The sequence below is a fragment of the Magallana gigas genome, chromosome 6 (assembly GCF_963853765.1).
Source record: "Magallana gigas chromosome 6, xbMagGiga1.1, whole genome shotgun sequence".
Lineage (NCBI taxonomy): Eukaryota > Metazoa > Mollusca > Bivalvia > Ostreida > Ostreidae > Magallana > Magallana gigas.
This window is the reverse complement of record NC_088858.1, coordinates 54,436,106-54,580,284: the sequence shown is the minus strand read 5'-3', so window position 1 is coordinate 54,580,284 and position 144,179 is coordinate 54,436,106. Positions and strand designations below refer to the sequence as shown.

Here is a 144,179-nt window from a genome sequence, read left to right as displayed (position 1 = left end):
ATTTCATATTGGCTTTTTATATTTAGCATTTATTCAGAAACATTAATCTAAGTAAAAGTTTTATGGAGAACATAAACAATGTAAGTAAATGAATTTCCTCTCTTTAAAATCCGCGTTGGGGTTTGTTTTTGTTTTCTGCAATAAGATTAATTTTGTTGTCATCAAGTAATAACAAAAAAATTGAAACTGGAAGATGGGAGAAAAACATAATTGGCACCTGATGTCTGCAAGGCTAGGGACTAGGATCATTCATTATTACGAGTGTAAGATAGTGAAATTCCACCAAGGGGACAATATTCACGGTCTAGGACGAGGCTTTGCCGAGTCCTAGACCGTGAATCTTGGCCCCGAGGTGGAATTTCACTATCCCACACGAGTATATAATGAATGATTATTTTTCTCGCATTATATTACCTTAAAAAAATGATGTTTGACAACTTTCTGTTATGACGTTCAGAAGATTACTTTCGGTATATCCCTCCGCCTGCTTCAAATAGTGCAAGTCAAAATGAGAGCATACGACAGTTTTTTAATTAAAAATATGATAAATTGTAATTAATTAAGCAACACAATTACTTAATGGATAATCTCAATGCACCATTTTACATTTCCCTACAGCATACTACATTTGTTTACGTTTTAAAACGGCGTAGTAATACACAGTGTAAGACAGAAAAATCTCACACTGCTGTCTCACACCGGACAAACCGATCTCACACCGGTGATAATGCGAGAAATTAATATCCAATGATTATTCAGGGAAATAAAAAAAATAGTTGAATTCTGAAATTAATAAGTTTTCAAAAACATAGCATTTAATACACATATGCCGTTCATAAGATATTTTTTCATCATGTACATAAACATGCGATGCATGTTAAGATATTGCATATTTTCCATGATAGTTTCAATAAAATACAACGAACAGCAACTGTAAGTTAAGAAATAGATCTATTACAAATTACTTCTAACATTCTTTTAATGACTTTAACCCCCTTCCCCGCAGTAACGCACTTTAACGCATATACCGTTGCCCCACAATCACGCATTTTGACGCATATACCTTTTCCCCGCAATCACGCACTTTAACGCACTTTTCGTTGTTGACTGTTACGGCTCCGATAACACGTAATTTATTGTTTTATTTATCAAAATATTTTGATGGTATCATTGTAAAAGATAAATTCATGTCATTAAATATCAAAATCTTTGGTAAATAATTTTTTTTTTAATTCTTGAAATGTCAAAGTTGCCCGATTATTTCGCAAGCTTTGCGCGACAAAATATTTAATGGCGGTGTAATGAAGAATAATGACCCCCGTAGAATAATGACCGGGGGTCATTTTTCTACGTAGAATAATGACCCCCCTAGCTGAAGAATAATTGGATTTTTCTGAAGAAAAAAGACCCAGGGGTTATTTTTCTTCATAATAAATATGAAGAAAAATGACCCCCATAGAAAAATGACCCCCCCCCCCCCCCGGTAAACAAAAGTAAAAATTGGTTACCCCGTATCCAAGATATGACTTTGAAATTACTTAATTTTTCACTCTGTTCAACTGATTTTGAAGTTATAAGCACTGAACTTGTAAATAAATCGCTGTATATATCCATAGCAAGCACACGCAAAACACTCTGAAATTGCCACAAATTGATTGTTAACAGCTACGTTACTTCTCTCGTCGACATACGGCGGGAAATGACGCAAATAAAAAAAAATTCATACACAATGAGGATACTGTGAGATAATTAACGAACAATAATCATGACAGAATAATTGTTGTAATGATATAAGCAATATTCATTGGTGAATGAATTGTCAATCGAAGAATGATACATGTATATATCTTTATGGAAAAAAGACTAAGGGACAGGTAACGTAGGAATATGAATACTTCTTTTTTACATTTCTTGGGGAAAGTGATTTTTTTTTTTAAATCATTCTGCGTTAGTTTTGTTTTCTTCTACGTAATACATGAACATCAATATTCTAAACATTTGTTGTAATGTTGTTTTGTGATCATGAATAGACTATTCTTTTAGAGCAAATTTGTGAAGAGTACCTGAGTATAGTAAATCTTTATAGATAATAAACACTGATCGATTATAATAAGAAAAGATTTGTTTCTGAAAGCGTTGATTAGAGGTTAGGGCCCATGTTAGGGGTTTATATCCCGCTTGATTTTGATCAGACGATCTTTATTGTATAAAAAGTTACCAATGCTCATACAAACTATTGAAGCATTGATCCTCTTAATATTAACTAAACTTACTAAAGTATGCCGAGGATAAAGTAAAATATATTTTTTGTACGAGTACTCTCAGTACTTTGACGATTTTCCTTTTTGGCCGTTAACCTCTACTGGCGTAATGGCTGCTGTCAGTGCCTACTAACTTCAGCTTGGTTATAATGCCTAATAGTGGAGTAAACTTTTCATAATTTTGGTTTTTTATCATTAATTCTGGGAGATGAACTTGTATGTACCCAGCAGTTTGTATAGTGGAAATCCTTAATGCAAGTATAATTCATGAACAATATGAAGAATATAGAAGATGCGACGGCGAAGCGGGAATGTGAGAGGAGAGGAAAGTGCTAAGTTGCGAAAGCGAAGAAGTGATACTACTATCGCTTCTTCGCCTTTGCAACTTCGCACTCTCGCCCTCGAATCTTCGCGCTTTAGCGTTTTTAGTTCACCCAGACGAAGTCAATGGGAGCATATGCTATACCCCCGGCGTCAGCGTCCGGAGCTGGTTAAAGTTTTAGTTGCAGCTCCTGTATCTAAGCTATTACTTGTCCTCTCTACACCAAAATTACATGGATGATGCATCTGGACCTACTAAATCTGGTTCCTAACTTTCAGATGCTGGAGGAGGTTAAGGTTTTTGGAGCAGATTAAAGTTTTTGTTGCAGGTGCCCTTTAATAGCAATATCTAACTTACTGCTGGTCCGTACTTCACCAAACATGCATGGATGGTGTGTCTTATGATACTGATGCACCTGACAGGCCTAAATGCTGAATCTGAGCCACAGGTTTCGGATGATAGAGGAGGTTAAGATTTTAAGAGCTGGTTAAAGTTTTTGAAACAGGTTCCCTCTGATGATGATATCTTAGTTATTACTTGTCATAATTTCACCAGACTTCCATGGATGGTGCGTCTTATGATACTTACGCACTTGACAGGTTTGAATGCTAAGTCTGAGTCATAGGTTTCGGATGCTGGATAATGTTAAGTTTTTTGGAACATGTAACATGTTTAATAGATAATAGTACTATTTCAAACTTGCATAGCTGATTAAATTGTAATATGAATGAATCGCAGAGGTAAATTCAGATGCAGAGCTTGATCTTCATTATTAAGGATGCTCAAAATATATATCTTAGTTATTGCAGGTCCTAACTTCACCTAACCTGAATGGATGGTGTGTCTTATGATACAGATGCACCTGACAAGCATGGATGCTGAATCAGAGCCATAGGTTGGAGATGCTGGAGGAGATAAAAGGTTTAATTGATGGTGCCCTCTGATGATGATATCTTAGTTAACTGGCCCTAACTTCACCAATCTTGCATGGATGGTGCGTCTTATGATACTGATGCACCCGACAGGCTTGAATGCTGAATCAGAGCCATAGGTTTATGATTCTTGATAAGGTTTAGTTTTTTTTGGAATAGATCACATGTTTTATAGATGATAGCTTGCATGGTTGATGTAGCTCTATTATAAATGAAACGCAGAGGTTGCTTTAGATGGAGAGCCTGATCTCCATTATCAAGGATGCTAGAGAAATCTCCTACCTCACTCAAACCTGCTTGATAGATAGATGTGGTTGTTGTTAAATGATGTAACATGATTCCTATGATATAGTACTGTATGATTTGAAACACAATTGTTTAATAGGATACAATATAATACCATATGTTATATTGTAAAACGTTATATGATACGATAAAATATTGTATCAATTTTTATGCCCCCCTTCGAAGAAGGGAGGGCATATTGCTCTGCTGCTGTCGGTCTGTCCATTAACAGTTTCCGTTCATTTTCTTCGCAGAGGATGAACATATTGAAATGAAATTTAGTATACAGGTTTATCATGATAATATCTAGGTCAAGTTCGATATTGGGTACGATCGAGCAATTTTCGACAGAGCTATGGCCCTTGGACGTAGAAAAATTCCAGTAATTTGCAGTTCAATTCCTTTGTGGATGGTGGATGTTTCCAAGGGGGGGGGGGGGGGGGATAAGTGTTTTACAAACATCTCTTGTTTTTATATTTAATTATATGATATTGTATCATGATGTTGTTATGTATAGTATTGATTAATAAGATACAATATTGTATAATATTATATTGTATTATTTATTTATTATTTAATCACATGATAGTATTACATATGATATTGCAATATATAATATTGCATCCTATGATATTGTATTGTATATTCTATGATATTGTATCATACAGTATTGTGTTATATTTGTTTCTGTAATATAGAATTATATAACATGAAATTGTATATATGATATTGTAATATTATAAAATATCGTATCATACTATATTTTATAATATGATATTGGTTTATATGATATATAATCATATCACATGAAATTGTATTTTATGATATTTTAATGTGATACAATGTGTATGATATGATTGTATTATATTATATTTTACTTTATCCCATGATATTGTATCATTTGATATGATACAATGTTGTATAAAATTATAATGTATTATATAAAACAATATATTATGTATCAAATATGATACAGTATCATACAATACAATATGATACTATAAAATTTACACACATTCACTTTTTCCCCTCTATTAAATTGCATTGGTTGATTTCAGTGATATTTACGCACAACACAGAAGACAATATATTATATTGCATAATTAAGCATTGGTTTATTATTTTTTGAAAGATGAGGTCTTATAACTGCAACGATGAGTGCAAACAAATTTTCATAACGCGCTAGCGCGCGTTTTACAATTTGTATGCACACCGTTGCATTTATGAGACCTCATCTTTCAAAAAATAATAAACCAGCGCTTAATTATACAATATAATATCATATGTATCAATGTTATGATGTATTATTGCAATATAATATTGTTTCATAAAATACTATATTGTATTATGTTTTATGATAATCTATTATTTGATCAAATACAATTATAATGTATAACACAATACAATGTCATATCATGCGTTATAGTATCGTTATAATATCATATTTCACAATTTTTTACGGTATTTTATGGTAGTATATGGTTAATATTGTAAGCATAATAGGATGCAATTTTAATTATATATTATTGTATTGATTATCATATGAACATATGATTATCATACAATTTTTTGACAGATGATATACGATATTTTGTCAAAACAGAATCCATGAATATCCAAGATCATAAAAAAGGGTTTTCATATAATATGATAAAGGTGGTCTCATAAAGGTGATGCCTTATAAAGGTGATGCCTCGTCTCGGTTAGCTTTGTAGTCTGTGATTACCTATGTTTTAAAATTGCAGAGCTCTCCACCGTTTAATGGGTTCCGAGGCATATTTTTGAATTTTTTTTTTTATAAAATCAATAAAATTAAATGATCCAGGGGGATAAGGTCCGGACTCCCTCTCGCGATTTACTGCGTAAAATTATTAATACTGAATTTTCCGGGGGCGGACCCCCTCTCCCCCTCTAGATCCATGCATGAGCAAGGCGTGTCGCATAATGAAATTAGAATGTTACTGTGTTTAGTCCACGGTAAACAGACGGCTGGTAAGTGACAGAAGCTTAGAAGTGCATATGTACACATTATGGCGGACATTACATTTTAAGGAGAGTAGAAAATGATTAGGCATAGCCATTATTGGTAAACATATATGTTACATGTACACATTAAAATATTTATAAACATTCATAGTAAGCGCGATGGCCTCGCGCATTCGTACCAATAATAGCTTGGATTAATCGGAAAACCTTGGCGAGTACGGTGCCTGTATTAAATTTTATGAAATCGACAGAGACTTGCTGAATGCAATCAAAAAAGGCGAATGCGAAGATGCGAAGGCCAGAGTGCAAAGTTGGAAAGGAGTGATAGTAGTATCGCTCCTTCGCCTTCGCACCTTCGCACTTTAGGCATCACATCTTCGCGCTTCGTCGTCGCATCTTTGCACTTTTGCTCCTTCGCCTTCGCACTATCGCCTTTGCAACTTAGGTCGAAGTGGCCTTATCGGAATACCATAGATATATGTAAATGTAATTGTTAAGATGACAACCATACCCCGATGCACTACGTCAATATCTTGTTATAAGGGAAGGATTTTTATTTTCTAAGATATACCCCTTCTTTCACTTTAAGTTTATTTGAATATGAATTATAATTTCTGTTACTTTCTGTAATTAAACTGCAGCAGTAAAAATTACAATAGTGTAAAGACTATTTCACAAATAATAAAAAAAATATACTAAAAAACTTTAATCTACAAGGGGGTCATTATTCTACAGGAGTCACTTTTCTTCATGTGGAGTGTGCTCATTTTTATGAAAATGACACTTATTCTTCAGGCAAAGGGGTCATTTTTCTACGTAGAATAATGACCGGGGGTCATTTTTTTGCGTAGAATAATGACCGGGGGGTCATTATTCTACGTAGAAAAATGACCCCCGGTCATTATTCTACGGGGGTCATTATTCTTCATTACAGCGGCAAGTGAAGTTGATTATTTTGATTAAATTAAACCTCCTGGACCAATATACAAAGTATCAGTCATATTACCCAGCGATGGGGTAAACGATGTGCTGCCGATACGTTTTTAAAATAAATGGCGTGGATGCCGGTGTAATGAAGAATAATGACCCCCGTAGAATAATGACCGGGGGTCATTTTTCTACGTAGAATAATGACCCCCGGTCATTATTCTATGCAGAATGATGACCCCCCGGTCATTTTTTAGCTAGGGGGGTCATTATTCTACGTAGAAAAATGACCCCCGGTCATTATTCTACGGGGGTCATTATTCTTTATTACACCGGCCGGAAACCCACTTAATCGGACGGTGACTGAGGTCATCGTTCACATCAGTGGAAGTCATCAGAAGGAAATAAGTTGTATTAAAATTCAGCGATGTCTCCACCGATGTTCTATCGCTTCTCATCGGCAATACTTCATTAACACATCATTTAATAATCAGCCGAGGTGTGGCCAATTATTGTCCGGTGCCCTTTGAGTCTGAGGTTAGAGGTGTTTAACAAACATCGGCCGATTATCGACCTAACATTTGCCCATAGTCGGCCGATGTTTTGCCGATATACGAACGTTGTTCACCAATTTACGAAGGATGTTAAATACATCAGCCGATTACAGCTTGAATATCCGTATATGTTTAGCAATGCATCAATGGGACTTTATTGAGCTTGTACGAGTTGTTGCTGGAACATGGCTAATCTCAGTTGTCTCGGTGCCAAAGCAATTATAGTTTATTGACCATGATAGGTTTGGTAATTACTTTATAATTCTTCGGCCGACCATTATCCGGTTATCCTACAATGTGTGTAAGATGAATGGACAATAATCGTATGATGTTTGATTCACTGTCCGGCCACCAGTCGAGCATTGTATGATGATCGGTAAAGACTGTCCGATGTTTGTCCGATTTCCAGCCGGTAATCGGTGTTACGCCGATCAAAAAAATTCTTTTAGACTCGCGTAATATCATCGACGGGATTATGCACGGCCTCTGTGCGATGCCTGTTGCTGTGACAGATGTGTTCACGACTACTTGTCCGATGAGGACTGATGTTGGGGCATCGCTCACATCACCGATTACCACCGGTCTGCTATAGAGTAATGTGACTAAGGCATAAGGCAAATTGTTAGAGAATATATAAATAAAGACAATATAAACATAACGATGCAGAGAAAATGAATGGTTTTAGAATGTTTTACATTTTTATTTTCGATTCAAATAAGGAATTTGTAGTGCTTAAATTTGTTTAACGGCTTTAATTCTACACATTAATATTATAATTGTAGTGCAGTACTATAGGTTGATAATTTAAAAAAAAAAATTATTTAGATTGAATTTATTTTACAGCTTATAATCACCTTATTATTTATTAGTTGATTGAAAATTCATTAGTTGGGATACTCAAACTGTGTCCAAATTTTTTCACTCTTAGTAAAATGTCTGCATAAAATACAGTAAGGCCTCAAATGGCGGATCACACCAGGATCATCGTAAATATTTTTCAAAAATACTCAAATCATTGAATTTGAAACCTCTGTTTTGAACGCTTTAAAGGGAAAGAAATCCAGCAGTCGTTTTGTAGAACTGTCTTATGTCATAGTGTGCGTACAAAGTGAGAGGATCGTATATATTGGCCGTGGTTTGAGACAAAAATAAAAACATGTAAGATAATTCATACGGGAACAATATTTGCAGAGTTTCCATGCATGCATTGATTTGACGCAATTTTATTGAACGAGGACTTAAACATTATCCCCTGACTTAAAATAAATCACATTCACGATACACTGTTGAAGACTTTAAGTGAATAAACACAATGTTGGTATTACCGACACAGAACTTGAAACGACAAATTAATATAATGAAGTTCATCCAATTAATTATATGCACGCTGATTTCCATGTTTATTCCCAGTAAATTTTAAAATTAGTGCACGCGCGTGATTTATTGTAAGCAGTTATTTATTAACACTAGGTAACGAAGGCATTTGTTTGACAAGTTTAAGTTACAAAGCAGACTAAAAATACAAAAACGACGATTAATTTGCGTGGATAGTAGAGAATTCGCGCAAAAAGTTTCGGAGAAATATCTTTTACAGCGTAAAGGGAATAACAATTTATAGAATTTTACAGACATTTATCTGGGATGTAGTATAATTTGAGGAAAACATAATGTTGTTTTCCAAGGGAGGGGTTCTCTTTTGGAAGTTTTACCATGCTTGATCAGATACTTGCACATTGATCCGTTTCTAGTGTAAAATACATTTTTATTTTTACAAGTTACTTCCTGTTGACGACTTGATTTATATGTATTCAATTTTATTTATTATTTCTATAAGATGTTAAATGTACGTAGTAATATGGTGTTTATAAATACAACTACATGTAAAATTATGACTCTCATTTTTATTAGTTATAACCTGTCGTAAACGCTACAAGCAATAAAGAATGAAAGAATTTTTTTTTTAGTATCAAATGAACACTTTATTAACTCAAATTCAAGTTCTACATGATCTGAAAGACTGCGAGCTATAAAGATCACTTATATATCGATTGAAATGGTTATATATAACCACGACACACTTCACTTGAAAAATCACGTTTTTAGCTCACCTGAACCGAAGGTTCAAGTGAGCTTTTCTGATCACCCGTTGTCCGTCGTCCGTCCGTCCGTCCGTCCGTCCGTCTGTCCGTCCGTCTGTAAACTTTTCACATTTTCAACTTCTTCTCAAAAACCACTGGGCCAAATTTAACCAAATTTGGTACAAAGCATCCTTATGGAAAGGGGATTATAAATTGTGAAAATAAAGGGCACAGCCCTTTTCAAAAGGGAGATAATTGCAAAAGAGTAAGTATAGGGTGCATGTCTTTAAAAATCTTCTTCTCAAGAACCACTGCACCAGAAAAGCCAATATTTACACAAAAGCTTGTATATATAGTGAAGATTCTAAATTGTAAAAATTGTGACCCTCAGACCAAAACTGGGGCCCCAGGCGGGGTTCAAAGTTTAACATAGAAATACATAGGAAAATGTTTTAAAAATCTTCTTCTCAAGAACCACTGCACCAGAAATGCCAATATTTACACAAAAGCTTGTATATATAGTGAAGATTCTAAATTGTAAAAATCGTGACCCTCAGACCAAAACTGGGGCCTCAGGCGGGGTTCAAAGTTTAACATAGAAATACATAGGAAAATGTTTAAAAAATCTTCTTCTCAAGAACCACTGCACCAGAAATGCCAATATTTACACAAAAGCTCGTATATATAGTGAAGATTCTAAATTGTAAAAATCGTGACCCTCGGACCAAAACTGGGGCCCCAGGTGGGGTTCAAAGTTTAACATAGAAATACATAGGAAAATGTTTAAAAAATCTTCTTCTCAAGAACCACTGCACCAGAAATGCCAATATTTACACAAAAAACTTGCATATATAGTGAAGATTCTAAATTATAAAAATTGTGACCCTCAGACCAAAACTGGGGCCCCAGGTGGGGTTCATAGTTTAACATAGAAATACATAGGAAAATGTTTAAAAAATCTTCTTCTCAAGAACCACTGCTCCAGAAATGCCAATATTTACACAAAAGCTTGTATGTATAATGAAGATTCTAAATTGTAAAAATCGTGACCCTCAGACCAAAACTGGGGCTCCAGGCGGGGTTCAAAGTTTAACATAGAACTACATATGAAAAATGTTTAAAAATTTTCTTCTCAAGAACCACTTCACCAAAAATGCCAATACATACACAAAAGGTTGTATATATAGTGAAGATTGTAAAAATCGTGACCCCCGAACAAAAATTGGGGCCCCAGTAGGGGTTTAAATTTTAACATATATAGGAAAATGTTTTAAAATCTTCTTCTCAAGAACTATAGTGCAACTGTTTTGGATATTACTATGCATACATGTACATCCTTAAATAATGTAGATTCAAAAAATTGTAACTCCCGGACAACTGATGGGCACCAAGAGGGGTTCAAAATATAAACATTTTAAAAAACATAAAGGAAAAGTTTCAAAATTTTCTTCTCAAGAACTACAATGTTTTAGTTTGTGGAATTTCTATGCATGCATCCTTCGCTTATGTAGATTCCTAATTGGTAAAATCGTGACCCCAGACCAATACTGGGGCCCCAAGATGGGGTCAAAGTTTATTATAGAAATATAAAGGTAACATGTTAAAAAATCTTCTTCTCGAGAACTACAATGCTTCAATTTGTGAGATTACTATCATGCATACAACCTTGGATAATGAAAGTTCTACAGTTTTAAAATAGTGACCCTTGGACTAATACTAGGGACCCAAGATGGGTTTAAAGTTAAATGTAGAAGTACCGGTATATATGGAAAATGTTTAAAAATCTTCTTTTCGAGAACTACAATGCATCAATTTGTCAGATAACTACGTAAGCACCCTCAAATAGTGTAGATTCGAAATTAAAAAAGCCGTGACCTCAATCTAATACTGGGGCCCCAAGAGGTGTTCAAAGTTTAAATTAGCATAGAAATATAGAGGGAAAATGTTGAAAAATCTTTTTCTAGGGAACTATAATGCTTCAGCTTGTGAGATAACTATGCAAGCATCCTTAAATAATGTAGATTCCAAATAATTAAAACTTTAGCACTGGACTAATACTGTGGCCCCAAGAGGGGTTCAAAGTTTAACATAGAAAGATATATTGAAAATGTTTTTAAAAAGTTTTTCTCGAGAACTATAATGCTACAGTTTGTGAGATTACTTTGCAAGGATCCTCAATTGTGTAAACTCTAATGTAGTGGAACCAAGAGTTATCTTTCTTGATGTTCTGTATAGTCTGAGAGTTATTCCTCTTGAAGTGGAACTCTTCTCTTCTTTTTCAGGTTGTGTACGTGCGGTCCCACCGCAGTGCTACACATTTTAATTCCTATGTTACTATTTATGTTGTTCAAGCCAACCATAAACCTCGGACCATAACTGGGTCCCCAGAAAGGGGTTCAATGTTTAAAATAGAAAAAGCATATGCTACGAAATGTAATGTTACAAGGAACTGCTGTTCAGGTGAGCGATGTGGCCCATGGGCCTCTTGTTTCTACACGTTATCGCGAGCGCGCTGTGGGGAAAAGGGTAACGTCATATTAACAAAGGTTGACGTAAAGTTGCTGTAACGTCACAATGATCGAAAGGGGCAAAGATATCAACTAAGACCGACTTCACAAAAAAAACTTAAGGGTGTTGTTTACTCAGGGTTTGAGTTCTCAAATTCGGATTGTTATAAAGTTCAATGTAATGAGTAAAATTTGTTATCAACAAAAAAAGTATTAATAAAATGAATAATTATTGACAAAACAATTGATATTTTTACTTTATTACGTAATTAGGCTCAAACAAAAATAGACTTTTACCCAAACAGAGAAAATTCGGACTAAATTTTGCAGATTTTGTTTTCTGCTAAATCATTTTTGGCAGTACTCTAATATTGAAAGTTAAGATTTAATATTTTAGTTTATATAATTTTTCATATTTTCTGCTGGTTTTACCTCACTTATTCATTAAAATAATTGTATGGCACGAATTGCGAAAATATTAAAAAATGCTTAAAAACGATAAAAGACACCATATCTCAAAATTTTGATCATTGACCTCATATAAATTTTATGCCAACAGAATAAGGTCAATATAAGTAGTTCAATGCTATAAATGTTTTTGTATTATCATCATTCAATTTTTTGTAAACTTTGTAAAAATGGGTAGGAATTTGAAAACTGATAGAGGAAATTCGGACTGGAATATTTTTTCAAATTGTAGCTGAAATCTTAATGTTTTGTACCTATTTAGTGCCACTGTCATTCATAAAATGTATAACACTTTTTAAAGTGCTCTATTATTTGAAATATATTTACAATTAAGAAAATTTCAATTGTAGTGTAAAATTTTATGGGATTTTTCTTGATTTTTCAAAAAATATTCAATGGCCATTTACTCAAAAAGTAGGTCATTGACGTACTTTTTTGAAAAATAACACTACAATCAAAGGTCTATAACATACAATAGATGGGGTTTCATTATCATCAGTGGAATTTTTTTTCATTCTGAGTAAATGTCATCCTTAAGTCAAATCTCAGACTTAAGTCTGAGTTTTTTCTCAAATATTTTAGTTTTTTCTCAAATTTGAGAAATCTCAAATATCTGCGTTTCACAAAAAAATCTTAGTCGTGTTTTTTACCCAATTTGAGAAAAAACTTAAGTTACCTCCATAGCAGACTTAAGTCAAATCTCAAATATGAATATGTCATTAACATCATTAATTCAGTATTTCATTGTCTGTAATGTTCATTTCTGAGATCTATTCCACTCAATAATCAGCGAATATGCAATGTTTCATGCAGGTTTGATAAATATTTTTTTCATAAAAAAATGATAATTTTGGCGGAGTTATCTCCCTTGACAAAAATGTAAACAAAGGGAACTAATTCATTTGTTTGTGTTAAATGGAATAACTGTGCAGTGATTCTACTTTCTAATGATTTTAAGGTAACCATAATGTATTTAATGTGGTCTTTTGTTTGTTATATAATATATAAGATCATGTAGATATGTCATCTATACTTAGCATAACAAAGTGTACATTTCATGACTTATGAACATTTTATGACTCTTGTTAATTTAATCCGATTTTCCTCTGTTGAAAACATAAGCAGACGATTGTTTTTATTAACAATAAATAAATAAAAACAGGAGAAGTTATAAGGGGACACTTGAGACAATGAAAATTCTTGACTCAGCTTAGTAAAAAATTCATCTCAGCTGAGAAATGACTAAGTTGGATTTGTGAAATGCAATTTGAGAAAAATCTCAGCTGAGTAAATTCTCAGGATTTGAGATTAAACTTAGGTAAAAAAAAAGTCTACGATTTTGTGTATTACCGTAATATTTTATGAGTTTTGTTTATGTATCATTAACCCTATTACCTTTAGTCTGTCCTAAAAAGGGACATAGTTCAAATTACATTATGTAGAATATGAAATTAACATGTACAGGGATTTTACTATGTGATTATCGCAAAGCCGATAACTGGTACAGTAAATCGTAAAACATGGCAAATTCGGGGCGTGCGAAAAGCACAAAAACAAGATGTTATGAGTTCTTAATAATGATATACAATATAACAGATGGATAAACAAGGAAATCACCATTTAAAGTGTGTCAAGTTTTATCCAAATATATCGAGAACAAGGAAATGCGAAAAAAAAACCGTTAAAGTTTAGCAGAGAACCGGTACAGTGTCAGTACCCTGCATTAGCCTAGACCTTGACATTTTTAGTCTGTCCCAAGATATTAATGCAGTACATTTGGACGATTTTTAATTAAAATACACATAGAGATTTCATTGTCAAATCTAATATCCGCTGCTACAGCATGTCTCATTTTTCTAGACAAGGACTGCCTATCAGTACTTTCAGTACTTTGATTCTAGACAAGGACTGCATGCCCCCTCACAGCCTCGATATACTTCATTTTGTTTACATGTTCCTTTTATGACCTTTGTCTTCTCTATAACAGATGAGGCTTCCCTGTATCTAAATTAATAATACATGGCAATGATCGGCGTATCAGAAACATACCCAAACTAGGCTGCTAAATTCAGCATTGTGCAGTACATTTTGTGTGCAACATACAACTGTTTGTTAACACCCGCGTGTGCGTGCATATTGTGCAATACAAAAGCAGTGCACTGAAGGATGGTTGCTATATATTTCTGTAACAAGACAACTTGTCTTCGCGGTTTATAAAGGGTAAACTGCCCCAAGTTATGTTATATCGTATAACATAGGTAGAAATTAAATTCATTTCTTAATGTTGTAACAATACAACACACTGTTAACACTAATTTTATAAAGACTGCTAGCAATGTTATTATACAACAGACTCTATACGACAAACAGCGAATACTGTATCTGTATACAACAGGCTGCTAATAATTTTAACAACAGATTGGTAACACACTTACTATTATACAACAGACTGCTAACACAGAATCCATAGAACAAAGTGCTATCACTTTAACCGTACAACAGATTGCGAACACTGTATATTGCAACGGGCTGGTAAAACTGTAACTATATAACGAACATTTGATATTGTAACTCAACAACAGACGGCTTACATTGTAACTAAACAACAGATTGCTTACATTGTAAATTTACAACAGACTGCTAGCACTTTAACCAAATACAAAAATTGTTAACGCTGTAAACGCAAACCAGACTGCTAATATTGTAGCTTTACAATTGACTACTTCCACTGTTACTATACACAGACTGGTCATACAGTAGCTTAACAAAACAGAATGCTATGATTGTAACTAAAAACAGAGTGCTAACAGTGTAACTATACAACAGACTGATACCAACATAGTACTTACACTGTAATTTCACAACAGACTGATACCAACATAGTACTTACACTGTAATTTCACAACAGACTGATACCAACATAGTACTTACACTGTAATTTAACAACAGACTGATACCAACATAGTACTTACACTGTAATTTAACAACAGACTGTAAACATTGTTATTATACAACAGACTGCTAACACAGGATCTTTACAACAAAAAATATACTAACACTTGTAACACATTTCAACAGATTATTTAACACCACTGACACTATACAACAGACTGCTAACACTGTATCTTCACAACAGACTGCTAGCAGTTCAACTGTACAACAGACTGTTACTATTCAACAAATTGTTAACCCTGTAACAATACAACAGATTTCTAACACTGTCACTCTAAAACCGACTGTTAACACTTCAACTGTACAACAGACTGCTATCACTATTACTGTACAATACACCTTTTTGGCCTGTAAATTAATTTGTTAGCTGTGAATGAATTACGTGTAAATCTACTGTAAAAGGAGACATTTTTGCGCGTACGTATTTTAGCGTAATCGCAAGTGCTAATGATTTGACGCAAATAAATAATAAATTTTAAAAAAAAATTTAAAAAAAAACATGTTCTCGTGTGATTAACGCCCAAACATTTTGTGTTCACCAGGCACGTGAACACAAAGAATTTGATTCTAACTAACGTACACAGATAAACAATTAACTTACTTTTGTCCAAAAGGTCATGCAGTAGACTTCATTAGTAGGCGATTGGTAAACAAGTTTGAAATTCCGGACTTTTAATTTAACATAGCGACTGGGATAACACCAGAAAAGTTAGAAAAATAAAATAAACGCGAGGGATATCGAATGTTACTAGCAAATTTATGCACGAGTTTTGATCGCAATACATGTTGAATATTTAATTTTTATTTATAAATACATATAATAAATCGTTGAGGCACTTTTAGCGATTGAGAGATGTTGTGCCACATGCGCTAAAATTTGTATTGTGCCATATTTAGGCGTTTTACAGAATTGAATGAGAGAAATGAAAGAGAGGGAAAAATAGAGGGAGAGAGAAGGAAAGAGCAGGGCAAGAGTTGTCTGTAAAAAAGAGACTAGATGTATATCTTCCTTGATAATTGATGTAGTTTTCATATTTTGTTCATTTACATTGCCCTCTCTAATACACAAATGGAATATTTACTAATTCTTAGTGGAATAAACTTTTACAGATTATTGTTCTATTCCGAAAAAAAATGCTCCTTCTATATTTTAGTCTCTTATTCAGGCAACAAAATAATATTTTATACAGACTTTAACTGAAGTGCACTATGATTCTTTGTACTGTGTTACCTGTGTACAAAATTTGGAAGCACTACTTGTCCCCTCACTGATGAAACTTTCAAAGGATGAATGCTGGTGAAAATAATCGCCATTTTGCCGAAAGTATATCGAACCGCTATAATAATGGTGAACCCAACATGTCGTTTACAACGAAAGGCTACCTACGGACTAGTCATTCCTTACATGGGTAATACATTGAATTGGACGTGCATTATAACGGAAATCTATGCCTCAACATGAATTTTTATTCAATTTTTAAGTTTGTTTGAAAGGATATATCTTGTTTGATTATCATCCTTTATTCTTTGAAGTTATCTGATTGATAACTACTTACCAATAACGTAGCTTCATTTGTGGTGAAGAATTAACTACTTTTCTGTTGTTTTATCATTTACTTAAATTCTTTAACAAAATCTGCACTTATATAAAATCTATTCATGAAATAACATGAGCATAACAAAAACTTTATGTGTAAACAAGTATGTAATAATTCTTTTAAAAAAATGGTACATTTAAAAATAAACAAAAATGTCTCGGAAATTAAATTTTGAATTTTCGGAAATGTTCATTTAATTTTACCAACAGTTTGTATTTAAAATTCCAACAATGCAAAAGATGTTCCATGCACCAAGAATTTTTATTTGGTTTTTTCAATCCATGTACCAGAAGAAAACCAAGAGTAAAATAGCTCGGCGTTCTTCACGGTAGGATATCTTGATAGAAATAATTTAAACGTTTACCAATGATGTGGACAAGACTTATGGGTAATTTAGAGCCAAATGAATCTTTTGATGTTTTCGTTATAAGGTTTCATAAGATCACAAAACATTACAATGTGTCTGGCTTAGTCAATTTTATATCTTAATTCTTTCCTTGTTTTCAGGCACACAAGAGGCAGTTTATTGAAGATATCCCTTCAAATTTACCCACAACTTTAATGTAAATTTGCAAAGCATCCCACCCTTACCCTCCCCTATCCCTAATATATGATGGTTTTGAGGATTCCTGAGGAAAGCGATATTGTTTTTATTATTTTGCTTGTGAAGAGTTTTTGGTACGTTTACCCCCCTTCAGAATTGCAACGGTACTACGTGCCGTAAAGTAACTAGCGTACGCAGTAGACTACATAGCACTTGTCTTTTTCACCTTTTAGATGCTTGTTTCCTATTTCACAAATTTTCTTCCTTAAGTTTTCTTACTTGGATACAATGATGCTTTTGGACTAATTATGAAAAGTAAGGAAAGGGAAGAAAAAGTCATGTGTTCTAAACGAGGACACTTCTCTTGAGTAAATATGGCTTCATTTGTGTATTTTAAGGTTTGAATTATGTCGGATTAGTCGAGAAGGAATTAAGAAAGTTGTTTAATCTCAGCCGGAAGTCCTGAGACTTTCCTGGATTTCATGATGTTTAAAAATTTAGCAGACAATGTTGAAGGAGAGATCTTTGCTTTTTCAATCCATGTACCAAAAACGCTAAAGAGTCAGCTAATTAAAAATCTCTCATTATCGTAAACAAATCAAATAGAACAATGCAAGGGTCCCCCCCCCCCTCCACCACTCCAGCCCCCAGTCCTAATATATTATGGCTTTGAAGCTTTCTTAGAAAAGCGATATCGGTTTTTTGACATTTTGCTTCCCTGTCTTTTTTCACCCCTTTTGATGAATGTTTTCTATTACAAAAGTTTTCTCCCTTACATTTTTTTGTTTTAAATACCATGACCCTTTTGGACTTATTAGAGAAAATTACTTAAATTGTAGAAAAGGGAAGGGAATGCTATATAGCATTGAATCATCATTTTTTGAAGTATACACTCTCATAACTGCAGCGGTGTGTGCATACAAATTGAGTAACGTGCGTTAGCGCGTTATGAAAATTTGTGTGCACACACCGCTGCAGTTATGAGAGTGTATACTTCAAAAAATCATGATTTAATGTTTATATTTACATTTTTTAACTTCTTGTCTTGTCTGCAAATGTGATTCATACCTTAAAATTCCTATCTTATCCTAAGGGTAAGTTAATATTAATGGAAGAGCCACAGTAACAGCCACAGGCGTGAACTTTGATTTTCGCTTGTGACGTTGCAGTTTACAGCGTTCAACGTTTGTGACGTCATAATAAAACTCGTCAACTTGACCTTTGACTACTTGTTGCATTTGAAGATGACAGAATTTAATGGAAAAACACAGTAGAATGTAAATATTGTGTAGTAAGTTTTAAAAACATAAAATGTTTTTGGAATGTTATCGAAAATTTAGCAGACTAATATTGTAATGAAACACTGCATTATCTATATATTCATAAATATTTAATAATTTTTTATGATTTCTTATGTGTTTAAAAATATATTTTTTGGTATTCAATGTATAACGATCACGTTTTGTGGATGATTTATCAATAGTCTGATATTCCTTTTCATGATTTTTTTGGGGTGTTGGCAAATAATAATATAATTATTGTCTAGTTAATTGCCATTCGAGTTTTACATTGAAGTCTATTGACATGTTTTATTGTAAAACTTTTTATTGTAAAAAAAAACTTTAATAAGACAATACATTTAAAAGGCTAGTTGTCAAAACACCTGTCCATCTATCAAAGGTTTCCTAATTTTTGTCACTTTTTACTTTAAAATCCTGAAAAACAATTCTAATGACAGTACAAAAATCAAACGTTTTAATATTTTCTGGCAGAATTGTCTCTTATACCTTAATTGAAAGACTTTTTTAATTGGTTCTTTTTTCACATATATCCTGTACTTTTTAAAAGTAGATATGTGATATTAAAATCTTTCCTCCCCACATATTTTTACTTCCCTTGTCCTTCTTTTCTACTCTCTAATATTACAGAGAAACGATGACCTAAAGTGTTATTAATAGAAGCTATGCATAAAAGAAAATATTATGTTTTCTGTATATTAACATTATATAGGTATTACGGTGTGCATATAAGCTCTCTGTTGTTGTCTCATAAATTCCTGATTTGTCTTTTTGGGGTCAGACTGTATGTCTTGTTGCTTGCTACTTGTTTACTTGCTTATTGAATAATAAAAAAAAAATAAAAAAATAATAAAACGTAGTTTGAGCTTTTTACAAAAATATTTGTGAATATATGCATAAATCTCTCTCTTTATTTAAAAGTGAAATGTGGTTGTAACGAACAGTGTTCAAGTTGAATAGTCCAAAGGAAAAATACAAAAAGGGGTGAAGGAAACACGGACCTCTACAAAATTAGAGGCATGATCATGTATCATGGAGGAGTAATCATCCTCTGCTGACCGGTCACACTCGCCGAGAGCTCTTTGTCGTAATCGGGAAAACGGGAAAACCGTAGACAATTCGATGATAAATTATGGCCTAACAATAGATATGAAAACGTCAGTCAACATTCGATCTAGCGAAAGATTGTATTTTTTGACAAGGTCCTTGTATCGACCATAACTTACGAAATGAAGATGTCAATCGAGACTGTTGATAATCTTAATTTATCAACTTTTTTGTCACTAGCTTGTCTCATTTTAGAAATTATTCATATGTAGAAAATGCCCTTGCGTATGAGTCACTGAGATATAAAAACTCCACATCCAGTTGATGAAGTATGAAAGTATGAAAAAAAGATTTTTTACCGCAGATATTTTGACAAAGTTAAATATGATTCCCATTCAACGAGGAAAGACAAGTCTTCAAAAGACAAGTCTTCAAATAAGGTAAAGATGCAAAATTGAATGCTTTTCATTATGGAAAGCCAATGGTAGAGTGACAATATGCATATATCAAAACAATCTAACACAAATTAGTTTAGAAATATATACAATAAAAATTAAATAACAAGAATTTAAAAAGAGAAATGAAAATAAATAAATAAGTTTTGATTGTTTCTTCAAAATAGTCGATATTTTAAGGTTATCCAGGTAGAATAGAATAGTTTATATCTAGTAGAAGAAATGACATGAACTATTTTTTTCATCTGCACGTCTTTACCTATGAACTCACTGAAAGTATTTATGACTTCATATGTCTATAGAATAATAACAATGTTTAGTTTTCTTGAAGTTTAACAGATTAGACACAGCAAAGCTTTGAACAAGCATGAAATTTCAATCAATGATCAGCATTGAATGTATAAACATCTAATATGTAATATGATATGTTATTTAGAGCCTGCAATCAGTGATTTTAGAAATGCTAAAAATTATATAATTTTTGCAACATTAAAAGTAAAAACTATTTTTTTATGCATTTATTTCTTTATCATCAAATTACAAATCACGAATGACATTTGTATGCACATGTAAATTTGTACAAAATAAACATATACAAAGAAAATTAAAATTTTCAAATAAGTGTGCCGTTTTAAACATAATTTTATCGACATATTGTCCTACGTAATGGGTCTCAAATTGTTTGTAATGAAATAATGTAATGCATTGTAATAAGAGAACAAGAAGATGAATGCTGAACTATTTTTTTTTAAAATCCTGTTGAGCTATAAATAAAATAATTGCAACAGTATTCACTCAACAAATGTGTTCACGCTGAGAAATAGAATAATTTGAAAATTACAAGATAAAATAATGTGAAATTTCAACAATTCGTATCTGATATGTTTTTTCATCACCAGTACAGATTAAACAAGACAACAACGATTGAAATCAATTACCTGTGACGAAACGTTGTAACATTAAATTGGTATTTTCCTGTGCGTGCTTAATATTATTGACAATTTCGTTTTTATGATTGATATTGGTCTTCGGTGATAGTTTAAAAAGAAAACACTTAACATGGCCAAAATGATCATCGACAAAACAGCCAGAACCGTTGGTATATTAATATAAAGTGTTTGTAAAAAAACATTGTACTCGCTTTAAATTTGCTGTTCTATATTTTGTTCTCGACATTGCCTTGGACTCTGCCAAATCCGAAGGAAATATTATTTTGATATGATTTTTCTCTTCCATTTGTGTAACATCGTTTCCATTAACAACTTAACACAATCCATATGCTCTAAGCGAAATTCAACCCAACCGGAAGAGTTTTTAATATTTAGCAAAGGTCAATGTCTCGGATCGCAACCAGAGGTCAATGTAAATGCATCGTTCTTAACTACTAGTATTTTAAAGTTAAGTGGAAATCAGTCACCCCGACGGCAAGACGAAAATGATATTAAATTTCTATTATGCTTAAATTTATGCCATAAAAATAAACGTCAATGACCTTATTGTATTTCAGCTTTAAGACTGTACTTATTATTGTATTTTACAAATTTATTCAAAGTATAAAAAAAACTGCCGATAGTAATATTTCCACTAAAGGATGCCAAGCTGTCAGGCTTGGGGTGAATTACATTGCAAAGTAATGCATTACATTACCATTACTTCCTGAATTTTGGCATTAATTTACCATTATTATTACTTAAATTTCTTGAAGTTATGCATTACATTACCATTACATGAGTAAAGTAATGCATTTCCATTACCATTACTTTGTGAAAAGTCGACAATAAGTTTAAAAAAATTTAAGTAATTTAAAAGCTAAATAAAAAAGTTTTTGCAAATGCTTCATATATAAAACACGCTTACATGTATTAACAAACATATTTACAGGTTCAACTTCACTATCAGGTTCAAATTTAATGGCTTATACAAGACTGCTGTTGCACATTATGATCAGCAAAGTTTCAAGGGTTTCATCTTTTAATGGCATCCTCTCGGGTTTGAAAATCTAAGATATGAATATGAGCGTTCAGGCAATAATATAATAAAATACATGAATCTTGTATTTTCTTTCAGTACAAACTATTTAATATACAACACTACAACAGAGAGAGAGAGAGAGAGAGAGAGAGAGAGAGTAATTAAAAAAAGAAGATTATAATACTCATTACTGGAAATAATTTCAAAGCTTTCAGAGATTATGACTGGACAGTGCATTCGTTTTTGCTTTAAAGGGTGTATGTCTGTTCTCTATTCTAATAGAACACAGTAAAGAAAAGGGTGGAAAATGGGGTGTTTAGCACCTCTTAAAACAATGGATTGTTTTGATACTTAGATTATCCTGGGGGCATTGTGTGTTGTTAGCACATTCTTCACAGTAAAAATTTCATTAAATGCCCAACTAATTGGAGTAAGTTTTTCAAATAATATAAAATTCTTAATAACAACACCCTTTAAATGTTTTGAAATTGTGTTGTTATGGCTAGTTATATTGACAATTTAAGAATGGATTATTTTTAACTCATACAACTAAACTACCTTTATCTCAATAATTATTTTTCTTCTTCAAAACAATTTTTTATCTTTTACATTTAACAAATATCGCAATTCATCGCAATTTTAGAAATGAACTTGCATAGAAAAGCATAGTAATGCAAAGTAATGCCATGTAATGCCAGCGTTACACTAGATTTTGGAAAGTAATGAATTACATTACCATTACTTGTAATGCTAAATTTGTGGCATTACACATAACTAGCATTACTTTGAAAAAATGTAATGCATTGCAATGCATTACCATTACATTTAACATTACCCCAAGCCTGCAAGCTGTGTAAGCTTATGTTCAAACAAGGGGATGTCCTAAAACTTTTAAGTTCGAAAAAAATAACCTATTGTCAAGTTTTAAACATCTTTATATATTTTTCCCAATCTACTCATATCTCAAGTTTTCAAACCATATCTCAAGTTTTCAAACCAAAATGGCAAGAGTTGAGTATTTGATTATCTCTTCAGGCATAGGAATAAAGTACCAGGAAGGATAATATTGATTGTCCGTCTATTTTCTTAAGTAGGGACGAATCAATGACTTCTTCAAATAGACTCGGCGACTCTAAAACCATGATATTGAGACAAGTGGACACTATCAAATACTTGAGTCGGCAACATTAAATTAGTGTCAAGTTGCAAACATCCTTTTTGACATTTCTTATCTAATTATATCTCAAGTTTTCCGTCCAATATGGAACGAGACGGATATTCTATTTTCGCTTACGGTATCGGAAACAATAACCAGGAAGGATGAAATTGTTTGTTCGTCTATTAGTTAACTATAAGATCGAATATTCTGTTTGCTTTTACATTGAACAAATATCGCAATATTTAAAAAAACACACAGTTACACAGAGCAATAAACTATTCATTTTTTTCTAGTGCATAACATCGTGCATATTGAATGATTAGTACAAGAAATGGAATTCTAGGTCATAAAAATATCAGTTAGACGATCATATGGTACAATAGATCTAACTATTAACCAAGGAAAGCTAGCTATTAATTACTGATGGTATCAAGTTGAAAAATTTAAATGACGAATGTATGGAATCACTCTGCCGTGTCCGTGATTTCTTTTTTAACAAACATGCAATGCCGATAGACTTTTATTTAATTCAAAAAGATTTTAGTCTTTTTTGTAAACTATATATATATATATATATATATATATATATATATATATATATATATATATATATATATATATATATATATATATATATATATATATATATATATATAAACAACAGAATACTAACACAGCTACTATATTACAGACTGCATTCTGTCACTAAACAACAGACTGTGTAATTAAACAATAGACTGTTAACAATGTAACTACATTGTTAACAGTCTTTTGTTTAGTTACATTGTTAACAGTCTGTTGTTTGGTTACATTGTTAACAGTCTGTTGTTTGGTTACATTGTTAACAGTCTGTTGTTTAGTTACATTGTTAACAGTCTGTTGTTTGGTTACATTGTTAACACTCTGTTATTTAGTTACATTGTTAACAGTCTAAACAACAGACTGTTAACAATGTAACTAAACAACAGACTGTTATCACTGTAACAAAAACATCAGACTGTTAACAATGTAACTAAACAACAGACTGTTAACAATGTAACTAAACAACAGACTGTTAACAATGTAACTAAACAACAGACTGGTAACAATGTAACTTAAAAACAAACTGTTAACAATGTAACTAAACAACCGACTGTTAACTATGTAACCAAACATCAGACTGTTAACAATGTAATCAAACAACAGACTGTTAACAATGTAACTAAACAACAGACTGTTATCACTGTAACTAAACATCAGACTGTTAACAATGTAACTAAACAACAGACTGTTAACAATGTAACTAAACAACAGACTGTTAACAATGTAACTAAACAACAGACTGTTAACAATTTAACCAAACAACAGACTGTTAACAATGTAACTAAACAACAGACTGTTAACAATGTAACTAAACAACAGAGTGTTAACAATGTAACTAAACAACAGACTGTTAACAATCTAACCAAACATCAGACTGTTAACAATGTAATCAAACAACAGAGTGTTAACAATGTAACTAAACAACAGACTGTTAACAATGAAACTAAACAACAGACTGTTAACAATGTAATCAAACAATAGACTGTTAACAATGTAACTAAACAACAGACTGTTAACAATGTAACTAAACAACAGACTGTTATCACTGTAACCAAACAACAGACTGCTAACAATGTAATCAAACAACAGACTGTTAACAATGTAACCAAACAACAGACTGTTAACAATGTAATCAAACAACAGACTGTTTACAATGTAACTAAACAACAGACTGTTAACAATGGAACAATGCAGCGTACTGCTAACACTATAATTATACAAAATATTGTTATCACTGTAAAGGTATAAACACTAAAAAACTATGTATATTCAGGGATGAATGAAAGAAATAGAGAGAGAGAGAGAGAGAGAGAGAGAGAGAGAGAGAGGTATGGGGCCAGATGTATAGTTTCCTTGATTATTGGTGCAGATTTAAAATTTTGTTTATTTACATCCTTTACTTATATCCTTTTTGATAACGAATAGCAATTTTCTATAATTATTCAGCAGAATAAAATGCTAAGGATTACCTTTAAATGATTCTTTTATGAATCAATGCTCCTTTTTGAATTCAATTTTTTATTCAGGCAACTAGATAGTACATGTATGTTGTATAGACTTATAACCTAGAATGATTCTTTGCACTTTGTTACTTGTTTTGTTGTTCACAAATTTTTAAGCATTGCTTGTCCTCTCATTGATGAAACTTTCAAAGCATAAGTTCTAATGACAATAATCGTTATTTTACAAAAAGTACAATGTACATCAAACCGCATGGTAAAAATGGTGAACCCAACATGTTGTTTACAATACCTCAATATAAATTCTGAATTCAAATTATAATATTATGCTTTGAGGGATATATATTGTTTGATTTTCAACCTTAACTGACTGATTGTTGTTATCTATTTGATTACTCCCTACCAGTGACGTATCTTTACCTTTTAAAGAATTAACGGTTTAATCTTTTATTTCTTACATAAAATCTGCAATATTATACAATCTATTCATGGTAGTTAATGATCATGAAAGAAACTATACGTACACGTATATACATATATGTAGTAATCGAATTAAAAAGATGGTACATTTAGAAGTTAACCAAAATGTCCATCTGCCAAAAAATAAATCGGGAGTAAATATAGCTTGCCAAACCTAAGAGCAGGAAATCTTGATAATGATAAAACAAATTCAAATGTTTTCGTATCATGTAAACATGACTAATAGGTAAATAACTAATAAGATAACAAAACTAAATGAATGTATTAATGTTTTCGAAAATAGGTTTAAAAAAAATTACAAAAAGCTAATCGTTGTTAAAACATTACAATATGTCTCCTTCTAGTAAATTTAAAGTCTTGTTTTCTAAACTCAGACATGCAAGAAGCAGGTTATTGAACATATTTCTTCATTTCTTAACTCCAAATTAAATATAAAGATGCGAGGCCCCCCCCCCCCTACGCTTAACCCATCCTTAATATATTATGTCTTTGAGGATTCCTCTGTAAGGCGATATTGATTATTTTATATTTTGCTTCTAAAGATATTTTGCTACGTCTACTTCTGTCAAGAATTGAAAAGGTGCTACGTGCCTGAAAGTTACGAGCATATGCAGTACACTATATACTAATATCACCTTATTTCTATCCCTTTAATACTTGTCTCCTATAACACAAGTTTTCCTTTTTTAGGTTTTCTTATTTTGAATACAATGACCCTTTTGGACTTAATAGAAAAATACTTCAATCTCTAACGAAAGGGAAGAAAAAGCCATGTGTTCCAATTAAGGACACTTTTTTGGAGTAAATATGGCTACATATATGGATTTTGAAGTTTTAATGATTTCTGATTAGCCAAGAGGGAAAATAATCAAATACTTCGTCGAAAAAACTTTAAAAGGTTGTTTCAAAATGTTCATAAAACTAATAAACTCTGCATTTTCTATAAATTGGTACAAATCTTATACCTTTTGATGATTTATGATATTTTAAAAAGTGTATCTAAGGAAATGAATGCAAACTGATTGCATTTTGTGCATAATAAATGATTTGTTTGATATTCTTTACCATGATATTATTTTGAGGATCTTTGCAATTAAAATACTCCACGAAGGGAATTTTAAAAAATTATAAATTAACTATATAGATAAATCAAATTATTTTCCAAATGATTGTAACATAAATTTTAAATTGAAGTCTATGGGCACATTTTGTTAAGATGTATTAAACGTAGTTTGAACTTTACACAAAACTCTTAGTGAATATGAGCTTAAAAATATGGTCCTTAAAAATAGAAGCACACATCCCGGAACATTTTGTCCACTTTATAAGATATGCTCTACTTTTTATAAATACTTAAACTCACTTTATCATCATATTTTTGTTCTATAAAAAGGGTTTATATGTACAAATTTCTATTGTAAACGAATCGAAACTCTACAAATGAGTAAAACAATGTTCTTACATTCCGTCTTTGATAAAATGTATATTTATGACAAGAGATTAGACCAACTGATACTTATAATATGCTATTAAGGTGGTATGGGACATTTGTGTGCATTAAAGTGGTTAGAAGTACATTATAATTAAAAAAATGTTCCGACTTAGAATTTTCAAGTTTTACAAAAGTTCACAAAAACAAATAGGTTAGAAAAATTGTTGGATGGGAAAAATCTAAAAACCACCAGCGGGATTCGAAATCGTGGCTTACATATTCGTAATGAACCCACCAAACAACTGCACTACACTGTTAGTTGGCAACATTGGTAAAGAATCTATTAATATAATCACACTTGATTTAATTGTTTATTTCGATAAATAGTACGTCACATATAGAAATGCCCCATACCACATGTACCTTACGTATATCCCCCCTTAAATCTTCAGAAATATCAATCATATTGCAGTGGTATAAAAGCCACATAAAATTTAATTTAAATGTCAAATTGACACTGTTTATTTGAAACTGTTCGATGTGATAGTTGCAGACCTGCATTATACATTTGCACCAACGAATTGAGACTACAACAATATAAGTAAAAACACATAATTTAAAGAAAAATAAATAATGAAACAGTAAAATGTTCAATATAAATATACATGTTTGGATTTTTATTGTCCTCAAACACATAAACTGAAATGCCACCACTGCGCTCCTGAGTAAATAACGAAGAAAAAACATAAAAGGGGTATGTTCACAATGTCATTTACTTTAATGGCATATTCACTTATATCAGATTTTTACTGGTGATGTGGAGCTTCAAAGTGCAAATCACGAATCCTCTGTCGAGTGGCCGATTGTATTTCATGAATTGAAAGCTGTCTAAGTGACTGTTGGAATGAGTATACGGCAGCAGGAATGTCCCCTGACATTTCCTGAATGATCCCCAACATTTCCCAAGAAATATCTCTGATATCTTTGTCTACCAACCCCAAAATGCTCATTTTGGACTAGAACTTGAAGATTCTCTAAAGCCGCCTGTGCTCTTAATGAGTCATTCCGTCTACAACTCAAAAACTCTAGAAAATGTAACATAATAAAGGGCGAGATCAACAGCGAATCCCTATTCATGCCATCACTAGACATCTGTTCTGGTATTAATTCCGGAATGTAAAAGATGTAGTTGGCAAGTCTGATATTGTTTGGTAAAGCTAGTCTGATCTTTGTAGACCAAGGCAGCCCCCCTACAGCCTCAATATATCTCTGTGTGAGTTTACGTCTGTATACCAGATGTGGCTGTGCAAATTTGACCTTTGTCTTCTCTATAACGGTAACCGTTTCTCTGTATCTCAATGTTTTGTAATAAAACATGGCAATGTACAATGTGTCAGAAACATATCCAAACTTGGCTGATAACTTTAATATGTTTAATGAGATTTTGTCTCTTTTATATACCTCTTTATTATTTACTCCGTTAAAATATTTATTTTGTAGTTCAAAACCTAACCCCTGAAGGATGGTAGCAAAACACTTTTGTAACATTACAACTTGATAGTTTGTTAAGGGTAAATTGATCAACTTTTCTATTACCAGTAATCCCTTTAAAATGTACTGAAAGTGTTCTCCGGATAACGAATCATTAAAATCTATTTCAGTAAATAAACGTGCGTCAAAGTCAACCTCAGAAATCAGAGTGTGTTCATCAGTACACACCTCAAGTCTTGGATTGCAAAGGATATCAATGATAGAGGACCTGATGGAGGTACTGTGTAGCAGCATTGCTATACCCTTCTCATACAACCCATACAGTCTCCTGAATAAAGTTGATTTTGCTCTGCCATGAATATTGCTCAAAAACATGTTGTTCTGTGGAATAAAAAAATTAGGACAAGCTCCTTTATACACCCATTTGAGAAGATATTTAAAGCAAACCCAGAAACCGGCTAGGAGGTTTTGTGGACACCAGTTATGTAGTGGGGTTTGTTGAATGGCCCAGAACAATGTTGTCTTTAAATGATAGGAACACAACAGTTTTTCATCATCTCTTAACCCATTGTTCATTACCTCCTTCAAAAACAATTTTAACATACCATAAGTTAAAAATTGCGTGTGATTCATAGAGTACACAAGTTTATACTCCGCCAAAGAGAAGGATATTCTCCATTCGTTATCTACATGGTTTCCTAGTTTGTGTCCTATAGCTACAAAGTGACACCCATGTCTTACAATATCGTTGACAACCGGAGATGGTGGCCATGAGTGACATCTGTCTATCCATGAGGAGGCAGAAGGTGGCCAAAAATCACTAATAAAACTATGGGCGTAATCGACTTCTATCGTCCCTAGCATTCCATTGCTACACGGTCCATGCAATGAAGAATTCGGTCTTATAGCAGAACAATAGATATTTCGGTGTTTAGAACTTGAAATGTAAAGTATTCCATTCATCCGTACACAAGCTGACAACACTCTACTGTCAGCTCTTCCCAACGGTAAACAAAGGAGGGTGAACCCTGGAGGACTCTCAGAATCGTGGCAGAGAATCAGTGCATGTCTTTGTAAGTTGTAACACTGAGATTGGGAATTCCAGTCCCAGATCACCTTGTGGTTATCAAGCCAAAACATAGTATCTATGTCTGACCCTCTAAATCTAAATCCTTCTCTTCGACTTCCACTCAACATTTGTTGCTTGTTAGATTTTTTCATTATTTCATTTATAAGCAACTCTTTTAGATCGACCATATCTCTCCTGCATACCACCAGTTGTGGAGTCCCCATCGTCCGACACATTTCTACGTACACGGACTCAGACATACTCTGGAAAGCCATCTGACTGAAAATTCAATGTATGTTATATCATTCCTCGAAGGATGCGTCGTTTCAAAACAAAGATGCAGCTTACAAAAGTAGTTACAGGCTTCAAAACATGAGTCCAGGTGGTAGTCGAGTATTGGGCTTTTTTTCCAAATGTTTCTGTTTGCCTAAAGAAATGATTGTGTTTAAATAAAAGTTGTATGACGATTTTAAAAAAGAAATCCCGTTTAATAATGATATTGCTAAAAGTGTTACAAATAAATAGATTCTTATTGTTATCTTCATGTTACTTTTACTTTGTAAAAAAAATTAGGAAATGAACTGTAATAAGAGATCAATAAGATGAATGCTAAACAAATTTTAAAAATATAAATAAATCCTGTTGAGCTACGGATAAATGACTTACGACAGTGTACACTAAAAAAACTTCTGAGTGTTCAAGCAGGAAAAAAGAATAATTTGAAAATTACAAGATAATAAAAATGTGAAAGTTTTAACATTGTGTAACTGATATGTCTTTTTCATCGACAGCGCATAAAAAATAAAACAAAAAACGAAAAACAAAAATCATTTACCCGTGACGAAACGTCAAACATCAAATTGGTATTTTTCTGCGCGCGTTTAATATTATGGACAATTTTTTTGTGTGATTGAAATTAGTCTTTGGTGATAGTTTAAAAAGAGAACACTTAACATTACCAAAATGATCATTAAAAAAAACCCCAGAACCTCTGGAATATTGATAAATGCATTTCTTCTACAACACTTTATTTTATCCTCGACATTATTTTAAATACTAAGCAATCGGAAGGAAATGTTATTTTGATATGATTTTTCTCTTCCATAAGTGAAACATCATATCATTTCCATTGTCAACAACACAATCAAAATGCTCTGAGCAAAATTCAACCACACCGGAATGTTTGTGATATTTGGCAATGGTCAAGGTCTCGGGTCGCAACCAGAGGTCAAGGTTGTTCTTAACTATTTGAAAGTTAAATGGAAATCAGTCACCCCGACGACAAGACGAAGAATTCTGCTAAATTCAGATAGCAAATAATGCATTGGGTGAACACTTAAAAGTTTTGTTGTCTGCAGAATGTCCATTTCTTTAAACACATCAGAATTACAGTAATGCGTGATTAATCATTTAGAAGATAAACATGAATAATCCGAACGTGTTATTTCTTAAAAATCATTATGTAATATTATTTTAAAATATTATATTAAAGTTCTATTATTCTTAAATTTATTCCATTTAAAAAAGTCAATAACCTTATTCGAAATCAGCTTTAAGAATATAAGTCATCCCAATGTACTTATTATAATCTTATACATATTTTTTCAAATTATAAAATTTTTTTTTACCATGGTCCTCTAGCAAAACAGTGCCAATAGAAATACTTCCATTAAAAGATGCCAAGCTGTGTATGGTTGTGTTGAAACAAGTGGATGTCTTAAAACTCTTGAGTTCGTAAACATAAACCTTTTGTCAAGTTTCAAATATCTTTATATAGTTGTTTTTTTTTAATTTACGCATATCTCAAGTTTTCAAGCCACACTGTAAAGACTTTTCTCTTCCGAAATGGGAATAAAGTGCCAGGAAGGATACGATTGATTGTCCGTTTATTTTTGTAAGTTCTGTAGGGACGAATCAATGACTTCTTTCCATGGACTTGGCGACTCTATAAGCTGTCCATGATATTGAAACAAGTATTGAGTTCGACAACATAAAATTTGTGTGAAGTTGCAAACATCCTTTTTGACTTTTCTTATCTAATCATATCTCAAATTTTCTGACCAACATGGAAAGAGACATATATTCTATTTTCTCGTACGGTATCGGGATAAAAAAAAAACCAGAAAAGATAAACTGATTGTTCGTCTGTTAGCATGTCATAAAAACGAGTATTCTTTAGCGCACTGTTTAAAGAGACAGTACAGCTGAAACACATGTGTGTTTAACTTCAGATTTTACCTATTGTATCGTTAAGTATAAGAAGTAACGTTGAGTAATAGTTAAAATACATAAAAATCCCTTTCACATACCTAATTAACGTTCTTATGAGCTTCTGAAAATTTAAGGGTCCTTCAAACCAGAATAAACTTATATCTTTTATTTGTACTAGGTGGACTTTGATTGACAGTAAATTACACGTGCTAAAAACTACAAGATCTTCGTCCGACTACGGTCACCGTGGTATACGAGGTTAAAGGGACTCGATAATTCATTCATGGTTTATCAATTTCGTTTCATTTTAAAATAAACAGACATTATTATGTCAAATAACCCCTCAAGGGGCCTCATTTACAAAAATGAATTTACTTTGTAGCAACGTCATAAGATAAACACGCAAAATACATGCTTACAAAATAATATTTGTGGTTATTTTAAAAACTTTGAACAATTTTTACCTGGAAGAGGTAAATATGACATATTTTTATCAACAAACATGTCCAGAAGAATATTCGCGAGCTCTGCATGTGTTTTATTAGATAAGAACGTTTAGATCATAATAATTATTAATTAAAATAAAATAATTAGATTTATTTCATGGAGAACTTTGTAATTTTCTGAAAGTTTATATTTTCATGAGTACAAAAATACCGAACCCGATCATAAATGTTTTTCAAGTCGTTTTTTGATAAGATGCGCCGTACTGTCTCTTAAAAAGTCTTCACAGTTACATTTATACTACTATATGAAAATAAAAGACTTCAATTTTTGAGCTTTAATACCGAGGAATCGGAGGAGTACTGTCTTATTTTTTTTATACATTTTAAACATCATTGGTACTTGAAGATTACCAATTTGTTTCTATTTTTTCTCAAACAAGCTTCGCTAATTAATAATCAACGAAAATGTCTTTTAAAAATCCGGAAATCATCTGGATTTTTTGGATTTTACAATCTTGCGCATGCGCATTACATTCACGCTAAATCACAGGAAGCTCGTTAGTTTATGTTTCCACAATATCACATTTGCATGGATCAACTCAGAAACGATATTACAAATACGTGTAAATTTTCATTGAAAGTTTGTCATATATTCTGTTCATCAAAGGAAATACGGGAAATAACTCTCAGTTCATTAAATATGAAAAATCCGTCAACATGGTGTGTAAATTCGAAGCGAGTAAAAAACGTTGGTGAAAAGTGTTGAATTCTTTATTAATATGAATAAAAGTTTAAGATGAAATTAGGTATTTACAGCCTCAAAAATGGTTTGTTATAAATAATTTGACTGTTATTTTCAATGCAGCTTCATTAATTTTCTCCAAAATCGTTACTGAGCGGTTCTGCAATTTTTTGCTACATTAGGGGTATATGGGATCGAGCCATTTTAAATGTGGTGAAGGCCTGTCCCGAGACACAGTTAGATTATTCTAACTAAGCAGAGTTAAGTGAAATTAATAGCATTATTGTTGACATGTAAATGTCAACAATACGGTGTGTGGATGTATCTCAGTATTTCGTATATAAATGTCCGATATCATATGCAATGTCAACTATGACTCGTGCACGCAGGGGTCAAAGTCTAGTAGAACATTAAACTATTTGTTTTGTCATAGTGCAGAACATCGTGCATATTGAATAATAAGTACAAGAAATTGAATACTAGTTCATAAAAATAATTGACCAAGTGTAACAATATATCAAACCATCAATGTAAGAAAGCGAGCTATATATTACTGACGGTATCGACTTGAACAATTTAAATGACGAATGTATGGAATCAGTCTGCCGTGTCAGTGATTCCTTTTTTAAATACATGCAGTAGACCTTTCACTTGATTATTTTGTTTTCCAATAGAGTTAAATTTTGTCTACTTCTTTAAATATATATGTACCATAAGGTAAAGTGCATTGTCTTAGGTAGGGGCAAATCAATGACTTCTCTGCATGAACATAGCGACTCTAGGGACAGTGTTACTCCATCGACAAGCGACATTGTCCCTAAATCTTCGCCTGAGACCACCAAGTCCAGCAGCCGCGATAAGAATTCATCCAGGTATGTCAAATGCAGCCAATGCACCGAAAGTGTGAACGCTGTCTACTACTGTGATCAATGTGATAAATATTTCTGCAGAACTTGCCGATCTAAACACAGCAAAGACATACTGAGTGGCGCAAAACATAAAATGCGGGAGATTTCAACCGAACTTACGATTGATGTTAAAAACGATGCTAGTAGCCAAAATACAGATGCAACGCCGAAACCTCCTGTACGTCAACAAGCCACTAACACTTCATCTGAGGAAAACTTGAATATCAAAAAGCCCCTTCCGGACATCGGGAGGACGATAAAACCTAAAATCCAGACCAAAATTACTACAACAAAAGAGCAACCTCAGCTATTTTCAAAATTTGAGCGTGAGAGAAGCGAAGCCGCAACACCAAGGAGCCGGTTGCGTAGATGCTTTTCTCATCCAAGCAGGGATGTTCAACTCCACTGCTTGGAATGTAACCAAATTGTCTGTACCGAATGCATTGTTGAAGATCACCAGCGGCATCAGTTCATAAGCATCTCAGAAGCGGGAACTAAATTGCGAAATGAGCTTCAGTCGCATGTTTTACCGATAAAAACATGGTTAGAATCGGACATAGAGAAAGCACTGACAAATCTTAATCTCTCAGAGGAGACATACACAAAGATGTCCACGGAGAGCATCGATATCGTCAACAAGAGAGCTGAACAGCTTCACCAAGATATCGACCGAATCAGGAACGTGTTGATCGACGACATTACATCCAAAAATTCCTCCGATCTCGAGGAATATAAAAAATCTAGAGAAGTTTTACAGGATCAGCTAAAAACAACAGAAGATATAATAAAAAGCATTGAAATGGCAATTAATGAGGCCGAGGATAGTAGCATTATAAGATCAGAAAGGGATTTAAGATCTATGATATCTTCGGTTGACATGAAGATAAAATTTCGAGAAGCCATACCACTCATTTTCATCGCAGGAAAGTCAACAGATGAACAAATAAGAGAAATGTTTGGACACAAACATCAGGAAAAGCCAATATCAACTCTCTCATGGTCACTAGAGGCAGAACCATTGAACTCATCTCAAAATCTTGATTTGATTCGTGTTTCTTCTATTCCTTGTGCATACGGTCAACCGATACACACCATGGTTCTTCTTGGTGAATCTCAGGTATGGTTGACAACACTTTCTAACCCAAAACTAATTCAACTTGTCGGTGTAGACGGATCGATGGAGAAACCCGGGGAATTTGATTTTGTCATTCGAGACCTTGCTATATCTCGCAACGGGGATTTGTTCCTCTCCTGCTTTGAATCCCGTTGCATTAAACGTTTGCGTTTGAATGGAACTCTTGAAACTTACTTTAATGCCTCTCCACTGCATCCACAAGGAATACATATGAGTAGAAGTGGTGTTTTACTAGCTTGCCTCGTGGATTCTCCCAGCACTGATGGAAGACAAATCCGACCCTACAGCAAACGTCAGGTTGTCAAGATCACCAAGTCAGGAAAAGTGATGAAGCGCCTAGCCTTCGGTATAGACGTCCGCCTCTTCACATCACCAGTAAAGGTAGCGGAAACCGTCGAGGAAGAAATATGCGTCATCGACAAAACAGCAAAAGACAGAGGACGAGTTGTCGTATTCACACGTAACGAACAAATCAAGTTCATCTATACCGGACCACCTGGGCTGAAGATGGACTTTATGCTCAGTCCTACAGACATAACTTGTGATGTTTACGGTCACTTGATCGTGACTGATGCGAACAACAATGCAATTCACATGCTCGACAAGTATGGCGAGGTATTGAAAGTTCACCAGATGGGAAGGGACTGGATCGATGTGCCTCACTCAGTGGTGGCGGACCACAAAGGCTCAATGATTATTGGGGACTCGGCGGGTGTAGTGCATGTCATCAAATATCTCAAGTAGGCAAACCTGGTTTTATTTGACCGAGGAACAATGCATTAGAATAGTCAACGGCTTTAAATTCATTGTAATGTAGTGGAAGTTCTTTATTTCACTTTGAACACTTATGCCTGATTGTTAGATTAAAATGCACAATGAATAAATAAGCTGTCAACAAAAATGGTTTTATTTTACATTACACAAGATTATATAATTGACCAAATATGTTAAACCGTTTATGGTGGCATGTCTGAGAACATTTCGAGGACAAGTCACCGGTGGAACAAAACGTAGCATTACATGAAATGTAAACTGCATTTTGATTGGACGGGAAAACAAATGCATTAAACATAAAACGTGTTTCGTGAGTTCCTTGGGACACTATCTGAGTACTGGGATCAACAGAACATCTGGAAAGACAAAGTTTTTATTTTATATAATTCTCAGAGGTATCGGTATTTAAATTATACAGCAACGTGGGCAAGTAATTTTTTTTCCATTTGTTAGAAAAAAATGAATTGCAAATACACGTATACCATCTTTTTCAGTATTGGGCATAAATCAAGTGAACCACAATTACCCATTCTTTATAATAATGTATGTGTTCTGTGGAGCTGATACAGCTTCAGGCTTTGTCTCACATGTATCTAGCCTCATTTTGGTTCCAAAGTCGTCATTGTGCAGTGACACTTTGACATAGATATTTTCTCCAATATTTGCAGTAATAGGATTCCCCTAAAAGATAAATAAAAAATAATAACAATGTACTGTGATTTTTTCCTTTGTGTGATGGTGGCAAACAAAACGTTAATTCTTAACTTACGTTTATTTCGTGGAAATATTGAGGGTCTGTAAAGAACTGCAGCATTACGTCATAATGACCCGTCCCCCCGACTTGATGATGAATCGTGGTCTGTGTTAATGGGGCCTCCGTGGGTTTGTAGTGCTGAGTCACGTGTTCGAATCTATCAAGATCACAGTTAACGTCAACTCTCCATCGATAACCGTGAATGATTAGCGGAAATGGTTTAGTGGATTCTGGGTAGACCAACTGATTGCTATACGTCACAAACTGATCAGATACCTGTAACATTGTATAATATCGCAAAATAAAATCTTAAACATACGTAGTATCAACTGTCTAGCTTAAAATTTTCCATCTTCAAGCAATCAAGAAAGAGCGTTTTGCAGCATTATAAAGAAATTATACTTTTTACCGTTTTAGACGTAGAGCAGTTAGTATAAGAATGATCAAACACCACCGTGTCATCAATCACGTGACCATAACAAGACTGCTTGGACAAGTAAATCTGGGAAACTCCCGAGTCAGGATACATCATACGAAGCAGTGTCATGTTCACCACTATCCGCCAATTTGTTGGGTCGCAATTCACCCTAATTGCGTCTTCCAATGTAAGGGCTGTTTTGAATGCGGTAAGAAAATGATACATGAACATAATCGAGGTTTTTAAAGAAATGTGCTTTGGGAAATAAAAGAAAAATACTCTGGGTGTAATAACTATAGAATACACACGGGTCCATTGAAGACTAAATCCACGGTAACTTGGACTGCCTGTGTCAGACGTGAAGCGGACGGCGAATTCCTTTCCTGCTACAACATTACTTCCTGGAGCATGCCCAGTAAATAAAGCAAGCGGATGTCCACTTACTCCCTCTGTAATCTATGGAAAACGTAGTCAAAATAAACATTTGAAATGGAAGATTACTTTAAAGCAAAAATTATGCTTCGTTTAATTGCATGTAATAGAATCATAGAATTATTGTAAAATTGCTTTTCATAAAAGATACGTTGTATTTTATTTAAAGTGTTGTATTTTCTACAGTGCTACATTGTGTTTTGTTATTAGTGTTGTATTTTTACAGTGCTACACTGTGTTTTGTTATAAGTGTTGTATTTTTTACAGTGCTGCACTGTGTTTTGTTATAAGTGTTGTATTTTTTACAGTGCTACACTGTGTTTTGTTATAAGTGTTGTATTTTCTACAGTGCTACACTGTGTTTTGTTATGAGTGTTGTATTTTCTACAGTGCTACACTGTGTTTTATAAGTGTTGTATTTTCTACAGTGGTGTATTGTGTTTTGTTATGAGTGTTGTATTTTCTACAGTGCTAATAAGTTTACGACTATCCTGTGCTAATTTAGATATAGAACAGGAAATGAAATTTAAAAAAAAACCCCAAAGATATCTTTGTTAGTCATAATTTTACTTTCTTTTTAGGAATATCTGAACAAGATATTTTTTTTCTAAACTTCTTTTGGAAAAAATACGATGTAATGTCAAGAAGGTTTCAATCTTTTTATTGTTTAATGGATAAGGATGTTAAGTGTATCCTTTATCTAGCATCTTAAGCTATTCTATCTAGAAAGCAAACCTCGAACATAACGAACACAAATATAGCGAATTTACAGTGTTATGCATTCTTCTTCATGTCCCGGCAAAGCTCTTATATAAACCTATAGAAAATTGCCGTATATAATGACGCGGCTATAACGAATTTACGGCTATAACGAAGTAATTATAAGACCCCCGTTGGCAAAATTTTAATGTATTTTATCATTTTTTTTTAATTATTATTTATTTTATTATTTTTTCATTGCACATTCCATTGGAGATACATGCAATTTTCAGATGTTTATATAAAATGCATCTGAAAATTCAAATATTATACATATTTTTACATAGAATTTAAAAACTGAGTCAAAAAGGATTTGCTGATATTTTATTTTGTAAATGACGGTAATGTTGATTATTTTATAGCATTGTTTTATGGCAAATACGCTAAAATAATTAATACGAATTCGCTATAAACGTATAATGAATTCCTGCTATAACGAAGATTTTTTTTTCTGTTTTGCTGTATAAAGCTGACCTGGTTAATAAAGAAACTCTAATTCTTTTAATGAAAGTGATGAAATCACCTCGAGAGAGTCTCCAGTACTGTTGATATCGAGGTCGCTGATGACGAGCTTGTAGATCTGATCAGTGTTGTTAGGGGGAGCAATGACGTAGAGACAGTCATTTCTGGGATATCCCATAGGGTATCCTGTCGAGGTTAGATTCCCAGTAGATGTGTTGAAGAAACCACTGCAATCTAGCAACATCAAGCGTACCAAAATATATTGTCAAAATATGACTTGTTTGTCTCGTTTAACGTATTTTAAAAAGGTTTGAAAATTGTGCCCAACTAACCAAAGCACTGTACATGAGCCCCGACTCTAGAGCATCCACCAGAACTGATATATGTACACTGTTCGACATGCTCCTCCCAACCATCACACTGAAGATCTATCACCTTGACAACGCCATGGCTACCGGTGGGGTGAGCTGGTCCAGAGATCATGTGAGCAGTAGTTTGTCTAAATGAGGAAAAATATAAAGATTCTTCAAATTTATTTTCATAATATGTCAAAGACAAATTTCAAAGTTTACAGATTTTTATAAACTGCTTCTAATAAACTTTATGTACATGTAAGGAAATACCAAAGCATGTGATATTTCACTTGTTGTGGGTAATTAGTTTTGCATTAAGAGCAAATATACTATCACTTTAAGTAGATGTTAACTCAAGCAGCTGTGTTCTTTGTTATGTGAAAATTTGTTTCAATCAAAATAAACGAAAGCTTGTCTTACTTGAAACCCATCATAGAACACAACACCTTTGCCTCGTTATCAGAGAGATCGGCTGAACATTTTTCCTCCCAAGTGTCATCCTTGTAAACTTGTACTCTGCCCGAAAAATTATGAGCACTGTCGACAAAACGAGCCCGTATTCCATCTGTAAAGGTTATGCGTCATTCTGAGCACAATCATGAAGCGAGTCCTTCTCTATTTTCAAGATAACATATAAATAGACAAATATACACCGTGGTTGTAATAGTTTAAGCAATGTGAACATACCAGTGCAGTCAACTCCCACAGATTTAAGTTTACAGCTCGCTTTATTTAGATCTGCCGTGCAATATCCTATGTCCGATTCATTGCCGAAACAACCCAGGGAGTTTACAAGGACCGGGGTATTTCCTTGTTGTGATTGGAAGAATGAACCTCCAGAACTTTAGACAAAACAAAACAATTAAATATAATAGCTCTGAATGGTGGAGAGAAAAAAAAGACAGTATTCGACAGCTGTAAAAACACTAACTTGTAGTGTAACATTTTGCAGACAACATCGGTATTGTTCTGATTCCAGCCGTCCAGACAGAACGACCCCCACTGACCGTTATAGAATACTTCCAGTCGGCCCTTTCCTGGGGCGTCGCCGTCCGATAACCGAACTGTGTGGAAACCTAAAGAACAAAAGAAGCATCTATCAAAAGTCTTACAACATAGATATATACTGTTGTTCTACAACAGAAAATATGATTTACCTAAAGCCGTAGGGGTACAGCTGACACCAGCGTCATCACTATGGGAACACGACTGATTTCCCCATTCATTTTTCAACCGACAAAAGGCAAGGTTGAGTTCAGATCCTTTGCAGTCGGGTTCAATGTTCAGAGAGGTACCATTGGCTTGTCCGAACCAGGCGTCCACGTAGACAGTTGGAGAGGAACTCCTGAAAACGCTTTGTTTATTCAATCTTTGAAGCGATGGATGCCTTTATTAGCATGTATCGTCCAAAACAACAAATTTACTGAATTTCAACATTTAACATGATTCAACCTAAAACTTACCAGTATCCCATGGATCGACACAACACGCGAGCATCTTCCAAGGTCCACGAATGATCGCAGACGCTGTACCACTGGGTTCCCTGTACAATATTTACTGTCCCGGTTGTGGAGGAGGTTCCGACCAACACAGCATGGTTGTTCACTACAAAAGTACCATTTCAGGGCAATGTGCTGACACATATACTGTAATAGTGTAAGAGGTGCTAAGAACGTAAGTTTTACCTGAACAAGACACGCCAGCATCACGTGAGTGATCACAGTTCACTCCCCCTGTCATGTCTGCTGGGCAAGTCAGAAGGCTGACCTCTGACCCGTTACAATTGACTCGAGACATGGCGACTCTTCCTGTTCCCCTTCCGAAAAACGCCGACTTGTAAGCAATTCCGGTCACGTTTCTAAACAGCATGATTTTGTCAAAATCATAGAAATAGTGACATGCTTATAAGATTAAATTTGTAGAATACTTTAGTGTCACTTTATTTAAACAAATGAACAAAGTATGCACAACTCACTGATCTATGGGATATTCAGTCAACATTCGGCAAACTGTTGTAGCATCCAAGTCGTCCCAATGTTCGTCACAAATTGTTCTCCACTGTCCTTGAACTTTGACTTCTACTCGACCCTCTAATGGATGCGACCCACCCTGTAGTCGTATGTCTTTTGTATCTGATATCGACAACGACAAAGTTTGAATGGCATTATGTTATTCCGGGATATCACAAAAATACACATGTATTAATATCTTTAACAGTGTTATCATTTAAGTTATGTAATTCATTCTTCCACATGCAAATGATTACGAAAAATACGTACGGCACCTAAGGCTTAAGCCAACACCAGACGTACATCCTCTTGATAATTCACAGCCAGAGATGTCTGACAAACCGTCAGCACAGTTCAAAACATGGATCATATTGTCCCTCGAACCTCGCCCATAAAAGTGATCTTGTTTTATTTCAGCCATAACGTCACTGAAAGTGCACGTTTTACAAAATTAGACATTTTTATTATGTCTCCAACAAATGATTTACTAGTATTTCTTGTGTGTCTTACTGACTTATCTGGAAACCCGATCATTCTACAGAGGATTTCTGCTGTCTGCTGATTAAGGTTATCATGACAGACGCCCCTCCAGTGGCCGCCATTTTGAATTTCCACCCGGCCCTCCCATGGTCCAGCCCCTCCCACGAGGCGCATTGGAGTTGTGTCTGTAAGTCATGACTATATCAGTAGTAACCAGTAACTTCTAACAATATACATGTAGATGAAGACTCGGGTTTTGGGGCTGGTTTCGATGACAAAACTTATCATTTCAGTGCATTTACAATTAACCCTAATCACAGTTTTAAAGACTCACCACAGGTGACGCCCACTTCATTGCCCGGGGAGCACGGTCGCTCTGTGTAGGTTATGTTAGTACAGGCTGAAATATCGGGCTCTGTTCCATTACATTTTAGGTCAGATATCACTTCCGGTCTGTCCGCGTGACCAAAGACGTCACCACGATGCACTGTGACGTGGCTACAATTTAAGAAATTGGTATTTCATGTAAATCTTGTAAAAAGGATTATATGACATGAAAAGATGATACGAGTATATTAATACGTACCTGCTCTTGAATCCTAGACTTCTGCATATAACCATACCTTCAGTTAGAGAGAAGTTTTGAGAGCATATGCTGCCCCATATTCCATTATGTTTCACCTCTATACGACCTTCTGATGCCTTTCTTCCACCGATTAATCGAATATCATTGGTATCTTTAAAAAAGGAAGCATGCATTTATCCACCAAACGTTATACCTCATTGTAATAAATCTATATAACGCGTTATCTCATTGGCTCTAGCTAATCATGTGTCAGGGCAATGAAACTTCATATGTCCTTGTCATCTCATATTTTTATCTTATTCCACGTGAATTTTCAATTCATGCGTATAAAAAATCCCGAGGGTGAGCATATGTTATCAAATGATTAATTCTAAATTTTATCCGATTATATCAACATCTTTAATCTTTTTATATTAGAAACCTAAGGAACAAAAACCCGGAAATGGAATAAAAAAAACATTCACTACATTCTTGTTTAAATTTTACAAGAGTGAAAAAACGATTAGAATCGAATGTGTTATATACACATGTAATAATATACTTTCATGTTAAATACTGAAATCTGATTGGTTAAGACGCAGATAATAATCCGTTCTATTACCCTCAGCGTTAGCAAAGCACTTGGCAACGGTAACACAATGAATTGTTACATGCGCGTAAAGTATGCGCGTATGAATTATTAACTGTGTCTAAACTATTAAGATTTCAGTATTTAACATGAAAGTAAAATAAATTGCAAGCGTGGAAATGGAAGGGCACGACTAAACGTAACCCCCCCCCCCCGGAAAAAAAGTTCAAAGTTCAAATGTCTATTGTTTGTGTTCTTTTTTTAGTATAATAATAACTCATGGTAATTCTTACTAGACACACAGTGGATTCTAAGCTGTCTTCCCTGTGAGCAGTTTGTTACTGCAAATGGTGATAGGGTACATATCATGTTGTCATAGCAACCCCTATCGTTGTAGCGGTAGTAACGTCTCGTCACGTGATGTACTGAACTGACTAAACGGAATCCCCTGTTGAAAACAAGATCGTATTAATTTTTTTTAAAACCTTAGCTGTTTGCACCTAGCCGCCCTTACTTTCGCAAAATCGCCTTCCCATAGCAAGAAATCAAATCTCTGACATGGATGAGAGAGCTAAATGCAGATAAATTTTCAAGATTGGGATTTTCATTTCACTTTTCAATTTTCGATTTTACCGCAGTTTATTTTGTTGAACATGCTTCAGTGTTTTTGGTGTTTTTTTAAAAATTGCACTACCCAAATAAATATGTGGATGTTTATTTATTCTACCTTGCCTCAAATATAAAGAATGTCTTCAATCAAAGTAGATAAACATTTAAATTCTGATTGAAAATTTACCCTTTGCTGTATCCCATCATTTGACAGATGCTATGAATTTGGGAGTCCGATGTTGAATTGTCACACACGGGGTGTGCTGTGTCATTCCATTCCGTAACTTGAAGATATCCTTCCGAGCTCACATTCCCACCGTGAAGTTTAAAGTACGACAAAGGCTCTAAAGAGTTAAGCATACTAGTTGTATGGAGATTTATGAAAAGGGTACCGTTTTGACGAGTACGGGAAATTTAATACTATACTATGTCCCGAGTTTTTGCTTCCACCACTTTTCGCTTGGTATTTCGAGAATAATAAATACCTTTGTGCTCAAAATACGTTCATCAACTAATATGAAAAATGTCCAGATTATCTGTTTTGAAACGCCCCCTCGACCGCTTCCGGTTTCAATACACATCCCAAAATAGAAAGTCTATGGAGATTTTGCATTGCAAGCCCGGATGATAACGTTGAAAAATTGCGCAAGGTTCCCGAGTACTTCCGAATGGTGAAAAGATGTAAAAAGCGCACTTATAATGAAATATCGCATACAATATTGCGCATTTTTAAAAATGAATTTTTATTGAATTTTTTTCAAATGTGTCCATTATTTTACAGTTCGCGCATACAAATCACAAAGAAACTTGGTAAAAATTTTTATAGTAGTGTCGATCAAAATCCGATAAAATAATCAGTTTATGTATTGACCATATGGGAATATGTGATGTGGGCATTGGCAAATAACAAAAACAAACATTAAACCACCGTAAACCAGAAAAAATAAATTAAATATAATTTCAGCTGACATCAAACAATACTATAATGCAAAGTGATTTTTGGTTTAAGATGATCTTCATTTTAAAATTTAAGAATGAAATCAACAACCCTATTTTCGTGATTACTCTTTCATTGCAATACATGGAAAATTATAAGATCAGAAGTTTATCAATGATTTCGTGGCGTAGTGGTTTTATGCATCGGCTTATTGTCTTTTTGCTTTTGTGGTCATGTGTTCGATTCCCGATGACTGCATAAATATTTTTGTCTTAATTATGATGGTTTTGTTGAAATATTTTTTTCTATTTAAAAAATCCTTTTTTTAATAATTAAAAGCATTGAAGAAACTGTATATCGCTTTAGTATCACACATGTGATATTGTGTATAGAAAAAATAAACAAAGACGTCTAAAAACAATAGTACCGCACTCGATTCACTTTTGCATGGGTATCTAAAGAAAAAGGAAAGAAGACACCGAGAAAGAGTAAACAAAAAGCGTTTTTCCTATCCCAAGGCTTGAAATGAGACTAAAATGCACTGTATGCGGTAAGGCGTCAGATAAATCTATTTATAGAAGCAGGTACTTTCTATTTAAAAATGAGAAGGGGCGAAAAATGGGAAAGTACGCTATACCTCTTTCCCATTATAAATATCCGTAAGAAATTTGTTTTCCCCCTGTTAACTTTTATGAGTGAAAAGGAATATAATCTGTCAATGAAGATATCTTGGATATTTTCCATTTCATCAATTCCAATTGTACGTCTTTCCCAGGTATGTGTATTTTTATTAAAAATCATCAAAATGTGATGGAAGCAATAACTTGGGACAGACTATAGTTGGGGTAATGTTAATATTCCATGACGTAAATCGCTTTGAGGTGGATTCCAAACGGAATTATATATTTTCGATGAACTGAGTGAGTACCGCATGATACCCCTGCGTCCTCGCTGTGTTGACAATTGTTGACAGTCCATCCACCGAATGAACAACTAGAGATGTCGGACTCCGTCCCTCTACAGTTTACATCGTCCATAAGTATATCTCCAACCCCTTGACCAAAGTGTGCTCCACCGTAGGGCTTAGCAAATCTGTTTAAGCAGAGGGCATTTTTGATGAATTGTCAACATATCAATAAATAGATTTAATGTTGAACATGAAAACGCAACCTGGGATTTTGAATCTTTTAACAGATTTAGTCCCTTCAAATGACCATCTATACTAGTAGCTAATGAATGTATCTCGCAAATATCTCAAATCCGAATCTCTTTATTCCTAAAAATTGAAGGAATTGTTTGGAATAAAATATAGCGATATAAGGATCATGCTATATGGTCTTATTCCGTGCGATGCTACATGCTACATGCTTCGTGCAAACAATGAGCGCATGTAAATTAGGTGATGGATTTTAATGATCAGCAGGATGAGGTGGTTGTGTTTGCAATAGATATCTTAAATATTCATCTCCTACGAGTAAGAGATACCAGGTCACGTGATAGCTTGACGATGCGACCTTTAAATTTAGACTGACTCTCTGCTTGTCGGAGTTGTTCGGAGACAGCCAATGGTTGAACGAGACAATATTGAACTCTGGCGTAGGAATACATACGACTGCAAAAAACTTCTAAATTGTTTATTATTTAAAATCTGACTATTTCCATGGTATTTATAAATAAGTTTCCTTTAATAAAAATGCTTCAGCGTACATTACATCGAACTTATCGATTATTTTCAAGAACTAACTCTCGTCAGCGGTAATGATTTGTGCTCAGGTACAAACACTGTTTCAGTTTCGGTTTGCCAGAGTAACTGCATAGGAGAGTTGATAAAAATCAACTCCTAATATATTGCCGTTATGTACTTGATATTTAAAAAAATGGTATTAAACAGGATATTTCTAAACATAAGTAGGTTTTGGTTTGGTTAAAGATGTTTTGGCGCACGAGCAGAAGCGACAAAATATTCGTGCGACCGAAAAAACTGAATATGGTTCGTAAACTGTTGCCAAAACAATCGCATATGAAAAAGTACTCGTCCGAAACTCGCACGATTCAAAGCGACCGTTGTGCGATGTAAAAGCATTGAAACTTGCGATATATCTTGCGTCTATATGCGTTTGTTGTACAATGAACGCGAGTGTTGTAAGATATTGCGATAAGATCGCACAAAAGACCAAATGATTGGACGATTGAACGTACACCAATACGACAGGATGAGCGGCGCTCGTTCGATCATGCGATTCATCGTACTAATGATCATACGAGTAAGAGGCGGTATGCCGGTATAAAGTGCCCGATTCCGACGCTCTTCAATAGAAATATTTGAAACCAAGAATAGATAACGCCCAAGAAGATGACAAAAGCAACAGCCAAAATCAAGGTCAATTGTGGCCTGCAACAGATATGCTAATACAATTTATACTTAAGGAGTATTCAACCGATTTATTTTTGTTCATTTCGCTCTTTTTGTCAGTAAGCAGATTAATACTTGGCAAATTCCAATGTCTCATATAATCTCTATTTTACCACAATATTATTGGAGCGAATTCAATACGATGCAAGACCGTATATAGAAGCACAAATAACATGGGGCGAAAATAACCATGTATCCAGTATATTTTAGTGGCAAAGCAAGTAAACTGAAACCGAAATGATGGTAAAACGTTGCAAGATTACATGAGACACGTTGAGCAACAGTCTCATGGTCGCATAACACACGCAAAAACAGCTGCGATTTATCTTACAATATTTAATCAAAGTACTGAGAGTACTGAAAGATTGGGTCTTGAAAGTTTTGAATTTGTAATTGTCCTAGATTTCCTCGAATATCCTTCCAAAATTTATGAGTTTGAATTATTTGTTACAATCTGTGTAAATTCGGCTTTTTTGCAATTGTCTGATACTTTATCTAAATTTTACTCTATCCCGGCCTTCATAATTGTAGAAAATTGACACAACGGTATATTATGTAAAATAAGACCCCAAGGAAAAATTTTAAAAATTACTACTAACCGGGAAAATCAAACAACTATATCAAAGTAGATAATTTTAATCATTAGATTTATTCAATTTTGTGATCCAAGTGAAAATCCACAAGTCGGACGGTATCTGTAATAAAAGTTTTATTCCTTTAGAGACGAACAGCAGTCATACCGCAAGTAGACTGGGAGTCAATGAAACACCTATTTAATTTGTAAAACATCTGCGTATATTTACATTTTCAAGTGTCTTTGCCTGTGATATCACTACGTATCGATTTTGTACTATATAACCCATAATACAAATGACGCCAAATTGAGGCGCCAGCGGGGTTTGCTTATTTATATTTAAATATTTAATCGTACGATGGCTTAAAATTATATAAACATAAGTAATAATGAATCATTCTTTAAATATTATGAGGTGATAATTTCAGTCGGGCGTGATCAAATTTATGAGTTTGAATTATTTGTTACAATCTATGTTAATTTGGCTTTTTTGCAATGGATTTGATCACGCCCCGACCGAAATTATCACCTCATAATACTCAAAGAATGATTCCTTATTCCTTATATAACCCGTCCCGATTTTAACTTCGGCTTGCGCATGAAGTTTGGTAGTATTAGGGTGAAAGATTGTCAAAATAAAATTTACAACTTTTCAAAAATGGCACATTGCGTTTGGGAACTTTAATTTCTATTCCACCATCAACCTGTTCTATTGATTAATGAGCTCGTACACCAACTGAATCGTCAACGGCGCTGTGCATTCAGTTACGTAACTCATTCCACATTTGAACCCGAGCAAGAATATTTTGATCAATAAAACTATTTGTTTATTTTCTAAATAGAATTTTGTTTATACACAGAGGGCTTAATATGATTTAATGCGTGTTTTTATAATACATATTTACTGAAATGCATGAAAACTTTCTGCACTATTTTCTCACGCGTAGACTCAATTCATGTGCTCTACGCGTGCCTTCCGGTTTGAGACTTCGGCTGACTATAGGAATGAGAGTACCAGTGCACCGGATGTTGACATCAGAGAAGTGTTAATACAAGATTGAGCCGCGCAAAAAAAGGTATGGCTAAGGTGATTGGCTGAATTAATTGCTGAAATAATGATTATTTCAAAGTAAATTTATCACTGTTTAAAATGAATGATGGATTGAAGAAGTACTGCAAAAAAAAAAAGAAATAAGAGGGGTTGAAATAGGGGGTGGGTGTCAATTTTGGGACTTGGATTTATTTGCTGCGGATCGCTGTAAGTTGTAAACAAGCTCAATTTTGACCTATAAACGCCATGGGACCCTATGTATTTCTACTGATTTTGTGTTAGTGCTTGGAATGAACTTTCAAATGTGACCAAGGATATGTCTGTAAGTATAATAGCAAACTAGCCAGGTGGGTTTAAGTTAACATTGCGCCCTTTGGGAAATGAATTGGTACTCTTTTCCCAGTAAACCAATAGACGGGGTCACGTGACCCCGTCTAAAAATCGTGCATCGCTCTTGCGAGCACACAAAATGTTGTAAAACATTCGTACCAATCTTCGTGCGTTGCACTGCAATAATTTGGGTCGCATTCGGTCGCGTCTGAATAGTGTGCATGTCCACAATTTTGAGGAGACTTGATGCGACGACAAAAACGCATGCAACGAATGCGAGAGTTCGTACAACGTATGAGATAGCTCGTGCGAAGCCAAAAAAAAAAATCGATTGCAAAGTGTTGTAAAGTGCTCATGCGCCAATTGTAAAAGGGGCTTTATAAAGGCATACAGACTGAACACAATCAAAATACTCGATAAGCAGAATTGTTGCGATCGGATATGCATAAATTTCACACATTACATTGTTATGCAATTTAAAAGAGCTAAAAATAAAAGATGTCATTGTGACACTTATGCAATATCGTATTCATGTAGGCTATATCCGTAGATTTTATTGTCTTTGTTTTTATCCATGTAATTTATTTCTTTTGTCCTGAAGAAGGGTATGGTTGTCCCGAAAATTAGAAAACATCAATTGTTCGTGTCATAGCCATTTTTAGTGCTTTATACCGTATATCCATTTTTTTCGCGTGTCAAAAAATTTGTAAAACTGGGGAAAATATGTAGCATTTTTTTTATTTGCGTAAGTCATTTTTTACGATTTTAAAAGCTCCTTATACTACAGGGTATAATTTATACTTATATTTTGCGATTTGAAAGAAATCGCGAAAATAAAAGTATGTGTATATATATATATATATATATATATATATATATATATATATATATATATATATATATAATTTAAAATATTTCCATTTTACAAACTGTTGATTATTACAGACAGTTCAATTTGGGTTTAAAAATACGGATGAAATGTTTTTCTTTTTCTCTTCTTTGCACATAACTGTCACTCAACAGTTTGTAAAATGGAAATATTTTAAACTGTTTATTGTCGCGAGTGTCCAAATGCTCACTTAACAGTATCTGTCGATATCCCGGGGTGTTTATGTGTTGTTTATGTACACGCACACGGGCCCGAAGTGGATTGCTTGTTTCCCTAGTATTGTACTCGTTGCAGCCTGGACATGTTATAACATATAATACATTCTTAGTGTCACATGACATGTCCGTCTTTATGATGAATTCTTTTCCGCTGAAGTCGTACTTAGATCCCTCTGTAATATGGTCACAGGTCCCGCATCGTGGGTTTCTACATTTAGTAACTGTGTGTTTAGTATCAAAATGGGAAGTGAACAATATTCGTTTTAGATTTTTAGGCTGACGTCTGCTGTTAATGAAGTTCACATCTTTGTAAATTTCTTTCGTGGATTGGTCGTTGATGAGGATATTATTAAACTGATGAATTATTGGCGTAATGTTCATATTTCTTGGATTAAAAGTATGTACAAATGGAATAATATCAATGGTTTTTTCCGGATGTTTACTGGCTAATAATTCCGATCTATCATACTTCCTGGCTTTACGAATTCCGTCGTCAATGAGACCTTCGGGATAACCTTGGTTAGTGAGGTAATGTTTGAGTTCCCTGAGGCGTATGTCTTGGGTGTTTTCATCGCTCACAATGGTACAAATACGTCGAGCTAAATTATATGGAATAGCAGTTTTTGTATGATGAGGGTGACACGAATTAAAATGAAGATATTGATGTGTGTCAGTTGTTTTGTAGTATATATCAGTAAAAAGTTTTGAATTCTTCTTTATAACCAGAACGTCCAAAAATGGTAATTTGGTGTCACTACTTTTTAAAGTAAATTTGATGTTGGGATCAAGGTTGTTCACAAGTTGATAAAATATCTTTAAATTTTCGTCACTATTATTCCATAAAATAAAGCAATCGTCTAGAAATCGTTTCCAACTAGATTTAATAGATCTGGCTTCTTTTTCTCCTCAGAGTGAAAGTATTTGTTCGTGTAGCTTTTCTTCAAGGTATCAAAGAGTTACAGTGGCGTATGTTGGTGCCACCTTTGTCCCCATTGCTGTACCTTTCACTTGTAAGTAATGATTTTTTCCGAATGCAAAGGTGTTGTTTTGAAGTATTATATGTAACCCTTCGAGTATATATTCTTTTGTAAAGCGATCTTGTAGAATTTGAGGATGCTTGTTGATCCAATAGCTCACCGCCTTTATTCCAAGCTCTGTTGGTATTGAAGCGAAGTTATGATCAAAATCGAAAATATCCCTTCGGTTCCCTGTGGTAGAATTGTGCTGACTGACTTCCGGTTTCATGTACTCATCCCATTCGATCCTCAGCTGGTCACGTGATACCCGAAGGGTATATAAGCTGAGAAAATCAGTAGGATCGGAGAGTCTGTGTTCGACGGCCGAGACATCAACACATCGAAGCCAGGAAAGAAATTAAGGTTGGTAAGAATAACCTGTCTGTAGTCTTACGTGCCTGTAATAGGCTTTCGAGACTATAGGTGTATATTTGGAGTAATAAATATACAAATTGGCTTGTTGACAGTAGTTAGAACGCTACAGTCCCGGAACGGCGCGTACGCTCCTGTCTTCGAGCAGCGCATACGCAATCGTAGTTTGAAGTGCGTGCGCCACAGAGAACCGGGGGATATTATTTGTACATATTTCAAATTTAAATCTGTGATTGAGGAAATAGATCATTTAATTCACTCTTTGATTTGCTCAGGCAGAGCAGCCGAATCCCATATCGAACTCAGAAACGTTACATAAATTTGGTGGCAGCGAGCGGTGGGATTCGGCAAATGAAAGAAATAATCACATTTAAAATTAGTTGTTAAAATAGAGTACTGTTTGTTTGTTTCTCTTTTATTTGTTAAATGATGAGCGCAATGGATGAAATGCTGGATGAGGAAATCTCTTTCCTTGAACAGAGTTGTGAGCGATTGCGCCTTGAAATAGAAAAGAAGTCGACACCAGTAGTGAGAAATAGATCGATGCGCGATTCTGGCATTGCTACTATACCCAAGGAAGTTGTAGTTCGGGAATGCTTAACTGAAGGAGTTGCGGATGATACAGTGGTGAGCGTGAATTTAAGGCAAACGGAAAACTCTCAGGCGGAGGGTAGTTACATTGATGGTGTTACTTTAAGAAAAACGGCACAACGAAAGCCTGCTTCTGCACAGAATGCACATTATGAAAGTGCGCAACAGTATCAAGCGGATGCGCCGGTAGCCGTGACTGATAGGCTATCAAACGCATCAAATGCGCATCTACAAACGGCGAGTGCGCCGCAAGAAAATCGTATGCATGCACAACACTATTTACCACTGCAAGTGCATTCGCAGATACCAGTGCCAGCGCAAGTGCAACAACAATTAGCTACAGGTGAATTGAGTACAGTTACAGATTCTGTGGGCCAGAGACGAAATAACGACTTTGCGCTAAGGAATTTTAACAGTCGTCCGCCTACGCAAATGCCAATCACCACCGACAGGAATGCAACAAAATGCAATATAAAACCTGCGACTTTTGACGGTAGTCATTCTTGGATTGATTACAAGTCTCATTTTGACGCTTGTGCGGCCATTAATAACTGGCCTGATAGAGAGAAAGGACTCTATTTAGCCGTATCATTGCGAGGTGCTGCGCAAGGGGTGCTTGGGAATGTCTCGTCAGAGACGGGACAACAGTATAATCTGTTGGTTGAAGCACTGGAGGAGCGATTTGCGCCGCCGAATCAAACTGAGCTTTACCGTGCGCAATTGAAAGAGAGACGACAGAGAGCTTCGGAAACACTGACAGAACTAGGTCAAGCAATTAGGAGACTTACTTGTCTGGCTTATCCTTCAGTACTAATGGAGGTAAGAGAAACACTTGGAAAAGAGGCATTTATAGATGCGCTGGTAGATTCCGACATGCGATTGCGCTTAAAGCAAAGTAGACCTCAGAATTTAAATGAAGCAATACGCTTAGCAGTTGAGTTGGACGCATATTACAAGACTGAAAAGAGAAGCCACGTGCACAGTGTGAACTTCACAAAACCCACTAGTGAGAATGAATCGCAGTCCAAAGATTTATTTGAAATGATGCAGACACTTCAGGATAAGATAGAATCGATAGAGAAGCGCATTGAGGAGAAAGGTAAAAATCAAGGCGTTCTTGAAGGTCACAGATTTGCCAATACGCAAAGAAGCGGGAAAGTGAAGTGTTACAAATGCTCAGAAGAAGGACACATCCGTAGAAATTGTCCCAAATTGAAGAGAGAGCGCGATAATAGTACTCGACGCAGTGAGCAGCCTAAAGATGGGAATGCGCGTCGAATTCGCGGTAAGCAGAGGCGAAAAAATCGAAAGAGTTCTAAAGGAAATGTAGGTGCAAGCAACCTATGTGAAGAAGCAGGTATTTTTATAGATTCAGAAGTAAACGGCCTCAAAACAAAACTTCTCATTGATACTGGTGCATCCCTGACTTTGTTGTCTAAGAGAATATATGGCAAACTACCAGACAAGCCCGTATTAGAGGAGAGTAGACAAGTTATAACGAGTGCCAGTGGCTCAAGACTTTGTCAGTATGGAAAAGCCGATTTCGTTATAAAGATAGGAAGGTCGAGGGAAACGGTGAAACTAATGGTAGCGGATATTAGTGTAGACGGGATACTGGGTCTTGATTTTCTTAGAGCATGCAAAGGAGATATAAACTTCGAACGAAGTTCTCTGAAATTGAATAATGAGGAGTGTCGCTTCTCATGGGAAGGTACATTAGGGTGCTATAGGGTAACGGCGGATAAGGATGTGTGCCTGCCACCGAGAAGTGAAGTTGTAATTCAGGCTAAGGTACCGGGAGAAAATACATTTGGTTCCGCAGACTATTTGGTAGAGGCCGAGCCAAAGTTTCTTGAGAGTGGACGCGCATTGGTTGGCCGAACTTTGGTAAAGGGACATAATATTGTGCCAGTTTGTCTCATGAATATCACTGAGAGCGTTCAGCAAATTCATGGTGGTACTTTGATTGCAAAAATGACTGCAGTGGAAGAACAAAATGCTTCCGCGGGTGAGGCTGAAAATAGTGCTAAGGGATTACGCAGTGATTTGCGGGAGTTGTTTGACAGGTGCAAACTTAATCTGTCTCCTGCGCAGTTTTCGAAGGTAGAACTATTCTTGCACAAAAACGAGGATTTGTTCGCAACATCGAACTATGATTTAGGGCGGACACATGTTGTGAAACACAAGATAAATACTGAACTAGGAACTCGTCCTATCAAACAGGCGCCTCGACGAATCCCTCTACATTTATCTCAAGAGGTTGATAAGCAAGTCAATGAAATGGTTGATAAAGGGGTAATCGAAACATCTATCAGCCCGTGGGCATCACCCGTTGTCCTAGTTCGTAAGAAAGATGGGACAATGCGCTTTTGCGTTGACTATCGTCGATTAAACGAAGTTACAGTGAAAGATGCATATCCACTTCCAAAGATAGAGGAAGCGTTTGACCATCTTTCAGGGCATGCTATGTTTTCTACACTAGATCTCAGCAGTGGGTACTGGCAGGTCGGCATGGAAAAAGGAGACAAGGAGAAGACTGCCTTTGTTACGCGCAAAGGGTTATATCAGTTTAGGGTTATGCCCTTCGGTTTGTGTTGTGCACCTGCCACTTTCGAACGTCTCATGGAGACAGTGCTTGCAGGCCTTCAATGGGACAAGTGCTTGGTATATCTGGACGACATAATTGTTGTCGGGAAATCGTTTGAAGACATGCTAGAAAATCTCGGAGAGGTGTTCAAGCGTTTGCGACAGGCAGGTCTCAAACTAAAGGCTAAAAAGTGCAACCTTTTTGCAAAGAAGGTTTCGTACCTTGGACATATAATATCTCAGGATGGTATTGCTACTGATCCGGAAAAGGTAAAAGCAGTTGCTGATTGGCCGATACCAAGTCTCAGAAATTCGATCTTTCCTTGGCCTTTGCAGCTACTACAGGCGCTTCATACGAGACTTTGCTTCCATAGCCAAGCCCCTGCATCGACTCACTGAGAAGGGAAGGAAGTTTCAATGGACGAAAGAGACCCAGGAAGCTTTTGAGGTGTTGCGTGATCGATTGGTCAGTGCGCCAATTTTAGCATTACCTGATGTAACAAAGCAATTTATACTAGATACGGATGCCAGTGGAACGGCAATCGGTGCTGTGCTTTCGCAGAAAATTGATGATAAAGAACGTGTGATTGCATATGCAAGCCGAACCTTGTCTAAAGCTGAAAAGCGATATTGCGTTACCAGGAGAGAATTATTGGCGGTTGTTCACTTCATCAAGCATTTTCGACACTACCTTTATGGATGTCATTTTCTAATCAGGACAGACCACGGATCACTAAGATGGCTGTTACGATTTAAGGATCCGGAAGGTCAAATGGCGAGGTGGCTGGAAGTGATCAGTACGTACGACTTTGAGATTGAGCACCGCCCTGGTCGAAAGCATGGTAACGCAGATGCACTCAGTAGAATACCATGTCCCCAGTGTGGTTTCGAACCTGAAACAGTGCAAAAAGTTCGAACTGTGTACGCAAATCTAGACTCGAGCGAGAAAGATGACCATACTTTGAAAGAAGCGCAGAGTGAAAGCAAGGACATTCAGTTGGTTCGTTCTTGGGTTGAAAGTGGGAAAAGACCTTGTAACTCTAAGATAACGCAGCAAGGGTTTGTGGTGAAATCACTCTGGAATCAATTTGATCGCCTGTGCATAAAAGAAGGGCTGTTAATGCGAAAATGGATACTGCTACCCTCAGGCAAGGAAACATTCCAGGCTATTATACCCAATGAAGAGCGTCGGAGAGTACTTAATATGTGCCATGACAGCCATACATCAGGACACTTAGGTGTTACGAAAACTCTGGCCAAAATAAGGCAAAAGTATTACTGGCCTGGGTTTCGGAAAGATGTCCAGCAGTATATTTCCGGTTGTGAAAAATGCACCATGCGCAAGAATCCAAATCCAAAGCAAAGAGCTCCTATGCAAATTGCTGGTTCCGGTACTCCAATGGAGAGGATTGCAACTGATATATTGTGCGAATTGCCAGAGACGGACAGAGGAAATCGCCATATACTTGTAGTGTCCGATTATTTTACAAAGTGGACAGAGGCTTTCGCTCTACAAAGTATGGATGCTGAAACCGTAGCAAGCACAATCATGGAGCAAGTTATAGCCAGATTTGGCGTACCATCAGTTCTGCATTCTGATCAAGGGCGCCAATACGAGAGCAAGCTGTTTTCTGAAATGTGTCGGTTATTGGGTATTAGAAAAACACGTACCACACCTTATCACCCGAAATCAGATGGTATGGTGGAACGATTTAACCGTACACTGCTCTCGATGCTCAGTACCTATGTTCAAGAAAACCAGCGTGACTGGGATGTGTATCTCCCTTATTTATTAATGGCTTACAGATCCACAGCGCACGAGACAACTAACTTCTCCCCAAACATGTTGATGTTGGGTAGAGAGGCGACTACTCCGTTAGACCTGATGTACGAGATGTCATCTGATATAAAAGACATTCCTTCTAATCAGTGGGTATGGATTTTGCGTGAACGCCTGGAAACCGCGCACAAAATTGTTAGAGAACATACAGAAAAAGAGATGCTACGCCAGAAGAAATATCATGATGCGAAAGTAGCATGGTCAATATTTGAGCCCGGTGAAAAGGTCTATGTGTATTTTCCGGTTAGAAAAAGCGGCTATTCGCCAAAACTGACATCGTTTTGGAAAGGTCCTTTTGTCATAGAGAAAAAGTTGTCTGATTTTCTTTACATAGTAGCATGCGGATTTCGAGGCAAGAGTGGTGTTATTCATTGCGATCGCATGCGAAAGTGTAAATCTCAGATATTGACAGGTGAAGAACAAGAACTGCCAGTAGAGAGAAACGAAATAGAGTATGAGGCTGACAACTTGCATGCTATTGATGACAATACGCATGTGTGTGATAATGATATAGAAAGCGCGAGCGCAGACCTTAAAAGTAGACCCCTGCGCCAAAAACGCGCACCTGCTTGGCATGATGATTTTGTGGTAGAATACAAAATATAGTTCAGTTATAATATCTGTATTGTTTAAAATGTGTAAATAGTGAGCAGACAGAATTCAATGTTTGGTATTGTTATTTTATGTTGTAGGAAATGGTTAACACTAAGACCACTGCTAGGAAAGAGGGACACCGATGTCCTATGTGCAATGAGCGCATTATGGAAGAGAATTCCTGGGAGAAACATGTTATAGAGTGTGGAAGGAAGCGTCGCCAGAAAAGATTTGAGTGTACGCAGTGTGATTACGCCACCAACAAGAAGAGTGATATGCAGAGACACGAGAGAACACGGCACAGTGGTAGTTCTGGAACCGTACAAGCAGAAAGCGAGTCTGATCATGAGTGGGAATCATTGGATCCTGGGAGTCTCTCTGACGTGGTAGGTGAATCTGACATCCTGCGCACAATCCCTGTTACCCCAGAAGTGACGAAGAGGAAACCCACGAGACCACTTCCAGTTTATGTTCCTAGAGCAAAGGCCATAGTGAGTCCTGATGCCGTTGTTCCAACTGCTCCAAGTCCTTTTGCGACTCCGATGATAACTCCACGTGAGCGAGCAGCTAAAGACCTCACCATTACTGCTTCTGCATCCAAACCAAGCACCTTAAGGGCCGTTGCTGTTCAAGCTGGTATACTTACCGTGGACGCATCTACCCAGACCTTGACTTCAACGGGAGTAAATGTTGACACGCAGACAGAAGGAACTAAGAGGAGGCGCTTAGATCGAGTTCAGAAATCGTATCAAGTTGGTGGAGAATCGGTGATAGAAGTCCATGAAGATGAAGAGTGGTTTTAAGATGACTTTTGGTCAATTTCAAGCTAGAGAGCAAAGATATTGCACTGCTATTACTATTAACCTTTACATGTTTGCTTTGAGAATTAGATGTAGTGCATCTGAAAATATATGTTACTGTCTTAGATAAACGGAAAATTAAAAAAAAAAATGTATAGTGTTGTTTAATCTTGTTCCTTTTTGATATTGATTTGTGAGAATGCGAGACGCATTCCTCGGAGGTGTGGGTTGTGAAGCGAAGTTATGATCAAAATCGAAAATATCCCTTCGGTTCCCTGTGGTAGAATTGTGCTGACTGACTTCCGGTTTCATGTACTCATCCCATTCGATCCTCAGCTGGTCACGTGATACCCGAAGGGTATATAAGCTGAGAAAATCAGTAGGATCGGAGAGTCTGTGTTCGACGGCCGAGACATCAACACATCGAAGCCAGGAAAGAAATTAAGGTTGGTAAGAATAACCTGTCTGTAGTCTTACGTGCCTGTAATAGGCTTTCGAGACTATAGGTGTATATTTGGAGTAATAAATATACAAATTGGCTTGTTGACAGTAGTTAGAACGCTACAGTCCCGGAACGGCGCGTACGCTCCTGTCTTCGAGCAGCGCATACGCAATCGTAGTTTGAAGTGCGTGCGCCACAGAGAACCGGGGGATATTATTTGTACATATTTCAAATTTAAATCTGTGATTGAGGAAATAGATCATTTAATTCACTCTTTGATTTGCTCAGGCAGAGCAGCCGAATCCCATATCGAACTCAGAAACGTTACAGTATATTAGAATATAAACTGACCACGTCCAATGACACAAGTTTTGCGGTATGTTGAACACTTTCAGGCAATTGGTTTATTAAATTCACATCATCCTTAATAAAACTGGGAACTTTTTCACAGTAGGGTTTTAGTAAAATATCAATCAAATGACTTAATCTTTCGGTGGATGAATTAGGTCCTCCTACAATAGGTCTAAAAGAGAGGTCTACTGGATTTAGGCAGCAAATATATTCTCCAGTCTGGGTTTTTTACAGCATTTTTTATTTGTAATGATTTATGCACTTTTGGTAATCCGTAGAATTGACTTTCTCGGGCATCAAAGTTAATAAGATAGTCTCTTTCCTTTGTAGTGATATTTGACAAATTTTCATTCACAAATTGTTTTATTTTGACTGAGTTTTTTTCTCCTGGTTTTCTTCAACGTGTTTATAATATTCTGGGTCATTAAGCATATCTAATATTTTAACTTCATAATATGCCTTATTCATTACAACAACTCCGCCTCCTTTGTCGACCTCTTTGATAACAATGCTGTCATCATGACATAAATCTTTGAAGGCTTGTTCCTCTTTTTTCGATAGATTTGACTTTGTTTGTCTTGGAACGTTAGAAAGTTGGAAATTATCAAGAGTATTACACACTGTATCAAAAGTTTGATTTCTACCCCGTTTTGGATTAAAATCTGACTTGTTTCTGACGAGATCCTGTTCTTGTTCCTCATTTAGATTTTGTGTAGAATCATCATCATCCTCGTAAAAATATTCCTTTAGTCGAAGTTTTCTTGTACATTCCTTAATATCCGTTTTAAGTTGTTCGTTATTCATACGGAGAGTTGGTGTATATTTTAAACCTTTTGATAATAATTTTATTTCAGTTTCATTCAATACTCTGTTCGAGAGGTTGAACACTTAAGGATTATGTTGCATTGGTTGCTGTGTGATATTAGCTTCACGAGCATCTAATACATCTGTGTCCGTTGTTGGCGTTTCCTCGGTATGTATCTTTGCCCTCGATTGGGCTTGCCTCCTCCTAAAAAAGGTGGCACCAACATACGCCACTGTTACTCTTGGATACCTTGAAGAAATACTTTCACTCTGGGGAGAAGGAGAAGCCAGATCTATTCAATCTAGTTGGAAACGATTTTTTGACGATTGCTTTATTTTATGGAATAATAGTGACGAAAATTTAAAGATATTTCATCAACTTGTGAACAACCTTGATCCCAACATCAAATTTACTTTAGAAAGTAGTGACACCAAATTACCATTTTTGGACGTTCTGGTTATAAAGAAGAATTCAAAACTGTTTACTGATATATACTACAAAACAACTGACACACATCAATATCTTCATTTTAATTCGTGTCACCCTCATCATACAAAAACTGCTATTCCATATAATTTAGCTCGACGTATTTGTACCATTGTGAGCGATGAAAACACCCAAGACATACGCCTCAGGGAACTCAAACATTACCTCACTAACCAAGGTTATCCCGAAGGTCTCATTGACGACGGAATTCGTAAAGCCAGGAAGTATGATAGATCGGAATTATTAGCCAGTAAACATCCGGAAAAAACCATTGATATTATTCCATTTGTACATACTTTTAATCCAAGAAATATGAACATTACGCCAATAATTCATCAGTTTAATAATATCCTCATCAACGACCAATCCACGAAAGAAATTTACAAAGATGTGAACCTCATTAACAGCAGACGTCAGCCTAAAAACTAAAACGAATATTGTGCACTTCCCATTTTGATACTAAACACACAGTTACTAAATGTAGAAACCCACGATGCGGGACCTGTGACCATATTACAGAGGGATCTAAGTACGACTTCAGCGGAAAAGAATTCATCGTAAAGACGGACATGTCATGTGACACTAAGAATGTATTATATGTTATAACATGTCCAGGCTGCAACGAGTACAATATTGGGGAAACAAGCACACCCCTGCGAATGTTATTGTCATTTAAATTTTAGACCACGTGGTTTTATTTGACCCTTTCAGTTTCGCAGTAAAAATCGTGCCTCGTATTCATAGTCTACTAGTATTTCATAGAATCTAGGTACTTGTAATCAAATATGATTAAAATCTAGTGGTTTATTGATTTTAAACTTTATCTTCATTATTTGGTGGATAAAATGTTTTCTAGAAATAAATGTGACAATACAAAAAAATAGTTTTTTTCTCTGTCCAACAATTAACATGCTTTGTAGAGATTCTTTATGAGGGTTAATTTTCGATCCGCGCCTGACCTAGTAATAGTATCAATAGTGAAATAGACTATACTATTTTATGCAGAATGTTCCTTGAAAATGGCTCGATATTCTAAGTATTTATGCAAGACAGACACCCATTATTTTTTTTAAAAACATGTTATTGCACACCACAAGCATCAAACATGGCTATGATTTTATTAAGCAACCCAATGTTTATATTTTCAACCACTCTACATGTGGTTGAACACGAACGATAACTCTGTTCTGAATATTATCGTTAATATAAATAACCGCTATATAGTGAAATAAGACGTACATCTTAAAAGATTGTCATGTTTTAACATAAATCAAAGTAGGATATGATATGAAAAACGACCAGTACTTACGTATTTTGAGAATATTATCCGAACACTTATACTTCCGCTCGAAATTTTACAGGAACTGAACAAATCTCGGTGAAGTCTTGTGATCTTTCATTCGAGCACCTTTGGATTTATTATATACTTAGCAACGATAAAGAAAATATTCCGAACACATTCGCAGGGGTGAAGCAATCCACTTCGGGCCCGTGTGCGTGTAAACAAACAACACATAAACACCCCGGGATATCGACAGATACTGTTAAGTGATCATTTGGACACTTGCAGTAATAAACAGTTTAAAATATTTCCATTTTTCAAACTGTTGAGTGACAGTAATGTGCAAAGAATAGAAAAAGAAAAACATTTCATCCGTATTTTTAAACCCAAATTGAACTGTCTGTTATAATAATGTATTGAATTGTATGTTATCTACTATGTTGCAAATTATATTTTTTTTCCGCTAAATCTAACTATGACGTCATAATAGACATTGCCGTTCAACGTTGAAGTTTTTTGACGACACGTTACCATTAGAGAGGTTGAGATTTCAAACGTGTACGGGTACGTGTACGTGAACTAGGGGAACCACCTAATATCTTCGCGAATTACGTCATCAGTTTTTGTGACGACATGGTTTCTACACGTTCTCTAAACTTGTAGAGTGTCGTCTACACGTAAGTACAAACGTGTAGCTTTTTACAACAAATAAAATCTTTTTGATGAGTGAATGTATTCTTGTGATACATTATATAGATTTTTAAGCTTCATTTCATTGAAAATTGATAAGAAATTTACCATTTATTTGGAATTAACTAAATAAATTCATGTCACAAAACTGCGTCGATTAACGTACACATTTATATCCCATAAGTTAAGAAATCTCAACTGATAAATTACAAAAACGTGTACGTGTACGTGTAGTTTTAACACACGTACGCGTACCCGTACACGTTTTAAATCTCAACCTCTCTATTATATAGCTTCTGAAGGTTTTAAAATGAACGCGCTTAAGCTATATTGAACGTTTTTCGTGTTTTCTTATTAAATAAATAAATAAATAAATATATATATATATATATATATATATATATATATATATATATATATATATATATATATATATATTATACTTACACTGCTATGTAACCCAACATACGACAAACTACCACCGCATCTTCCGCATCAAATCCATCGTCACAAACGGTTCCCCACCGCCCGCCGTGGTACACCTCCACTCGTCCCTCATACGCATGCGCACCATTTACCAGACGAATAGGTGTCGTTTCACCCGCTATAAGATAACATCATAGAGAACATTTCTCAACATAAGCAAAGGATTTAGGAATAACAGTTGAACCTGATTACTTACTTGCTACAGTTCTCTAGTATGAAAAAATGTTTACATGTAAACTTGAACACTTGGAGTCTATGTTGTAATCTTATAACGAAGACGATGAAACATATTTTTGAGCGGAAGTAATTTCTAAAACAAAATTAATGCATAAACTAGGCTAGAGATCAATGAGATAATGATAATCTTATCTGTTAATTTACCTTAATTTTCCCTGTATAATAATATATATAAAACTGAAATGCAACAAACTCGCCGGTACATGGAGTTGAAACTGTATAAAAGACGTACCACAACTCGGAATGTGACTCTGTTGTAGCAGCAATGTGTACTGAAACAAGGAGAAGGCACTCGTAAGATAACTGCTGTTTTATTAACAAATACCGAGTGCAGGCATACAGATGAACGTGTTTCACTTACCAAAATCAAATCAAGGAACCTCATTACGATAGGCACAAAGGTTTGCGGTGTCGTGACAGATAAGACAAGGTCCGATGGTACGGCGCCGTTATCTACGTTGTCAATTCCTCTACGCAGCTGGATGTACTTTTCATTTTCACCAATTTACAAAAAAAAATCTTTAAAATTTAAATAAGTGTGCAAATATAGGACAAATTAATAATTGTATAAACTGATTGAGTCACAAAATATATGAAACATATTTAGATTTTCAAACTCAGATAAAAACAATAACATAAATTAGATAATGGCGTTAAAATGGTAATTCTAAACATATTTAAAATTTTTCAAAATGATAAGTCTGTAAAAATCAAAATATATTCTAACTGTTGAATTGATATTGAGGTTTCAAATATTGGACGAAGTTAGATATTTCTGCAAAGGATCTAATATTCCATTGCTCGACCAAACGTGAAAGTTCATTTTGAATGTCATTTTGATGAGATTGGTGAGTCCCTCACGTTTCGCCCCCAGGCTGATTCGATTCTTGTTTCGCAAATCCTAGCTCTGTCTGAGAGTGTGATCCTTCCGCTTTGCTTTTCCTTAGCCTTCTCCAGGTAGAACTGAATAGGTTTTTTTGCTTTCTTAACATGCTTGTCAATTTTAAGGTTATAATCTACATGTAGCATATGAAATGAGCTTACGAGTTTCTTAGATTTGAGATACATTGTATGAGTTCTTTCAGTGATGCTTCATGACATTTTTATAGTTTGTTCAATAAGAAGTACCGGAGCCCAGTCTAAAGATAACTCAGGGAAAAATCGTGTTTTGTAACTATCATTTGCAATGAAATATAAGGAACTCGGACTTTTTTCATTTATGACGAATGAAATATATCCAGATTGCCTACAGTCTCTCTTAAAATGGTCTAAAATAGTGTCATTGTTCTTGACCTATTCTGTAAAAAGATATTACATTAAAACTGAACAGAGGTATCCGTGTGACTTTTTTAAAGCATTTCAAATTGAATAGAAAGAATTTATTTTATTTTCTATATAACTACCTTAAAGCCATAAAGTGCGGGAAAATAAAAATTACTGAACTAATCATCGTATCAAAATGGATTAAATGCAGAAAAGACACTGACTAATATCATATTGAGGTTTCCATTAATATAAATGTTACCGACACTGTTCGCATTTACCTTACCTCGATTTACGTGATTTCAACTGATGGAAAATTACTTACACTCTAAACCATATCATTTATTTGCATATATTTGCGATTTTCAGTCTAAATGAACATGCATGTAAAATATAGAGGAAAGTTGTTTTGAATGTCATACATCACAGATAGATACAGTATTCTGTGTAAAACAAGGCAGCATCAGTAAGGACACTGCGAGATTCCATCTGACTGTCCGTTTATTACATTTAGTTCAAAGCGTGAGTGCGTGTTATCCCGACATCAATGTTTAAATGAATATGTATTGTTAAATGGGTTTTTTTTTTACAACTAAAAGACCGTTAACGTTAAAGTCTTTTTGACATATGTTCTGACATCCTGTTAGATTGCCAAATGGCTCAGTTATATGCCGTTTTTACCATACATGCCATTGTTTTGTGCACTCATGACTGACACGATAAAAGGCAATTTGTAATGGTGCCCATTCATCACATCTTGTACCGAGACTTAAGACTGATACCGTGTCATAACATTAATTGTGTCATGACGTCGAGTACTGACACATTGTATTGATGCCATGTATAAACACCAAGCTCAGAGACCATAACAGTTAGACGATCGCACTTTTGATCTCAGTCTCACTTTTACCAAAGGAACATATAGTGAAAAAGTGAGAATGAGATCAAAAGTGAGCTCGTTTAAGCTTTATAGCCCCCTGGCAAGATGCTTACACTGTGTACAAACACCCTGTACTGATTCCGTGTCATGTACTGACATATTACATTGATGCCATATAATAGCACCAGGTGCTAGCATTGTGTACAAATATCGTGTATGGATTCCGTGTCATGACATCATGTACCGACATATTGCATTGATGCCATGTAATAGCACCATGTGCTAGCATTGTGTACAAATACTGTGTGTGGATTCCGTGTCATGACATCGTGTACCGACATATTGCATTGATGCCATGTAATAGCACCAGGTGCTAGCATTGTGTACAAATACCGTGTGTGGACATCGTGTACTGACACATTGTGATGACACACTGTATCGATACCTTTTACAGTAGAGTGCGGATGCCATCCTGACACTGTGTTACCCAGCCCCGTGCACTGACGGAATACCTTAAAATCAAACCAAAGTTTGCAAAACAAATCCAAGGCTTACTCACGTTAGCTGATTATACTTTAAAAAGAACGACAATATCTACTTATGTTACTAGTATCAACAGATATAATAATGTCCTCACTATATCGGATATACCAGCTATCAAACGTTTACGAGTCAGATATTTCATTTACAACTAATTTGCTTCTTTTCAGTAGCTAAAACCTAAGTCGGTAGCGACGCTTTACGTTTCAAAATCACGGAATGCGTTGTGTGTTCTAGGTTTATTTTTCTATTAGAACCATTTTAACAAGACCTTGGACTCTCATTAGGACGTAGCTATCTATATCTTGCGTTAAAACAAGTTTAAAATGACGCGGTTTTAAGCGAAATATGCACCTATTGCGTAGTCTTAGCTCAAAAGCCAGACAATTCTTGTTGATATCAAAGAGCCATGGCTGAGTGGCCAGCAATGAAATATACATGCCTGTGTCACATTACTGTTTGACACAACTAAACAAAGTCCAAGCTCTTGTTAAAATGGTACTGAATAGAGTGTTGCCACTTTTACTGCTCATCATTCCCGAACTCAAGCATAACAACCATAATTATAATATTATATATGTCAACGTTTTAACACTTTGAGATCAATTCAATTTCGCAATTTTACCTCATTTTGAATACAAATTAAAAAAATCCAACCAACTAAATTGAAGCCAATAATAACAATCGCCTCCTTGATAAATCCAACCACAACAACGATGTATAGGTTTTACATCGTATTTATCGTTAAAATGCGATGATGGGGTCTCTTTAAGCAAGATTTTCAATGGATATTCACTGTACGTAATGCAATATTGTTTGCATAGAAGATGAGATTGTTGGGAGATGGGAAGAATTATGGTTATGCTGTATCGAAATTGTGTAATACTATAATAAGTTATAATCCAATAACTCGTGTTAACCGTTTAATCAATCATTTATGATTTTTGGCTGGAATATGGATGGAAAATATCTAGTTTTCTATAATAAATTTCTTTCTGTTTTAGAAAAATTGTTTCCAACTTCATTGCATATTTAGAATCATTTTGTTCTCAGAAGATCCGTGCATGAATCGATTTACACATTTATTTATCCTTAAATTATTCGAGAAGGGAAATAAAAACTTTATTTTATTTATTCATATTGACAACTTCAATTTAAAAAATGGATTAGAATCTTGTATTTTTTAAACATGTGAACATAAATCATTTTTTCAAAAATTCCAACGTTAACCTTTCCAAATGAAATAGTTATAATAAATAAATAATTTATCAAACCATTAAAATCAAACTTTCATTGCTACGTCACTGTAACGATAACATAACAGTCTCACGCGCAATTACACATCATCCTTGGGCTTGTTTTTCAGAAAGCTCATTTCCATGGAGGCTGTGTTAAAGGTATCAGAAAACTCATCACTGCGCATGAACGGCACAAAATAGAAGAGTTTCTTCATCTCACGCCGGAAGTGGTGGGCGGTGACAAGGTAGATAAATATGTTACAACAGTACTGCGACAAGCCGATCTCGTCCACGGTTTTTTTGGCTTTGTACCACGACAGATGATTTCTCCACACTCGGTCCTTCGCGATCTCCGACAGTGGCAGCTCGAAGTTGCCATACTTGAATTCTCCCTGAAGAGCAAATAGAATGGACACCGGGATGACAGTAATAATTCGATAAAAGGAGACACACAGTAAGGTCAAAGTAGTGGGACTGCTCTTGGCTTTGCTATGGTGTCCGTTTTTATCCGGAGTAGAAAGACCTCGACACAGCGGCACCGTACTTCTCCGTATTTTGTCCGCTTTGGAAGCCGCCCTCATTACAAGCGTATTCAAAACGAGTGACGTCACAGGGAATATTACAAAGACGAGGCTGTCGGAGACCCACATCCACACGCGAGGAAAGTCGCTGTTTGGTCCTTGACACTCGCCGTATATAACATCCCAGCAGAATATCTGAGGTAGAGCTAGGAGAAGGGCAAGCACGGTAATACCAGATATCTCAAACGGTCCTCGATTGGTTGTGGAAAACCTCTGACTTTTGAAAGGGTGTATAATGGACAAGAAACGTTCAATGGTGAACCCAAGGATCAACAATGGGCTCATGTACATAGCAAACATGTAAAAAACAAAGTAGATCTGACACCAGCCCTCGATGTCAATGGTAGCGAGGCCCCAGGCAAACTTCAGCTCCTGTATCACGTGCAACAACAGGTAAAACAGGTCCGTGATCGCAAGCACGATAAGATACAGAGCGGAAATGTTGGTCCGACTGACGCGTGTTGACCATATTTTAATGGTGAGAGAATTCCCAGTTATCCCCACACAGTACCAGAATATGGTCATGTAACGATCAAACCATATCGTCATTGGCGCAAACTCAGAGATGATACAGATGTACGCCTCCATGCTGCCATTAGAAACGGCGCACCGGAAGTCAGTGTTGTTTGTCATTCTTGATGAATTTTCCATTTTCGGAAACTTTTCATTTGCTCCCCCTGTTAAATATAAAAGTAATACAAATATGGATTGTTTAAAGTTAAGCTTTACTGCATGTTGAAACACTTTTTGAAAGCAAGCTGAATGCACACAGTCTGCACTGAAGTTTCGGGTAACGGATTCTGTCATGAAAATTCAATAGCTGTGCGTGAATTTAGTTAGATGACAGTGGTAAGTTATATAGCTGTAAATATTTACATTTTTTAAATCTTTATTTCTAAAGAACATACTTTTTTTAAAGAGACTTGTTGGAATTTTACATCGAATTCGTATCATTTTACACAGGTTCGTTTAAAATGGGATTGGGAAAGTCGTTCAAACAATGCCACGTGACATTAAGTAGAGGCTGTCTGATCGTGGCCATTTTTAGACTAGATCAATTTTCATAAGAAGACGAGCGGTATAAAGATATTGAGTTTTATTTTTATTATAATTACAAGCTATTCAAATTAATTGCATTTCTACTTTATTAAGCAACTGCAGGTAACAAAAAAAGATACTATATCAAAATTTAACATAGATCTATTGACTAATTTGTTACTATTTGGTTGCCCGAACTCCTAAAAAGAAAATTGTCATATGGCAAACGATGGATTTAATCAAAGTTTATCCCATGTCACATAAATGAACGAAGAATGTGAAGTGATCGGGGTGGCATCATCTTGTGGCGGGAACTGTGACAGGTGTATCTCTCACAAGACTGATCAATTCTTTGAGCCTCTTAAGCATGGTAATCATACTGATAACTGGTAATTAGCCGGCGATCTGTGAGAGACTTGCAGCGATTCCTACTTAGATTGGGTGTTTATCATCTTTAAGATTGAGCGGTCGCTTACCTCCGAGGGGGACAAAAAAAGACATGGACAGGGCTCTTTTTGCTTGTAATTAAAATCAATTAACGGTGGATTAACAAGGAATTTACCTATCAGATCTAATTCAAATCTTACGATATGGTTTCGTGAGCTTTGTATTACATGTAGTAAATTTAGTTAAGAAAAATTCCCTACATATTTAACTTGTATATAATGTTCTTTATTACCTAATCAAAGATATTTTGTTTTTTTTTATTACAAATTAAATATTTGCGTCTATTTTGAACTGCCGGTCACTAGACTGCGATCTATTGGACCGGCAACGTATTTCAGAACGCGGGTATGTTAATGTTACATCCTTTTGATAGTTCTCAGGGAATGTATATTCCTTTACATGGACGCTGTTTTTAGTACTTGATGAAACCAAATTCAAAATGGAGTATCAAAAAATTAATTGATCAACAGTTTTAAAGCCTCTTATAAGGTAAAAGACTATTTAAAATCTAATGGGTTGAAGACTCCCCCTTCTTTGTGTAAACTTATATTAAATTGAGATGTTGTAATGCATGCAACAGGTTTTGTGCATGTAAAAGATGAAAAAAATCTTAATACATTGCATAATGGCACGAAAACCATCTGCAATATGCAAATTGTAAACCCCGAAAACTAAAGAAGGAATTGGGTGATAAAATAATTATTTGATACTTGAACAGTCAAGGAACAGCTCAGTATGATCTATTGCCCTCGGCCATTGGCCTCGGGCAATAGATCATACTGAGCTGCTCAAGCATTAAATAATTGTGTACTATACTAAGCTATCTCTTCTGTAATTATCAAGGGGAACAGTATTAGTCTGTATATTGTTAAAGCCGGCCCACCCTCTTATATTCACTTACAGTAAAACACGGTTAAGGCGGACACGCTTATAATGAATTGACGCTTACAGGGAACTGATTTTCATTCCCCGTGACTTTATTTCATGTTGTTAACTTGACGGATATAACGAATTACGCTTATAACAAAGCAAAAATCGTCTGTTCCCGGGACTTTGTTGTAAACATGTTTTTACTGTATTTTTTTTTTTAAATCTTTTTGGATGTGAGAGCCAAAAAGTTTAATTTCCTCGACACTCCAAAAATTGAATTATATGGTTGTTGTTTTGAAAAAAAAAGGTTTAGTATAACGTGGAATTTTTTTCCTGCTTCTCATCGGCTAAAAATGTTGCTTGTAGTCACATTTTCATATTTTAAATATGCAGTTACACAATTAATTTCTAAAACTATTATCTTGGAGTGTTTAAAACTGCTTATTTAGTCCAAATTATTTGATGCCATAGTCTCTGACCCATAGCAACTTAACAATTCGTTATTAAAAGATTAAAATGTTATTTTATTAAAGATATTTTAAAGAAAAACTTAGTTGTAATAACGATTTTGTACAAGAGGTCCATGATAAGAGTCCAAATTCTATTGCAAAACATTCGGTCGGGGCGTTGTCAAATCCGATAAAGCCCGTGGGGCATTATGATAGATTTGACCACACTCCGACCGAAATTATCACCATAATATTCAAAGAATGATTCCTTATTACTTATATTTATATAATGTCCAATTTGTAATCTTTAAAACATTATTTAAAACCACTATTTTTTATCAGCACATGCGTATGTATTACTACGCGGCGCAGCCAATACCGTTTTTCGATTATGCTATAAGACACGCCTATTTTGTGTTATTCGTGTTTTATGAAAACTAATTCGGTTTTAGGGTTCAAAATTGATTCGTAATGTTATCACAGACAAAGACAGGGAGTTGAAAAGTAAATATTTGTAGTTAATGCCAATCGGGTCTAAAATGGTTCATCAATATGCCTGTGCATTGTTTTATTACCTTAAATGCTGTCGAAATACTTTAACATGCAACAGCCGAAACCATATTACGGTGTTCAATCTTATGTAAAGCCGAGATAAACTGTATGTAATTTTTCTGGTTGTGATGGAAAGTCTTACATGTACGATTTATTATAATAGTGTCTGCTGTTAGATTTTGTGGTTCCTTAGACTGTCTGATTTACTTCTGCATTGAGACAATTGTAGGAAACAGACGGTGTGAACGGAATTATAGGAAGGGCTCCGACTTTTACTCAGAGAAACAAAATAATGGAGTTGTTAAGGACACAAGTGGCACGGAAACAGTTAGTGACAGAATTCTTGAAGAGCCCCTATATATATTAGTCCGAATCCATCGTTAGATCATCACATAACCACATTCTAAGTTTGTTAAACACTTTCAGTGTGAACGATAAAATAAAATAGTTTTGGAATTTGAAGGAACTTTTTTGATCGCCACATTTATCTAAGAAAACAATTTCTCTCAACGTTTCTGATAAGCAATTTTGTTTCCTGACACGCTTTAACCAAGATACTGGATGACGGCCTCCCGGGACCGTTTCATTATTGGAGGGCTTTTTTTTATCAGCTCTGACGTATGATCTTTTATAAATATTCTGTAAATGAATCAGCGACCAGAGATGAAAACCATGGTGACAGTCTGAAAATTAGTGCTTCATGGAAAATCATTTTGTTAATTCAGTATTAACCTAATTATAGGATCTAATAAAGTAATATAGATTTTAAACTAATCTCATTTTTCATCAGTCGTACTTTAACAGACACACGTTCGGTGATGAGCGATAGTTTCCTACAGGAACTATTTCTTAAGGCTGTTGTGAATGCATCAGTATGATTTAGTGTCAGGCCAGATAGTTGTAGATCATGAATGCAACCAGAAATATTTCCTCTGATTAGAAATCGCTGCATTTTGTCATGAATCAAAATGAGAACTCCTGTAACCGGAAGGACGGATATCTGTGTGCGCACCAAGGAGTGAACAGAGATCCTTTATCAATGTAATTCACGTAACCAAAACAAATAACGCCAGATTAGTTAAAGCTACGGGGAATTCGTGATCAGTTGTTTTACAATCAAATCAATTATTCACAAAATACTAACCCTAACAGGTTATCACTGGCCACAAGTGGACTTCTTAGTTGTTCAGCTGACTCATCAAAGATAATCCCAATCATCCATCTTGTCTCCTCGCTGATAAAAACTCTAACACTGCAAAGACGCAAGGTATTGACAAGAAATCAAATAGGAGAAAAATAATCATTACCAATACGTAGAAATCATTTAACGTACGGCCAATAAGCTTTAACATAAATCAATTCAAGTTCTTTATTTCCGAAAGATACCCCGGTAATCTTCTCATCGGTTTACGTATTATTAACATAACACAGGAACACGATAATTACAAACATCATAGACTAACAAAAGATAGTATAATTATTATAGTAAGTATATACACATTTTAATAACTACATATATTATGTAATAAAGTTTATTTAATAATGAAATATGATGAATGTCGTCCTCTCAATACTAAATAGATAAAAATCTAAATAAACTAAATCATATCACAAAAAGCAAGAAAACAATATAAAAGGGATCGGCTCCTGATATCAAATCTGTCTTACCTGGCCAGACAAATCCCCGATGTACCACGACGAAGACTTCAGATGAAAGAGGGATTCCCCCGGGAGGGATGTTGTAGGTGCTTCTTCCTGACAGTAACGGGATTTACAGTGAATCAGATACTGGCGGTACTACAGGGTGTTACACACATCAGGGGGATACTCCCAGTACTACAGGGCGTCCCATACATCAGTCCGTGGATTCGTCACGTTCTTTATTTTTAGAGCTCTTGGAGTCCTCCTCTTTTTAGTACTCACTCCTTATCACGTGGGATGCCTCGGTGCCACGTAATTAGAGTTTTGATCGTATCGTGAGGACACTGTTTGTAAAGAAACAATATATGTATTCACTGCAAACAAAACGCCGTTAATGGCTGGTGTTGTGTTACTAGGGGAAATTAGGGGCTACGTAACAGTCAGAGAGCAAGAAACCGAATGATGTCGGGTACAGAGTAGTCATAAATCAAACAATACGTCTATTCTTCATTTTATAAACAAGGGTGACTTTAATTAATTTGATTTCGTACTTTTCAATAATCCGAATCTTTGTTTAACATACAAGAACTCGACCTGTCATTACCCAGCAAAGACAACGTTGGTTTTGCTGGTGTCGTATTTGTTAATTGAAATCATTGACGTCTGATTGGTGGTCAATGATAACGCCTTCGTCATAAAATGCAGCGTGTAATAAGTTATGTCGGGTTAACGTCGATCAGCAAGGCTTATGTATGATATGCACGTAAGATACTACATTTTTAATTCACCTGTGTGTACTTAAGAGGTCAGCCGTCTACACAGCAACCTTATCAGATACACATCAACAGATGCAAAAATTTGTCAATTGTTTTAACACACGGACATTAAACACGCGTTAAAGCTGCGACAGTCTCTGCGAATGACACAACCAAGTGCTTGCGGAGTTGATCAAATAATTATCGCGATCCTGGAATCTGTTCACACTGTAATATTTACATTCAGTGTATATTTCCCTTATGTCTGCGACGTTCAATTTTCTATATTTACATCTTCTCTATTTCCTACGGAAACTTAAAGTTAATTCATAGCTCTATCGGAACAGCCAGACTGAAATCTACACGCCCTTTTTATCGATTGGTCGAAATCCACAACGCTGAAACTGACAGGACTGAAATTGCCACGCCCTGTTTATCGATTGGTCGAAGCCTACAGCGACCTGAGAAAAATCACGAACTGCACAAAATAATCATGATGATGTCAGACTCAAAGTCTCATAGGGGACGATTTGGCTGTTCCTTTTTGCTAACGTACTTATGTACATTAACAGTAATTTAGTGAATTTTACTTTCTTTTCGTAATCAATTTATTAATAATATAAGTTAAAGCATTTTATTGTTTTAATGAATACACTTTGCTAATGCATGCGCCATTAGCACAAATACAAACGTGTTCACGTGTTTATAGTATATCTATTTTTGTAAGATTAAGTGAAACTTTCAATCTTACATAACCAATTTGATATGTACTCTTGAAAAACAATTATCAATATATATTTACATCTATCGACAATAATGTTTTCTATTTCTTACGGAAACTTACTGTAAATCAAAGCTCTCTAGAAGCTGACAGGACTGAAATCTACATGTCCCGATTATCGAAACCTACACAATCACAAACTGCACGAAATAATCATGATGATGTCAGACTCCAATTCCAATATTTACTTTTTTTTTTACTTTTTACAATCAATGTATTATGATTTGTAAAAAGAAAGATGTACTGGAGCACTATCAGTAGATATAAACAATAAAATTCTTTCTTTGATAATTCATGCTCCTTCATATCATCAAATACTAGTATATCATTTTATTGTTGTTTAAATATTTGCATCCACTGAGTATGATTCCCTCCATTTTTTGCGGAATCTAATTGTAATTCACAACTGTATATATAAATTGACAAAACTAAAATCTACACAATCCAGATCAAACCAGTTTATCGATCGGTCGAAACCTTAAGCAACCTAAGAAAAATGACGGACTGCACAAAATTCCCATAGGTGACGATTTGATTGTTTCTTTAATTTTACATACTGAAATAAATTAACATTGATATTATTAATTTTACTTTCTTTTTTACGACCAATATATTAATTTGTTAAAACAAAGGTGTAAATTTAAACAATAAATTGATTTTTGATGATTCAATCATTGCAGAAAAATTAACATAACACGCTATGCATTTTTTTCTGCAATGCCGCCACCTTCATATCCCGCATGAATCACCCACAAAAGCATTTAGTTCTTTAGATAAACCTTTAGAAGTTTTGAATATCTTTATACTGTATTACGATGTGAGATACTGATCTCAGATAGTTACAGTATTTAAAACTCAAAGCCAAACAATTCCTCTAAACTCTCCCGTTATCGTGGTATGTAATGTGCACTCAAAGAACTGGAGCACAGCTATAAGAGTACTAATCAGATTGAATTTAGTTAAATTATTCACCGACTAAAGGAGTACCCATTACACGCTTTCATCATTAGCAAAAATACTAAATCAGTATAATCAGTGTCAAGTGGTATTGAACGACTATTCATAGAGGAGACCTGCTTTTTCTTCTCCATCATCATTCATCTCAATGCGACCGTTCAGCCATTACGTCGCCCCTGTTACCTCGTCCGATAGTTCAGCCATTACCTCGCCCTGTTACCTCGTCCGATAGTTCAGCGCCGATTTACTATAGCACTAGCAACTCTTTTATTGCATGGATCAGTTACAAATTTGCAAATTTGTATATAATTTTATATGTATTATACTTTCCATACGTTGCTGAAAGGTTCTGACATCGCGCTAGATTAGTATGACGCATTCATTGCATACATTTTATGATTCTTGACTAAAAGACGAGATAGAGTTAATGTTACAATCGAACTTTCTTCTCAAGTTCCAATAAAGATTGGATAAAAATTCCACTCGATGGCCACCAAAAGTTCCATAGGGTCAGCATTTTACCATTAATCAACACAGAATAAATAAGATACACGACAATAAAAATGGGAGCAAATATAGCTAATAGATATTTGCTTTGTATGGTAAAAATATTATTGTCGGAGACATGCAGAAGAGCTTTCAACGCCCTCCTTTTTTAACATTGGGAATTGTCTGCTTTCGAAATGGGCAGTTATTAGGCGTGTGTCATTAATTCAGCGTGTAATATGACCGATAATGGACTATTACTACAGGATGTAGCTAAATATTTATTCAAAATGGTCGTATATAAATATAATTATTTCAATCAATGTCATTTCTCTAAGAGGTGAACTGAGTGTCTTTGTTGTCCCTTTTTGGTTAAAAAATAAAAAACGAGTCCATCCTTGCCAGAAGCATTGTCAATGACGTAAGAAGGACGATACAAAACAATTATTAATGCCGTATTATGAGAAATCAATTCCTGTATTTCTGCTTCATCAAATCAAGACAACTATTTAGGATATAAAGCACAAGAAACGCTTCTGTACAAAGCTGTATCTTAATGAATGTTTGTAATTACTATTATGCGCAAAACTTATCACTTAAACATTATTAACGGAATTGGTTGGCTACTGTTTAATACCATTTTCAATAAAAATATATACTTGTATTTGTTCATTCAAAATTCCTTTTGCTATTACAATTGGTGAAAATTGAAAATTTCAATTGCTGATTTAAGTCCATTATACGAAGACAGTTTGGGTCATTCATGCAAGTCTTCATTTCAGCTGAGATGATTTGATACACTATAAACGACGGGTTAAATCAAGAATTTATGGGAGATGTCTTCACTAATTTAGGTATGATTTTTTTTTACAACTAACAACGCCCTTAAAAACTTTAGAATGTGCCCCTTTAAGGAACCAATGTATATAATATAAAGGTCACCCATCTCTCCCTTACCCATCCCTACAACCCCAACCCCAACCCCCCCCCCCCCCCCATTCAAACACACACACACACTCACTTACTTACACCATATATGTGTTTGCATTCTTTGTTTCAATATCTCTAATAATGTAAAAATAAGGAACCACTTACAATAAAATTAATAAAATTTGAATATTTTGTTGTCCCCGTATTTTATCACGTATTTCATTTGCTATACTGAAATTTAATTTGAGAGAAAGAATGAGTCTTGAGATTGCCTCATGAATTTGTCTAATTTTTTTTTTATACATCTGTTTACTTAGAAACGGTTAATATGCATTTGCTGGGATGACTTATTGATATCAATAACTATCTTGCCAAACAATTATGCAAGTTTTCTTCTCGTCAAATATAAGACTGGTGGTTCTTGCGTAATGAAAACATCTGAAATGATCCATAGGAAGACAATATCACGCGTCTTCAGCCTAATGGCCAGTAATGTAGCGATGAACACGTTTTTATGAATCTCATCATCTCAATATAAAGTCAATTTTATCTCTTCTTCAATGCTGTCACTGCACAGTAAAAGTAATCGCAATTGTTTCATTGAAACCGCGACTGCTCCAGCATCACAGACCACGATGGGATTATCTGTCTGGCGTGAAATCTTTCCTGCGCCACTGCGGAAATCTTGCAAACATGCTCTGGTCTCGTAAGATAATGAAAAGAAATTTTACTTAGGCCACACCAATATAATTCCTTGTTCGTCGGACATTCAGTGAAAAAGGGTACGAGCGGACGAGCGATTAAAAAATAAAATTATTATTTTTTGTACCCAAAACTTTTAGGCGGTACATAGATATATTTGAGCGGAGAGTTATATTTCTTCTACTTGTACATGATTTATAAATTAAAACTATAAAAAATCTTAAAAATAGAGTGGAAACAGAACAAGAAATAATGCAGATGCGGGAAATTAACAATATTATTTACAGGTATAGTTTTTATTTAAATACGAGCGCGCGGGGACCGACAAAAAAGGAATTATATTTGTGTGGCCTTAAGCACTTTCATTTCTGCATCCAAGAATACAGGCGCTTGATACATTTATGATAAATGATGTCGACCTACGCACTCATCAGATCCATTCTATCCGCAATGCGAAGTAGTTCTTTACAGAAGTAAGGTCGTGAGGACCGTTAATCATTTAAAGCATTATAGATAACTGAATAATTCTCTAAGCACAAATGTTACGTAGAAACAATGAAAAATGAAATATTTAAATCCTAATTTCACATTAAAGCTTGTTATAATAGCACTAATTATTTGAATAGAATGTCATAGCAGCCCAAAGCGAAGACAAGAGCAGTAGCTAACACTAATCCCGTATCTCTAGACTTTCATTAAGGCTCAATGGACTACTGTTGAATACGGCAATTACATATATTCCGGAATGGATAGGGAGAGCAATATATAGCACAGAAAAGACAACAATTTCTATGTCAATGACAGCAAGTCAGTTCAGACAGTTAATTTCCTAAATATTGATCAACTCATTTTTTGTTATAAAACATTTATTTTCCATTTTTATTAAGAATATCTCCGATGCTAACTCACTAGATAATCATATTAATCTATATAATCTATATAACAACTTGTGCTAAATCAGCAATGCTTAGACATTTGTCAAACAATAAATAATCTTACAAAATATAATTTTTTTTTATCGTTTCACCATTTTGATTGGTTAATGGTCACTGTGGGAAACTCACGACCAGTTTCAAATGTACTTATCCATACAAACTGTTGATATTTCTTGATTTTTTTGTTGATTTCAAAGATATTTTTATGAATTTAATCGAACAAGTAAGGTAATTTCCCGAATTTTGAGAGGTTGTCAATTAAGATGTTTGCGTGCGTTTGCAATCACTTGATATCATACTTTCTTTCTAAAAAATTGAAACAATAGCATAAAAATGCAAAAAAAAAACCAACCAAAAAGAAAAAAAACAACATTGGGAGCGTTCGTGAAACCGATCGCGAGAGAAAGATAATTGAGTTGGCTTGCGGTCGGTGGTCAGTGTATGAGAGACTTGCTTGGGTTTCCGACGATGGTTTTCAGCTCACCCACAAATCACCATACCCGGGGCTAGATCGTACGGTATATCTCGGTTTGTTCCCGTTTTGCACACATTTGAAAATTAGGTATCGAAAAAATGTGTGCGAAACGGGAATTTGACCAGGTGAGATAATTGCTTAATTGCTATAGTCTATATCACAATTCCTGCGAGGGCAATTGACAATAAAATAAATAAAACATATCTACTCGCATTTTATGTTACAATATAACTTGCATAAAAGCACATTTACATAATAATTGACATCCATATTCATAAATTTGATTTCAAACATCAATTTGGTCATGAACAATTTCATTATTTTTTTTAAACCAGAAAGATTATTGCAAAAGTGCATGTTGAATATGCAGCGCCCTTGTTTAACTTACTGCCGATAGGAAGTACATGTACATGTACATGCTAAAAGTTTGAAGAGAATATGTTAATATTTAATTATTGCTTTTGCTGACATAAATTGAAAAAAATGTGTCGAGTGAAAACGCTGCTAAATATTTTTCATTTATGTTGTGTTATATCTTGAATAATCGAAGAAAATAGACAAACGCGTTTTACATAATTTGCAACTCAATTGTAAAAAGAGACGCGTAGTACCCCATATGACTGTCTATGTAGTTTTCCCCTTCATCATATAATTATCCATTGAATCAGCTTCCAATTGGCTTTGGACCAGCAAATTTTCCTAATTCATTTGGTTTTATATTTAAGGTAAATGGACAAAAATGTAAAACTCAATTCATCTAATCTTTAGAATCATTATTTTTATTATCAGACTTTTAAAATATATCATTATCTTTATTTTATCAACCGAAAAAATGGTGATAGCTGTTAGTTATTTGACCTAAAACACAACAAAATATCTGTATTCTTCTTGTTTTATCGTTAAGGCACTTAAACACAGGTAAAAATCCAGGTAAAATCTTTGACCGAAAGCAGACTATAATTGCTATCACAACACAATTCACACCTATTGTTCTATACCCAATTATCAAATGTGTGCAAAACGGGAACACACCTATATCTCATACACTGCCACACACAAAATTATCCATCTCTGGAAAAACAAATCTTTGGAGATATCAGTGTTTTCTTTGACACATGAATGCGCTTATCCGCATCCACGAAACGCCTAGTTTACCTTTAAACTTGAAGGTGCTGGAAAGATTTTAAACTGGTAAATACGGTATTATAGCAAAAATAGAATAAGTAGGGAGATAGCAGGGGACCAATCGACACTAATTAGGAAGATTGTTTAACTGTCAACGATATGTTAAATATCTGTAGATTTCCGCAAAATAACCGGGAAAAGGCTAGATGACCGATTTGATGAGAAACGATAGAACTTTCATACATGAATAACTCTCTCTCTCTCTCTCTCTCTCTCTCTCTCTCTCTCTCTCTCTCTCTGCAGCTGTTATCTCGTGGCCATGGCGAGGCTGATCGGCGAATAAGCGTGAAATATTGATACCATTTATGAAATGAATAAGGTTTGTTAATCACAAAGTGTACACAGTTTGACACATACACGCACATTGTTAATAAGTATGCATAATGGGTCACAGACTCACTGAGCCCGGGACACTGTATAAATAGATATATGACCCAGATAAACACGGTATAAATAGAGATATGACCCAGATTAACGCTTTATTTGACTCGTTCTTACTTTGCACATTCAGTAGCACGTGTAAATATATCAATATCACTCTGAATATATTTTGTCACCTTTAACATATTATGATAAAAAAAAAATCATAACGCAATTTTGTTGTGATAAATGATAGAATGACTGGACTTATTATTAATTTTTTGCTCTAGAAAATCAGCATTCAGTTTTCAGTAGGAAACAGCGCGCTTTGGTGTTATATAATGACTGTAAATTTCTTTAAAGAAAGAACTTGTAACTTATCATAAAAATAAAGAAAATAAATAATAAGAACTTCTAATTACAAAATTATACAAGATATTGTGGTTTTTCACACAATATATACTATATTTGAACTGGTTATAGATAAGAAAGCCATTGTTTTACATAAGAAAAAAATACTAGTATTCACGATGATTTAACTTTTTACAAATTAAATTATTAAGTTTGTAACTTCCCACAAATTATACATGATACTTGTATTATAACTGCTCATAAAATATACACGACAATTAAACTAACAATGAAACACGATATTGTAAGTAGTCATAGAATATGCACGTCAATTTAACTAATGATGAAACACGATATTGTAAGTAGTCATAGAATATGCACGTCAATTATTCTAGTCATGAAACACGATATTGTAAGTAGTCATAGAATATACACGACAATTTAAGTAGTCATGAAACACGATCTATATGTTGTAAGAACTAATCGATTGTCTGATCAAGATATTCATGCAACACATTTGGACCATATTTTAAAACGAAAACATGCATAAAACCAATTGAAATCTATGAAAGGGGAAAATTTCCAAGATATCTTTATTGACACATTATCATTTTCACACACAAAAATTTACAGGAACGAAAAAAAGACTTTTTGCGAAGATTTATAATGGGGAATATTAGCATACCGGATAATGTATAACAGTTAGGGAACCCCACCCCAACCACCCCGCATGTTGTCAATCGTCGTTTTTTTTTTTTTATAAAATGATAAAAAAAAAAATAAACCAATTGCCCCAGAGAGATTCAGAACTTTTTGACAGACGATTCTATGCACCTGTTGAATACCAAACAGGAAAATTTGTTTTATCTACTGTGACAGATGTTGAACAAACTGAAAAGAATATAGCGAGTACTTCATATTAGCATGGGATAAAAATAGTTGCTTCAGGTGTATCGGATAGTTGTTGGCGCACCTAATATTCATTAACGTATTCCTATACATCCGGGTATTCCTAACGGTTCATATTTGCAGATAATCCGACAGTTTCTGATGATACTCTATTGTCTGTCCCAATTTATTGCTTCTGTCGAATTTTAACGATTTTAATAAAAAGAAACTTATAAGTCAAATATATAAGTTCAATTGAAATCGATGAAAGGGGGGGGGGGGGGATTTGAGATTCATTCACTGACAATCTCTCTTTTTGTCCGGAGCAAGTCACTGGAACGGAAACACATTTCTTTAGGTGGTTAATGATTAAAAGTGGTAACTTCTATTTCCATTCAAAAGTATATGTGACAACTCGCACTTTCTTTAGCGTTATCATCCGGGGTACTTTCATCTCGTTTGCAATGCAAAATCCCCGTATACTTTTTTTATGTTCAGTCGTGTATCTGACGAAATCAGACAAGCTAGAGGGAGCGTTTCATAGAAGACAAATCTTCAGATTTGTTCATAATGTTGAAAGAACATCGTTTGCACTCTGATTTATTGATAAATAACAAATACTTGAAGGAAATGCGCTGTATAAATGGGACTGGGACTGAGTAAAGATGCAGATAATCCAAACCCCAGTGATTCCGACAGCTGTACGGGATCTGGTACATATGTAAAAAAAAAAAATATGCTATCACTATGAGTACTGTCACTAACAGCAAAGATATTGCTCTATTAAAGGTAGTACTCTTCATCATGATATACCTGAACCATACTGTGTACGACTGTTTGCTGGAGTTCGTGCATGTAATAATACGTGGGCCTAATTCATGTTTGACTTGCAAAGGAAATTGTTCTTCTTGGTATATTAGTATCTAAGTTGATCATTCCGATAAACAATTCAACAAAAATATTTATACCCAGTATTAAGATCTACTTGCCTTACTATTAGAATAATGCACGGGATAATGATTCATTTTTGACTTACAAAGGTAATTGTTCCTCTTGATGTATCTTAAGTTGATAATTCTGATAAAAAAAAGTGTTTCCTCGGTAAAACTATATACTGATGATCTACATGGCTGCGGTTGGATTACAGTAATGTGAAAGTGTGCAAACTACATAAAATCGCTGTCAGCATACCAAGGTTTCGATAGGAAATATGGCTCCACTGCATGTCTCAATGCTAGGAGTCATTCTATCCCTAGAACCCTTCCAGGACAACCTGTCTGTTGGGAAGAATCGCCAGTGCAGACAAATGGTCGCATTCTGTTTCTGGCATCAGTAGATTAAACACAATGAGAGAACTTTGACAAGCCCCATTTCCCCTAGAAACAAAATTGCTATATCAGAAATAACAACAGCTGCCTTGGCCTTGAGAGGGAGCCTTTGTTCAGGGAAGCTTAACTTGTCAGTCCAATCAAAAACCTTGATATTGATGTTTTTGATTAAATTTACATGTATAATATCTAAAGGTACAGTAGATAGGCCACCAATCTTACGGTAGCCGCGGTAGATAGAACGATAAGACTTAATCTACGGAAGGAAATCTTTTTCTTTTTTTTGTATAAACATAAGGATATAAGATTTCATTAAAAATTTGTTGTATTTATCTTTTGCTGACGAAAACCTGTGTGAATGTGTCAGACGAAATTTAAGGACCTCCGTGACAAAGATTACATCACAATGTGAAGCCACATTTTACTTGATATATATTCTCTGTGTTAATCTAGGTATTTAAGGAATTGTAATTAACGACAATTTTTCTTTAATTAACTAAACATACCCTTCGATTTCGTCACACCCGATTGCACACTGAAACCAGCTACAGTGGCCAACGTCTGGTCTTTGATTTTATGCAATTGTCCGTTGTTCTTTTTGTAAACAATGCATTAACCGATAGATTGTTGCTGATATTTCCCTCGCGTGGAAAGTGTGTTAAGTGTTACCATTTTCATCATCTGTTTCTTATCCAAAAAAAATCCTCTACATAAAAGCTAATGAACTATATAATATGTAAATGAAATGGATTTATTTTGTTTCAATATTGTCGCTGAAATTATGATTTTTTGTATAATCACAGGATGATAGAGAAAATATGACATATGTTTATCTCTGATTGAATGATATGCATGTACATGATACATGCGCGGAGAGTTCGTTTTAAAACTGGTTAGATGTTGGTTTTATATAAATCACAATCTATAGAAGAGGGGACCCTGAGTTACTATACATGTACATCACATAAAAAGCTCGGAGTTTAAAATTATAGTTATTTACTTGATCCAATATATCTGATACTGTTTTGAATGCCCATTAAAGTTCCAAGGAATCAAGTTAAATAAAGTGAAACATACCCTATAAATAAACAAGGATTACAGTTTTGTATTATGTAGGTTAATTGCGATTTGCGTCATTGCGTGCTTTACGTAGCAGAGATGGGAAACTAAATATTAGCATCAAAATAGCAGAAATATGGCTTATGGTTTACCAGACGTTTTTCGTTTTGCAGGTACAAACATATAGTTTTTATAACAAATTGCCATCGCTCCCTATTTTACACCTCTGTTTCTCTCCACATTTCATTTTTAGCAGCTCTTATATTTAGTTTTAAGGATGAATTTAATAACTTGATCATTCAATAACATCAGATGAAAGACTCCCCACCCCAGGTTTACATCAGGGTTATGAGTAGCACAGCAGTAACTGAACATCCGGGCTCAGCTATAAAGGAAATGAAACTTTCTTCAATTTTGTTTTCAAACCACACAACCATTCTTGCTGTGTTTAGGATACATTTTTCGTGCTTTGATCTACTATTATTTACAATAATGTTATTTTGGAAATCATTGAATACACGTCTTGTTAACATACATTATGTATTCAGCAGATTTAGATGATCAGTTCAAAAATTTGGACAGAACAGAGATCTTGATTTTCCTTGAATGTTGTCCGTAGTTGTCCTGAGTTGTTCTTTCACTATATAAGCCCTGTGTGGTGAGATGTTTGATTCTTTACGACTATCCTACTCTATTATATGTCTGCAAAATCCAGTTCATCCTAGAACAGATTAATTACAATTCAAAGTGAACTAGTCAGTAGTCTCAAAGTACAGAAGCTCGATTTTGTAGCCATTTGGTAAAGATGGGGCACCATGAAAAACCCAAACACCGATTTTATTACGTCTTTTCTTCTTTTTTGGTAGATTTTTTTCCCGTACATTACAAATGCTACAAAATTTTAGTCACTGGAGATTAATGATACCTTAATTAAAAGTTTACCTCAAAAGTTTTATGAAGTTTTAAAATAGTATCAGAATTTATGGATCACCCTGTACTATAATATACTTTTCTATACTAATATCAGATTTTTTATACATTAACGTTAAGTTTGTTTTTATCCACGAATGTCTATTTTAGATCTTTTCCAGAAATAGTGAAAAATTTAAAAAAATCGGCTAATTTATCATAATTTTTAAGTATTTATGAAACTGCTTTCAATACCAGTATTTGATACAAGAAATCTCTCTCTCTCTCTCTCTCTCTCTCTCTCTCTCTCTCTCTCTCTCTCTCTCTCTCACACACACACACACACACATACATTTAAGGCATTTTAGGGAAAGTTATGCAAATTAAAGTAACTGGAGATTTGGGGTAATTTTAAGATATGCTGCTAATGATCGGAGAGGTCTACTTTGAAGCAATCGTTTTTGGATCGTGACAAAAAAGCCGATATCTATAATTTTTGGCCATTTCAATCTCCATCATCAAGTTCATTAGAGGTACTAACGACTAGAGTTTGATGGATTTCTTTGGACCCCAATCGTTCATTGCCCCCGTCTTTATTTAAGTTTTATTTTTTCACCAATTGTTTATTGCGGAAAACATATCAATCTTTTAAAGGCACGTAGTATCAGCACTTTTTGTCGCATCAAATATTTTTCTTAAAACATATAAATAGTCCCTCCCCATTTTTGGACCATGTAAAAATTTAAAGCAAAAAAAAGGGAAACTGTGAAATTGAAAATATAGGTATACTATGCCCTTCCCCAAAGATTTTGATGATTTTCAGAAAAAAAAACTTGATACACATGTATTTTGAATTTTGAGTCTGCCCCCCGCCTTACTTTCAAAAACGATGCTACGTGCCCTTTTTTAATATATTTATTCAAAATCAATTGATGACAAATTATTGGTAAAAATAAACAGCAATCGATGCTTGATTAAAAAACCAAAGAACTTTATCTGTAAAATATGACGTGATATGGCATGTGCACTTTTTTTTTTTGGTTATAAATTCATTTCAATTGTTCTTTAATCATCGTTTCATCTAATTTTGTCGAAGTTTAAAATATTAAGAGTAAGTGATTCATAAAATATAAAACGGTATGTATTTAAATTTGATATCAAAATACAATTGTATCAAAAAATATTAATTTAATAATAAGTTTACAACAGCTAGATTCTGCATAGATGAATAAAAATACAATATGTTAAAGATTCTACGTTTAATTTTTATATAATAGTCCTATGTTTCATTTTGTCCTGACATATCAACAAAATAAAAGTCTCTTACCCCCTGAACGATGACCTCCTTTCTATCGGTTCCAGATAAGATACCAATTGTTTATTGCGGAAAACATATCAATCTTTTAAAGGCACGTAGTATCAGCACTTTTTGTCGCATCAAATATTTTTCTTAAAACATATAAATAGTCCTTCCCCATTTTTGGACCATGTAAAAATTTAAAGCAAAAAAAAGGGAAACTGTGAAATTGAAAATATAGGTATACTATGCCCTTCCCCAAAGATTTTGATGATTTTCAGAAAAAAAAACTTGATACACATGTATTTTGAATTTTGAGTCTGCCCCCCGCCTTACTTTCAAAAACGATGCTACGTGCCCTTTTTTAATATATTTATTCAAAATCAATTGATGACAAATTATTGGTAAAAATAAACAGCAATCGATGCTTGATTAAAAAACCAAAGAACTTTATCTGTAAAATATGACGTGATATGGCATGTGCACTTTTTTTTTTTGGTTATAAATTCATTTCAATTGTTCTTTAATCATCGTTTCATCTAATTTTGTCGAAGTTTAAAATATTAAGAGTAAGTGATTCATAAAATATAAAACGGTATGTATTTAAATTTGATATCAAAATACAATTGTATCAAAAAATATTAATTTAATAATAAGTTTACAACAGCTAGATTCTGCATAGATGAATAAAAATACAATATGTTAAAGATTCTACGTTTAATTTTTATATAATAGTCCTATGTTTCATTTTGTCCTGACATATCAACAAAATAAAAGTCTCTTACCCCCTGAACGATGACCTCCTTTCTATCGGTTCCAGATAAGATACGGGAGAGTTGGATTTGAATGATGCTGGAAATCGTTCAACGGAGGAGAGAAGCGCACTGACTGATGAATCCCGAGCCCGATCACCGGCCGACCTACAGATCGAAGTAGTCCTGTCGTTAAGTTGCGCCAATGCGGGAAATCGTTAAAATCCCATGGGAAACAGGAGCAGTTTTCTTTATCAAATCTCTCCAAAACAGACATTTATTAGATTTTTATATTAAAGTTCTGATATAATAAAGATTTTTTTTTCGCGAAAAATAAAAAATACCCACACAACTTAAGCTGTTAACTGTGTTTTGTATTTCATTCGTTTCGTCTGGGTTTTTTTTTAGCTCACCCGATTTTTCTTTTTTTCTTAAAATTTTAAAACTCGGCATTGTTTTAATAAAAAAAACCTCCAAATTTAAATTCTTATCAGCAGTTGCTATTTTCACAGTCGTGTAGCTGGAAAAATATCACTATTTTTAGTATATAAATATCTCAATCATTTTAGAGCATTTGGAATTTTTTTTTTAAATCATGCGGTTTTTCTTTACATTGATCGACAATTTTGCCAGTGTATGTCTTGAGGTTTAGAATTAATCTGCTGATTAGACCCGAAAGTAATATACAATCCGCATCTCTTATTATTTCATGTATATATCTTTTAACATCTCTAATTTATGGTATCATTTTATATTAGTTTACTTTTTCCTTAGTTTTTATAGATCTGTGTGTGAGGTCTGTAAAATATGTCAAATGAAATACAAAATGAATAAAAGAGAGACACAAAATATTACAGAAAAAAAGTTGGTTACTAGAACTTCGGTCAGATTTGGACATTGTTCTTTATGAAAGAAATGTGACCCATGGACCTCTTGTTTTTTGATAAGTTTCTAAAAATGACAAAAATTGAAAGAAGAGAAAAATAAGAATCATCATAAACCGACTGTCTCAAAGTCTACAGCATAATAAATGATGAACTTTTGCGACGACATAAACTGTTTTATAGCAGAAAATAATGAATTTCACGCAAAACCAATTCCTGTATTTTTTCATTCTACAAGAGGGAAACTCGAGATATCGGTCCATACTTCAGAACCATCATTAGTTTTCATTGATTTTTATCATACGAAACACAGTTTAATTTTCGAACTCTTAAAAAAAGCTTTATTAAATGGGTTTTCTATGTCTGAATTAAGGAGGGGAACAGTTAACAATTTACTCGTCAGATCCGCCTTTGAATTTTAGATGTGATAATTTGGACCATAAAATATTATATAATAATAAAAAATCCACTTTGTTTTACTTTTTTTAATTTGAACATTTTCCCGTATCTTGTATTATGGATATTAGTATATAAACGACATCGACCGTTCTACAAACCCTCAGGCAAGGCAAGGTAATATATAATCAAACTATTCTTGTTCTGACTTTATAAATATAATACAAAAAAAACCAGTTAAAAACTGAAAGCTTGAACAGGTAACTAGTACAACAGGTATAAACACTAGTAAAAATGCATGAAGAATGTTATACTTATGTATATACATGTATCAGTAACTCTGGAATATGTTCCATGTTATACATATATGTAAACACTTATATTTTGCATCTTTTGGGTTTGGTAAAGGCCTTGTATGATTACATTTACAGGTAATGAATGTTGTATTTCTTTAGGCTGTTGTTTCTGAGCTCTCTTGTGTCTTGTCGAGTGACGACCGAGGGAGGGCCGCTGATCGGTCTGTTGTTATGCCTTGTCATTTTATGGCTTGTCTGATTAATAAATGGAATGGAATCCTTTCAGACATATTAGCCAATCAACGGGCATCAATCGCTAGGGAACACCAAAATCCTTTTTTCCCTGTAAATTCCTATTTTTTTTTTATCAAGATTCAGCAATGTATGATTTCCTTTCACGACTTTCCATATCCAACACTAACTCTCCAAGCGTTATCAGAGATATCAATCGTGTGGATCCTATTCATCTCAAAATCACGATAAATTGCGCGTGTTTAAAGGTTTCAGGTTTGTGATGGATCCTTGAGAGGTACAAAAAATAGTTCCTTCGCCAATTTCAAGTACATTGAACCGTGAAATTGTGTAACTTAAGTTAAATTGTTTCTTTCTTTTTTTTTCAATAAAAAGAAATCCATATGTGATCCATTGATAATGATTATAAAAAAAAAACAATGGCAGATTTGCAAATGGTAGGAAATATATAGGGAAGAAATTCGGGTGAATTTATAGCGGCATCATAAGTAAAAGTGAAAAATAGATTTTGAGGGCATTAGCAATTGAAATACCCCATGCTCACATTTATATCTATAACCCAATGGGCCTTAGCGAAATTTTTCATAGCATTTTCAACCAAAATTTTCTAAGACTCATCATGCAGTTAGAAGTTCTGTACAAGGTTCATTGTGCCAATAAAAAATTCAGGGATTAGAAAAGTGTATTTATTAAAGCATTGAATGATTTATTTTTTACTCCGTCCTGTCAATAACTGCCGTCATGTGAGCAAACAAATTGAATAACGCGCGTTATGATGATTTGTCTGCTTACCTAACGGCAGTTATTGATACGACGACGTCAAAAATAAATCATTCAAATCTTAAATTTACATTTCCTTATTGATGAAATCATTTTTTAAATCAAATACATTGGTATAAATTGCAGATCACGGAGGGAGTAAACTAGTAACAGCCAGGACAGCTGTATCACATGCACTGTTGAGACGAGCCTTGAAAATATAATCCATGAACAATAACTAATATGTTGTTTTTTGGTGTTTTTTTATACAGTAAAATCAACTTAATTGTTATAAATATTTGTAATGCATGCATGGTGTTTTACCAACAAATTTGCAATATATTTTCATACCGATAACATAGAAATCAATGATTGTGGACTACTTATGTAAATTATATGAAAATACATGTAAATACGCAGTGATTAAGTTGTTGCATTTAGAGACATTTAAAGACTATAATGAAAAAACACAGTCGAATGTAAATATAAGCTATTAAACACCAGAAGCATTACTTGTACATGTATGTCTTTGGTGGCATACTTTTGTGTGATTTTTTCCGTTGAGTATTTTTATATAAATAAAATGTACATACATGTACATGTATAGATATTCTCATAAAGCGGGTTTTTTTTAAATAAAATATGCTGACATACGATATTCTCCAGCCAAAAATAAATGATATTTGTACGATGTAAAGTCCGGAATAATCTAATTAAGAGTCGACCTTTGTCACGCGTTTTGTTATCTTTTGTAGTCCCTTCACGAGAGGCAGCAGATACTACTGATGTAGTTAGCAAGGAGCGAGTTATAATTAGATTGGAATTCCTTCTAACATGGATGGGATTTACAGGAAACCCCAGGGATTGAAACTGACACCCTGAAGTCCACTGCTGACGTCGCCCTACAGTAGAGTTTAAAGGCAATGGTAGAAAACCGGGCTCTGTGAATATCAATTATACCACGTGTTACGATGTTCTTCATTATCTGTCTTTGTGATCTGGTCTGAACTTGCACTTTGCAATGGACTTCAATCTTAGTGAAAATAGAATTGACTTCTATATGTTAATCTAAGAAAAATATATGTTACGAAAAAATGTGTATGTGTGTGTGTGGGGGGGGGGGGGGGGGGTGCGGCCCGCTGGCCTCTCCCCTCAACTCAAACTTTGTGCCTAGTTATATCGAGGATGTAAAATAAGATCAATAATCATAAATATTGTATAAAAAATATTCGACGTATAATTATTTACGTTCAACAGTCTTCTTTAATTTTCAGGGTTCGGAAAAGTAAAGCACCATTAAACCTTCTTGTATGGTGGCATAGATCTGCCACCACTTGTCAGATAGTTATGTCGACTTGTCAGATGATTATATCGACTTGTCAGATATTTATGTCAACTTGTCAGATCTTTATGTTGACTTGTCAGAAAATAACCATATTGACTAGAAACTCAATATTTTGTTGTTAAAGCGTGTTAGTGCCACTAACTGCCATTAAGTTGTCATCATAATATCTGACAAGTCGACATAAAGATCTGGCTAGTTAACATAATTATCTGACTGAAAAAATAGTATGGCCACTAATTTAAAGAAAATTATCATTCATATTATAAGTCGACTTGTCAAATAATGATGTTGACTTGTCAGATGTTATGTCGTCTTGTCAAATAATTATGTCGACTTGTCAAATAATTATGTCGACTTGTCAAATAATTATGTCGACTTAAAAGATGCTAATGTCGACTTGTCAGATCCTTATGTCGACTTGTCAGAAAATATTATTTTAACTTGATGGCACAAATTGGGCATGGAAAGGTTATAGTGTTAAAATTTTTAAACACGTGGATAAGTGACAAGTCTACATAATTATCTGACAAGTCGACATAATTATCTGGCAAGTCGACATCAGGATCTGACAAGTCGACATAATTATCTGACAAGTGGTGGCAGATCTATGTCACCATATTCTTGGAATACTGCCGTCAAATTCCGCGTACAATAAGACTCAAAAAGATGATGAAACACAACACAAGTTTGGCGTATCCCAGAAGGATTTCCGCCAAAATTAATTATATCCATGTCTTATTCGACTTTAGAATTACAATGACAACCTCTTTGCTTCACAAGCGGCCAACAAACCCCTCTCGGCGTTCTCTACAAAAGGTCCGTGGACTTTTTGTTAGACTGGCGTTGTGGCTGCGATAATTGGATATGGCTGGTTATTTTTTTTTCGTCTTTGAGAAATGAAATGACGGTTTCTGACTTGACCACGCACGTTCAGACACGACCAGGATCTTAGACCGGTCTGAATCCTCCAGCTGTGCGTGAGCTAAATAATAATGGTGGCAGAAACCTGTGAATTGTCTTGAAATAAAAAAGAAGATAGTAATTTTTTTCTCAGCATGCTCTCTGCAATGAAAAGGAGTGACACATGTTCGATTAAGTTTAATTTAGAATTCATTTTCTTAGGAAGAATAATTTATCACTAAACGATTTAGATTTGATTGGCTAAGCCAAACTTAGTAAGTATTTGTTATTTCTCGGACGCGCCAAAACTTCTAAAAACTTGAGTCAGATCTAAATTTTAGATCTAAATCTAAAGGTGCTCTAGCAAGAGGAAATGCTATCCAGAAAAATATTTAAATAAAATGACGAATGCTGAAACTTGTAGTTTTTCCTTATCAAAATAGTGTATGGCTTACAAAAAATAATCTTAATATTTTACCTGACTTTGATGGGTCCCGTGTTGGCCACAAATCATCTAAACTATTCTCGCCAAGTATACCATTGCATTGTTTCTTTTTAATAAAATCATACTCGATAAATGACGTAACAAATGCACTGGAGAGAAATGGTACTAGTACATGGGTTTTAGTCAGTAAAGAACAAAGGCATTAAAAACACTTAAGTCATCCATAATAAGTAAAACATTATTTTAACAAAAAAAAAAGAAAATATTTTCAAAAACGAATTTATTGAGAAATATTTATGAGAGAATTTAAACAAAAGACAAGACGACAATCTCATTCTACATGATGATGTTGTTAATGCAAAAAAAAATAATTGATAAAATCATCTTCCCAAGTAAAGGGTGCGAACCAGAAACCCTTGGGAAGATGGATGATATGGAACAAATTAATGAGGTCTCAAAGGTTTGACACTGCAATGAGAATTGCACACAGTAGAACTACTTATAAAGGAAAAAACATTATTTCATTTTCCCAATCTTTTTTTTTTTTTGGTTAAATTTATAATATTTCAAGACATATTTTCCATGAAATATGATGATAAAAAACGCGATGACTCTGATGTTCATAACTTTGAGAAAACGATTACACTAAGAGGTAGATTTAAAAAGACCAACAACTTTGAAGTTGCTAACTGCAAACACGTAGAACCGTTTTTTTTTTTTTAATGAAGAGGTCAGATAAAATATGGATACTCCAAATGACGTGTATGAATAATAATACAAAAAATGTACAATTTACTTTTTTTATAAGTTGGAAGGGACCCCCCCCCCCCCAACCTTCGTTGATACGCGCATCGCGCGCGCTTACTCCGTGATGCCGGTCTGTGGGTATAGGTGTGTTCCCTGATCAGATTGGCTTGAGGTTTTGTGCTTGGTTCCAAGTAGATCCCTGGTAACAAATCAAACTTCCCTGTACATGACATGGCCGACACAAGTCCTGAATCTAACACCACTCCTCCAACCCGTCCATACATCCATCGCCATTACTCGCCAGCAAGCGTCAGATCTCATTATTGGGGACACGCTTACTGTACACGGCCACCAATTCATTTCGGAAATTTGAGTCGCACTATCATAACATTGATAAATGATCCACGAGTCTCGTTACAGTTTTTATTCCCTGAAAATCTAAAACCACAGCCATAAAAAGGACAGCTTTAGTACGTGTAATTATGTAGAAAGGTGAATAGTATATACTGAATACAAGTACTTATAAAATTATACATAATGTTGGCTTTAATTATATTTTTGTTAGTGCTACAAAATACAACTACCTTTTTTACTAACAACCTAGCTGGTGCCAATTGACAATTACGTATATGATGACGTTAGTCCTGTGGGTGCTATAAAATATTGTAACTACGACTTAAAAAAAGGCTGCGGCATAAATTCTGATTAAGGTGAAATTGAATTGAACAAGAGGTCACAGACACGGTCCTTCCATTCCATGATGACGAGATAACCCTGTATTTATGTGTCTTTCATTGAACGGCCATTAGGCATTACCCAATATCGCACAGACGGTTTGCTTGTCATTTGACGGTTCAAATCTGCAGCTATTAAGCGCCTAATAAGAGCATTTACCGGATGCCTTCGAAATAATCAGGCCATCAGAACGTCTTGGCATCTCGTCTCTCTGATCGATGCACGGTACAAGAATTAAAAGGAAGCGAGCATTGACCGCGCGACCTTGGGGACAAGGTATGGCACCCTACCGCCTAATGATGATGCACATTTTGACATCCCAGTAACTCTTTTAAAACCACGGTTCCCCCCCCCCCCTCTCTCTCTCTCTCATTAAAGAGTAAAAGGTAATAGTATACCTAATTCTGATCAAATTAAATGGAAATTAAACGCTCTTTATAAAGGTGATGGTATTATAAATTCTTTCGAGTCAACGTTTTAAGGTTACATGTAAGTAGAAGATACTAGTATTATCTACCATAGTATTCTATGTCTCCCCTTTTACTTGCTATTTTACGCTTTCATCATTTGGAATTCGAAAACACGTAAAAATGTATAAATTGATAATTGGGAGGTTACAATTTATAAACACAAGACAAAGTTAATGGAGAGCAATTCAGACATGACACAGTGTAAAATCCATTGGTGTGCTTAAGCTAAGAAGTGTGGGGATGTGCATAATTGCCTTGATTAATTAACCTACATGTGTCATTAGTTTACATCAATAATTGTACTCCCCATCGCCCCGGGGGAGCTCCTGTTCGTGATTCCCTGTATGACAGAAAACTAGTCGTGTTCGATATAAAATGATATAAGTCCCAGTTTCTCAACAAGGATCAATTCTTACGAATTCCACTGAATGGGAAATATCGATAGGAATTGAATCAATTTGGCACCAACATCACTTGCCATAAATCTCTGTCATAAAAAGTTCTTAGCTTTAACACACACATTGACAAGACACACTCGATTGCGAACGAGGTTGATGAAACTTTACGATTTGGCATCATTATGTTTATAGAGTTGAATGCCTCTCAATTGGGGAGAGGTTTTATTGTTATGGGACATTGCCAGTCGCTGACAACTCTGATGTGCAAGTTTGCTACTTGATTAAAATTCATTCAAGGGTAAACATCACTCACTTCAATATCGGACTGATATACGATACATCAAAGTCCTGATTTGTAAAAGCAAAAGAACAATTAGTTCATATATTTGAGAAAAAGAAGAAATTTTGCAAAATTTGATTGTCAAATTCATGTATTGCACATTATACTATACAATTATAGCCTTATGATGAGGTCAATACATGTCTTTATGGGCCTGATGATGAGAGTATATAGACGGAGGACGACGTCCGAGGTTGATATACTCTCATCAGGTCTAGAAAACAATGTAGCACATGCCAAAACCAGTATTTGTCTTGAATATATATATAGTATAGCGAGGTTACGATTTTCTATTTTTAGGTTTGTAATGTTTATAACAGAATTTATAGCACGATCGTGTAACGTCAATCGCATATGCTTGAGATAAATACGATATTATAATAAACTGGATTGTCTTTCTTTTCCCCCTTACCTTACATGCGATACTTCGGTCATGGAAATGTAAGCACGTATACCGAACATTACGGACATTTTAGTACTTTGATTTTGAAATTGAGTTCAACCAATGGTTTCGAATTTATTGCACTTTGTGGGCATTGCGGTTAGGTAATCGTTTAATTCATTATAAGATGAATACCTGGAGAAGGTTCCATAAATCGTGTGGATATAATTATAATTATTGGAAATCTAGTGTAAAAGATCAGTTTATTAAAAAAAACAACCACTTCGGGAAATAATCTCTCAAAGTTCAATTGATTTTTTATTAATTTAGTCGAATCAGAACAAATTTAGTCTCTTTCCTTCTGGGACTTGAACAAATTAAAACAAAATCCATTTAACTTTGTGCAACATTTTCCCTTTGAAAACGCATAATTATAGCATATAAAAAAGGGACTGCCAAGACAATATCTGTATTTTAGAAAATGTATAATCCCTTATTGTTGACAGGTCAAATTTTCCTGTATTTACCACGTATACCACAACATTCGGGGTGTAAACAATGTTGCACACGGGGTGCATGCTTTCGGAACGCGGCGGAAAGGCGGTCAATTTAAGATTAACTTTGTGTTACAATTTCTAAACTCATGGCCTATTTTTCCTGTCAGTATGTGTTAACGGAAGAAAACATTTATTTAAAATTATAAAAACACCGTCTAGTTTTCTCAAACCTCAACAAAATTCCAACGGTCAGAGAATTTCACTATGACGTATGTTTATGATCAAATATAAGGACAAAGCTTCGATTTACTATGATCTTTATATGATATTTTTTTCATTTGAAATTCAAATGACTGAAAAATTACAATGAAATTATGAATGTGTTCTATAGACTTGATTCAAACGAATAGCAACAGTTCTTTTGACCCTTACGTCAATTTATTTCGATTGAATGACTTTTCACAGATTTATTTATAAGAATTTATTTGTTTTATACGATATAAAATGGTTTGGTGCAGTTTACGCTTAATAAACTGCGAAGCTGTTTCAAACCATTCTATATCGTATAAAACTAATAAATATTGAATTCATTGCTTATAATTGAAGTTTTTACTCTTTATTGAAGATAAAAACGGTCATTTGATATTTAAAATGAAGTAAAATTGTACAAAATTCAAACGTAACGTCAGGCGTATTGATACGTTTTTGACGTAATTCTTACTATGACGTAGGCAACATTCTTTATACAATATAAAATATTTTTTTAGCCAATCAGAAAGCGCGTAACAACCAGAATTAAATTATATTTAAATGCATTCTTTAAAAACATTTTTATTGTCAAAATCAAACAATTATGACATCTGGTTTAAAAAAATAAAATACATACTCATGTTGTGTCAAAAATTAATAATAACAAACGTCTGAATATTTTGCATCTGACGTTTACACATGATGTCAGTCTATGACATCATATATGTGCGGAATCGCACTACGCAAACATAGCGGACATTACATCCATGGGTTGATATCCTCCGTAAGTAGGGCGGCCCAACATGGCAGAAATCATCATGGCGTCCAAGTGAGCATCAGTGATTATTGGTTTCGCTTCCTGTCCACCCTCTGCTGCACCCCCTGCGGCGGCCTCACCCCCCGCGGGACCCCCTTGGCCATTTCCATGGCGCCGCGGTGGTCTGCTAAACTCAGGACTGCGTAATATTTCCATGGCACGTGGATTGGAGTGAGAAAAATAATCTAACATCATCTGTTTGTCTTTCATTTGTCTTTGTCTTTCATAAGCCATTGGACTTTTGACGTAACAATCAGTGCGCATGTCTTGCAATGAGACGAGAACAACCTCGCAACCATCAGCAATAGCAGCGCACCCTGGCGGCACGTGTAGAGCAGCGTCATCTGCAACCCCAAATCTGAAGTCAAAATATTGAATAAATCAATGCTATGCGCTAGTCCAAACAGCTTTTCTGAAAAGTTTCAGAAATTATCAAATTTACAGGTATTCATTTTTGTACACAACTAGAAATTAATGCAACTGGAACTTAGAAGAAAAAACAGCACTGTATTTGAAGAGGTTCCAACATGCAACACTTCTGTTTTGACATACAATGACAAACAATGTTTAGATGTTGTCCGTCTGTTGGCAGACGATGTTTGTTGTCTGGCTGGCTACATACCCACAGCAGCTCATGCCCATACGGGTACACTTGCACCGGATGCAGTCCGCTGTCTGGAACTGGGAACCAATCAAAATCTCCACCGGAACACTGACATTCCCTTGTGTAACATTGTGAACACAGTATTGTCTTCTGCTGCCTAATTCTGAATTGGACAGAAAAAAAAGATGCATTGTATTTTAACATGAAAAATAATTGAATGTAAACAGTCAAGCAGATCGATATTGACTTACACATTTTTAGGGTGTAATTTTTTTCTTTTTTATGTTAATGTTTTGTTGTAAATTTTGAATTTACCGGGTGGTAGTAAATGCAAAATGTACAACATCACAAGTAAATTTTGTTTTTTGTGTGCCACCAGGAAAATTTAAAATTTACAACAAGACATTAACTTGCGACTAGTTAGGTGCAGATATGAAAACTCAAAAGTTTATTCAAACAAAACACAGGGGCCATTGAAATTAATGTTAAAACGGGCTTGGCCCCTGTGAAATAAACAGGAAAAAAGTCAGATTAGGTCCCTTGTAAAGTCAAAATCAAATCGTTCTTTTTTCATAAATATATCATATAATGTACATAGTCTGTAATATATAATTCAACTACATTGATCTTAACCTATCAATTTCTTCTAGATTTTTCAAAATTAAAATTGTATGAAGCGCTCTAATGTCACTTGAATGTTAGATAGTATACGGGTTACCGTTTTCGATGCTATTAAAACACATGATGTTAAATTCTTCAATGCCAGAAAAGATTTTTTTTTCATATATCTTAAACAAACAAGAAACGCAAATAAATGCAATGTAGCAATTTTCTAAAGATGTTTAGTTTAAACAATATTTTATTATGTAAAAAAATATCACATAATAGGATTGGGCAGCAGGCAATCTGCCTATTTGAGCCCTCTCCTTTAACAGTCAATTTGACAAACATTGATGGTACAATGTAACAATAGAATATAGTAGAGAAAAATAAAGGAAAAAAAAATAAAAAATAAGTGGAATCAAAATGCTTGGTACCGGGTATTATTTATGTACAAAATGCAAAATAGTTGTAGAAAGCTAGCAGTTCAGCTGTTTGAGTGACACTGTGAATAATGCATTAAAACTTAAATCTTTTGGTAGCTAATATATAATCATGTACAATCTTAAATATAGCAACATTTTCGTTATAAGGCAAACTACTGTCCCCATATAACAATAAGTCCAGAGAGATGGGGATATCTAAGTGTAAATTACTTATTGACTGTATAAAAACTTGCCTCTGTGCATCATAATGTGGACAGACAAAAAAATAATGATAAGCATTTTCAGATACATAACCACACATATCACAAATAGAATTTTCACACAAAAAATGATTGAATAGGTCAGCATTTAAATTGCTTGCATTATTTCTTATCTGACAATGTATAATATTTGCTTTTCTGTTTCCAAAGTCATAAAGTTTGTTTGGCTTTCTAAAGAATATGTTTTTTATGGCTGTTTTGAATGAAGACTCAGTTATGTGAAGAGGTAATTCATTCCATAATTTTATAGATGAAGGTAGAAAGCTGTTCATAAAGGCAGTTGTTTTTATCTGGGGTATAACAAATTTAAAATCATCTTGGTGTCTTAGTGAGCAATTATTTTTCGGTGTACATGGCATAAGTAAATCCTGTAGATATTTGGGAGCAAGACCATGGACCATTTTATAAAATAATGTGAGTTTATGAACCTTTCTTCTATCTGATAGTAGATCAATACCCAATTCATCATATAGAGCTGACCTGGATGAGTTACTTCTAAGACCTGATATAATCCTTGCAGCAGTTACTTGAATATCTTCTAGAAGTTTAACTTCTCTATCATAACAATTATCCCAAACTATATCAGCATGTTCTAAAACTGGTCTTATAAATGAAAAATATATTTTTTTTAGAGAGCATCTACATAGCTTATATTTAACAAGTTTCAATAGGTTTAACCTTATACAAGCTTTTTCATGAATAGAATTAATATGTTGTTTCGCACCTCCATCATATTGGAGATTTACTCCAAGATGGATGTGACTATCAACTTTTTGTATAAATGGACCATGGACACCAAACTGCACAGGGGGATGAGATATATTTTTTCTACTGAAATCAAGGTTTTTGGTTTTACTGGGATTAAAATCAACTGCCCATATGTCAGACCATTTACATATTTTGTCAAGATCAGAAACAAGTGAATTTGTTACAGCATGTGTGTCATTGTCAACAATAACATATATAGAAGTGTCATCAGCAAAAAGACGAAGATTGTTTGATATATCATAAGACATGTCATTAATATATAATAAAAATAAAAATGGACCAAGAACAGATCCTTGGGGAACACCTGAGGTAGTATGTCTGAGTGATGAGGAAAAACCATCCAAAAAGACTTTTTGCTTCCTTTCTACTAAATAGTTCTCTAAAGATGTCATTGTTTACCAAGTTCGATGCTAGTTAATTTTGTTAATATCAATTTACATGTATTGCTTATTAATCTTTGGCTTGTCTTTTGAAGGACAAATATGTTATCCTAACAGTTCAAATATTATAGTCCAGTATTTTTCTTTCACCGGGCGGACACGAGCAAAAAACTATGAACTTAAAGTTTATAACATAAGCTTAGTACAAAATGACTTTTGCACAGAGGAGTTAACTATTAGATTGAACAGACTCAGGTGTACATGTATTAACTGAGCTGCCAGGGAAGTACACAGCTTTTCTATAACTTACTTGTAGTCTCGGTCCTGAGGGGGGTGACAGTACATCTACAGTAGACGTCAGCAGCGAATCCCAAAACCAGCGCAAAAACGGCGAAACGAATCATCCCAGTGATCAATGCTTAATGAACCCAGGGATAGAAAGGACTTAAAATAAAGAACAAGGGTCTATAAATAGCGGAGGAGCCCCAGTAGCAGCGACCTTTCCAACGGTCCCCGGTTTTGTGTTTTATCATTCGCGTGCATGCTGCCATCTAGAAAAAGCAAAGTACTCTCTGATTTAATTGCCGACTATTAACGCAGAATTTTATTACATTTTGCCTAATGTACAGCGTTCATTACGAACGTCGTCTGTATTACTGGGCTACAGTAAATAAATTAGTGTTCCTTCGTCCCGCTGTCTTCGTCCAATTAGGCTGCATGTGTACCTGTCATCAACAAATATATGGACATCACAGGTCTGACTGACAACTTCTGGGTGCAAAAGTAAAGTCAATTATGTTTTGTTACATATAGTACTACCAATTTCTTTCATCAATATTCATTTCATAAATGAAAATTTAACATAAAACCGTGTATGTTTACGTTGTTTTGGGGAGTTTTAATCACTTCTTTCATAGTAAACGGGAAACCTAGCTAGTATATGAAAGTGAGATATTAATAACACTGGCACTCGCAAATCCACAAGTTATTTTTTAAAAGTGGAGGGTGTTCGAGGCCTTTTTCATGAAGTATAGTGAGTAGAGTTTTTTTTTAAAACCCTATTCTAATTCAAAGAAAACGATACAAAACCGTGCACTAGCACACCTATTGTTTTGAGTACTATAGTATGTATACCGCGGGCGCTCCGGTGATCTAGTACCTATGGCGCAGCAAGCGTGTCCGTCAGACAGATGTCAGCACGTGCGATGCGCTAATCATCGCCAATAACAATCGTTACGTGAATTATGTAACTACAACATGCTTTATTTAATTACGGGGCTTCTCCGTATAAAAATGGAGCGATTCGGATCAAACTATAGATCTACACGGTGGATGGTCCTCGGTTAATTACAATATAACGTGGATTGACTGATCACCAAACAGCAAAACATCTTGTGGTATTAGTGGTGACAGCTAATTAACTTTACCAGGCTTATTCATTTTTTTTTATCTGAACCATATTTTAATCATGTACAATATGATGATAGAATACATTTATGAGTATTATAGAAATAGACATAAAAGAACTCGGGGCGATTATCCTTCACTATGCAGGCAATATTATAGTAAGTATTACTTATGTACGATTCAATATATTTGCAACATTCTGTTTTGCAATTCCTTAAAACTACTGAGTTTGCATGGAGAATACATTCCAAACCTTTGATAATAATTCATGTAGTGGTCAGAAGCTTAAAGTCGCTAGCCTACTACCGTCAGATTTATAGTTAGATATACCTGTTCTTTAAATATGTTTTCTTTCGCTTTGCTCGGCCAAAAATAAACTTTTCACGTGTAATAAATTTCCAATAAAATTAGGTTTTCTCGGTTTGCACTGATGTACGTACGACACACTCTGTTGGCGTCCTGGCATCTGCAGGAAGCCGGAAAACTCCACAATGCACAATCATTATCTCTAATAGATAGTATGGCACTGGCTATCGAGCTCAAATTGATCATATTTTCTTAAAACTTTTTTTTCTTACCCCTTTTTAAAATAATATTTAAACTATGCATGTAAATATTAATTTGCTGAATTTTCACCAAAATCGCATTAAAGTGTTTTTACACTTACTTGCCCAGATCAACAAGCTAGACTAGATCAACGATGACAAGAATAGATCTATGGAATTCAGTCCAGAGTTAGGATTATGGTTTGAGCAGCCAAAGAAACCGGTTCTAGACCAGGCTGGAACAAGTTTTTTCCACACAAAATAATTTATGACTTATGAAATTAATGTCATACCTGCTCTTGAAAAATAGAATAAAAAGTATAATAAGGCGTAAAGGGTAGATCCAGCTCAGAGAAATAATTATGATCCCTATCAAAAAACAAATTCCTTTAATTAAACTTTTGATACATGTAATTTTTTTTTCCTACATATAATTTTCGGAGGCATAAAGGATCTCATTTTAATTACAGATTGTATGCTCCCAAGGCCAGGATTTAGAGGGAGGTCAGGTGTACCCTGGAATATTGAAACGTATTAAACTTACATTAATAGGCCTCGAACCCCATGAAAATCAAAATTATCTATGAAAACTTTATGGATCCGCGCATACATTTTATTTTCATCCGTATTGCAATCGGGTTCGGTGTACAAAAAAGACCAAAACAGTGTGACAGTCGAAACATTTTGTCTTTTTTTGATTATCATTAATCAGTTTTCCCCAAAGACAGTTTTAATCTATTATAAATGCGTTTTCTTTGATCTAGAGGATTTGACAAATAAACCGAAGAATGTCATTGATAAGGACAATGTCAGTGCGTCTGACGCGTCAGTCTCAGGTAGAGTCTAACATGCACCGCACGTGTTTGTCAGTTTGTGAAGGTTACTCATACATTGCATAGTTCTATTTGACATATCGTTGTTAACAGAATAGATTTGTTGTAGTCAATTCTATTCTTATATTTATCTCTCTCGCTATTTTCTTAATGACCTTAGGTTAGCTTGATGAAATTTTCTTTTGCATTGTCAGATTGTAACAGGATGGGATGACGGACAAACCGGGATTCGAACCCGGGTCCCCTGAACCTCTAATCAAATGATCTACCAAATGAGCTATCTGGCTGACAGACAGACTGGTCTGACTGTCACACCCCCCCCCTTTTAATAATCTTTGCCCTCAAAGATCACCCCTAGCTAGGTTCATCTCCAGGCAGGAGTTAACCTAAACATATTGTAATTCTAGGGGTTGTCATGGCAGCAATGTAACGGGTTGAGAGAAATAATGATGGAATTATTAAGTCCAGTGACTAGACCGAGATTCGAACATGGCCCCAGGATCATGAAGCTTTAAACTGTTAAATTTTATAATAACATACAAACAAAATTCGAAACATGGTTTAGAATTGTTTCTCTATCTTGTTGCTATCTACACACTTCTAGTAAAAACTATGGTTATCATGCGCGGATCTAGAGGGGGGGTCGGGGGGGTCCCGACCCCCCCTGGAAAATGAAAATTTATTAAATTTACATAGTAAAATTATCGCGAAAATATGCCTCGGACCCCCCCTGGCAAACACAATTATCCTTCGGACCCCCCCTGGAAAAATTTTCTGGATCTGCGCATGGTTATAAATAATAAGTTTTTAGTGAATGATTATAATTTTGACTTGAGCCTAAGATCTTTCATGATCCTGGAGCCAGGATTTGGACCCATGCAACCAGAGTATTGCCTTTTATATTGATTTGCAATTGATCAACCTGACAGGGGCACATGATATGTTTTGAAGAACCATTCAATTTTTGTCTTTTTTGGGGGGGATGGGGGTGGTAAATATTTGTTAACTCAGGTTTTACAGGGTGTTTGCTTTTGGAGTCCACTTTACACACTGAAGTGTTAAGCAGACCCATCTTTTATCTTACTGCCTGTAATTCCTGCACAATGTATATTCCAAATACACATGTAGCGTCTGCTTTCAGGGGTATATTTCTGATCGGGGATTACTGTGAATTCATTAAAATTCATGGGGGACAATTTTTATGGATTGGTTAACTTTGACAGATTCTTGGGGATGTAATTTCGTGAATTCTTTTATACCAACATAAGGACATACATGTATAATTTTATAACACTATAAATTTATTAATTCCTGGAGGATGTTAATTCGTGGATGAGAGGTAGCAACGAACTCCACGAAAATTGAGCCACCACGAAATCTAATGATTCCACAGTACTCTTTTTGTTCCCTCTGGGTTTACTTTGGGTTTACTCTGACTCCACTTTAGTAAACCAGGAATAAACCACAAGTAACCCTGAAAGTAAACCCAGGGTTTAGTTGGGATTTATTTTCTGTCAGTTTGGGTCTGAGACTGATCAGCACTGTACAAACAAGTCTACAAATGTATCATACTATTGTCATGGTTGTGTAAAATGAATCTTTTGTAGTGGGAAGGAAGGATTAAAATGTGTAGAATAGAGGGTGAAATATCGTCTCAATGATCTTCAGCCTAACTACATTGTATATATTGTTTTCAGGGTTTACTTCAAGCCTGGATTTGTGGATCATGTAAACCTATCAGAAACTTTGCAGCGGTAAGTAAATATACCAGAAAAGAAGTGTTGAATGAAACAGGTCTAATTTTTCAATCACCAACATTAATATCATATTTGCAGCGGTAAGTAAATATACCAGAAAGGAAGTGTTGAATGAAATAGGTCTACCTTTTCAATCACCACTATTTATATCATATTGTCTAGTGGGGATTAAAAAAGAAAACTTGTTTCATTATATTAAAACTATAAAAGTTAATTATCTTTCAATAATATTTGAATTGATTAAGATGTAAGCCAATACTTTATAATGAAATACCAGGTGGTTGAATATGTTGAGCATCTTAAATAGAATGTTCTATCTCCCATGACGGAGTAAGATATACATTAAAACATGCTTTTAACAAATTGCCAGGGATGAGCGATTTTGCTTTGTTATAAGCTTAATTCGTTATATCCATCAAGTTTTAAAATCACTTCACTGTAAGAGTCAATGCAGTAATTTATAAGTGTGTTTTACTGTATATGTATATTTAATTGGGTGAAGCATGTATATTGATTGAAATACATGCAGCATTCAGTTTTCCATTAGCTTCAGTCTGAATGGTGACCAGCGGTGACAGCTGGAAGTTTTATGATTGGATTTATAAAAAAGAAGAATCATGGTGTAGTGGGTGAAATCATTTATGTGATGCATATTTTTCAATTCACAGGATGACTGTTACTAAATTAGAGGTACAATAGACCCCTGATATCTCTGTATTTATTTACCAGGAGAATCAGGCAGATAAACAACAGAACAACAAATGTACCATCATGCTGAGAGGGCTGCCTTACAAAGCCACTGCTGCCGATGTCCTCAGATTTTTCAAAGGTAAAGAATGACCTCTATGATTAGTTATAATTATTTTTTCTGACAAATATTTAGAATCTGTTATGAACAAGTAGATGAACTATCACTTTTTTAAACAATTTCTGTGGTTACCAAGTGACTTACCATTAGCAATGGTCCTCATCCCTTACCCATAGCAAGGGGTTCTGGTGTTAGGACTCAGCTCTATTTATAATTGGGGTGTACTGATATATATGCCAGACATGATGTTTACTATTACAATTTTGCCAGATGGATTTTCATGTCTTTCATTTTGAATATGGAAAAGTGTTGTTCCAAGTATGAACATTTGTTTATATATAACAACAGAACTACAAGGTCAATATATCAATTATTTTATGATTGATTGATTCCTAGCTCTCTGATTGGCTGACATCCAAACCTCTAGAAAAAATAGAACATGAAATTTACCTGAATATGACCTAAGAGGTCAATATAACATTTGATTTTCTCAACATTGGACTGTAAATAGATCGTCCAATGAAATATTGCGTTCGGCTATGGCTTCAAACTAAAATCTTTGCTAGATAACACTCAATTTGATATTATGTCTGTATCAATTTTTCGTTGAATCATATAATAAATAATTAATGCTGGTTTTTTTTCTCAATACAATGACTTAACCACCCTCGAAGTACAATATTCACCTTGCCCTCGGCTTGATGAATATTGTACTTCTTGGGTAGCTAAATCATCTTTTTGATAAAAAAAAAAAACAGCAGTAATTGATATTATCACGAAACAAAAACATTTCAGAAAATGTCAGTGTAAAATTGCAAAATATATTTATTTAGAAATACTTGGTTATTTTTTGGTGTTTATGTTAACAATGAGCGATCAGTGCCTGTGATGTTTGTAGATGTGGATGTGTTGGGGGGAAAGGACGGCGTACATTTACACGCCCGGACAATGGGCACCTGCTTTGTGGACATCAATAAACAGGACCTGGCTAAAGCTAAGAAGTACAACCTGAGGGAGATTGGAAACAGATACATTGAAAGTAAGGTCAAAAATCAATCGCAACTTCTCGGGCCTATCCGGCTAGCTCGGAAAAACACCTCGAATGTATTAACATCACCTGATTTTAGAATTTTATACAAAATGGAGTCGCTTCCCATTAAAATAAGTATCGGCTAGACAGTCTTTTATGTCGCTTTTGTGTTTTATTTTAGTGTATATCGTTTACTTTAATGAAGAATAGCTCACATCTCAACAGATCATAAAATGTGTTGTATTTATATCAAGTTTTATAAAAAGGGGGGTTGTCATGGACGCCTTGGTAATACATTCGAGGTGTTTTTCCGAGTTTGCCAGAAAGGCCCGCGAAGTTGTGATTGGGTCAAAAATAAGTCTGCCTGCTACGTTAAATGTTTTGTTCTTACTTGTATGTGTATTTGCAGGACATTAATGTAAAATAAACATTGGATAGACTTAAAGTTGTCCAGAGGGATCACCACTTTTTCAGATTTAGTATTTTATAATTTACCTACTGGTATTTAGTAATTTACTTACAGTAAACCAACTTTAATTAGCCAAGTCGTCACTAATATTTGTTATATTATTTTCCACACAGTCTACATTTTGTTTGCGAAAAATAGTAGCCGCAAACCAGTTTTTCTATGGTAAATGACGAAATTAGGTCGTCGCGAATTATAGTTGGTTTACAGTATTTCTATTTTGTTGTCTTTTGTTGTTTTTGCTCCTTAACCTATTTCAACTATCACAAAATTTTCTATATTTCAGTTCTGGAAGAAACCGATTTTAAGAGAATATACCCTGGCTACACCCCACCTACACCTCAAGAAAAAGGAACACTGGTCAAACTTAAAGGTCTACCTTTTGGCTGCACGAAACAGGATATTGCCACATTTTTCTCAGGTAAAATCACTATAACCACTTGTAAAATACCGGTACTTAATGCAGAGTTATTTTTGCTCATCATTTTTATTTTGGCAAAATTACAGTTGTTTAGATGATATTGAAAATTTTGTTTAATTTTTCCTTGCTCATTAATGGTTTATAAAAGTACAATGTATGTTCAATTTTGCACAGTCTATGAGGGCAAATTTGAAGATAATGAAAAGATGGCAAACTTTCCTTGGATATAATACTTCAGTGTACACAATTAGTAATTCAATTTTCAACTGTTAATGGGTACTTTTGCAGGACCCAAATGCATGGGATATTAAGCCTTGCCTCACTAATATTAGGCTGCAAAATGTCGACTTGTTGGCAAAGTAATGACCTCTCAGAGGTGTTGTTTCTAGGGGTATTCGACTTATGAAAAATAACTTTTGTTCTTGGTCTTCAGGGTTTGAAATTGCACCTCATGGAATTATGAAGCCAGTCAAGAGACATGCCAGCTTAACTGGAGAAGCCTACGTGAAATTTGCCTCCAAAGAAATCGCTGAAAAAGCCTTAACTAGACATAATGAATACATGGGCTCACGGTAAGTTATCAGATAATATCTACAATATTTGCAACATATTCTGTGACATTTAATCATGACTTGATTCAATAACAGGTGAAGCATTATATATGTGGAGCTCACTAATCTCTGATTTCTCTGTTTTAGGTATATTAATGTTTATCCAACAGATGCATTGGAAGTGGATCACAAAATGTCTGTGCCAGAATTTACCATGTCACCCCCTCATGCTGTGTTTGTGCACAGTCGTAAATCTGACCTAGGAAAATTATACATTGAAAAGGTATTTGTTGTCAAGCACCTGGGGTATGGTTAACATTGTCTGGTGTTTCATCAAACATGTACATTTGATATTCCTGCATCTTTTTTTACAGCTTTTTTCTCCATGTGAACCTATTCATATCCATCTGTCGGCTGCTGATGGTATACGACTGTGGCAAAATGGAACAGCTGTTGTTGAGTTTAAAACCCATTCTGAAGCTTTAGAGGCCATGTCCACAGGTACAATCCAATTAAAAAAAAGCAAAAATATCTTATGAGGATCCCCTGTCCTTGTTATAAAAATAACCCAGGTTAAGACTTATCAATAAAATGCAACATGAGAAAAATAAGAAAGACTTTATAAGATACATTACATAGACAACAGAAAGGGGAACAACAGACACACACTGTACAGACAACACAGAAGTTACTCAGACAACTGACACTGATGTTAGATAGACAACATACACTAAATAGACAACATACACTAAATAGACAACAGACACTAAATAGACAACAGATACTGATATTTGGACAATAGATACACCGAAGAGACAACAGATACACTCAATAGACAACAGATACACTGAAGAGACAACAGATACACTAATTAGACAATAGATACACTGAAAAGACAACAAATACGCTAATTGGACAATAGATACACCAAAGAGACAACAGATACACTTTAAAATAGACAACAGATACACTGGTTGGACAAGAGATACACCGAAGAGAAAACAGATACACTAATTAGACAACAGATACACTGAAAAGACAACAAATACGCTGATTGGACAATAGCAACACCGAAGAGATAACAGAAACACTGAAGAGACAACAGATACACTGAAGAGACAACAGATACACTGATTGGACAATAGATACACCGAAGAGAAAACAGAAACACTAAAAAGACAACAGATACACTGGTTGGACAATAGATACACCGAAGAGACAACAGAAACATACCATAAATACAACTTCTGTACTGCAAATTTGGTCACAGTGATTAACAGAAATTAACCTTAAGAGTTCAATTAATGACATAATTTTCACAGTACGATATCAATTATCAATCTCTTTTGTTTAATTTTCTAGCTGATCAAAAAGGAAGCAATGAGGAGTTCTATTTGTATTCTGTTGAAGATAAGTGACATTCACTAGTTTCTAGTGGTCAGGCCCAGAGCAGAGGGTCACTGGGTAAGGGGTACTTTTAGTAGACGTCTCAGGGTTATTATATTAAACATAACATTATTTTCCGTGCAGTTTCTTTGTAATTTTTAGAAAACAATTTGTGAAAAACACTTGGTAAAAACACATTTTAATTTGCTAATTTATATTGTAACTGGAAGGGAGAAATAATGATGGACCAGGGCCCCTTGTATCTCTAGTCAGGTGCTGTACCCACTGAGCTATCTGGCGGCGATATTCAACCAGTCTGTCCAGTCCCCCCTTTAAATGATTTTTGCCCTCAAAGATCACCCCAGGATCTTCCCTGACAGGATTTAACCTGTCAATTCAATAGGTTGCAATAGGTTGCACATCAACAAATGTAATGGGATGGGAGAAATAATGATGGACCATATCTGTCTTGTAAGAAAAACTTTGCCAAAGTTACATGTTTGTCTCTGTATTCTTTCAAAAAATGTTTGTGTGGGTGATGGTCATACATGTACCACTTTGAATACCAGCACTAGATAGTTCAGTGGAGAGAGCACCTGACTGGAGATCTCTGCAGGGGGACCAAAGACTGCTCCGTCACCATGTGTCTTTTTAATAACTAGAGTGGTCGAAATATAAAATCTGTAACATCACTTTATTTCATGTTAGATAATCTATACAAATATTGCGCAAATAATGTTGTTACTTTATTTACCAATGACTTTATTTAGATATACAGAAATTTCACCTGCCTTTTTAATACAGTCAAAACTTGCAGTACAAGTTCAATAGAAAATAAACATTTCATCCTTATTCAAACAAATTTACCAGCTATTGTCAACTAGGTATGGTGACAAATTGACATCCTTTACATTTAAAAGCATGAAAATAAAAATTTAAAGTGAACTTTTTAATGTTTACAACATTTATTAACTTTTTTTCTTATTTTTCAGGTGAAACCTTTTAAAAAGTCTGAAGAAATAATTGCTGTGATAAAAACAAGACTGTTATCAATGTGATGCTCTGTACATACAAGAAGTACATACATTGTAAATGTATGTTTATATGTCATGTGCCTAAAAGATAACTGAACTTGGCATGGGTAATAATAATACCAACATTCGTCACAGTATACTTTTAACATTCAAAGCCTATCAGAGGGGTTAACTCATCTTTACCTACATGTATATACATGTAATACTAATTATTGTGCAAGTATTAGGTTCGGTGTGTGTTCAGAAAACTGAAATACATTTCAAATGTCAGATTTAAAATTTTGTGGAAGAAATAACAGTCCATCAAGAAAGAGAACTGTTGGTATTGTAGATGTGAAAGTTTTTCTCAAATTTACTAGTACATGTAAAAAAAAATTCACATACAATTACATGAGTACTGGACATGTAATTATACCCCAGGAAACAAGTTGCAAGGGGTGTAATGTTTTTAATCATCATTCATTCAGCCCAGGTTTTTTTGGTCTGCTTTAATAACTCCTTTGAAACGGCTGCACAGAATTTCAAAAATCTGTTGGGACCAAAAGTGATATGTTCATAATTCCTGGAAATTCTGATTTCATTATTTTTCTGGGAAATTTTGGCCCTTTTGATCCGCGAATGTTGGCCATATACCGGTATTGAATATAGTGGTTAACAGTTTGTCAGTGGAACTCCTGTTAAACCACTGCACAGAATTTCATAAAACTTTGTAGGTTTTTTACACAATATCTATATTACCAGGAAATCACTATGATTCAATTACAGTGTATTTTTCTCAGAATTTTGTCCCTTTTGATCTTAATATATTGTTGTTGTTAAAGACAAAAGTATAGATGTGCATATTGAAAGAAGATTTGATATGATGATTTTTTTTTCAGGAGTTGCATGCCCCTTTAATTTGTTAAATTAATTCAAAGCTAGCTGCAATAATGTAGCCTTGTCTGAAATTTTTTTTCTCCAGTTAGCATCAGATATAAAAAATCGGAGAGGGCTATATATATACATTATTGCAGCTAATGCGAATTACCCTGCTAATATTCATTACTGTGGTTCCATCAATATTCTTAATTTGGCATCAATTATTGCAAATTTAATAAAAATCACAGTCTCTAGGATGTGTAAATTTGTGTGCTATGATTCTTATTGTATTCAATACAATTTGTTATTAAAAATTGCACTTCATAGAACATTTCATGTCAAGATTCTTCTTTTATATAAATATAATGATCATTAAGTAACCTTCTCTCATTCTGTATGTGTGTAGGTGTTGTATTCTTTATATTTTTTTTTAATACTTTATTATCATCTTTGTATGCCCAAAAGGTCCCAGAATTATCTTTTCTTATCTTTCAAGGGATTGACACAATAACGAAATGCCCAAAAATTGATATTTATTGAATATTAATTGATGAAAGCACAGTATATGAGTAGCAGTGTAAATTAATGTAGGAGGGTGGGGTGTCTGAGCTGAGCTTGCCTAATTAGTTAATTTTTCTCTCATTTTAATGTTTAATAGTTATTTGACAATTATACTGTAGTTGTTTCTGCACAAGTAACAACTAAAATTGGTGCATCTTCCATGGCTGAATAAATCGAGATTTTAACAGACTTTGCTTTTCATGCAGTTATCTTTTAGCACATATGTCAATTAGTTGCTAACAAATACAAATATTTTATTGGAACAAACACAATTAGAATAATTGGTAAAGGCGGATATATGCATAAACAGAGGTAGTGTTTTTATTACAGTTAAACTTCGGTATCTCGAACACCGATATCTCGAATACAACGGATATGTCGAAGTGATTTGTAAGTCCCAACCACTTATTTTTAAAGTATTTCACCCTTGATATCTCGGATATCTCGAACTATTTAAACAGTCCCATCTAGTTCGAGATAACGATGTTTGACTGTATATATCAGTGTTATGGAAGATACTCGTGTATAATTATATTTTTGCATTCACAAGAGATCGAGGAATTAATTCTGACAATTAAGTTTGTGCACTGTGTGTGTGTAATGTACATATATGGATTTAAATGAGAGAGTTATTTTCAACACTTTTGAAGATTTACTATCAAAACAGAGCTTAGCCTTATAAAGGGTGTCTGACATTTTTCAAAAATTATTTCTAGTTATTTCAAACAAATAGGAAGATCTGTGACAGTCAGACCAGTTAGATGTAGATGGCTGATGCCAGATTGATCATTTAGTATATGAGAGTACTTGACACAGGAGATTTGGGCATCCTGGGTTTGAATTTCTGCATTGCTGAATTTAAAGCAACTGAATCATTTCCATTAAATAATGACCGATTATTGATTCAAAAAAAAAAAATCACAGGTGCATCTAAATGATGAAAGCATTGATTAAATGCCTTAATATAGGTGGCAGGGGATAGTTTCGAAGGAAAGACCCGGTGTCATATAATATTTTGAACCCCGCGATATATTGAACCCGGGTTCAAAATATCGCTGCGATATATTGAACCCCCCCATAAAATATTGAACCCAGGTTCAATATTTTATGGCCGCGATATTTTGAACCCCCCCTCTATTTTTCATTGGTATTGGAGAGGGGGGTTCAATGGGAATTGGAAATAGATAGGGGGTTCAATATATCGCATAATATTTTGAACCCCCTCTCCAAAGGGAATTGGAAACAATAATATTTTGAACCCCCTCTCCAATAGCAATAAAAAATAGAGAGGGATTCAAAATATCGCAGCCATAATATATTGAACCCCCTCTCCAATGGGAATTGGAAATAGGTAGGGGGTTCAAAATATCGCAGCCATAATATTTTGAACCTCCTCTCCAACGGGAATTGGAAATAGGTAGGGGGTTTAATATATCGCAGCCATAATATTTTAAACCCCCTTTCCAAAGGGAATTGGAAACAATAATATTTTGAACCCCCTCTCCAATAGCAATAAAAGAAGGAGGGGGATTCAAAATATCGCGCCATAATATTTTGAACCCCCTCTCCAATGGGAATTAGAAATAGGTAGGGGGTTCAATATATCACGGCCATAATATTTTGAACCCCCTCACCAAAGGAAATTGGAAACAGTACAGGGTTCAATATATCGCGGCCATAATATTTTGAAACCCCTCTCCAAAGGAAATTGGAAATAGGTAGGGGGTTCAAAATATCGCAGCCATAATATTTTGAACCCCCTCTCCAAAGGAAATTGGAAACAGTAGGGGGTTCAATATATCGCGGCCATAATATTTTGAACCCCCTCTCCAAGAGCAATGAAAATTCGAGAGGGTTTCAAAATATCGCGGCCATAATATTTTGAACCCGGGGTTCAATATTTTATGGGGGGGTTCAATATATCGCAGCGATATTTTGAACCCGGGTTCATAATATCGCATAATATATTGAACCCGGGTTCAATATTTCGCGGTATCAAAATATTATATGACACCGGTCAAAATTTTGAAATAAAGGAAAGACCCGGTCAAAATTTTGAAATAAAGGGAGAACCTGGGGTTTGGCTGGTTATTTGAGGGGTATAAATTGCTAGAATATTTATTGCATTCATTTTGTGGATAGAGGAGCTCATGTCAATTTCATTGATATATGACACTTTAAGGTAACTCCGTACCTATAAAATTATGGGTTCAAAGTTAAAAAACTTAACTTTTTTTAACTTATTGGACTTGAATTTCATCAAAAAATCATCCTCACAATGTCAGGGGTCCTGAGTCCACTCGTGTCCGTGGGACACGAGTGGACTCAGGACCCCTGACATTGTGAGGATGTCAAAAAATAAATAGAATATATATGAAATTATCATCTGAAAATCACACTTTTTCTTAAAAGTGGATGGATACTTGTTTATATATTTAAATTTATTGCTTACTATGCCAGAAAACTAAAATGAATTAAAAAAAAAAGAAAAAACTTTAAAGTAAATCCACCCTCCTGTGACGTCATGCATTTTAAATAAACCATGAATTCATTAAAATTCTTGCAAGTAGAATTGTAATTTCTAAGTTATTATAGGTGCACATCAAACTCAAATCAAATTGGAGATATTTTATAAGCGTTTTTCATCTTTAATACTTTATATTCGACATAATTCAATAATAACAAAGGGAAATAACTCTTTTCTATTTTTCTCTAAGTGATATATCTAAATGCTATAATTTTTCTTATGTAAACAATTTTTTCTTTTTTTTTTAATTCATTTTAGTTTTCTGGCATAGTAAGCAATAAATTTAAATATATAAACAAGTATCCATCCACTTTTATTTAATTCTTAAACAAGAAAAAGTGTGATTTTCAGATGATAATTTCAGCCTTTGGTTTTTATTACCTTACATCTTAAATAGTATGGATACATATATATTCTATTTATTTTTTGATGAAATTCAAGTCCAATAAGTTAAAAAAAGTTAAGTTTTTTAACTTTGAACCCATAATTTTATAGGTACTGAGTTACCTTAAGGTACCTCACTACACCTTGAAATAGTTTCTCAAATCAGCAGAAATTTACTTGATTATGATAGAAAGAATGATGGATAAGAATTATATATATCAAAGAGGCGAGAAATGTACAATTTTAGATAAAAAATGATATTTTCAAAAATGTCATTCAGTAAACATGAACAAAAGCCCCAGGTGGATTGGAACTCATTACCTGCGGTTCACAAGCCTGATACTTTAACCACTGAGCTATGACGATATACATCTGAATCGATTGATACAAACAGATTCACAAAACATTTAAATCGCCATCCTGTGACGTAGTGTCTTAAAAAGTATAAGTCTTGGTGTAGTGAAGTACCTTAATACTGGTAGCCCTTTTCATCAGATATGGAATAAAAATGCGAAACTGAGGCCAAAATTTTCACTTTCGGTTTTGTGCTTGAAAAGTAGGGTGGGTTCAGAACACGAAATATCACTCGAAAAGAAGGTGATTGACCCCCCATCAATTGGTGATTATTTGCATGGGTATACATTAAGCTACAAATCATATGGTAGTTTATGGCAGTTGCTCGGGGCTGGAGCGTGGTTCTGGACCCGTGAAAATGTGAAAAAGGGGCAATTTTTCAGAAAATTTTGAGACCGTCCCTGGCTTTTCTTTATAGTGCTATATGTAAGTTGTAGGGTCTTGTTTTATTCTAAAATGTTTAAAAATTCTCAAGAGTCGGGACCATGTGTCCCCTGCATGCAAACCAATTTTAGCAAATTTAAAAATCCACTGAAAAATTAAATCTCATATATGAGCACTATCTGCCTCACATTTCCTCGACCAAAAAAACTATCCCCTGCCACCATAGCCCCACCCCTGGAAAAAACATGGAGTAAGTTATCTTTTATTCGCAGCATTTGTCTTGCTCGGTACTTTTATTTTGCGACACTAACTTCATGAGCTTTGTGTACCAATATCATAATAGCGAGCGCAGCGAGGCGGCGCGAAGCGCCGCTCGCGTAGCGAGCTCCATAGACAACGTGTACGAACGGAGGAAATTCGAGTTGAAATCTGCACATTGTTCAAAGAAAATTTTATGAGGCCACGTGAAAACGTTCTACTATCCCAGTTATCCTTTGCGCTGCATAGCAACATGGTGGAACAGAAAGTGTTTCTACGGAAAATTCTTACCTCTACATCGCATACATCATTTTCATTTAACAATAAAAAAATCCTTCTAAAAGCATTACAGTAAACAACACATAAGCTTACGTAAAAAAAAACTGTACTTTTGCTGACATATGACGTCATTTCCTTCTCCGAATTTGTCCGACAATTTACGAAAACTGTCGAGCGCAAAAGAATGTTAACTATGACGTCACAAAGATCTCGCGTTTTAAAGGGTCATGGTCACGATTTTGGTCAAATTTTATTTCTCTGTTTTTATTATTTGCAATGCTTTAGGAATGCATTTCTAATGATCATATGAAATTTGGGTGCCAGTCGTTGAGTTTTAAGCAAGATACAGGACTTACAATTCTTCGTCATGTAAACAAGGCTCGTGCCCTGTTTTTGTTTACATAGGTTCAATATACCAGTAAAAAAAATTTTAAAGCTGGTTTGTAAATCTTACCAATCATTTTAAGCATAAATAAACAGTTCCTAACGATTAACACATTCATTTTAGGTCTAAAACTGGAATTTTCATTTCAACATTCAAAATGTAAACAAAAGTTTTGTTTACATAGCAAAGAATTGTAAGCTCTGTAACTAGATAATAACTCACCGAATGACTCTCAAATCTTTTGTTGTCTATTAAAAATGCCTTACTGAAGCATTATAAACATTAAAATCGAAAAAATAATTTTTGACCAAAATCGTGACCATGTCCCTTTAATTTCCCGCGATACATTTAGAGGTGGATCAAGCATATGTACTGGATCATGTAGGAAGTCCTCAGTATCAGTGTTAACGGTGACTCTTTGGCTGATTAGTTTTGTTTTGATGATTTTTTTTTTTGCTTAGTAAATACACATGCAAGTTCCATGCTAAATTTATTGTCATATTGATCCAATCATATATGCATACGTTAGGTAGGTGACAAAAAATTATTAAGAAAGAAAAGTCTAATCATTATTAGATCTACGTGCAGCCACGTCATTTTGTAATGAATAGATAAACTGTTAAAATATCTACCGGTACATGTATTTGTTATATAGTTGCATATGTGGTCAAATAATATTGGATATCACACACTAAGAAAGGGGTGAGGGCACATGTCTACAACGCTTATAAAGCGTACAAAAATTAAAAAGATTTAAAATAAAATTAATGTCACTGAGGAAAATAATTAAAACACGGGTTACAACAAGGAACAAAATGAGAAATAACAGACAAAATTTATTTTTACTGATTTTAATGATCATTATTAAAAGGTAAAGAAAAGATAAAACATAATTGTATCTACATAAAAAAAACGGCGTTGTGTTTATCAAAATATTTTAATACAATGTAAGTCTGTTTAACATTTTATTAATGCTCAGTGGTAGTTTGTTTAAGTGTATAAGACTAGGAAGGGGCCATTGGAATAAAAGTTTGATAATTTCGGGTTCCTTGCGGTGGTAATTTAAGTTTTCGAGACAAAGCCAAAGTTTTTTGGTTAGGGCAAGTCCACGGGTTGCATTTAACAATGATGACAGATGTGTGGTTCCTTCTGCGCTCGCCCCAACGGTCACACCGTAAAACATATTATATGATATGAAAGTTATCACTACATGTATGCTAAGCAATGCACCATTCCCTAATTCAAATCGGGTTCATCATCAAAATACATCGGGATCGATCTGCATATGCATGAAAATCTAATGAAGCTGCCAAAGCATGAATCAGCCACCTTTTACGATAAGAATTCGAACAGAACAGGAACAGGACATGGATTGGATGGTTCAACCTAATGCGATTTCATTTCACCAGGCATTAGTATGTAAATTTCCCTTTTGGTACAGATTTTCTCATATAGTTCGAATTTCCTCGATGAAAGTTCATGCGCATCTTCAAGATTCTTCTGAATCAACGCTAACACGCCATTAAATACACGCGATAGTATTTCATGAAGTTGTTATGTGTGTAATATACAAAAATGATTTTGTCATTAGATATGGCTTGTGTCAGTTAACGCCGTATAGTATTGTGATGTTCTGATTGATTCCATCAAGTTGCATGCCTTGAATAGTTCAGTTGGTAATTCTCCATTATTGAGTTTCTAAGGGTCAAGGTTCAAGTCATGGTTTGGCTTTCACATTTGTAGATTTCAATTTTTGGGTTTTATTTGAATGTGTGTTGTTGTTGTTTTTTTTCAGGAAGTAATTGCTCAAGTTCTCCCCCAAACAAGTGTGACAGCATTTGAGTGTAAGTATATACCATAGATGCATATATAAAGCTTATGTACCTGTCTTTAGAGTAGTGTGAAATACTCTGCACTGCTAGGGTATTTATCTGTCAAAGGCGTACTTACCTCTACTTGCATATATCTAAACTATCTGTCTTATATTGCTCAATGGCTGCTTTCATGTCCATGTAGATGAAGATGAAGACGATGAGCGAATCACAGTTCGGAGTGATGAAGAGATGGCAGCCATGTTTCAGGCAGTTAGTTCACTTTCATATGAGCTCAATTTTAATTAGATATACTCTTGTGATGTCAGTTATATCCTCCAGCCATTTATTATTTAAAACTGGTACAAAATGCAGTGTTAAATCCTTGCAATAATTGTCTATCTCAGGCTAGTACTGGGATACATAATTAGCATAATGTGATACATAAATCTGTATATTTCAGTACTTTGAGACCCTGAGTGAAGACGACATACAGTGTGGACTTCTACCTCCCCTGATTATCTACCCCAGAGGTTAGTCCAAACACATCCCAGATAATTCCAATTTCGGCTCGTTAAATGATTTTAGATGGATTTAATTTTCTCAGTTAACTGTTCTTTGTAATCACTGGTTTAAATTGATGTAGCAAGTTTAGTTATTACCATGCCTTATTGACATACTATAGATTCATAATTAAACATGAGGAATTAATATCTGTGTAAATTGGGGATTCAAAAATCTCTTTTTCATTTTTCAGACAGACATTATGATAAAAATTCGGTATTGAATTTCATGATTTTACATTCTTGCAATTCGATGCAAAACAATTGAATCACTGAATTAAATGTATAAAATGAGTAAATCACAGTAATGTTAATTTGCTGTTTTGTTTGATCATAATAATTTAAGGTTCTAAGTAGATCCTGATTAATAATGCAAGTAGATAAAACGAAACAATGACATCAGCTCGTACAAATATACTGACATATTACATGTACGTTATTGATACTGATAAGAGACATACCTTGTAAAATTCTTTTTGTTTTATATTTTAGTTGGGAAAACTCCTCAAAACAGAAACAAATTTGGATTAAAGGTACATTAATTTTATTTGAATTTTGGCATAAGTTAATGTATGAAGTATGAATGTCCTTATATATGTAGTAAGACTTTATCTGGTTGTGACCTGAGTCACATGTTTAAACCCTTTCATGTGGCAACATATTTTACAGTTCTCTTGTTAAAGGCCTTTTTAATTTTCTATAGAGACTAGTATTTTGGGTAATTTTACCTTTAGTAGTTTTATGTCAAAAAAGGAAATTTTATGAATGTGTGTGGCAGAGAGCTTATACAGAGAGTCTTGGACTATATTATTTTGAATTTAGGTGAGTGCTTTGTGAAGAATACTTTCTCTTTTGGAGTTATAAATATTGATCCAGTATGACTGAAAGTTCTAACTCTTTTAATGAGAAAATTACATTACAGTTGAAAGGGCAAGTGGCCAGTGTATAAAGAAATGTGTCTATTCCTGTCACCATGATAATATTTATGTCCCAAATTAGAAAGGTACCCCCCCCCCTCCAAACACTGACATAATGGGAGATATGTTCTGTTTACAGATAGATACTCATCCCAGTGCCCGGTCATCCAAACCAGTTCAAACCGTCAGACACATCCCGAGGTAAGTGACCTGTTTCTCTTGTCAAAATTGTCCACCCGTCATAACAATAGAACCTAGAAGATCAGAGACTAGTACAGAGTAGCTCATGTTTGATTTTATGTGGGATCTTTTTGAGGGGTTACATGTATGTCTTTTATTCTATAATAGATAAAAAGACTACCATTTTAGTTTATTATACTTATGTGTTAAAAACTGAAATCTGTAAATAAAGTGCGTACGATTCGCAGTAGAATTCAGGTCATTCCTATAGAAAAGCAGTTAAGTTTGCTTTAAAATTATGATATTCAGTATGATAAAATGAATAGTGCCTATTTGGGAGGATAACAGTTGAAATGGTCACCCCTTGAAATCCATTGTCAACTTTCGCTTCACGTTGGTTGACAACGGTTTTCTTTGGATGTCAATTTCAACTGTTACCCTCCCAAACAGGCACTATTTACTATATATTACTGCTTCTAGATAAAAGAATGATTCATTATTTAAGAGAGCTCATGTCATTTTTCTTCAAATATAATGTCCCAGTTATTTTCTTCTTATATTGACTTCCTTTAGATAGGTCAGTTTGATTGTTTTTGCCTCTCTTGGTTCTGAAGATTGATGCATTTTTTGTATCAGAAAATAACAAAACAAAACAAATGTTTGTCTTAGTATTTATCACGCTTTTATCACTATCAATAAAGGTGAATTATTTTGTTAAGAACTGTACAGTGGTAAAGTTTAACTTTCAGACAAAGTCAGAGACCAAAGACAGACACAACAAGAGAAAATCCAGCCCCTTCACAGTTACCTCCCAATGATCCAAACATAGCAGGTGCCCCCACAATACTGGTTCCCCAGAGTCAGACACCCGCCGATTTCCACCCGCAGATTGAGCCGGATCTAAAGATTTTACAGATGCTTGGCGGAGGAAGTGGAGGCCAAGTCTATAAGTAGGTCATGTGGATGAAATAAATAGGTCACATTGATCAATAAGTAAATTTGACATACTATTTTGTGAAAGAAACTACATCATTTTTTGTATCAGTAATTGAATTTTTTTTATAGAGCTTTACATCAACCTAATGGAACCATAATGGCTGTCAAGGTCAGTCAGAACATTGCCATTCTTTAAACTGTTATACATATTTATAGAATGATGCAGATTGAAGAATTTATTTAACTTCAAACAAAATGATTTAAATGAATAATTTTGTAGTAAAAAGTTCATGAAAATAGTAAGAGGTGTTGAATTACAGTACGGCATTTTGATGATTGTATGTTATAGATGGTGAAGCTTGAGATGCTGAAGTCAGAGTTTTGTCTGTTATAGGTCAGAAATATGGATATCTGGGTTGTCTGTTGTAGATCAGAGATATTGATATCAAGGTTGTCTGTTGTAGATCAGAGATATTGATATCAGGGTTGTCTGTTGTAGATCAGAGATATTGATATCAGGGTTGTCTGTTGTAGATCAGAGTTATTGATATCTATGTTGTCTGTTGTAGATCAGAGATATTGATATCAGGGTGGACTGTTGTAGATCAGAGATATTGATATCAGGGTGGACTGTTGTAGATCAGAGATATTGATATCAGGGTGGACTGTTGTAGATCAGATATATTGATATTAAGGTTGTCTATTGTAGATCAGAGATATTGATATCAGGGTTGTCTGTTGTAGATCAGAGATATTGATATCAGGGTGGACTGTTGTAGATCAGATATATTGATATTAGGGTTGTCTGTTGTAAATCAGAGATATGGATATCAGGGTTGTCTGTTGTAGATCAGATATATTAATATTAGGGTTGTCTGTAGTAGATCAGAGATATTGATATCAGGGCTGTCTGTTGTAGATCAGAGATATTGATATCAGGGTGGACTGTTGTAGATCAGATATATTAATATTAGGGTTGTCTGTAGTAGATCAGAGATATTGATATCAGGGCTGTCTGTTGTAGATCAGAGATATTGATATCAGGGCTGTCTGTTGTAGATCAGAGATATTGATATCAGGGTTGTCTGTTGTAGATCAGCGATCTTGATATCTGGGTTGTCTGTTGTAGATTAGAGATATTGATATCAGGGTTGTCTGTTGTAGATCAGAGATATTGATATCAGGGTTGTCTGTTGTAGATTGTGAAGTTAGAGGTGGACCAGAAAACACAGGAACAGATTCTATCAGAGCTAGATATTCTGAATAAGGTCAGTAGTTCACACAACTCCTAAACACTTCCTAGACATCCTCACTCAGGTCAGTAGCTCACACAGCTCCTAGACACTGCCTAGACATCCTAAATAAGGTCAGTAGCTCACACAGCTTCTAAGCTACCACTGTTGAACATGTCATAATCATCTTACCATAACTACAGTTAAGTTGATCATGGTCTACACCCTACAAAATAGTAAATCTATCACTGAAGTTACAAGACGGTAAACCATGCACTGTAACTATAGTAGAGAAAAATATATGCTCTTTCAATACAGAACAGGTATAGTAAATTTAGTCACACAATCACTTCTCCTATTAGTAGCTGATGGAAGCTATCGTTGTACTCTATCAATCTTATGTTATTTCAGTGTCAGTCTCCGGTCATCATCGGGTTCTACAAAGCTTTCTTCAATGAAAACAGGATCTATATCTGTACAGAGTTTATGGACGGTGAGGAGAATTCATTTACAATTATCTGATTTGAAATAAATTATAGCTTTACTTTTTTTTTTATATTAAAGATATCCTACCCTTATTCGCTCCTTAATCTATTTGTAATTATTCATAAAAGTCATTTTTACCTCGAAGAATTCTACATTAAAATGTTTAATAGAAAGGTCTTTTTTCTATTGAAACTACATTTATCTTACTGTGGTTTCATCAATAATCGTTGAATACCAATTTTCGTGGATTTCGTTGTTAAGTTGATCCACGAAATTAAATGTTCATTGAAGTTCAATATCAACTAACATTTTGTATTGATAGGATCATTGGCCACGAAATTACGTATCCTTGAAACTGTGGTTTTCAGAAAATCCACGAAAGTTGATACCCACGAAAAATAAATGAAACCACAGTATTCCATCTTGAATTTCACAAAGAAAATTAAAACATACTACATGTATTAGATTAAAAATAATATTTCAGTATGATTTCACTCTTAATTCTATCTTTTTGTAACTTATTTCTCTTGCAACGGGACAATACATTGCAACATTGGACATTTTGAAATACATGTACTTTATTGCAGGAGGTGCTTTAGATAAATATGCCCCGATTCCTGAGCCGGTCTTGGGAAGAATGGCTGTCAACATTATCCAGGGTCTGTGTTATATGTGGAGTCTGAAGATTCTACACAGAGGTGGGTGACAGATTAATTCCTACTGGGGGATTTCATATGAGATTAAAAAACTCCCTAAACTCGTAGTCATGAAAGATTGACAATTCCTGCATGAGAGATGAAAAATGTTATCCTACATGTGAATGAGATAGAGATGAATTATAGATGTGTTGGGTTGAAAGCATAAATTGTTTTTTGGGTTTTTTTGGAAAACTTTCCAAGCTAGTTATCTGAAATGATGATACTTTTTGCACAACACTACAGTACTCTCTAAAAGTAATGACATTTATTACAGACATTTTGGATAAAAATTAGAACAATGCATGATGTAATGCATGTACATGAATGTTGATATGTAATCCTTAATGTTTCAGACATCAAACCGTCCAATATTCTAGTCAACACACAGGGCCAGGTGAAGCTCTGTGACTTTGGAGTCAGTACACAGGTACGGTTTGTCGGGGGTCAGGTCACAGGTACGGTTTGTCGGGGGTCAGGTCACAGGTAAGGTTTGTCTGGGGTCAGGTCACAGGTAAGGTTTGTCTGGGGTCAGGTCACAGGTAAGGTTTGTCTGGAGTCAGTACACAGGTAAGGTTTGTCTGGGGTCAGTACACATTTACGGTTTGTCTGGGGTAAGTACACAGGTACGGTTTGTCTGGGGTCAGGTCACAGGTAAGGTTTGTCTGGGGTCAGGTCACAGGTAAGGTTTGTCTGGGGTCAGGTCACAGGTAAGGTTTGTCTGGGGTCAAGTCACAGGTAAGGTTTGTCTGGGGTCAGTACACAGGTAAAGTTTGTCTGGGGTCAGTACACAGGTACGGTTTGTCTGGGGTCAGGTCACAGGTAAGGTTTGTCTGGGGTCAGGTCACAGGTAAGGTTTGTCTGGAGTCAGTACACAGGTAAGGTTTGTCTGGAGTCAGTACACAGGTAAGGTTTGTCTGGGGTCAGGTCACAGGTAAGGTTTGTCTGGAGTCAGAACACAGGTAAGGTTTGTCTGGGGTCAGTACACAGGTACGGTTTGTCGGAGGTCAGGTCACAGGTAAGGTTTGTCTGGGGTCAGGTCACAGGTAAGGTTTGTCTGGGGTCAGGTCACAGGTAAGGTTTGTCTGGGGTCAGGTCACAGGTAGGGTCAGGTCACAGGTAAGGTTTGTCTGGAGTCAGTACACAGGTAAGGTTTGTCTGGGGTCAGTACACAGGTACGGTTTGTCTGGAGTCAGGTCACAGGTACGGTTTGTCTGAAGTCAGGTCACAGGTAAGGTTTGTCTGGGGTCAGGTCACAGGTAAGGTTTGTCTGGGGTCAGGTCACAGGTACGGTTTGTCGGGGTTCAGGTCACAGGTACGGTTTGTTGGGGGTCAAGTCACAGGTAAGGTTTGTCTGTCTGAAGGTAAACATGATGTTAATTACAGAGATAGCAACCAATCATGTTGGTAATAACACTGGTTATGATCTTTCTGCTAATAAGAATATTAACTTTTACTGTGAAGTACTGAATGTCAACTAGTTCAGTGAGTGACCTTTGAACTGTACTTCTCTTTTGTTTACTTTTGTAGTTGGAGAGGTCGATTGCCAAAACTTACATAGGATCCAACGCTTACATGGCCGTAAGTTGACAAGGACAAAACACTTCTTATTAAGAAATGTGCATTCTTTATCATATTCAGATAATTTTCATCTCATTTTGTGAACAAATCTTATAAATTGCTGGTGTAGAAAGTTAAATTAGATGTGTACTCAATGTTTAGTATTAGTATAGATTGATTCCATAATACATGTACATGTAATACTGTCGGTAAAAACAACAGAGATATGTTCCAATAAGTTTATAAAAAACGAAGCTCGTCTGTTGAATAAGATATAAACACTCATAGATAACAATCATTCTATGATCCCTGGAGTTTTGTTTCTATTGACTTCATTTAGACACACCTTTCTGTTTTCAGCCGGAGAGAATTAAAGGAGAGGACTACGGGACACCTGCTGAGATCTGGAGCCTAGGAATCACTCTATTTGAAGTGAGTGCACTCAATAACTCATTGTTATAATATATAGATTAATCTGATAAACTGTTATAGAAATAACAAAAAGATATTTATTTGTGTAGCACCTTTTATCTGTAGTTTGAAGTGAGTCCACTCCCTGATTGTTTCAATAAAACGTTTGATCCACACAATTCTGTTTAATTTTTAAGTCTCAAAATCCTATTGTTAAACCTAAATATAGACACAAACTAGTATGTACAAAAAGTGTTGATAACATTTTATTTTTTACTATTTCAGTTAGCAAGTGGGAAATTTCCATACCAACATGTACGTACCAAATAACATTGTTCCAAACTGACAAAGTTAATGTAAATGAAATGTAGAGCACCTCCCAGCAATGACCCACTGCTGAATACTATTCATTCTATGACCGACCTTTAATACATGTACTGAAAAAGACAAAGTCATTGACCCTTTGCTGGATACTTGAAATGATATAATCATTCTGTGTTTCTTTTGTTTCAGAATCCAGAAAAGGTAGGGATTCAATCTGTGTCATATTTGATACTGTATATATATATTCATGTTTATGAAATTACACATGGTTACTGAAAGTAAGTTGGTATTATGAAATTAGACTTGATAAATGCATAACTGTGTATTTATTTGAAAACTTGTATATAATCAAAAGTTTACATTGTTTGAAATAATAAAGAAGATGCCACTATTTTTTCACCGTTTGTTTAAAACATTATTCAATAATTCATAACAAATAAAATTTCTACAGTCTGACAGCATACATGTGGTGCAATTTATATGATATAAAGCAGTTACATGTGTTGGAAATCTTATTTATAAATTTTTTTTACCATGATTATACTTTTCAGCCAATGGGTCTCTTGTCTTCCATTATTAATGATGTAAGTGCTTTTAATACTGATTAAATTAACTGTCGTATAATGATATTAATTAGTTTTCTTGAATTCAAAATTGGCATTTGGTTATCAAAATATATATGTATATTAAAACAGAATTAACTATGCATGATTTGTCTAGTACATATATTACTAGAAAAGTTGATGAAATTGCTAATGAGGCCTGAATCTGTACTTACAAAGCTTTGAGAGAAAATTAATCATGTTGAGCTTAAAGCAGAGCGAGGTTTTTCTAAGACATGATCCAATTGATACCAAGGTTGTTAAAGTGAACGCTTGGATTTGTTCTACTTTCAGGAAACTCCCCAGTTGTCAGACGACCACTTCTCTCCGGACTTTGTAAATCTGGTGGCTCACTGGTAAGTCAGATAAAGAGGCAGTACCATGTCATCATGACACATTGCCTTATGACATCGAGATCATATCAATGTATCGGGAGTGGTACCTTTATCATGTCAATACTTGACATCATATCATAATATTTGGGGTGGAACCTTATCACCTTATCATGTTGACATGCATCATATCGTTATACCAAAGCTGGTACCTTATCACCTTATCATGTGGACATCATATTGTTATATGGGTCATTATCAAAATATACAGACTTTTGAAAAATGTAAAACATGAGAAAATTATTGCTGAAATAATTACTTTGATTGCAAAAAACACATTTAACAAACAATGATGTATAACATCTAAAAATTTGCAAACATTGGAATCTACCATTTGGTTGATAATTAGACTAAAATTTAATGAACTGTGAAAATTTTGTCAGTGGTGTAACAGGCATATAGTATAGGAAAAAATTCTTAAACAAAATAAATAATTCTTTTAAAATGATGGACATAAAGTTTATATCAACAAACTCCATTTAAAGTTATCAGAATTAGATAACAGAAAATATTTGACACATTTACAGTGACCAACATAATATTTGAGACAAAGTCTTGACGTTACTCAACAAATCTTTAATTTGAGCATTAAAAAGAACACAACTGGGTTATTCTTTTAATGGAACATAAAAAAGACATTACTATAAATGCACTGGTGTTTCCAAATATACATGTATTATTGTCAGTTATTTTATTTGGAGAGAAATAAACATGTTACACCACTGATTATTATGTTTTACCACTGACATGAAAGTAACACCACTGACCTAGCGATAATAAGTAAGAGATAAGCATGTTAAATTTTGTAAAATAAACTAATTTCTATTTTTGATTGCATTTAAAATATGATAAATTTGATCTTAAATAAAAGTTTTCGTGCCTCATTCTTTCATAATCTGAAGATAGACACAGTTACACCACTTAAATCAATGTTACACCACTGACAGAAAAATGGCATGTAGATGTTTTTTTTTTACATGAATTCACTCATTCTTTGATGTTATATTTTTGGGAGTTGATTTTTAATCAACTCTCCTATGCAGTCACTCGGACAAACCGAAAGTGAAACAGTGTTTGGACCTCAGCACAAATCATTGCTCCTGACAAGACTTAGTTCTTGAAAATAATTGATGAATTCGATGTAATGTATGCTAAAGCATTGTTTTTCAAGGAAACTTATTTACAAATACCTTAAAAATAGTCAGATTTTAAATGGTACGAACAATTTAAATATTGTTTTTAGTCGTATGTATTCCTACGCCAGAGTTCAATATAGTCTCGTTTAACTCGACGCTCGGCTGTCTCCGTAAACCCTTGTCGGAGATTTACGGTGTCAGCCGAGCGTTTGATTGAACGAGACTAGAGTTCAATATTGCTTGGATCCATACAATTTTCGAGAAATATTTTTACCAGTGAAACATAGTTTGATTGAATTAATTTTATCTTTAAATATTATTTAACATGATTCATGTGGAGGTTTCTCGACATTCTAGTCGAAAAAGTTCAAAAATTCATATTATAAAAATATGCGTAATTCAAATTAGAAACTACGTATACATGTACTTGTCATGCAAAATAACTTATCAAATAAACATCGACAAAATCAACTCCCGTCAGTTCTTCAGTACTTTGATTTACTATAGGCATCCACACACTTTTATCCACCTTGTACCAAGTTTGAACTTTCTTTGGCTCACCAATCTCACAAACAACATCGTCAATACTATACCAGCTCATATCAATCATACATTTTGGACAATAAAATTGAAATTTCTCCAATTTTCTTCCAAATCTATGCATACAATGCATATACACTTCCTCTTTGTCTATATGTTTGTTGAAGCTCAGCTAGCATTTGTTACCTTTAAGCATTTGTAAGATTTTAGTATAACATAATAGGGAATGTGAAATGTCAGTGGAATAACATATCTTATATTACACTACAAGTCATTAAAAAATGAGATTTTTTTTATAAAAATGAAACAATTTTTAAAAATTTTATTTCATAACAAATAATATTTTTTTTATACTTTAAGCAGTAAAATTGTCAATTTATTTGTTCAACAATAAAGGTTTAAGTTTCGAAAATCCAATGGTACTGTATATATTCCCCAGAACAATATATTTCCCCCTTTAAATTGACACTGACGCAAAAGACTGCATATTTTGATAATGACCCATATCAGGGCTGATACATTGTACCTTATCACCTTATCATGTCAACATCATATCATTATATCGGAGCTAATACCTTATCACCTTATCATGTTGACATCACATCTTTATATCAGGGCTAGTACCTTATCATGTTGACATCATATCTTTATATCAGGGCTAGTACCTTATCATGTTGACATCACATCTTTATATCAGGGCTAGTACCTTATCATGTTGACATCATATCTTTATATCAGGGCTAGTACCTTATCATGTTGACATCATATCTTTATATCAGGGCTAGTACCTTATCATGTTGACATCACATCTTTATATCAGGGCTAGTACCTTATCATGTTGACATCACATCTTTATATCAGGGCTAGTACCTTATCATGTTGACATCATATCTTTATATCAGAGCTGGTTCCTTATCACCTCATCATGTCGACATCATATCATTATACCAGAGCTGGTACCTTATCATGTTGACATCATATCATTATACCAGAGTTGGTACCTTATCATGTCGACATCATATTGTTATATCAGGGCTGATACATTGTACATATCACCTCATCATGTCAACATCATATCATTATACCAGAGCTGGTACGTTATCACCTTATCATGTCGACATTATATTGTAATACCAGAGTTGGTACCTTATCATGTTGACATCATATCCTTATATCATGGCTGATACCTTATCACCTCATCATGTCGACATCATTTAAATTCTACCAGAGCTAGTACCTTATCACCTTATCATGTCGACATCATATCATAATACCAGAGCTGGTACCTTATCATCATGTTGACAACATATCATTATATAAGAGCTGGTACCTTATCACTTTATCATGACATCCCGGCTTGGGGTAATGCTAAATGTAATGGTAATGCATTGCAATGCATTACATGTTTTCAAAGTAATGCTAGTAATGTGTAATGCCTCAAAATTAGCATTACAAGTAATGCTAATGTAATGCATTACTTTCCAAAATCTAGTGTAATGCTGGCATTACATGGCATTACTTTGCATTTCTATGCATATTTATGCATGTTCACTTTAAAAAATGTGATGAATAAGTGAATAGTTGAAATTGAATTTGATTAAATTGAATGCAAAATTGAATAGAAGAAAGAAATAATTCTAATTAAGAAAAAAATGTTTTAATTGTACATGTTTTATTAAAAAAGGTTTTTTAAAATTCATTTTTGAATTGTTTATATTACTAAAGATAACAGCACAATTTCATAACATTTTTAAGAGTGTTGTTATTAAGAGTTTTTAATCATTTAAACAATTTACTCCAATTAGTTTGCACTTCAATAAAAAATGTGTCAACAACACACTATGCCCCCAGGATAATCTAAGTATCAAAACAATGTATTGTTATAAGAAGTGCTAAACACCCCAATCCCCTTCCCCTCGCTATGTCACAATAGAATAGGAGACAGACATGCACCTTTAAAAGCAAAATGAATGCACTTTCCATCCATGATGAAAATCAATATCACTTCCAATATTATAACCCATTTGAAAATAATCTTACTTATTTTCTCTCTCTTTCTCTCTGTCTCTGTCTCTCTCTCTCTCTCTCTCTCTTGTATATTAATTACACTGTACATTAGTTTGGACTGATAGAAAATGCAAGATTTATGTATTTAATCTATTATTGCACTTAATATATCCTAAGATAAAGATCGTCAAACAGTATTTTCCAGCCCAATCTTTGACTGCTCCTGCAAAACATTTATTTAGTATAGCCAGGAAGATGGATGCATTTAAAAGATGAACCCTTTGAAACTTCGATCATAAGTGCAACAGCAATCTTTTGTCTTAAAGTGTCCTCCGTAAAAAGAAATACGATTAAAATATATTAAGAAATATTACTGGGAAAAACCATCTGTTTATAAATTAATAAAATTAAGTGTCCAAAATTATAAAGATTTGTGTAATCTGGGGATATATCTATATTTAGCTTTTAAAAACTGCAACATTATTTCATAAATTGTGTTTTGTTGCGCATGTTATCCTGTGTCTCTATTTCATATCTGATATTGTATCATGCCAAATGTCTATAAATATCATTTTACTTATGTAATATGTTGTTCATATTGCCACAATATGATTATATATTGAGCAAATAAAGAATGACTCTTGTTTATTCATTGAATTTGAACCTGATACTGAGCATGAAGCTGTAGATATGTTAAAGAGTGTTGTATATTTGAAACATATGCAAAAACTCTTTATTAGCTTTACTTTAAAAAAAAAGTAATGGTAATGGTAATGCATTACTTTACTCATGTAATGGTAATGTAATGCATTACTTTAAGCAAATCAAGTAATGGTAATGGTAATTTAATGCCCAAATTCATGAAGTAATGGTAATGTAATGCATTACTTTACAATATAATTCGCCTCAAGCATGTTGACATCATATCGTTATACCAGAGCTGGTACCTTATCACCTTATCATGTGGACATCACATCTTTATGTCAGAGCTGGTAATAGGAACAAGTCAGAAAGCATGAACAATATCAAAAGGTTTCAGCAATCTCCACATTTGACTTTGCAATGGAAATTTGACAGCTTAATGATATGCAATAATAATCCTGTTTTTTAAACCCAGGGTACATATACTCACAAATGATCAGAATAAATGAGGATGGTTGATTCATATTGTTTATTGTTTTGGCAGTATGCAGCAAAAACCAGAAGACAGACTCACTCTAGAAGACCTGTTGGTAAGGCTTCAATTTATTCCGCTATGTATACAGAACACAGTACAGTGCGATAAGCATATACATGTACCTAATCCTTCATTGCCTTACCCGAATCCCCTTGATTCAAACTTAATTAAATTTTAGATGTTTATGAACAATATAATGGCCTCTGTGGTCATTTTTTGTTGTCTTTATATGCCTAGAACCTGTATTGTGTATTTGTGTTTATGATTATCTATCGTAAATTGTAGATTCATCCTTTTATACAAAGACACAATGATGGAAACATAGCTGTGATTGCAGCCTGGGTACACAGCCAATTGGAGAAGATATCTAACAATTAGATGACGTCGTCATCACGGACAAAAGGGGGATTTCAAAAGTGTTTACACATCAAAAGATGTTTGTTAAGCATTACAGGGGACTAGTCGAGATACAAGAGATTAACGTGTGCCAAGACAATTAGCTTATTGCATGCGAAAAGATTGTCATGTGTGCAATTTTATATTTATTTGTAAGCTTTGAATATTATATCAAGTTTTTTCTTTACGTTAGTATTTTTAGATGAAATACAGTATAAAAATAAACACAAAAAAACACCTTATAATTTTTTTCTACTTTATTAATAGCTAGATGAGTAACTCAAAACAATTTTAATTCAGCATTTTTAGCCCTGAGAAGGCGATCGGTAAATGCTTTTAAATAAAGTTTTAACATCAATTCTCTGTAAATACCAAAAATACGTGGCCACACACTATCATAGAATTGAATTTTATCTCCCTGACTTGAAAAAGTGTTCCATATGAAGACTCTCTGTGGATATATTTTTGACAGTTCATACTCAGTTACCATAGCAACGACATTGAAACATTTTGCTTCTGGCCAAAATGACATATAGAGTACCATTTTATAAATAACTCGTATGCTCCCTAAATGCATGTAAGTTTGATCATGACATTAGTTTAATTTTATAAGCAAGTAATCAATGTACTTGTACACATAAAATGATTTCAGTGAAATGTACAGATAACAATACCATCGATTTGTGTTTCATAGATTTAGCTTAATTATAAAATAGTGAAAAACAGGCACATTAAATAATATCAAATTGAATTTAAGCAGGCAATTGAAAGCGGGAATAAACATTTTTTTAATAAGATAAGACCTTGGTCTAATAAATACAACCAAAAATGGCCTGGGTATATTCACTGGCTTTAACATACAACTATTTGAAGTTACCGCTTTTCCACAAAATCCAACTTAAAGTTACTTCCCTTTGTTGACTCTTCTGTATTGAAGTACAAAAAAGACGTCACAACAAGGGCAGGCCTATTCGCCGGAATGGCGATGTAATATACGTAGTGACATGTATAAAAAGGTCGATAACTTGTGTTGTGTATAAGCTATCGTCATTCGGTTTTCAGTTTTTTCATCTATGGATATAGGGCTATCGAAATATATAAAAATATTTTAGATAATTAAATGTTTAATATGCAAAACCTTTGCCGGAATGGGCTATGGTCGTAAAAACTGGGTGCCGGAATGAGGTAGTCATCTTCATAAAACAGTTAATATCTCAAAAAGTTTTTAACATTTTTTCATTCGGACACGATTTTTTTCCTTATTCCAATTGGTCTAGGTACATGTATGTATATTCACATCCAAATCATATAATTTTCAACCAATCTTATAGTCTGTTCAAGCTTCCATCGCTTGTTGATTTTCTCAATGAATACACCTCAAGTCTAAATGTACAGAGTAAATTTTAAAAACCAGGCATCAGATTCCCCTGGCAAACAAAATTATCCCCCCCCCCCAAAAAAAAACCACCCTCTCCAATCATTAACAGTATCACCACAGGGGCCAAGCCCGTTTTAACATTAATTCCAATGTACTTTATTTTTTGTTGCATGAAATTTGAATGTTAAAACGGGCTTGGCCACTGTGAGTATCACCCAGGTTCTTCATGTTATTCGCAATGTGAAATTTCAGTGGTTATTATTTTTTTTAAATTGATAAATTTAGGTTGTCTGTATATTGATACTTAAGTAAAAGAAAATACAAATACTCCCCCCCCCCCCAAAAAAAAAAAAATGTTTTTCACCTCTTTGATTTATATTCTTCTTTCGCATCATGTAATATTTCATACTTAAGTTGTTTTTGGGTTGTTTTTTTTGCTGATTTGAGCCATCTTAATTAAGTAAACAGTGATGGAAATACAGTTTGGAACAGACTACTTAATTTAGATTGTATAATATACATGTAAAGTTAACAGCATTAAAGTAAATGTAAAGGTAAAGGTAATGTGGGAATTTGTTTAAAATGATTCATTTTGTTATAAATTTGCTGTAAATATATTAAAATACAATTGTAGGGTTGTGTGTATGCTGCAGAAATAAATGAATTTGGCTCTTATCATCACAACAGAGTCTGTCAAAAGGGAGACATAGAACAGAAAATGTACGCGAGTTGATAATTTTAAACAAAATTAATCAAAAAGTGATGTCACATGTACCGGTAGATATTCAAATCAGCTGATAGTATATTATCTATCATGCAGGGATCAACAGTTACACTTGTCCAGTTTCTGTGTCCAGCTGATTTTGTATTTGGACAAGTGAATCTACACAAACACTTGTCTGGTTTACAGTTCATTTTTCTCGAACAATTATGATATGATGATAGACCTCATATATTGTCATGAAAAATTAAAACATATTTTTTTCACTGTAATGGAACAGATCAAACTTTAAGTATAAAAAAAGAAATATGAAATTTCAGTGAAGGTTGAAAACCTATATCCAAACTATATAGTAGCTTAGTTACTGAAATAAATGTTCTAAATCTACTTGTCAGTGTCATATCACTAGAAAACACCAGCAGATTGAGTAGAATATTCTTCTCTTGTTTTAAACCTTAATAATTTATTTTAAATATTAAGAAGATTTTTTATACTGACCAAGTACTGAGATACACTGCATTTGATAACAACAACAATAAGGATAATTTGTAATGTAATATTTTGTGACAGTAAATAATGTGGAGACCAACCATACCAACCATACCAATACCATACCATATCTCTTATCAATTTCTATCATTTATTTTATATGCCATTCATAATTTTCCATACTTTTCAATGACAAATTACAATTTAAAATAGCATTTACACAAGTAAGCAACTTGCCCGAAGAACAGGTTAATACCCGGTATTTTAGTTAATGGTGAGTCCTGTTATGCTATATCTAATTCAGTTGCAGCTATTAATTCATGCATGCAGCTATAGACTAATATTCCAAGTGAAAATAACATTAATCAATATAACTTGAGATAATAATTAAAAGCCATTTCCTCCTTTTCACTTTTGAAATTTTGTACATGTAAACATAAACATATCAGGATTTTGCCTCTTATTTGAAAAAAACCCCAAAAAACCATTCAGTCAAATTTGAACATGTCTGTTGTGGTATTTTATGCAAAATACATACATGTAAATGATTTTATTAAACGATCCATACATGTAAAATTAGCACAAAATTAGCAAAAATGTTCAATGTTGTTAAAGATAGATAACTCTTACGTAGAATTCATACGCCTGCCGAGGAAATCTAGACGCCTGTCGTTTATTTTACTTTTTTCTTTGATATTTTATTTCTTTTAACTAAATAGATGATAATAGAAATAAAAAGTTGATTTTATATTTATTAGTTAACACAAAATAAGTAAAAATCGGGTAAGCTGATAGCTCTTACGAAGAAATCATACGCCTGCCAAGAAAATGTATACGCCTGCCGTTTATTTGATGGATTATTTTAATTATTTCTTTGATATTTTAGTTTACTTAGCTTAATAATTGATAACAGAAATAAAAAGTTGACTTTAAATTCGTTAATTAAAACAAAATTAGTAAAAATCGGTAAAATAGATAACTCTTATGCAGAATGTATACGCCTGCCGAGAAAATGTATACGCCTTGTAAACAGATAGCCATGCTATGACCTTGGATTGCTAGTATTACATAATGGTCACTATGATATTTATGTGTACCTAGATGCTGCGCACTGAATGGTGTTAATAATAATTGACAGAATGAACTCTGTGACTCTTGTAGCAATGCGTAGTATTCCTAAATGATGTTATGAAACCAGGTGCATAATACGGGCATAATAATATCCAAATTGAGAGTTTAACAACATGTGACATATTTGGCGATTCTGTGTCTGCAACGAATGCTCTAGTATTCTATATTGAGTCATGTATTGTGTATTCTATATATTAACCTTTGTAACCTTTTATGCCGTGTATGAATGAACGTATTGTGAGTAAGTGATGCCTCATACTAGGTGGGGGGGCTCCGAGACCCAGGACTCGGAGACCCACATCCTGCGTCCAGACTCTTTGATTGGCAGTTTTGACGGTTTTGTTACTTTATTTAGAAATAAAATATTAATCTTAATTTTGAACACTAAATGTTCACTCATGATCGTCGTATATGGGCCGAACTAGTCAAAACTGTCCATCATAAGTAAAACCTTATATATACCCATATGAAATGAGATTGTGCAGACTCCTGATTTGGGCTGCTATTAGCTGATGTTATTGTAACTATACGATCACGCTTAATAAAACCGCTTGAGAAAGAAATACTGGACTTGTCATCCATAAGCTTGAGCTGACCCTCAATAGGATCCTGTAAGACAGAAGGCTTACATGAACTTTCTTGGTGCCAGTGACCAGGACTGAGCGAAGTTCAATACAGAGTAAGGTAAGAACCATTTCTATATGTCTCTTATAGCTATCTCGAAGTAAACAACTTTGTCTAAGCAACCAATATGGCGACAGGTGATGGGTTTGATAAAAAAGAATTTAAAAATCAAATGGAGCAATTAGAAAAACAATTCGCGGGGTTGGGTCAGAACAATGAAAATAAAGGGCAAGAAACAGGTCAAAAATCCCCAGAAAAAGAGCAGATTAAACAAAATACTTTTGAAACATATCATGATGCTAGGCCGTATGAAACTCGTGAAACTCGACACCGAGTCCCAGATCAGGATGATGAAAAAGATTTTTTTATTGGTCAAGTTAAAGCTATAACAGCCGCACTCTCAGTGCCCCTATCTTCTGTGATAACTCCTTTTGAGGGAGATGCTCAAAAATTTAAACAGTGGATAAAGGAAGTTGAAAAGTACAGTGTTATGTCTGGGAAACAAGGTCATGAGATCCCCATGCTTGCATACATAACGAGTAAGGGTTCAGTTGGGGATTATATTAAAAGGTATTTAGATGAAACAGATGCGTCTGAAGAAATCCCATCTTGGAACGATCTTAAGGAATCCCTTAAAAATAGATTTGCAGAAATAACAGACCCCCAACACGCGTTAGCAGTAATGCGTAAGACTCGACAACATTCAAATGAAAGTGTTCAGTTGTTCGCCGAGAGACTATTGCAAATCGCGGAAGACGCCTACAGTAATGACAGACTAAAAGACCCTTTGATACAACAACAGTTAGTAGATATCTTTTGTGACGGGTTGACATTCGACTACCTCAGAATGAAAATTTTGCGAGAAAACCCTAAAGATTTAGAATCCGCAATTCAAATAGCAATGCGAGAACAAAATCTGAGACAGAGGCTAGCGATAAGAGGGTCAAATATGACAGAAATTGTACAAAGTAATGACAACAGACGAACTCTTTCAAATTTTGATACTACTCTTCCCTTATTAAAGGATAGAGCAGATAATCTTACCTCAGTAGAGACAAGGCATGTAGAACCAATGGAAATTGACCATGCGCGTAATAGTAGGTGTTTTAAATGTAAACAGACGGGTCATAGGGCTCGATTTTGTACTCAAAATAAATCCCAAGTCAGGTCCCGTCCTCAAATAGATAAACGACCCAGTCAAAACAAACCCGTCCATAATATAGAGCAGAGACCCCGTTCGCCTGTGGAATGTTGGAATTGTGGTAAAGTAGGTCATGTGCGTGCAGATTGTTGGGGCTCGCATATGTATCAAAGAACGCAGCAAAATCGGGGCAGACCATCAAATCGTCAAGGCCGAACATATAAATCTAGCGACCAAGTAAATAGGGGATCGTCTCAAAATTTCAAATCGCGCTCTTATTTTGACAAACAAAAACAGGAAAACTAAGACGTTCTTCCTTCGTTGAAGCCCGAAGAAAGAACTTTAAACAAAGACCTACATATGAAATTAATTTTACTAACAACCCCAGTAGCTGTTTATTAAAAGTAGGTAAAAATAAATTTAGAGCTTTGGTAGATACAGGTGCAGCCGTATCTCTAATTAGTAAGAAAATGTATGATAATCTATTTCCCCGCCCCAAGTTGTTTAATAATGACATCCCCTCTTTACAAGCAGCAAATGGCAATTCTTTAATTGCGATAGGGTATGTAAATATTTCCTTTAAGATTTCAGGGTTAACTTTAGACCACAAACTTTATGTGACAAAGGGACTCAACCGAAACATGATTCTCGGTCGTGATTGGCTCAAGAAAAACAATGTTCGTTTATACTTTGATCTTGGACTCATGCGTATTGATGGCAAAGTATACGCGGAACTTAAAGAAGATTTACACATCTCAACTATTGTAAGAACTCCTAAGAAACTTATTATGAGACCAAACACGGTGACTGTATTCTATGGAAAAATAAATAACAATTTTCCTCTGGAAAAAAATGACTTGGTTGAAGTGAACAGCATAGACAATAACTGCATTATGGAAGACCCAGGACTATATTTAAAAGACGCCGTTTGTATAGTTCGGAAGGATAAGAAAGTTCCAATGATCTTCGTTAACCAAACTAACAAAAATTATAAAATTCCAAGAGGCTACATAGTAGGACGAATTACCGCATTAAAACAGAAGGAAATCTCAGAAATACAGACTACTCAAGACACAAAAGAAGAAATTGATGTACCTAAAAGATTTGAACACTCAATCAAAAGACTTGTGAACAAAAACAATGATTTATTTGCAAAGAAAGACAGTGACCTTGGAGTGACTGATACTGTTAAAATGAAGATAGAAACTGGAGATCACCACCCAATAAAGAACAGACCCTACCGTGTACCCTTAAATAAAGGACAGATAATTGACAAGGCCATACTGGAAATGATGGACGCAAAGATAATTGAGAGATCACAATCGCCTTGGTCATTTCCCTTAGTAGTGGTGAAGAAAAAGGACGGATCAGACCGAATGTGCGTTGACTTTAGAAGCTTGAATAAGATAGTGAAACCCGTATCATTCCCGCTACCGTTGATTGATGACATCCTATGTTTACTAGGTAAGGCAAAATATTTCACTGCACTAGACTTAAAGAGTGGATATTGGCAAGTGAAATTAGAAGATTCAAGTAAAGAAAAAACGGCCTTTGCATGTCACAAAGGACTATTCCAATTCAACCGGATGCCATTTGGGTTGAGTAATGCACCAGCAGTCTTTCAAGAGCTGATGAACATAGTTCTTCAAGGACAAGAGGAGTTTGCCATCGCATACCTGGATGACATTCTTATATTCTCAGAGACACCGGAAGATCATCTTCGGCATATTCAAGACGTTTTCAACCGCCTAAGGAAGCATGGACTTAAAATGAAGCTAAAGAAATGTAGTTTCTTCAAGGAACAGACAGAATATCTTGGTTTCATCATTGATGAACATGGCGTTACACCTGATCCAAAGAAAGTCGAAGCTATAAGAAAGTTACCAGCGCCCACTACAGTCCGAGAAGTTCGTGGCTTTATAGGTATGTGTAGTTATTACAGGAGATTTATACCGAACTTCTCTAAGATTGCAGAACCATTGATTGACTTAACCAGAAAATATGCAAGGTTCAAATGGACACCATGTTGTCAAAAAGCGTTTGACTTTATTAAAGAAAGTTTAACGGTAGTGCCTTTACTAGCATATCCAGATACAAATAAGCCTTACATCCTGTACACCGATGCCAGCGACAATTGTATTGGAGCGTGCCTTACTCAAAAGACAGATGAGGGAGAAGATAAGCCAATATATTACTTATCCCACAAGCTGAGTAAAACTCAAGAAAAGTGGTCAACCATAGAAAAGGAGGCATTTGCAATCCATTACGCCCTTCAGAAGTTAGACCATTATTTACACGGTGCTCAGTTTACTATAAGAACAGACCATAAGCCGCTCAAGTATATCTTAGAATCTCCAATGCAAAATAAGAAAATTCAGCTATGGGCATTAAGTATTGCAGGATATAACTGTAAGGTAGAGTACATAGAAGGAAGATTTAACTGCTGTGCAGATCTCTTATCCAGATTACCGACAGTCAACCTGGAGTGTGAAGAGGAAGAACAATCAGAGCATGATGAACCAGATGTTAAGGACAATTTCTTTGAAGTGAACGTACTTAACTCCAATGCCTTTTCGCCTAAGAGATTAGCCAGATGTGAAGTTAAACAACACGACGAATTGGTCAAACCCTTTATTGATCTACCAGAAGAAATCAACATCAAAGAAAGTCAACAACACGATGAGCAGATCAAGAAACTGAAGAATCGGTTAAATAAAGGAACAGCAACGGCAACCGAAGAAAAGAAGTTTTTGGAAATTGATGGTTTAATGTACTATCTTTCAGATGGAGACTCAGAAGGCCCAAAACTTCGCCTGTATGTACCACGTGAGTTAGAACTTTTAGTAGTGCAGCAATATCATGACGGACTTGGACATATGGGAGTGGACAAAACATATGACGTAATCAGACAAAAGTACTACATACCAAATTTGTACAAAAGGTTATACTCTTATATAGAAGGATGTGTAGTATGCCAAACGAGGAGCAATAAGAAAAATCAACCTCCACTTCAAGAGACAGATATACCACCTTTTCCAATGGCTAAAGTAGGACTTGATCTATCAGGACCATATCCAACATCCTTGTCGGGAAACAAGTACATAGTTTCTTTTATTGACATCTACTCTGGTTGGCCAGAAGCTTTTCCCGTTCCTGATAAGTCAGCTGACAACATAGTACATCTTATCTTAGAAGAAATATATCCAAGATATGGCTGTCCTCTTCAAATCCTCACAGACAACGGAACAGAAAATGTGAATAAGAAAGTGGAAGAAACTTTAAAAGAATTGAATATCAACCATATCAAAACATCTTATTACAGCCCTCAAGGTAATGGTAAAGTAGAACGATTTCATAGAACTCTACATGACGTGATGGCTAAGAAAACAACAGACAACGCTCAAACATGGGATATTCATCTTAATCAGACGTTGGCAGCCATTCGTTTCCATCCTAACGATTCGTCAAAGTTTTCCCCATATTACCTTATGTACAACAGAGATGTCGTATTACCTCTTGATACGTTAATGAAACCTCGAAGGAGATATGCGGGAGAAGATCAACACAAGATCGCCCTTCAAGAACAACATAAAGCTTTCCTGCTAGTACATCGTAATATGAAGGAAGCCAAGAAGAAACAGAAAGCTCAGGCCGATAAGAGAAGCAAAGATGAAAATTTTCAGGTAGGTGACCCTGTCTACCTTAAGAACAACAGAAGACAAAATAAGTTAGATAAAAAGTGGCTACCATATTATCGAATCATAGAACAGAAAGGACCAGTTAGTTTCGTGGTGAGAGACCAATTGACTGGATTAACCACCAAATGCCATGCACGACAATTAAGACTGGCAGATATTTCGCACTGGCCCCTTTCACAAACTACCGAAGATGGTGGAAGAACTCTAAGAAAAACTAACTATGTGGTGCCACCGGAAGATGAATCGTCGTCAGAAAATGAAGACATGCAACCAGAACCACTTGAAAGAGCTATACAATCCAAACAATGGGGAAGAGAAGGATCTTCAGACGAAGAGAATATTCCCCTAGCAGAACTTCAAAGACGTATAAGAGCTAAGAAGATCATGGATGATCAGCAGTATAAACACGAGAACGATCAGACCGTAGATTCAGAATCGGATGAGACCCATGAGTCAGAACAATCTGATGAAAATAGTGGTCAAGACTATGAAATACCCTTAGATAACCCAAATGTACCCTTAGATGAAAATATGGAAATAGATGAAATAGCCCCTAAAGTAGGTCTAGGCTTCAAACCAATCCCTAAACCGCGTAAACTAATCCCTAAGCCCCGTAGGGAAAATAGCAAACAAAAGTTTGCTGTAGATTGTTTGGCTATTATGAAGGAATTAGCCAAAATAATAAACTAAAAAAAGTTTTATTATCGTATAATGTAGATGTAAATAATCTTGAATGAGCTTAGCTTTGTATATATTGCACGCTTTTAAAAAGATATGACAGGATGACCCCTGTGACATCAAATCATGTATTGAGATACACCGACTAGCAAACGCGGACTCAGCACCTCGGTTATTTGTATAAATATGCGGAGTTAAAGAGATTTAACATATACTCGAAAGACATGAGACAGCGACTAAGTAAAAAAAAAAGATAAAAATGTAAGACTTATTTTTGTACGTGATTTAAGATTATTGGTAAAAACAATTAAATATTTCAATCGACATCTTGAATATGGGACAAGGTTGCTCAGGTTTTCATGGTTTAATTTCTTAGACAAAAGATATTAATTTAAAAGTTTTCCTTATGAATGCACTAATGGCGGAATTGCCAGTAATTAATTTGCAACCCATAAAATCCTCGTCTTGGGTGGGAAACCCCTGGTTTTATGTGTGTTTAACTTTGGCAGTAACAATAACGATAGGACTTTGTATTAAGAAACGTAAAACTATTAAAAAGTGGGGTGGTATATGCTGTAGTGGTTGCTGGACAGGTTGTCGAAAAAGGGGTAGTGACGGAGATAAGAAAGGTTCTTCCAAAGACACTGTATTTTGTTGTGAGAATCCAGAGAAAAGGACCTCTAGCGACATTATTGAACTTGAACCAATCCCGAAAGTCACTAGGATCCAAGAGAAACCCCGACGAAGCGGAGGAATCGGAACTCACAAATTGGCCAGTAACACGGGGACCATTTCGACTAAACTAGCACAACAATTTCGTGGAGAGGAGGAAAATGAAGACTATCCATGGACCAAATACTATCGACCGGACCCAGAGCTGGCACGTATATACCTGGAAGAGAAGGCCGCGATGTCTACGCAACAGAGGAACGCAGGAGACGCTCCGCGAGAAGTCGCCTCGCCATCCGCGCCGACCCTCTATCCACGGGTGCCGATGATGGATGAATAATTGAGCTACAGCCGCGAAGAAGTTGTGTATTCCTTATGAAAGGATTGTGAAATTTAGCGAAAATTTGAAAAATGTGAAATGTGTAAAGTAGAAATGTGCGTTATCTTGTGCTAATGTAAATCTTGTATTTGTTGATTCACTCTGGAGAAATTCAGGAAGAAACCGATGGACTCCGAACTTATGACGCGAACCTCGCCCCTAGGAAGGAAGATATATTTTTGTGAACTTATAAGCATGCACTGACTTTGTATATATATGTGACATCAAGCTTAATCATACTTAGTATTACTTTGATGATGAATTACGATTATATTCAACTATGGTTATTTCATCTTGGTCATTATTATTATACTTTATTCATTATTGTTTTCACGATTGTAATGCGATATAATCAAGCTATATGATTTTATGAACATGTATACATCCTGGGTATAGATTTGTTTTTATAGATGAATGGTGTTCCAAGCCGGAGGTGGAAACATGTCACTTGTTACTATCTCTTAACATAGATGTTCTGACTGGTATGTCACTAGGAAGTTCGTCTGATCAAGGGTAGATCAAGGACGCTTTCCTATTCCGGGCGCCAGGCATGAGAAATCTCCCTTCGGGATATTTCTTTTGTTTGGGGGACGTATGTAAACAGATAGCCATGCTATGACCTTGGATTGCTAGTATTACATAATGGTCACTATGATATTTATGTGTACCTAGATGCTGCGCACTGAATGGTGTTAATAATAATTGACAGAATGAACTCTGTGACTCTTGTAGCAATGCGTAGTATTCCTAAATGATGTTATGAAACCAGGTGCATAATACGGGCATAATAATATCCAAATTGAGAGTTTAACAACATGTGACATATTTGGCGATTCTGTGTCTGCAACGAATGCTCTAGTATTCTATATTGAGTCATGTATTGTGTATTCTATATATTAACCTTTGTAACCTTTTATGCCGTGTATGAATGAACGTATTGTGAGTAAGTGATGCCTCATACTAGGTGGGGGGGCTCCGAGACCCAGGACTCGGAGACCCACATCCTGCGTCCAGACTCTTTGATTGGCAGTTTTGACGGTTTTGTTACTTTATTTAGAAATAAAATATTAATCTTAATTTTGAACACTAAATGTTCACTCATGATCGTCGTATATGGGCCGAACTAGTCAAAACTGTCCATCATAAGTAAAACCTTATATATACCCATATGAAATGAGATTGTGCAGACTCCTGATTTGGGCTGCTATTAGCTGATGTTATTGTAACTATACGATCACGCTTAATAAAACCGCTTGAGAAAGAAATACTGGACTTGTCATCCATAAGCTTGAGCTGACCCTCAATAGGATCCTGTAAGACAGAAGGCTTACAGCCTGCCGTTTATCTGATAGATAATTTTTTTTCTTAGATATTTTATGTTCCCTAACTAAATACATGATCAAAGAAATAGAAGGTTGTTTTGTTTTCGCTGTTTAATGAAAAACATTATTCAAAATGTTCAAAGTCTGTAAAGAAGACAAAGAGTTCTTACCCTGCTTACGCCTGCCGAGACACTGAGTTGTAAGCCTGCTGATTTAATCATTTATCAATGTCTTTTATTTTATTTCTTGAAAAACTTCAGCTATATTTACATAGTTATTGTTATACTCTATCAGTTTTTCATACCCTTATTCTTTTGTTGCAATTAATACATGACTTTTGTACATCTACTGCAGTACACTTGGCAATTAACAAACTTAATTTCTCTCGTAAATTTTGGTTCACAAGCAATGGTGTGTAATCGTATAGTGGCTATTTATACTTTTTATACAGCCTCATTTCCGTGACATCAAATAATGAGGATTTCTCAAGAACCATCTAGTGTCGACCTAAATATTGAATAATTATGAGATTTAATGGATAAACATGGCGTGGTTCTTTGTCTATGTCGTACATTACTTGCGGAATCGGATTATCAGTTAATCTCCTGCAGAGACGTATCTTTCTATGTATATGTAACCGAGCAGAAAGGAGGCAGATGGTGATTTCAGTCGATTTATTAAGTAGATAAATAAAGCATTGACATATAAACAAAGAAATAATACATTAGACATAAAATAGAGTTTTACATGTACATTTAATATGTTTAGTTTCTGAAATCTTTGACAATAAGCTACCGTTACTCCAGTATTCATTTATAATATAAAAACATGTTTTGTAACAATTTAACATTTGAACTTACAAACAAGTTTTAGAAATTACTATGACAAGTTTAACTGCAAAAATACGTAAAGTATAAACTTTGCAATTAAAATAAAATGCCCAAATCACTAACATGGTAGTAAAGAAATATATAAGTAAATATAATATTAACATACCACAAGATGCAGCAGATACACGCTGGATTGACTGACGATGTTGAAAATGAAATACTGCCTAATTTTACTTAGTTTGAACGGTTACTTATATCAAATAGAGAATTAAATTTATTGGATAATGAAAATAAGAAAGACCAATGAAATTAGAGAACCAATGAAAAACGAGAGACTTTACTCAGCCAACTCAATCCAGTTGCGCAGTGTAACTGGCGGTTATTTAAAATTTAAGACTGTATTTAACAAAAAA

General features: G+C 34.6%; 6 protein-coding genes across 10 annotated transcripts; 3 read left to right on the top strand and 3 right to left on the bottom strand.

Moving 5' to 3' along the window:
- Positions 1–34,007: 34,007 nt before the first annotated feature.
- On the top strand, positions 34,008–36,044 carry LOC136276415 (E3 ubiquitin-protein ligase TRIM71-like). Its single transcript, XM_066088316.1, has one exon. It carries the CDS (start codon positions 34,008–34,010, stop codon positions 36,042–36,044), a length of 2,037 nt encoding a protein of 678 aa, XP_065944388.1.
- Positions 36,045–36,191: 147 nt separating this feature from the next.
- Positions 36,192–62,849, bottom strand: LOC105339606 (scavenger receptor cysteine-rich domain superfamily protein). Its single transcript, XM_034467078.2, has 23 exons — positions 62,727–62,849; positions 62,219–62,375; positions 45,370–45,533; positions 43,692–43,848; positions 43,189–43,343; positions 42,328–42,478; positions 42,076–42,239; positions 41,776–41,926; positions 41,532–41,689; positions 41,228–41,384; positions 40,938–41,110; positions 40,716–40,857; positions 40,410–40,597; positions 40,184–40,328; positions 39,940–40,094; positions 39,673–39,817; positions 39,232–39,398; positions 38,961–39,133; positions 37,555–37,702; positions 37,238–37,440; positions 36,844–37,104; positions 36,601–36,755; positions 36,192–36,430 (listed from the first exon to the last, which is right to left on the bottom strand). Exons 2-23 carry the CDS (start codon positions 62,236–62,238, stop codon positions 36,217–36,219), a joined length of 3,546 nt encoding a protein of 1,181 aa, XP_034322969.2. The 5' UTR covers positions 62,239–62,375; positions 62,727–62,849; the 3' UTR covers positions 36,192–36,216.
- A 3,504-nt stretch (positions 62,850–66,353) lies between these two features.
- LOC105339607 (C-C chemokine receptor type 1) lies at positions 66,354–86,342 on the bottom strand. 5 transcript variants are annotated; one of them, XM_066088647.1, is made up of 5 exons: positions 86,177–86,342; positions 72,021–72,337; positions 71,572–71,604; positions 71,497–71,530; positions 66,354–67,673 (listed from the first exon to the last, which is right to left on the bottom strand). In XM_066088647.1, exon 5 carries the CDS (start codon positions 67,645–67,647, stop codon positions 66,514–66,516), a length of 1,134 nt encoding a protein of 377 aa, XP_065944719.1. In that variant the 5' UTR covers positions 67,648–67,673; positions 71,497–71,530; positions 71,572–71,604; positions 72,021–72,337; positions 86,177–86,342; the 3' UTR covers positions 66,354–66,513. The 5 variants fall into 5 exon arrangements, with proteins under 5 accessions (XP_065944719.1, XP_065944717.1, XP_011443513.2 ...); XM_066088645.1 differs by lacking the exon at positions 86,177–86,342 and adding exons at positions 73,593–73,654; positions 85,422–85,436 and having other exon boundaries at positions 66,355–67,673; positions 71,497–71,604; XM_011445211.4 differs by having other exon boundaries at positions 66,355–67,673; positions 71,497–71,604; positions 86,177–86,340.
- A 9,462-nt stretch (positions 86,343–95,804) lies between these two features.
- On the bottom strand, positions 95,805–99,743 carry LOC105344404 (uncharacterized). The gene is made up of 3 exons (XM_011452182.4): positions 99,424–99,743; positions 96,678–96,822; positions 95,805–96,413 (listed from the first exon to the last, which is right to left on the bottom strand). The coding sequence occupies exons 1-3, from the start codon at positions 99,515–99,517 to the stop codon at positions 95,978–95,980; spliced, it is 675 nt and encodes a 224-aa protein (XP_011450484.3). The 5' UTR covers positions 99,518–99,743; the 3' UTR covers positions 95,805–95,977.
- A 1,958-nt stretch (positions 99,744–101,701) lies between these two features.
- Positions 101,702–109,450, top strand: LOC117688762 (heterogeneous nuclear ribonucleoprotein H2). The gene is made up of 10 exons (XM_034467080.2): positions 101,702–101,901; positions 103,596–103,652; positions 104,385–104,484; positions 105,362–105,502; positions 106,246–106,380; positions 106,814–106,952; positions 107,079–107,214; positions 107,306–107,432; positions 108,294–108,395; positions 109,310–109,450. Exons 1-9 carry the CDS (start codon positions 101,854–101,856, stop codon positions 108,347–108,349), a joined length of 939 nt encoding a protein of 312 aa, XP_034322971.2. The 5' UTR covers positions 101,702–101,853; the 3' UTR covers positions 108,350–108,395; positions 109,310–109,450.
- Positions 109,451–116,593: 7,143 nt separating this feature from the next.
- LOC105344402 (dual specificity mitogen-activated protein kinase kinase 5) lies at positions 116,594–130,749 on the top strand. The gene is made up of 20 exons (XM_034467081.2): positions 116,594–116,756; positions 117,137–117,185; positions 117,358–117,425; positions 117,616–117,685; positions 118,208–118,248; positions 118,772–118,833; positions 119,562–119,762; positions 119,878–119,917; positions 120,948–121,016; positions 121,392–121,473; positions 122,054–122,164; positions 122,518–122,591; positions 123,692–123,742; positions 124,082–124,153; positions 124,418–124,447; positions 124,646–124,657; positions 125,008–125,040; positions 125,353–125,414; positions 130,320–130,365; positions 130,596–130,749. Exons 1-20 carry the CDS (start codon positions 116,658–116,660, stop codon positions 130,686–130,688), a joined length of 1,365 nt encoding a protein of 454 aa, XP_034322972.2. The 5' UTR covers positions 116,594–116,657; the 3' UTR covers positions 130,689–130,749.
- The last annotated feature ends 13,430 nt before the right edge of the window (positions 130,750–144,179 follow it).

What these genes read in the sequence shown, in the direction of transcription:
- LOC136276415 (XM_066088316.1), top strand. Translation starts at nt 34,008, where the DNA reads ATGACTTCTCTGCATGAACATAGCGACTCTAGGGACAGTGTTACTCCA.
- LOC105339606 (XM_034467078.2), bottom strand. Translation starts at nt 62,238, where the DNA reads ATGTTGGGTTACATAGCAGT. An exon ending in TGCAAAATGTTACACTACAA is followed by an intron (nt 40,095 to 40,183) that starts GTTAGTGTTTTT and finishes TTTTGTCTAAAG; the next exon opens with TTCTGGAGGTTCATTCTTCC. An exon ending in GTACTGGAGACTCTCTCGAG is followed by an intron (nt 37,703 to 38,960) that starts GTGATTTCATCA and finishes CGTTTTCCATAG; the next exon opens with ATTACAGAGGGAGTAAGTGG.
- LOC105339607 (XM_066088647.1), bottom strand. Translation starts at nt 67,647, where the DNA reads ATGGAAAATTCATCAAGAATGACAAACAACACTGACTTCCGGTGCGCC.
- LOC105344404 (XM_011452182.4), bottom strand. Translation starts at nt 99,517, where the DNA reads ATGATTCGTTTCGCCGTTTTTGCGCTGGTTTTGGGATTCGCTGCTGAC. An exon ending in CCTCAGGACCGAGACTACAA is followed by an intron (nt 96,823 to 99,423) that starts GTAAGTTATAGA and finishes TGTCCAATTCAG; the next exon opens with AATTAGGCAGCAGAAGACAA. An exon ending in ATGGGCATGAGCTGCTGTGG is followed by an intron (nt 96,414 to 96,677) that starts GTATGTAGCCAG and finishes TTTTGACTTCAG; the next exon opens with ATTTGGGGTTGCAGATGACG.
- LOC117688762 (XM_034467080.2), top strand. Translation starts at nt 101,854, where the DNA reads ATGTCATTGATAAGGACAATGTCAGTGCGTCTGACGCGTCAGTCTCAG. An exon ending in TGTCCTCAGATTTTTCAAAG is followed by an intron (nt 104,485 to 105,361) that starts GTAAAGAATGAC and finishes TGATGTTTGTAG; the next exon opens with ATGTGGATGTGTTGGGGGGA. An exon ending in TATTGCCACATTTTTCTCAG is followed by an intron (nt 106,381 to 106,813) that starts GTAAAATCACTA and finishes CTTGGTCTTCAG; the next exon opens with GGTTTGAAATTGCACCTCAT.
- LOC105344402 (XM_034467081.2), top strand. Translation starts at nt 116,658, where the DNA reads ATGAATCAGCCACCTTTTACGATAAGAATTCGAACAGAACAGGAACAG. An exon ending in CCTGATTATCTACCCCAGAG is followed by an intron (nt 117,686 to 118,207) that starts GTTAGTCCAAAC and finishes TTTATATTTTAG; the next exon opens with TTGGGAAAACTCCTCAAAAC. An exon ending in ACTTTGGAGTCAGTACACAG is followed by an intron (nt 122,592 to 123,691) that starts GTACGGTTTGTC and finishes TTACTTTTGTAG; the next exon opens with TTGGAGAGGTCGATTGCCAA.